This window comes from Salvelinus namaycush, chromosome 18 (genome assembly GCF_016432855.1).
Source record: "Salvelinus namaycush isolate Seneca chromosome 18, SaNama_1.0, whole genome shotgun sequence".
Taxonomy (NCBI): Eukaryota; Metazoa; Chordata; class Actinopteri; order Salmoniformes; family Salmonidae; genus Salvelinus; species Salvelinus namaycush.
In genome coordinates this window covers 10,602,010-10,723,905 of record NC_052324.1, presented here as the reverse complement: position 1 = coordinate 10,723,905, position 121,896 = coordinate 10,602,010, and the positions used below count along the sequence as shown (strand labels likewise).

The following is a 121,896-nucleotide window of genomic DNA, read 5'->3' as shown; positions in this document are numbered from 1 at the left end:
CAGCAGGACAATAACCTAAAACACAAGGCCAAATATACACTGGAGTTGCTTACCAAGAAGACATTGAATGTTCCTGAGTGGCCTAGTTACAGTTTTAACTTAAATAGGCTTGAAAATCTATGGAAAGACATGAAAATGGCTGTTTAGCAATAGTCAACAACCAACTTGACAGAGCTTGAAAAAAAAAGTGCAAATATTGTACAATCCAGGTGTGCAAAGCTCTTAGAGACTTATCCAGAAAGACTCACAGCTGTAATCACTGCCATAGGTAATACTAACATGTATTGACTCAGGGGGTGAATACTTATATATAAATTAGATATTTATGTTCATTTTAAATACATTTGTAAAAATGTTTTTTTTAAAACATGTTTTTGTCTTTATGGGGTATTGTGTGTAGATGGGTGAGAAAAACATATATTTAATCAGTTTTGAATTCAGGCTGTAACACAACAAAATGTGGAATAAGTCAAGGGGTAGGAATACTTTCTGAAGGCATAGACCAGAGGAACATACTGTATGTACAGTACTTGAGGAAAAAAACGTTTCATTTTCTGGCGACCACACACGATGACGTGCGGATAAAGCGAAGAGAAAAGCGAGCAACTCACGTTCTTACTGTGATTGGCTAAATATTCCCCATTGAGAGCCAATGGATGAGACTCTTTGTTGTTCATGGGAAATGATGTTCTAATACATTTCAAGATAAATTGGGAACTATAAGAAACTCTATTGTATGAACTACAACTTCCAGCAACAATTTCAGGGGCGTGGGCGATTTGTGACACTTTTTGTTTTGCTGCAAGAAAAACATTACGATTGTTGTAGCTAGTAAATGCCACTTTTTGGTAAGATAGATATTAATGGTATATACATTGTTGGAGTATTCTTGTTTTTTTTTTAGATAGAGGGGAACATATTAAAGATTTATCATCCTGATGTATTTATTTGTAGCTTGCTGGCTATTCAGTGGCCGTTAACTAGCTAGCTTAGCTAGCTAGCCGGTTAGGGTAACGTTAGCTAAGTAAGTTACATCGCCTATTCTTGGTTGCCCTTTCGCCAGTAAAAAGGACGATTTTAAAATGAAAGGAAAGCTTAGCTAACTGAATGACAAACAGTGTATCTGCAAATTCATCTAGTAACTGTATCAGCATAATCCCAGGGTGGGTGGCTTTTGACCTAGAGGGCACGGTCTTGCTATGGACAGCTAAGAGGAGATTGGTCGGATGTGATGGTTATGTAACAATGTCTTGTAAATCCACCAAAGTTGCACCAAGTGTTGATTTCGATCATAGCTGCTCGGACAGTGTGGAATATTTGACACTTAATTTCGGCCCATTCGAGACTGTCCATCGCTGGAGAAGGCTTCCACCGTGTGATGAGTTTGTCGGTGCCAGGTGAGTTGACTGCTAATGTCATTACACATTTTTTTGTAGCTAGTGCGGTGCTGACGACAATGTTGTTAGGCTATTCCTTGTGATTGCTGGTGTGACAGTTGCATATGTAAAACATATTTTCAATTCTGCAGACGCAGCAAGCACACTGTTGTGGCATACAGGGATGCCATATATGTATTCGGGGGAGATAATGGGTAAGACATGTTTGAGTCACATATTCATGTCCCATATCATGGTTGCATTGCAATGTTGGGGTCGTGTGGAAATCCTCAGTGATCTAACTAAGCCCCTATTAACTTCCGACAGGAAAAACATGCTGAATGACTTGTTGCGCTTCGATGTGAAGGACTGCTCATGGTGCCGGTAAGAATCACCTTCATCAATTCCTTTAAATATACCGTGCCTTCTGAAAGTATTCACACCCTTCCACATTTTGTTGTGTTACAGCCTCAATTTAAAATGGATTGAATTGCGATTTTTTTTTTGTCAATGGCTTGCACACACTGTATGCACGCACGACTGTATGTCGTTTTGGATAAAAGCGTTTGCTAAATGGCATTTTATTATTATTTTATATATATATAATGTCAAAGTGGTTTTATCTTTTTAGATTTTTTTGGTCAAATTGATTAAAGATTAAAAGCTTAAATGTCTCGAGTCAATAAGTATTCAACCCCTTCGTTATGGCAAGCCTAAATAAGTTCAGGAGTCAACATTTGCTTAACAGGTCACATAAGGGGATGGTGCCGACCAGAGAGGGATGCCTTGCTTCTAGCTCTTAGGAAACTTTGCAGTATTTCGTTTTTTTATGTTTTATTTCTCACATTATTAGCCCAGAAAATGTTTTTTGTTACTACATACAGCCGGGACATTTTTACAAGCGTTTCGCTACACTCGCAATAACATCTGCTAAACACAGATCAAATCAAATTTTATTGGTCACATAAGTTGCATGGACTCACTCTTGTGCAATAATAGTGTTTAACATAATTTTTGAATGACTATCTCATCTCTGTACCTTACACATACAATTATTTTTAAGGTCCCTCAGTCGAGCAGTGAATTTCAAACACAGATTCAACCACAAAGTCCAGGGAACTTTTCAAATGCCTCGCAAAGTGCACCTATGGAAGAAAACATTTTATATCCATTTGAGCATGGTGAAGTTATTAATTACACTTCGGATGGTTTATCAATACACCCAGTCACTACAAATAAACATGCGTCCTTCTTAACTCAAGGGAAGGAAAACGCTCAGGGATTTCACCATGAGGCCAATGGTAACTTTAAAACAGTTCCAGAGTTTAATGGCTGTGACAGGAGAAAACTGAGGATGGATCAACAACCATGTAGCTACTCCAAAATACTAACCTAATTGACAGAGTGAAAAGAAGGAAGTCTGTACAGAATACAAATATTTCAAAACAATATTCTGTTTGGAACAAGGCACTAAAGTAATACTGCACTAAAGTAATACTGCAAAGAATGTGGCAAAGCAATTCACTTTTTGTCCTGAATACAAAGTGTTATGTTTGGGGCAAACCCAAAACAACACAAGAAGACAGTGAATGTTACTGAGTGGCTGAGTAACAGTTTTGACTTAAATCTAGTTGAAAATCTATGGCAAGATGTGAAAATGGTTCTATAGCAATGATCAACAACCAATTTGACAGAGCTTGAAGAATTTTGAAAATAATAATGGGCAAATGTTGCACAATCCAGGTGGACTCAAAAGTATTCAACCTGTCTCTAATTATTCTCTCTTGTTTTGGTCTCTCCACAGTAGATATGCTGCCATTCTATCAGTTAAACCAGCTCAAGTAGTAGTTTAGAATTAATCTTCAATCTAAGTTTATATTTTTCCAAAAATTCTTTGAGCAACAGGCTTAAAATGAATCTAGGTTTAAAGTGAAAACTAAACTTAGATTAGAGGAATGATTTAATTTAAAACTAGGTTTAAAATTTGGTGCAACAAGATGAATAGATAAACCTTGATTTAACCCAGTTTAAAAGTTAATCCATGTTGGTGCAACGCACCCTTAGAGACTTGCCCAGAAAGACTCACAGCTGTAATCGCTGCCAATGTGCTGCTACAAAGTATTGCCTCAAGCATGTGAATACTTATGTAAATTAGATTTTCTGTATTTCATTTTCACAACATTTGCAAACATTTCTAAAAACATGTTTTGACTTTGTCGTTGTAGGGTATTGTGCGTAGATGGGTGGGGGGGATATTTAATCCATTTTGAATTCAGGCTGTAACACAACAAATGTGGAATAAGTCAAGGGGTATGAATACTTTCTGATGGCACTGTACATGACACTGTCCATCATATTTGAACTGAGGGCTGACAAACTGAATGTGTTCCAGAGCCTTTACCACTGGCACGCCACCTGCACCCAGGTATCACCATTCTGCCGTGGTGTATGGCAGCAGCATGTTTGTGTTTGGTGAGTTTTTCTTCAATGCCTGCCAGTCTGTGTTCATCTAACTTTACATGTGGTCCATAATAGCCTTAATCTTGTATTTTAACTTTTCAGGGGGCTACACTGGCGATATCTACTCAAACTCCAATCTTAAAAACAAAAATGACCTTTTTGAGTACAAGTTTGCAACAGGACAGTGGACGGAGTGGAAAGTGGAGGGCAGGTAATTTATGATATAGTGAAGTACAATATATACATGTGCTTATCAAAAGATATCACCTCTTAGTCCGTCATATTGCTTCAAGCAGTGGTGTAATCATGTCTTTGTTTATATTTCAGTTTGCCTGTGGCCAGGTCAGCACATGGTGCCACAGTGTACAGTGATAAGCTATGGATATTTGCTGGTTACGATGGAAATGCCAGGTAGGTTTGTTTGACAATTGTCAATAAATATGACACAATGTCCTGATGTTTACATAAAAAGATAACTGATTTCATGGTTTTCCCTACCTGCAGGTTAAATGACATGTGGACCATCAGTCTTCAGGACCGAGAGCATGCTTGTTGGGAGGAGGTTATTATGCAGAACCTTCTCTTAGCGAAGGGACACACACAGGAGAATCTTCAAGCACACTCACGTTTATAGAAACACAACCAACCACACATAATGCATATACATACAGTGCCTTTGGAAAGTGTTCAGACCCCTTGACTTTTTCCACATTTTGTTACGTTACAGCCTTACTCTAAAATTGATTAAAACATGTTTTTCCCTCAATCTACACACAATACCCCATAATGATAAAGCAAAAACCGGTTTTTAGACATTTTTGATAATTTATAATTAAAAATAAACGATCACATTTATATTAGTATTCAGACCCTTTACTCAGTACTTTGTTGAAGCACCTTTGGCAGTGATTACAGCACAGACTCTTCTTGGGTATGATGCTTGGCACACCTGTATTTGGGGGAGTTTTTCCCATTCTACTTTGCAGATCCTCAACCTCTGTCCGGTTGGATGGGGAGCGTTGTTGCACAGCTATTTTCACGTCTCTCCAGAGATGTTAGATCGGGTTCATTTCCAGTCTCTGGCTGGGCCACTCAAGGACATCCAGAGACTTGTCCCGAAACTACTCCTGCGCTGTCTTGGCTGTGTGCTTAGGGTCATTGTCCTGTTGGAAGGTGAACCATCACCCCAGTCTGAGGTCCTGAGCGCTCTGGAGCAGGTTTTCATCAAGGATCTCTTTGTACTTTGCTCCGTTCATCTTTCCCTCGATCCTGATCAGTGTCCCAGTCCCTTCCGCTGAAAAACATCCCCACAGCATGATGCTGCCACCACAATGCTTCACCGTAGGGATGGTGCCAGGTTTCCTCCAGACGTGATGCTTGGCATTCAGACCAGAGAGTTCAATCTTGGTTTCATCAGACCATATAATCTTGTTTCTCATGGTCTGAGAGTCTTTAGGTGCCTTTTGGCAAACTCCAAGTGGGCTGTCATGTGCCTTTTACTGAGGAGAGGCTTCCGTCTGGCCACTCTACCATAAACGCCTGCTTTGGTGAAGTGCTGCAGAGATGTGAGAACCTTCCAGAAGGACAACCATCTCCATAGAGGAACTCTGGAGCTCTGTCAGAGTGACCATCAGATTCTTAGTCACCTCCATGACCATGGTCCTTCTCCCCCGATTCCTCAGTTTGGCCGGGCGGTCAGCTCCAGGAAGAGTCATGGTGGTTCTAAACTTCTTCCATTTAAGAATGATGGCAGCCACTGTGTTCTTGGGGATCTTCAATACTGCAGAAAATGTTTGGTACCCTTCCCCAGATCTGTGCCTCGACACAATCCTGTCTCGGTGCTCTACGGACAATTTCTTCGACCTCATGGCTTGGTTTTTGCTCTGTCATGCACTGTCAACTGTGGGACCTTTTATATAGACAGGTATGTACCTTTCCAAATCATGTCCAATTTAATTTACCACAGGTGGACTGCAATCATGTAGAAACATCTGCATGATGATCAATGGAAACAGGATGCACCTGAATTCAATTTCAAGTGTCATAGCAAAGGGTCTGAATACTTATGTAAATTAGGTATTTCTGTTTTTATTTTTTATAAATTTGCAAAAATTTCGAATAACCTGTTTTCGCTTTGTCTTTATGGGATATTGTGTGTGAGGATTTAAAAAATATATATAATCCATGTTAGCATAAGACTAATGTTACAAAATGTGGAAAAAGTCAAGGGGTCTGAATATGTTCCGAAGGCACTGTACATGGCAAAAAAAATGCATAGGAAAGCAAATGCTGATGTCGTTTTTGTGGTGTCTCAGATTGAACAGAGCGGTGAGATCCCTCCCTCCTGCTGCAACTTCCCTGTAGCCGTGTGCAGGGACAAGATGTTTGTGTTCTCCGGCCAGAGTGGAGCCAAGATCACCAACAACCTCTTCCAGTTTGAGTTCAAGGGCCACATGTGAGTAAGCCAGATCAGACTGAACGTTAATAAAGCCATTCTGAATGAGTAGACACAAAAGAGAGGCATTTAATGACACTACGAAGGGAGTGCTGTTGATGTCCGAGGGTCAGATGACCGAGATTCTGTCTTGTCGATCCTCCCGTCACGCCCAGGTGGACACGCATCCCGACTGAACACCTGTTGCGGGGCTCTCCCCCGCCCCCCCAGAGGCGCTATGGCCACACCATGGTGGCCTTCGACCGTCACCTGTACGTGTTTGGAGGCGCGGCCGACAACACGCTGCCCAACGAGCTGCACTCCTACGACGTGGACTCCCAGACCTGGGAGGTGATCCAGCCCAGCCTGGACAGCGAGGTATGTGCTCAGCGGGTGTCCACTGGTCACCGAGTAGGGCCCCTAGTTATTAGTACTGATTAGTCTTAAACCCATTCCCAAATCCACTCCTAGCCCCTACCCCCGTGCAGTTGTAGAGAATGTGATTGGTGTAAGCAATTTGGGATTAGTTCCATTTTGCCCTCTGATAGGGGCTAGGTGGAGTTTTCTCCATATTGCTTAAACCTATCAAATAATCTCAGATGTCCAGAAGTGCCTAGGGTGGAAGGGCTTAGGGGTTGTAATGTATTCTCTATACCCGAAAATAAGTGAAAACGTGGCATGTTTGCATTGTCGGGTGCATTGTCATATATTTGGGCGTAGCCCTAATTTGATGTCAGAGGTACGCATGTGTCTGTATTGATCGGGCTGCCAGTACTACAGAACATTAGAGAGATGAGTTGCATAGCAAGCATGAAAAAAGACGGCAACTTTAATAAGCTCCCGCAGTGATTTATTGAGAGGCACACCTAACATACAACTTTGTGTGCGTCTCAATAAATCACTGTGGGAGTGTATCAGAGTTGCGGACATAACTTCAGATTCTTTTTTTCTTATTTTCATCCAGCACCTTAAAGGAAAATTCCACCCCAAAACGATCTTTTGGTATTTGTTTCATTAGTTCATTGTTGATATAGCCAACAAAATGTTTTGTACGTCAGCAATCAAGTGTTCTATATATATATATATATATATATAACAGAAATACAGCCTGTATGATGCAAAATACAACATCATAATGCATCATACCGGCTGTATTTCTCTATGTTAAAAGTTATATATCTTGAAAACTTGATTGCTGACATACAAAACATTTTGGTACTATATCAACAATGCACGAATTAAACAAATACCAAAAGATAGTTTTTGGGTGGAGTTTCCCATTAAGATATGTGCATATTTTTTGCATACGATCCATTTACATTTGTGCCATTGATTTACATGTATATGTTTTGAAGTCCCACTGCTCTCTACCTTTTCCAGGATCCCCTTGGAAACGAGATGACCTCATCTCAAGGGTCAATCCTGGTAAAATATCTTTAATCAAATAGAAAAATGTCTCTTTGTGTTTGCTCTCTCTCGTCTTGTAAGCTGCCCCCGCCGTAGCTTTTCTTCTCCATACAGTTACAGCTCAAAACAAACACAAGAAACAACCGCTGTTTGATTTACGCCAATCTGGGTGGTTCTCCTTCTCCTCCTCGCACATACCCTCCCTTCTGAGTACTCAAAAACAGAAACAAACCATCTCCAGAGGAAATACAAAATAAGCTACAGAGTGCAGCTTTAAGAACATCATTCTGTATATAGTCTGAATGGAATAGCTCAACAAGCCACTGGTTAGGCATGCGCATAATTGGGGAGCAAAATAATAAGGTATGGCCAAAGACCCCATAGACTAATTGATTGTCCACCTTGGATCGTCCTTCGCCTATAGACCTGTGTCTATGGCGGTATGAGCCACTAACTGCTGGGTCATATTCATTAGGGCACATAGTCACAAAAATGCTTTAAAACGTTGTGCAAAGGAAAACAAAAATGTTCAGGTCAGGTAGTCCCTCCTTGTTTCATTTAGTTTTCTTCTGTTTGGTGCCTAATGAACACGACCTAGGGGATTTCTAAAACATGGCTGAGGAGGAAAAAGCCATTGCATCTCTTGTCTCTTGCATCACGAACTGACCTCATCCGCTTTCCTCTCTTTCTAGTCATTTTGAAGGGATCTTCAGCTAAACCAGTGGGGGTCTCGTTTGTCCATGTTGTTCTAATCACTCCCTCTCTCTCTCCCATCCTCTCTCTCCCTCTAGATGCCCAGTGGAAGACTTTTCCATGCGGCCGCTGTGATCCAGGATGCCATGTACATCTTTGGGGGAACGGTGGACAATAATGTGCGCAGCGGGGAGATGTACAGATTCCAGGTGGGCGTCTGTGGGAGTTGAAAAGCATTTTAAGGTCAAAACACACAATCAGCTACCCTACGTGTCACTGTGTTGCTCTGCATGATGGGTACAATCGAAGTATTGATTGAAGAAAATGAAATAGGTTAAATAGGACTATTTAGTCACTCACTACCCATATTAACCCTTATGAACTTTTGTTATTCTTTTCCATCAGTTTTCTTGCTACCCAAAGTGCACGCTCCACGAGGACTATGGCAAGCTGTTTGAGAACCGTCAGTTTTGCGATGTGGAGTTCATCCTGGGAGAGGTGGGTCCTCACAGCCATCTACGTGCTGCTGGGAGACTGAGCTGAGATTTTTAAAAATAGGCACCAAGTGAAAAAAATGAAAAAGAAAAAAAACGGACTGGAACAGGGACTTGTCTAATAAGAAACGCTCATTTTCGTCTTCCTTTGCGAAACGTTTTAAAACGTTTCCTGTTGCATGCCCTAATGAGCACGACCCTGCCTCGTAGAGGACAAAGGTGGATCAGCTGCCTTTTTAAGTGATTGTTCAGCTTTCTGCTTCCTTTTCTCTTTTTTTCCTCTTTATTTTGACCTCCGCTCTCTTTCTCACTCCCTTTTCTTTCTCCGACTGCAGAGGGAGGAGAGAGTCCTTGGTCATATTGCCATCGTGACTGCAAGATGCCAGTGGCTGAGAAAGAAGATCCTGCAGGCCCGGGATAGACAGAGACAGGTCAGTGGAGAGAGCTTGGGTCCTCTTCTCACCTTCGTCTTTCTTTAGTCGTCAGTCTCCCATGTATAATGACATGGTCGAGCAGACACACACTTACAGAACTGTCAACATTATTCAGTATCATGTGGCCCATGCAGGAATTGAACCCACATTGCTGGTGTTGCCAGCACCACGCCCTTAACCCACTGAGCCAATGGGATGACCATTTCCTAATTATTTGAATGTAACACACATGGGGCTGATTCCCGTGCCTCAGATTGAACCTAGCTCTGGACTAAAAAGCCTTTTCAATGGAGAACCTTCATTGAAAGGGCTTTTTTTGTCCAGGACTAGGCTTAATATGTCTGGGAAACTAGCCCATGAAATAGTGACTGGTAGTAAGTGTCCTATATCTGTGTGCAGAGGATTAAACAACAGGAGAACAGTGAGGAGGGGGGCGAGGAGGGGGCGGGGGCCGGAGGTGCCAGGGATATCCCAGGGGGCACCAGGACTTCGGGGAACCAACCCATGCTGGAGGTGCACATCAGAGAGGCCGAGGCCCAGCCCTTCGAGGTGTTGATGCAGTTCCTGTACACAGACAAGATCCAGTACCCGCGCAGAGGTCAGAGTTCACCCACTGCTTCCTCATACCTATTCATAACCAAATCAACCCTTAGCTCCCAGCCCCCAGGGCACCCCTATCAGAAGGCAAGGTGGAGAATTACCATATTGCTTGAACCCAGCCACTCCTCTCAGGTCAACAGGAGTGCACAGGGGGTAAGAGCTAGGGGGTCGATTTGGGATTAGGGAAATATTTACCCACACATACTGCATATGAAACCTCTTCAAAAGAGCACATAAATTGTACTTGTCTTTCTTGGATAGTGGCTATTTTTAAGATCCTCTGCAAATGACTAAAATGTCGATGTTTTCTTGGACTCTCCTCAGGTCACGTCCAGGATGTTCTGCTAATCATGGATGTCTACAAGCTGGCTCTGAGCTTCAAGCTGTCGCGGCTTGAGCAGCTGTGTGTGCAGTACATCGAGGCGTCAGTGGACCTCCAGAACGTTCTGAGCGTGTGCGAACAAGCCAACAAGCTGCAGCTGGATCAGCTCAAGGTAGGACGACCCAAAAGAGGGTTTTGCTAATTCCAGGTTGTAAAATCAAGCATTAGCAAAAAAAATGATTCTGTCAATAATCTATCGCTCACACGACCTGTTCTTCTGTCCCACCATAGGAGCACTGTCTTAACTTTGTGGTGAAGGAGACTCACTTTAACCAGGTGATCATGACCAAGGAGTTTGAGCACCTGTCCACCCCTCTGATCGTGGAGATAGTCCGGCGAAAGCAGCAGCCCCCCCCCAGGGTGTACTCTGATCAGCCCGTGGACATCGGCACCTCCCTGGTGCAGGACATGAAGGCCTACTTGGAGGGCGGCGGCCTGGACTTCTGTGACATCGTCCTGCTATTGGACGGACACCCGCGGCCCGCCCATAAAGCTATACTAGCCGCCCGCTCAAGGTACTGTCACTGTACAGGGCTGTGATCAGTGGGGAGAAACGTTTTGACATGGATATCCTAACTGATCCCCCCCCCCCCCCCCCCATTGCAAAACCTTGTTGCGGTAACGTCTCGTGCCCTACTGAACACGACCCAGGTCTATTTGAACCCCACACGTGGACTACCACAACCTCTTGATCAGAAGTGGAGATTGATTACACGTGTTGAGCTGCTTTCCCTGGTGTGCGTCCCTTTGTATGTGTGCAGGCTTGTATATGGGGTTGATGTCTCTTTTTCTCTGGACAGCTACTTTGAGGCGATGTTCCGTTCCTTCATGCCCGAGGACGGCCAGGTGAACATCTCCATCGGGGAGATGGTGCCCAGCAAGCAGGCCTTTGAGTCCATGCTCCGCTATATCTACTACGGCGATGTTAACATGCCTCCGGAAGACTCTCTGTATCCTCCCCACTCGGCCCATACGTGGCTAGCATCTTCCACATTCATGTGTTATTGTGTCCAATACTATGGGGGAGCCAATTTGTACAATGCTACACGCATATTGTGTCATTAAAAGTGGCAACACTGATATTTGTGTGCAATGACGGCCTTGACTCTTGATAACAGCTACCTGTTCGCAGCGCCATATTACTATGGTTTCTCCAACAACAGGCTACAGGCCTACTGCAAGCAGAACCTGGAGATGAATGTGACGGTGGAGAACGTCCTCCAGGTATTCTACACCCACCGTTAATCCCCGCTCACCTGTTCTAATCTAGCCTGTAGCTGTATCCTGTTAGTGTGTGCAGCATTCACCCCCCTTCAGTTCCGTGTCCTTCTTTTCAGATCCTGGAGGCGGCGGACAAGACCCAGGCCTGGGACATGAAGAAGCACTGCCTGCACATCATCGTCCACCAGTTCATCAAGGTGGGTGGGCTACTGGTGTCCGGAGCCCTGGGGGGGTGTTGCCTCCCACTCCACAGCTAAGCCCCTGAGGGGAAACTCTGTGGGGAATCCCCCCCCGTTCCCAAATGGATTACCCCAGTCTTCCTCTCTACACAGTGGTTAGAGAAGAGACAGTTTACAGCCAAGCACGCAGTCCAAGCACCTTATCCTTCACACTTGTCGGCTCTCCTTACAGTGCCATTCGGGAATATCTTTTTGTCTTAACTAACCAAGCAAAATACTACGTTCCTCTTTTTTTACGCCAGGGGTCTCAAACTTGCCACCCTCGAGCCAGATGCGGCCCGCATGCCGATTTTCATGCGGCCCGCAGTTGTCTTGGTAATGTCTTACTCGTCAGGGTTTTCAGTTTTGCACTTCTCTGTTTTGATCCGCTATTTTTTTCCACTCCCTCGTTTGGCTTTGCTCGACTACTTTGCTCTTCCTGAGTCTTTGTTTGATCATGACAGTTTTTTTTATTTGTTGCTTCTTTCCTTCCCCCCTCCCCCTCCCTCCCTCCTGAAGGTGTCCAAGCTCCCCAACCTGAGGTCCCTCAGCCAGCTGCTGCTGCTGGACATCATCGAGTCTCTTGCCTCACACATATCAGACAAGCAGTGTGCAGAGATGGGCTCCGACATCTAGGACCAGGCTGCTCACTTCTCCCTACCGAAGCCCTCCGTGTCTGCTCCCTCCCTCTTTAGTCATTCCCTTACACCAGTGGAGGCTGGCGGAAGGAGAAGTGGGGAGGACGGACTCCCCTGCCCTCCCCATTTCTCCTTCCACTAGCAGCCACTGCCTTATTGTGGGCCTTACATAGCGTTTCTTCAACCTTGTCCTAAATGTCAATTTGTATCTATGCTGGGTTACCTTGTATCAGCTCTCTTATTGGAAGATGATCACCTGAATGTGTACATCTGGGCCAGGCTTGAGAATGCTGATCTTCACGATTGCGCTAGCATGAAGTAACCTTCCGTTCATCCTTGTTCAGTTAGCCTGATTTCAGTTAGCATGGTTTATAAGTACCCTTTTCATCTACTTATTTCCTCATATATTCATCTTCTAATTTCAGAAACGGTGTAAAAAAAGAAAGTTGAATTCTCCTGCATAGTAAGAGTACATACCACAGGAGGTTGGTGGCACCTTAGTTGGGGAGAACGGGCTCGTGGGAATGACTGGAGCGGTATCAGTGGAATGGTATCAAATACATCAAACATGGATTCCATGTCTTTAATGCAATTCCATTCGCTAGGTTCCAGCCATTTATTATGAGCCGTCCTCCCCGTTGCAGCCTCCACTGGTACATACTGTATATGTATCTATCATAGAATAATTATTTATGATTGCACTATTACAAAATACATTTGACGAAGTATTGGTCATTATTCCGAGGGGATTCTGTTTCCCTTAGCAACTAATTCAGTGTGTTCATTGAATGGCTAAGTATTTCCCCCCTCTGCTTTGCTGTCAAGATGGTTTCAGATTAGCTATGGCATGTCTAGTACTTGAGTGGTGTTTATCTAAGCTTGGGAGAACCATGTTTTGTTTAACATTGACATTGGAATTGAATGGATATTTAACATTGGCAAACACAGGACCTATATTTCTCAGTCTCTGAACCAGCAGCGGCTGTACAGTTTGCAGAAATAAGCCCACTCAAATACTCTGTTTTAGTTATGACGACATGCTGCTAAGTCAAATGTTTGTTCACGTTGGCGCCGTGTACTCAAAGCTTTAATAAATGACCTATATGAAGTTCATCAATTTGTCTATGTATACTTAGCGTACACCCCATCTTGTCACCCATAATAGGTTAGCTGTGTTTCAATTGTTGTTTTTGCTGTGAGGGAGATTATCAGTAATTTTGTGAAGGCTCCCAAAACCCCAATAAGCAACAATCTAAAGAAGAACACTTTTTGAAGAAAAACATTTATACAGTTTAACTACTAGGTCTCTGTTTCTCCTGCTGTGTACTGTGTAGTAGAAACATTCTAGCACAATGCATCTCTTTCTCTCTTGCTCACCGGCTGCCAGTAGTGTGCAACCAACATTGCCTTTAGCCCATAGAGATAGATACAGAACCCAAGTGCCCAAAACCCTGTTTTAGCATGGGCAGCACCATTGAGGACACATAATTTTGAAGTAGTCAACTGGATAGGTCTTCTTATGGGTTAAGGTTCACATAATTCTAACCAGGTCATTAGCCAATTAATTAGACTCATGAGCAAACGTTCCATAACTGCAGGTGGCAGTAAATCGCCAACCTAGGCTTTATACCTGTTCAAACAACACCCTCCAGGTGGCAGTATGCACCCTTTCAGTTTGTTTACCAACTCATAGAAGAAAATGGACTACTTCAAAATTGAGATGGCCTCAATGGCGCTGACCGTGCGCTCACAGACATAGCATCTTCTAAGCATCACTATGCTTTAGCTGTTGGGCTGCAGCAAGCTGGCGTTAGAAACTTGAAATATTAGACTTTTTGAAATCCAACAGGTTTTGAATCAGGGGACCACTTGAGGGCAATGGTGCACACCAGGCGCTGCACCAAAGCTGAAGGAGACCTTCAAGTCTGCGCAGGTTAATCCTTGACCTTTGTCTAAACAAATTACCAGTGTATTCCAGTAGTGTCAGGTTCGAATGATATGTGGAAGATAAGCTTGCACCCCCCCAAAAATGCATGACATACTGAATTAAATTTTGATATTTCTGTATACCGGTAGTCAACCTTACCTAGGGTTGCAAATATCACATGTAACATATATTGAATAAGATGATAAAAAAATGACAACATTATCCTCAATATAAACCAACTTAGAGAATACCATTGGTGTTTCATATGAGGGTTTCAGCATGAAATATGTCATTATTTTTTACAAACTATGTCAATATGTTTGTTAATGTTTTGGCGTCAAACTGGGAAAGGGGGATACCTAGTCAGTTGTACAACTGAATGCCTTAAACTGAAATGTGTCTTCCGCATTTAACCCAACCCCTCTGAATCAGAGAGGTGCGGGTTGCTGCCTTAATCAACATCCACGTCTTCGGCGCCCGGGGAACAGTCGGTTAACTGCCTTGCTCAGGGGCAGAATGACAGATTTTTACCTTGTTAGCTCGGGGATTCGATCCAGCAACCTTTTGGTGGTGGCAGTTGTGGAAAGTTAATTGAAAATAATGCCATTGTTGATTTCTTTCATTAATTAGGCTATTTTCTCTTGAACCATATGGTATATTTCAGGGGTGTCAAACTTATTCCACGGAGGGCCGACTGTCTGCGGGGTTTGAGTTTTTTCCTTTCAATTAAGACCTAGACAAACAGGTGAAGGGAGTTCCTTACTAATTAGTAATCTTAATTTATCAATCGAGTACAAGGATGGAGTAAAAACCCAGACACTAAGCCCTCTGTGGAATGAGTTTGACATGTGGTCTTTCTACATGAAACTCATGGACACATTAAATTAATACTAAATATGAAAACATTTTTAAAAAGTTAAGTGTAAATTACCAAAATTATGATAGATTGCCATAGACTTTCTGATAATTACTGAATATTCTGGTAAATTACCGGTAGCTTTGCAACCTTAACCTTACCATTCATTTTGGATTTTTGGATCTGCATATAGCTGGGTCTACAAAACATGGCCTAGGATGTGGACTGATCTTGACAAAAGGCCACTTGAGATCTGAAAACATCTGAAGTTTAATATCCGTTTAAGGCTGTGTTGATTTTCTGTGGAATGTGACTCCTTTTCATCTGATTCCAATTGATTTCATGTAACATTTAAAATAAAACGCTTTCCCTAAAGTCAATGAATGAAAGAGTCGAGGGCTTAGTGGCCAGATAGGATTTCATGTTCCCTGCCAGCTACAGAGCTCTAAAACCTAAATGAGGACCTCACCAAGTGTTGGGCTCTTGTTTAGCCTAAGTAGTATTGCTTTGAGCACGAGGTGCTATTCATAGTCTTGACACTTGAGACATTTTGGCAAATCAACTGATTTTCTCTAGATGAAAAAAAACTTGACTCATAAAGAGCCAATCTCAAAAACTCATATCAGTTACATCAACACATGGTTTCATTTGAAATAATTAGTTATACATGAGGCAGCAGTAGCCACTCAGAGTCCATTGAATCGGGCCACTCTGGACACCCTTGCGAGAGTTTCTGGCCTTTCCTCTTTATGTTTGTATCCCCATGCCCAACTTGCTCATGTTTCCTTCCAGTGCACACACTTAGTCCCCAGAATCACACTGGACATATCTGGTTTCATCTCAGAACAGTGCTCATTGTTCCCTACAACGATATTTATCAATACGACAAAACAGTATGTCTGTTGTATTGCCTCAGGACCTGGGATTATCTCCCTGTTATCAGGTGTATTTTATTAAGATGCTGGATGAGGCGGGCTGGCTGAGTCGGTCCAAGTGCTACCACAGGATAGGGGGACGGGCTTCCCAGTCGCTCACTAGCTTCTCTTTGGCCAATACAAAGAGAGGGACAGAGAGAGTGTGAGGAGTGTAAGCGACGACGGCTGACAGAAGATGGTGCTCCTGACCGCCAAAATCATGGAGAGAACTACGCTCTTTGTCACAGTCGGGGGTCTGGTCACTACCCTTGTAACCACCTTCATCCCCCTGTGGAAGACCTTGAACTCTGACCTGAACTAAGCGGAGAACTGGTACTCAGGCCTGTGGCACACCTGCATCTTCACAGAGGAGGTTGGGATATAGCCTTTGAAACCCTCATGGCCCTATCTGTGGACTTGCTGGCCTCCATGGTGCTCATGCTGGTGTCTGGGCACCAGGGCCCTGGCCATGGTGGTGGCCTTCCCAGGCCTGGAGGGAGTGGAGCTGGGCTCTGGGAGGCAGCAGGGTTTGAAGAGGGGCCTCCTCATTGTCAGTGGTGTGCTGTCCTGGGTGTCGGGGCTCACCACCCTGGTCCCTGTCTCCCTGGTGGCCTACGTGACTGTGGTCGAGTTCTGGGACGAGAACCTGCCCGACGTGGTTCCATGCTGGGAGTTTGGCGAGGCCATGTTCTCTGGCTGGTTTTCGGGCCTCTTCCTGGTCATTGGAGGCTCCCTCTTCTTTGTGGTTGTGTACATGGCGGACCACAACCGGCAGCAGCGAGTGGCCAGCCTCCCAAACACCCCCCAGGAGAAGCCAAGGGGGCAGTACTACTTAAAGACAGGTTTCATAGTCAAATTTTCAGTTGATCAAGTTATCTTTATTGTCCCAATTGGGAAATTTGTTGTGCAGTCGGGGTTCAGCAATTGAAAGAAAACATTTAAAACAGTGACAACCATACAATCGATATAAACACAACATGAAACAATGAGATGGATAAAAAGGAGTAATCATTGTGCAGAAGTGCAGCAATAGATGGACATTTCATGTGCAGATTCAGAAAGTTAATGGCCTGCGGGATAAAAGAGTTATTGTATATGTTGCTATTGAGTTTGGGAAGTCTTTGATGACCTGAGGGGAGAAGCGCAAAATGGTCAAGGAGGGGGTAACCAGGACAGTCTGATACCGTTAGTTCTCTTCACCACTTGCTTTCTGAACGTCACTGAGCTGTGCCTGTTGCATCCCGATGAAATTGCTGCCCACTTTAACCACCCTGTACAACCTATTTATGTTGCAAACATTAAGATTGCCAAACCAGGCCACCTTTGAGAACATCAATACGGATTCAATAAAACTCCTGTAAAACAGTGTCATCATTGTCTTGCTGACATTAAGAGTTCATCTTTCTCAGATGGTATGTGTTCTCCTCAAACGTCAACTTGTTGTCCAGCACTGTTCCCAGGTACTGACCAGCTCAATGTCATGTCCCGTGACCACAGTGGGTGTGGGGTTCAGTGACAGCCTTCTAAAGTCAATATCTTTAGTTTGGGAGACATTCAGTTGGAGGAAGCTGTTCTCACACCATGACACAAAGTCATCTACCACAGGCCCATGCTCAGACTCTCCATCCTGTAGTAGACCGACGATGACAGAGTCATCAGCAAACTTGATGATGTGCCTGTTTTCATATTTGCTACGACAGTCATTAGTGTAAAGTATGTACAGGAGAGGAGAGAAGACACAACCTTACCAACCGGTGGAGGAGCAGAACTGCTTTCAGGGAATACTCAAGCTGACGCAGTACATCCTTCTTGATTAATTTCTCAAAATGATTTCATCACCAAGGACGTCAGTGCCACTAAAGTCATTTAGCAACTTGTGGAATTTACTTTTTGCCACAGGAACAACAGTAACATGCTTCCAGAGTTTAGGCACCTTCTGCAGCTTGAGTACCTGTCCACCAATGTCTGGTCCTGGGCTCTTTTTAACTTTGGTCTGTCTGAATAGGCTCGTGACACTGGATGCTAAATTCCATTTTGGGAGTAGCAATTGTCCTCATACGCATTTCAGTAATTCCTCCACTAACGTTCTGATTGTCAGATCTGAGATAAAACCATTTAGCTCATCAGCCAGTCCTTTGCGTTTAAACTGTATCATCTTGTTTCCCTTGTCTTGTAGCCCAACCACAGTTCTCATTCCATTCCAAGCAGCTCTCAGATTGTTACAGTGATTTAAAATGTCCTAAAATAATATTGGGGGCATCAGGAGACACAGATTGCATTTTGTGTCACAGTATAAATAAGATTAGCAGCATTCTTCGCATTAGCCTTACGGTGAATGTAAACGACAATGATAAATATTTGGGGAAACTCTCTTGGGAGATAGAAAGGTGACAGTAGCTCAATATCAGGTAGACATAGTCTCTCAGGACAGTTACATTGTTGCACCATCAGTGATTTATGCACAAGCAGACTCTGCCCCCGTGATTTCCCAGTCGAACTGCTGTCCCGGTCCAGTCGGAACAGACACCCAAATCATTTTATCTCCAAAGACGAGTCAGTCTGCCAAGACTCATTAAAAGCCATAAAACAGACGCCTCTGCACTCTTGAAGATGATTGACCTTTGCCTGTAACTCGTCTGTTTTATTCCTCAAGGATTGCACATTCGCCAGGATAATATAAGCTAAGGGGATGCGGTTAGCCTGCTGCTGATGTTTAATCTGTAATCGAACGCCACCTCTCCTCCCCCGTTTGCGAACACGGCCATCCTTTCCACGGTTCAGAGCATTAATCTATTCATCGATTGCCAACACTTTCATGTGTTTCAGAAGAGAGTCCACAGACTTGTTAAGGGATTTATCCACCGAAGCCGGGCGATCCCGTTGCAGCAGGAACTCCAGTGAGTATTGTTTTGTTTGTTTGGGAGTGACAAAAGTTCATGAAGGCCAATGGAGAGATTCAGTAACGTTATAATCAACCAAACGAGTGAAAAAAGTATCTCCATTTTACGAATGATCTCAAACATTTAGAACATTTGCCACATCTAACTGGACAAAAACAGACTCACTTGGGACTTTACAAACAACATAGTAACAGAAAGTGTAACACAAACACCTGCTATCTGGAGCCGCAGCTTTGAATTACTAATTTGATTATTTGAATGAGAACGGTAAGAGAAGCTACAGTTAACTGTGTGAAGTTGACTTCAGACTGTGACTACCTGGGTCTATTTTGAGATATTAAAACTAGGGTTGCAAAGCTACTGGTAATTTACCAATGTTACCGGAATCTTCAGTACATTTGGTAATGAATAGAAAATATATGGCAATCTATCGTAACCTCTGTCATTTATACTTGAATAGTAAAGAAATAGAATCATTTATATCTGTGTCTATATTGTCCATTAGCTTCTAGTAGATAGACCATATGGTTCAAGAGAGAATAGCCTAATTAATGAAAAAAGCATCTAATCAACAATGGCATTATTTTCAATTAACTCTGCAACTCTTCCAACTAGTGACTTTTTTCACAACTGCCACCAGTTTGACTCCAGAACGAACATTGACAACAAATACATATAGACCATAGTTCATGATGAAACACAATGGTATTCACTAAGCTGAAGTTATTTCGGATAATGTTTACAGCATTGTCATTCTATTTTCATTTTATTCAATATATTTGACGTGATAAAGCCACATAGAGGGCCAGAGATTATTACAGACGCCTGTGATAATCTCAAGTACCCAAAAGGGCCACTAGATGTTTTGTGATAGATTACATCAAATACTTGGTAGTTTACTGGTACATTTTGAACGTTTTCAGGAATATACCCTCCCTTTGCAACCCTAATTAAAACACATTTTTGAAATGTTTGATAGCCACCATTTGTATATTTCGATATTGTTTGACGGATAAAGTCCTGTATTTCTAATGGAAAAGAGCAGTGAAAGCTTTTGTCGGTAACCCTAACCCATTTGCACTAATTTTATTTGTAGCATGAGCCTCTGGTCATGGTAATTCGTGTGCCTGCTTGGTTTCTGCATGTCTGGTCTCTTGATATGGACAATTCCACGGTAACGAGATTACGCTGAGACTCCTTTTAAAATGTATTCCAAACTAAAACCATTGATTTTGAAGTTGAACATACCATATAACTTAACAAGTAAAAAAATAAATAATCACATTTATTGTAAATGAAATACAGAAATGGCGCATTTATGTACTGTAAGTATTCAAACTCCTGAGTCAATACATGTTAATCACCTTTAGCAGCTATTACAGCTGTGAGTCTTTCTGGATAAGTCTCTAAGAGCTTTGCACACCTGGATTGTACAATATTTGCCGATTTCTATTATTTTCCAAATTCTTTAAGCTCTGTAAAATTTGTCATTGATAGACAACCATTTTCAAGTCTTGACATAGAATTTAAAGCAGGTTTATGTCAAAACTGTAACTCGGACACTCAGGAACATTCACTGTCTTCTTGGTAAGCAGCTCCAGTGTAGATTTGGCCTTGTGTTTTAGGTTATTGTCCTGCTGAAAGGTGAATTTATCTCCCAGTGTCTGGTGGAAAGCAGATTGAACCAGGTTTTCATCTAGGATTTTGCCTGTGCTTAGCTCAATTCTGTTTATTTTTTATCCTGGAAAAACTCCCCAGTCCTTAACAATTACAAGCATACCCATAACATGATGCAGACACCACTATACTTGAAAATATGAAGTGTGGTACTCAGTAATGACTGGAATTGCCCCAAACATAACACCTTTGTATTCAGGACAAAAAGTGAATTGCTTTGCCACATTTTTTGCAGTATTACTTTAGCGCCTTGTTGCAAACAGAATGCATGCTTTGGAATATTTGTTCTTCTGTACAGGCTTCCTTCTTTTCACTCTGTCAGTTAGGTTAATATTGTTGAGTAACTACAATGTTGTTGAACCATCCTCAGTTTTCTCCAATCACAGCCATCAAACTCTGTAACTGTTTTAAAGTCATCGTTGGTTACATGGTGGAATCCCTGAGCGATTTCCTTCCCCTCCGGCAACTGAGTTAGGAAGGACGGCTGTATATTTGCAGTGACTGGGTGTATTGATGCACCATCCAAAGTGTAATTAATAACTTCACCATACTCAAACTTATTTAAGCTTGACTCAAGACATTTCAACTTTTCATTTTTAATTAATTTGTAAACATTTCTAAAAACATAATTCCACTTTGACATTATGTGGTATTGTGTGTTGACCAGTGACAAAACAAATGTGGAAAAAGTCAAGGGGTGTGAATACATTTTCCAAAGGCACTATAACTGTTCCACCACTGGTCCGAGGTAGGCATTAGATTACGAGCGATTTTTCAAGTGCAACGTTAACAAAGACGGTTTTGGGAAATGGCTCAGAAATTTAAAGATGTTCTTACGAAGTTTCTAACGATGAACTTACCCTTAAGATGCTTTTGGGAAACCGGGCCCTGGTGAAGTTAATACAGTTCCTTTCAATTATGTATTGTATGTTAAAGGGATACTATGGGATTTTGACAATTAGGACCTTTGTCTATTTCCCCAGAGTCAGATAATCTCCTGGATACCATTTTTATGTATCTGTGTCCAGTATAAAGGAAGTTAGAGGTAGTTTCGTGAGCCAATGTTAACTAGCGTTAGTGCAATAACTAGAAGTCTATGAGTATCTGCTAGCATGCTAGTAGAAACTACCTCTAGGTTACTACCTCAAGAAACTACCTCTAGGTTATATATTGTATCGTCCCTTAAAGGGATACATTGGGATTTTAGCAATGAGGCCCTTTATCTACTTCCCCAGAGTCAAATTAACTCATGAATAGCCTTTTGATGTCTCTGTGTCTAGTATGAAAGAAGTAAAAAAAAAAATATATAAAAAAAAAATAGGAAAAGATAAGATGACTTTGAGAAGTGGTTTTCCTCAATTACCTCGACAAACCGGAGCCCCGCACATTGACTCTGTACCGGTACCCCCTGTATATAGCGTTGCTATTGTTATTTTACTGCTGCACTTTAATAAAAATAAAAAAAGTTTATTATCAATTTTTTTTTTTACTACTTGTTTTTTCTTAACTGCATTGTTGGTTAAGGGCTTGTTAGTAAGCATTTCACTGTAAGGTCTACTACACCTGTTGTATTCAGTGCATGTGACAAATACAATTTGATACAATTTGAAATGGTATCTTATTTTTTAGGGTCCCTGATCAATATTACATAACATAAGGGGGAGCTATTTATTTTCTAATGCAAACTCTGCAGTTATTTCCATAGTGTAATTTATTGACGGTCCCTCACGATCTCCAGATATAGTTTGACTGGATAGCCTAACTTTGCCACAACTAACGTCAGCTACCTTAGCCACAGCAAGATGACCGATCATCTCTCCCCAACGGCAGGAGGAGGGTCACAACATGCCATCACTGGTACATCACTCAGTTTAATTTAATTATGGTAGTACTCCTATCCGTGCACTTGCCCAGGGACAGCCAGCCATGCACTCCAAAAACCCAGATTAAAGTACTACAGGCTAGCAAATGGGTGACTCATTTACGAGCTACGATCTCCAAATGTTAATGTCAGCAGCTTTAAGTGTAGGCTTAACCCCTGCCCCTCTCTGGGCAATACTAGGCTGTGTAAATACAAAACATCTGATTTAACTTACTTTGACACAGAGTGACTCATTTTACTTTACTCTTATTGGGGATAAATGATTGTTTGAACTTTCTCCCTTTTACATTTACAGTAGACTACATAGTCTTTCCTCAAACAAACTTTTTTTTTTCTAGCTCCTCTCATACCTATAGGCCTACTGCATTGTTCCTGAGCCAAAATGTGCATTAAGAACTCAGGCTGCCTCATGTGGCCAAGTGCACTAAAAAAAACATTGGAAGTATCAGTTGAGGCTTACAATTAATTTATCTTCCCTGTTGCAATGAATCTCAGCAATTGCCATACTTAAAGGGGAAGTTCCGTATTTTACAACACGTATTGTTAGACGGTCCCTCACGCTGAAAGTAGTCTTTGGGCCCAGATTAACTGTAATCCATGGCTCGGTTTTCTTTAAACAGCCCGTAGAAACTTCAGCTAACTTTAGCCACCACTAGCTAAAAATCAATGGGAGTAGTAAAGGCATGCGGCATGGCCAAATCAACTCAATCATTTAGCTTGATGTTACTTAAAGGCAACAAAATAAATTGACAGCTACCACATGACCCTACCACCCCCATAGAGGTTTAGGTAGCAGTGGCTCTTACCTTATAGTAACAATAACACTTGACAGACACATGTGCACGCACACACACACACATTCACACACCCAGTGGTTCTGTTCTTTCTCTGTGTGACCAGCAGAGGGTATTTTTAGCAGAGCAGCAATACACAAGAGAGCCCAAGTGATGCTTGTTTGTAGTGGCTGAGCATTACAGCCAAATCGAAACATTTAATTTGCAACGTTATGGTTCAGGTGTTACTTCTGGGTCCAGGTATTTTAATAGTCTTTGTTTTTAATGACCTATATAATATTTCAAATACTTTTTGTATACTTTCTAGCATTCAAAATAATAGAAAGCTATCTTTAATTCCCCAAAACCTGTCAACTACAACTCGCCAATTTGCTTGCCCGTAGTACTTTAAAGATTTGCAGTATAAAGGTCTTGCATTATGTTTTATCATTAATAAACAGTTCCATATGAACAAAATCATGTATGATGTCTAACTATTTGTCAATTTAAGTGTTTTTTGTTGCAAAGCCAAGAGGCTCAAATGCCAACGCAATTCAAGAATAACCCAGCTGTGTGTTGTTGCAGTGTTTCCATATAATCAATCACTTTACATGAATTATGATATGAGGCCTTGCCATTGTCATAAATTACAGAGGGGATCTGACAATCCACCTGGATAATAATAAATCATTGTAAATGAACAATTCAATCAGAGAAACCAGCACAGCTATGCCCCCTCCCCCAAGAAAACTTGTCAAGGACTGCTTCAGTGTTCCCTTTTCCCACTCTATCCACCAAGCAGGGGAGAACTATACTTTTCTGGTTGCAAACTGGTTTTCTGTTGATAAAGACATAAGATTACAACCAAGCAAAGATGTCTTTTTCCCTAATGTCTTGGAAATATTTCATGTTTTGGTTATTAACTGGTCAAATTTACAACCAGTAAGAAATGTCTTCTGGTCGCCTCCTGAACTAAAATATAAATGCAACATGCAACAATTTCAAAGATTTTACTGAGTTACAGTTCATATAAGGAAATCATGCAATTGAAATAAATAAAATGGGGCCCTAATCTATGGCTTTAACATGACTGGGAATACAGATATGCATCTGTTGGTCACAGATACCTATAAAAAAAGTAGGGGTGTGACCACCATTTGCCTCATGCTGCGTGACACATCTCCTTCGCATAGAGTTGAGCAGGCTGTTGATTGTGTCCCACACCTCTTCAATGGCTGTGCGAAATTGCTGGATATTGGCAGGAACTGGAACATGCTATCGTACACATCGATCCAGAGCATCCCAAACATGCTCAATGGGTGACATGTCTGGTGAGTATGCAGGCCATGGAAGAAATGGTACATTTTCAGCTTGCAGGAATTGTGAACAGATCCTTGCAACATGAAGCTGTGCATAATCATGCTGAAACATGAGGTGATGGCGGCGGATGAATGGCACGACGATGGGGCTCAGGATCTCGTCACGGTATCTAATGTGCATTCAAATTTCCTTTGATAAAATGCAATTGGGTTCGTTGTCCGTAGCTTATCCCTGCCCATACATAACCCCACCGCCACCATGGGGCACTCTGTTCACAACGTTGACGTCAGTAAACCACTTGCTCATATTACGCCATACACGCTGCCTGCTATCTGCCCGGTACAGTTGAAACCGGGATTCATCCTTGAAGACCACACTTCTCCATGCCAGTGTTCAGTGGGCAAATGCTCACCTTCGATGAAGTCGGTTACGACGCCGAACTGCAGTCAGGTCAAGACCCTGGTGAGCTTGATGAGCATGCAGATGAGCTTCCCTTAGACCGTTTCTGACAATTTGTGCAGAACTTCTTTGGTTGTGTAAACCAACAATTTCATCAACTGTCCAGGTGGCTCGTCTGAGAACATCCCACAGGTTAAGAAGCCGGATGTGGAGGTCCTGGGCTGGTGTGGTTACACATAGTCTGCGGTTGTGAGGCCGGTTGGACATATTGCCAAATCATCTAAAATGACGTTGGAGGCGGCTTATGGTAGAGAAAGTAACATTTAAATTATCCGGCAACAGCTGTGGTGGACATTCCTGCAGTCAGCATGCAATTGCACTCTCCCTCAACTTGAGACATTAGTGGCATTGTGTTGTGTGAAAAACTACACGTTTTATAGTGGCCTTTTATTGTCCCCAACACAAGGTGCACTTGTATAATGATGATCATGCTGTTTAATCAGCTTCTTGATATGCAACACCTGTCAGGTGGATGGATTATCATGGCAAAGTAGAAATGCTCACTAACAGGGACGTAAGCTAATTAGATGACATTTTTGAGAAATAAGCTTCTTGTGCGTATGAAACATTTCTGGGAAATTTTATTTCAGCTCCTGAAACATGGGACCAACACGTTACATGTTGCAGTCAGATAGGTATTTACAGTAGGCAGAACATTTCCACACAGACGGGCATGTGAAGTGGCAAGAAAAAGTATGTGAACCCTTTGGAATTACCTGGATTTCTGCATAAATTGGTTTTCAAATTTGATCTGATCTTCATCTAAGTCACAACAATAGGCAAACATAGTGTGCTTCAACTAATAACACACAAATTATTGTATTTTTCTTGTCTATATTGAATACATAATTTAAACATTCACAGTGTAGGTTGGAAAAAGTACAGTTGAAATCGGAAGTTTACATACACCTTAGCCAAATACATTTAAACTCACTTTTTCACAATTCCTGACATTTAATCCAAGTTAACATTCCCTGTCTTAGGTCAATTAGGATCACCACTTTATTTTAAGAATGTAAAATATCCAAATAATAGTAGAGTGATTTATTTCAGCTTTTGTTTCATCACATTCCCAGTGGGTCAAACGTTTCGGGTAGCTTTCCACAAGCTTCCCACAATAAGTTGGGTGAATTTTGGCCCATTCCTCCTGACAGAGCTGGTGTCACTGAGTCAGGTTTGTAGGCCTCCTTGCTCTCACACGCTTTTTCAGTTCTAGGATTGAGGTCAGGGCTTTGTGATGGCCACTCCAATACCTTGACTTTGTTGTCCTTAAGCCAGTTTGCCACAACTTTGGAAGTATGCTTGGGGTCATTGTCCATTTGGAAGACCCATTTGTGAACAAGCTTTAGCTTCCTGACTGATGTCTTGAGATGTTGCTTCAATATATCCACATAATTGTCCTGCCTCATGATGCCATCTATTTTGTGAAGTGCGCCAGCCTCTCCTGCAGCAAAGCACCCCCACAACATGATGCTACCACCCCCATACTTCGCGGTTGGGATGGTGTTCTTCGGCTTGCAAGCATCCCCCTTTTTTCCTCCAAACATAACAATGGTCATTATGGCCAAACAGTTCTATTTTTGTTTCATCAGACCAGAGGACATTTCTCCAAAAAGTATGATCTTTGTCCCCATGTGCAGTTGCAAACCATAGTTTGGCTTTTTTATGGCGGTTTTGGAGCAGTGGCTTCTTCCTTGCTGAGCGGCCTTTCAGGTAAATGTCGATTATAGGACTCGTTTTACTGTGGATATAGATACTTTTGTACCTGTTTCCTCCAGCATCTTCACAAGGTCCTTTGCTTTTGTTCTGGGATTGATTTGCAGTTTTCGCACCAAAGTACGTTCATCTCTAGGAGACAGAACGCGTCTCCTTCCTGAGCGGTATGACGGCTGCGTGGTCCCATGGTGTTTATACTTGTGTACTATTGTTTGTACAGATGAACGTGGTACCTTCAGGCGTTTGGAAATTGCTCCCAAGGATGAACCAGGCTTGTGGCGGTCCACATTTTTTTTCTGAGGTCTTGGCTGATTTCTTTTGATTTCCCCTTGATGTCAAGCAAAGAAGCACTGAGTTTGAAGGTAGGCCTTAATACATCCACAGGTACACCTCCAATTGACTCAAATGATGTCAATTAGCTTATCAGAAGCTTCTAAAGCTATGACATAATTTTCTGGAATTTTCTAAGCTGTTTAAAGGCACAGTCAACTTAGTGTATGTAAACTTCTGACCCACTGGAATTGTGATACAGTGAAATAATCTGTCTGTAATCAATTGTGGTAAAAATTACTTGTGTCATGCACAAAGTATATGTCCTAACCGACTTGCCAACCGACTTGCCAAAACTATAGTTTGTTAACTTCTCTAGGATAGGGGGCAGCATTTTCACTTTGGATGAATAGCGTGTCCAGAGTGAACTGCCTCCTACTCTGTCCCAGATGCTAATATATGCATATTATTGGATATATATGGATATAAAACACTCTGAAGTTTCTAAAACGGTTTGAATGATGTCTGTGAGTATAACAGAACTCATATGGCAGGCAAAAACCTGAGAAAAAATCCAAACAGGAAGTGAGAATTCTGAGGCTGGTCGATTTTCAACTCATCGCATATTGAAATCCCAGTGGGTTATGGATCTGTTTGCACTTCATACGCCTTCCACTTGATGTCAACAGTCTGTAGAACGTTGAATGAAGCTTCTACTGTGATGTGGGGCCGGATGGGAGCTCTTTGAATCAGTGGTCTGGCAGAGAGCCAGTTCCTGGTCATGCGCATTCCACATGATATCGACTTGCGTTCCATTACTTCTATAGACACAAAGGAATTCTCCGGTTGGAACGTTATTGAATATTTATGATAACAACATCCTAAAGATTGATTCTCTACTTAGTTTGACACGTTTATTCGATCTGTAATATAACTTTTTTAAGTTTTCGTCCGACGTTCGCCTGGATCTGCGCGAGCGTTTGGATATGTGTACTATACGCGCTACTTGGACATAAATAATGGACATTATCGAACAAAACAACAATTTATTGTGGAACTAGGATTCCTGGGAGTGCATTCTGATGAAGATCATCAAAGGTAACGGAATATTTATGATGTAATTTCGTATTTCTGTTGACTCCAACATGGCGGAGAAATGTTGTTTCTATCTGAGCGCCGTCTCAGATTATTGCATGGTTTGCTTTTTCCGTAAAGTTTAAAAAAAATCTGACACAGCGGTTGCATTAAGAACAAGTGTATCTTTAATTCTATGTAAAACATGTATCTTTCATCAAAGTTTATGATGAGTATTTCTGTTATTTGATGTGGCTCTCTGCAATTTCTCCGGATATTTTGGAGGCATTTCTGAACATGGCGCCAATGTAAACTGAGATTTTTGGATATAAATATAAACATTATCGAACAAAACATACATGTATTGTGTAACATGATGTCCTATGAGTGTCATCTGATGAAGATCATCAAAGGTTAGTGATTAATTTTATCTCTATTTCTGCTTTTTGTTACTCCTCTCTTTGGCTGGAAAAATGGTTGTGTTTTTCTGTGGCTATGTACTGACCTAACATAATCGTTTGGTGTGCTTTCGCCGTAAATCCTTTTTGAAATCAGACACGTTGGCTGGATTCACAACAAGTGTAGCTTTAATTTGGTGTCTTTCATGTGTGATTTCATGAAAGTTAGATTTTTATAGTAATTTATTTGAATTTGGCGCTCTGCATTTTTACTGGCTTTTGGCCAAGTGGGACGTTAGCGTCCCAAATATCCCAGAGAAGTTAACAAGAAATGTGTGGAGTGGTTGAAAAACGAGTTTTAATGACTCCAACCTAAGTGTATGCAAATTCCGACTTCAACTGTATGTGAACCCCTAGGCTAATGACTTCTCCAAAAGCTAATTGGAGTCAGGAGTCAGCTAACCTGGAATCCAATCAACGAGATGAGATTGGATATGTTGGTTAGAGCTGCCATGCACTATAAAAACATTCACAAAATTTGATTTGCTATTCACACGAAGCATTGGCTGATGTGAACCATGCCTCGAACAAAAGAGATCTCAGAAGACCCAAGATTAAGAATTGTAGACTAGCATAAAGCTGGAAAGGGTTACAAAAGTATCTCTAAAAGCCTTGATGTTCATCAGTCCACGGTAAGACAAATTGTCTATAAATGGAGAAAGTTCAGCACTGTTGTTACGCTCCGTAGGAGTGGCCGTCCTGCAAAGATGACTGCAAGTGTACAGCGCAGAATGCTCTATGAGGTTAAGAAGAATCCTAGAGTGTCAGCTAAAGACTTACAGAAATCTCTGGAACATGCTAACATCTCTAAAGAGTCTACGATATGTAAAACACAAAATAATAATGGTGTTCATGGGAGTACATCACGGAAGAAGCCACTGCGGTCCAAAAAAAACATTGCTGCACTTCTGAAGTTTGCAAAAGTGCACCTGGATGTTCCACAGCGCTACTGGTAAGATAGTCTGTTGACAGAAGTAACTAAAGTTGAGTTGTTTGGAAGGAACACAACACTATGTGTGGAGAAAAAAAGGCATAGCACACCAACATTAAATCCTCCTCCCAACTGTAAAGTATGGTGGAGGCAGCATCATGGTTTGGGGCTGCCTCAAGGCCTGGACAGCTTGCTATCATCGACGGAAAAATGAATTTCCATGTTTATCAAGACATTTTGCAGGAAAATGTTAGGCGATCTGTCCACCAATTGAAGCTCAACAGTCGTTGGGTGATGCAACAGGACAATGACCCAAAACACAGAAGTAAATCAACAGCAGAATGGCTTCAACAGAAGAAAATACGCCTTCTGGAGTACCCCAGTCAGAGTCCTGACCTCAACCCGATTGAGATGCTGTTGCATGACCTCGAGAGAAGTTCACACCAGACATCCCAAAAATATTGCAGTTTAAACAGTTTTGAAAAGAGGAATGGTCCAAAATTCCTTCTGACCGTTGTGCAGGTCTGATCCGCAACAGCAGAAAACATTTGGTTGAGGTCATTGCTGCCAAAGGAGGGTCAACCAGTTATTACATCCAAGTGTTCACATACTTTAACCACCCTGCGCTGTAAATGTTTATACGGTGTGTTCAACAAAGACATGAAGACGTATAATTGTTTGTGTCTTATTAGTTTAAGCAGACTGTGTTTGTCTATTGTTGTGTCCTAGATGAGGATCAGATCAAATTTTATGACCAATTTATGCAGAAATCCAGCTATTTCCAAAGGGTTCACATACTTTTTCTTGCCACTGTAGGTTAGGGTTACGGTTAGGGGAAGGGTTAGCTAACATGCTAAGTAGTTGCTAATTAGCTATAATGCTAAAGTTTTCCGTGATGAGATTCGAACATGCAACCAACATATCATGCTAGGGCCTCCCGAGTGGCGCAGCGGTTTATGAGGTGAGGTGTCACTACAGATCCGGGTTCGATCCTGGGCTGTGTTGCAGCCGGACGTGACCAGGAGGCGGCGCACAATTGGCCCAGCATCGTTACTGGTTAAGGTAGGGTTTGGCCGGTTGGGATGTCCTTGTCCCATCGTGCTCTAGCTACTCCTGTGGCGGGCCGGGTGCATGCACGCTGACACGGTTGCTAGTTGACCTCCGACACATTGGTGCGACTGGCTTCCAGGTTAAGCAAGCAGTGTGTCAAGAATCAGTGCAGCTTGGCACGGTCATGTTTCGGAGGACGCATGGCTCTCAACCTTTGCCTCTCCTGAGTCCGTATGGGAGTTGCAGCAATGGGACAAGACTATAATACCAATTTAGATATCACGAAAAAGGGATGAAAAGTTTTCAAAAAATTTAACATCATGCTCATTTCAATGTCCTGGATTTACATTTACTATGTTATGTCTAGTTTATGAGACCAGTCTGACCAAGCAGGCAGACCAGGCAGTGCAGGGGGGAGCCCAGGCAGACCAGGCAGTGCAGGGGGGAGCCCAGCCAGTCTTTAAACAGGCTTAACTGGCAGTCAGGCCTTTAGCATCTGAAGGCGATGCTGAAAGGATCTAAGCAGGAGGGGGAGTGTGTGTGTGTGTGTGTGTGTGTTTGTCTGCGTGTGTGGGAGAGAGTGAAAGAGTAAGGGGGGGGGGAAGAGAGCCGAGCACTGTGAGAATTTGTGCCATGTTAGCATCCACCCAGCAACTCCGTCAATACTGCGTACAGCTTGGAAACTGGCAGAGGTCCCTGGTGCTGCATTCGCAGGCTCCGTCAGTGAGAGAGAGCAGCTTCCACGACCCCCCCCCCCCCGATCACTGTGCTGCTCGAGAGGTTTCTCTCAGTGATAGCACATCCACTAGAGCACCGGCCGTTACTGCTGCATAGGAGGAAGTGGGGACAGGAGGAGAGCTGAACGGGAGATACGGAGTGGGAATACTCTAGAAGAGCGAGCCAATCCCGGAGGAGGGACAGTATTCTCGGAGGACTGGTTTGATAGTATGCTACCGTGCTCCACAGGGAAGGCTGAACATTGGGACGTTTGACAGACAGGCACTCGACAGTGCACCTGCTCCACACTGGATTGTTGGGTAAAATTATTTTCCTCATTTACAGTCAGCAAGGGCTGATTTTATGATTGTGCTTGTTACTGCTGATATATCTTAGTGTGGTGCTTAGTATATCAAATGGACTATACTACATTCAGTGTTCTGCATGTGGTACAGCACTATGTCCATTCAGCATTATAGAGCCAAGGAAGTACCTTGTTTCTGGGCCAGTTCCACATATTTCTGCAGTCCTGCTTAAAGAAGTGGAGAAATGTGGTGCAGTGATATATCAAATACTCTGACACACAGTACACCAATAAACACAAGGCACTTCACAAATATGTACACTTATACAGTGACAAGTGTGTGTTTATGTTAGGGAAATTACAGTAATATTGCCTCAATTAGGAAGTCTTTCATTGAGGGATATTCTGCCCTCAACACAATGAAAGGTCCACTGAGGGAGATAATAATTGTTTAGTTTCATTTTGATATAGTGTGTGTGTGTGTGTGTGTGTGTGTGTGTGTGTGAGTGAGTGTGTGCAATTCATGTGTACCTAGGTGCTGAACGTGTGAAATGCCTGAGAAATTGGTTATTTCAATCGTTGTTTCTGACCATGGAAACTGGTCCTCTGCAGGAATGGACACCCCTCTGTAAAATTCTATTCTGGTTTTCCATGACATCACAACTCCTTTGGCCTAATTTGGAGGCAAATGCTGAAAGTAGCACAAATGCCCTGACACTACATCTCTGTAGTGCCGCTGCCAGCTACTCAGCGTTACATATTTCTTTAATTCTTCATTATTTTTTGTTTATCTGTCAACTTCAAAATCAGACTCAATGTTTCTGTGCATGTTTTTCTCCAGATAGTGGTCTTTTTTAATTGAAGTAAATTCAGTTCAGTTTCAAGTTTGGTGTGAAGTTACATGGTTAAACACAACTAATTGTAAGTAGATAGAACTTCTCTGGTACCACGTGGTATTCCTGCCTTATCCCACCAAGTGTACCAATGGTTACCCTCTGATTTCCACAACGAGTTCAACAACCTGACCTCTGCAGCCTGATCATGGAAAAAAACACATTTCAGAGATCATATGTTACATTCTAGACTTAACAACTTTCAGCATCTATTGAATGGCAACTTAACTGTCTATTAGGCGTAGTATCTACATGGAACCTTGTTCATCTTGGACATATGCATTATCACATGAATTAACTGTGATGGAGTAAACGTTACTGTACAATTATGAACCTTCTGTTTCCATGGAACTGCCATGACCGAAGACACATTTTACAGTGGTGAAACAACATAAAAAGCAGCGTTCGATTTTGACCTTAAATAACTATCGTTTTTGGACAACAAACTTAAACAAGCATGCCAGCATATGCAAGACAAAGGGTTAATGCACTTAGTCACAAATGTAGGATTGTTTCCCATGCTTCTAGGGCCTCTCATTGGGGAATCTGATTAGCTCCAATGCAATGTTTTATAATACATCCAGTGTAAAACTGGTAGCCTCTGGAAATAAACAAAGTCACTCAAGCTTCTTTCCATCCTTTAACCTAGAGTCGATGTCCACGCCCCCACGGAAATCTAATTTGCATAATACACAAATCCCCATTTAAAAAACGGGTCAATTTAAACTAGAGATAGTCACACTAAGTGCAAACCACATGGGATGGTGTATCGCTGCAGAATGCTGTGGTAGCAATGCTGGTTAAGTGTGCCTTGAATTCTAAATGAATCACAGACAGTGTCACCAGCAAAGCACCATCACACCACCTCCTCCATGCTTCACGGTGGGAAGCACACATGCGGAGATCATCAGTTGACCTACTCTGAATCTCAAAGACACGGCTGTTGGAACCAAAAATCTCAAATTTGGACTCATCAGACCAAAGGATAGATTTCCACCGGTCTAACGTCCATTGCTTGTGTTTCTTTGCCCAAGCAAGTCTCTTCTTTTTGGTGTCCTTTAGTAGTGGTATCTTTGTAGCAATTCGACCATGAAAGCCTGATTCACGCAGTCTCCTCTGAACAGTTGATGTTGAGACGTGTCTGTTACTTGAACTCTGTGAAGCTTTTATTTGGGCTGCAATTTCTGAGGCTGGTAAGTCTAATGAACTTATCCTCTGCAGCAGAGGTAACTCTGCAGGTTTTATAATATATCAAGAATGTTACAAATTAGAACTTCACAGGCTTGATTAGGCTCAGGACAAACAAGGTAAATAGCTGTTAAATGCCCTTATCAGCCATGGATGAAAGCGAGAGGCCTAATCTTTAACCAAGGCCTGATTTACCTGTGGAACAGGTGTTAGATGAATTAAATATGAATATAATAACCAATTGATATGTTAAATAACCAGTCACCCGCGCTTGGGGGACAATTGATCCTGTTCGTTCATCTACAGCATCGAGAAACCACATACTTACAGAAGGAAAACATACCGTCGCTGTCTGATGAAAACCATCTCCAAAACTTCATATTTTCTGGAAATGGAAAATTTGTACATTTTCCTATCACTCCCCTTAATGTATTCTGAAGATATTATGACTCTAGGTAGGACCAAGAACATTTATTCAAAATAGCTTCAGAAGTTTCCTAATTGCATGTTCGTACATACAATTAGGAAACTTCTGAAGCTATTTTGAATAAATGTTCTTGGTCCTACCTAGAGTCATAATATCTTCAGAATACATTAAGGGGAGTGACTGCATTCAATAAATGTAATAAAATGTATTTATTTTATTTTACAAGGTTAGACAGCGATGATACACTCTTGCATAGCATTACTGGTGAAGATCTGACCGCATTGAACTGAGGACTTTTAAAGGCCCAATGCAGCAGTTTTTTTTAATCTACATTTGCATTTGACATTTTAGTCATTTATCAGTTTTCGGAAGATGGGTAGGGACCATTGGGATGCCAGGACAGAGAAAAGCTTTGACTGGCCTGAGCAGTAGCTGACGTGCTGTAGGGGTGGGACAGCCAAGAGACCAGGCGTGGCAGAACGGAGTGCTCAGAGTTGGGATGTAGGGTTTGAGCATAGCCTGAAGGTGGGGAGAGGCAGTTCCCCTTGCTGCTCTGTAGGCAAGCACCATGGTCTTGTAGTGTATGTGTGCTTTGACTGGAAGCCAGTGGAGTGTACGGAGGAGCGGGGTGACGTGGGAGATCTTGGGAAGGTTGAACAGCAGACGGGCTGCGGAGTTTTGGATAAGTTGCAGGGGTTTGATGGCACAAGCAGGGAGCCCAGCCAACAGAGAGTTGCAGTAGGCCAGAAGGAATATGAGGAGTGCCTGGATTAGGATTTACGCTGCTTCCTGTGTGAGGAAAGGTCATACTCTATAGAAGTTGTAGAGCTTGAACCTGCAGGAGCGAGTCATTTTTTAAATGTTTGCAGAGAACAACAGGGTACTGTCCAGGGTCTTTCCTAGGTTCTTTGCACTCTGGGGGGGGGGGGCTCTGGAGTAGTCGACCGTGATGAGAGGAAGAGCAGCGCCATCTTGTCAAGATGAGCTTGAGGTGGTGGGCCGACATCCAAGCAGAGATGTGTGTCGCCACCTGGGTGTCAGAGGGGAATGATAAAGTTGAGTGTCATCTGCATAGCAATGATAAGAGAGACCATGAGAGGATGTGACTTGGTGTATAGAGGAAAGGGCCTAGAACCGAGCCCTGGGGGATACCAGTAATGAGAGCACATGGTGCAGACACAGATCCTCTCCACGCCACCTGGTAGGATCGAACTGCCAGGTAGGATGCAATCCAGGAGTGTGCAGAGCTTGAGATGCCCAGCCCTGAGAGGGTGGAGAGGAGGATCTGATGGTTCACGTTGTCTAAGGCAGCAGATAGATCTTGGAGGCTGAGAATAGTTGAGAGAGTCAGCTTTGGCAGAGCGGAGAGCCTCTGTGACACAGAGGAGAGCAATCTCGGTTGAGTGACCCGTCTTGAAGCCTGACTGGTTAGGCTCAAGAAGATCGTTCTCAGAGTGATAATGAGAGAGACAGCATGCTCAAGTGTTTTGTAAAAGAAAGAAAAGAAAACAAAGAAGGGATAGCGATCTGTTGTTATTTTTGACATTGGAGGGTTTGAGTTTTTGTTTCTTGAGGAAGGGAGTGATTTTGGCCATCTTGAAGTCAGGGGGGATGCAGCCAGTGGTCAGTTGATGATGGAAGGTCTCCAGAGATAGTCTGAAGAGGGGATGGGGTCGAGTGGGCAGGTTGTCGGGCGGCTGGAAATCACTAGTCGCAGGATTTCATCTGGAGAGCGAGGGGTTGAGACTCCTGTGATGAGACGCATGTGGCAGGGACTCCAGACTATTTCGGAGATAAAGGGAAAGCCAGACACAACGCGGATACCGACATCTCACTCCCGGACAAGCTAAACAAGTCCTTTGCCCGCTTCGAGGAAAAAAAAAACACTGAGCCGCCGACGTGGGCACCTGCCTCTCACAAGGACTGTGTGCTCCCAATCGGCGTGGCTGACGTGAGTCAGTAGCGCTGACTTCTGTCATCATGAAGTGCTTTGAGAGGCTAGTTAAGACCCACTACACTTTGCATATCGCCCCAACAGATCCACGGATGCCTCATTGCCATTGCACTGCACACTGCCCTATTTCAACTGGACAAGAGGAATACCTATGTGAGAATGCTGTTCATCGACTACAGCTCAGCCTTCAACAAGAACATTGCCCTCCAAGCTCATCACTAAGCTCAGGGCCCTCGGTCTGTACTCCTCCCTGTGCAACTGGGTCCAAGACTTCCTGACAGCCGACCCCAGGTGGTGAAGGTAGGCAACAACACTTCCGCCACGCTGATCCTCAACATGGGGATCCCACATGGGTGTGTGTTAAGCCCCCTCTTGTACTCCCTGTTAAACCATGACTGCGTGGCTATGCACATCTCCAACTCAATCATCAAGTTTGCTGACAACACATCAGTGGTAGGCCTGACTACCAACAACAACGAGACAGCCTACAGGGAGGAGGTGAGAGCCCTGGTGGAGTGGTGCCAGGAAAATAACCTCTCCCTCAATGTCAACAAAATGAAGGAGATGATCGTGGACTACAGGAAACAGCAGAGAGAGCACAACCCGACCCACATCGACGGGTCTCAGTGTAGAGAGTCAAAAGCAGTTCCTCAACGTGCAAATCACTGAGGAACTGAAATGGTCCCTCCACACCGACACTGTGATGGAGGATAAAGAAGAAATTCAGCTGTGTCCCTAAGACCCGTAGCTTCTATCTCCAGGGCATCAAACTGTTTAGGCTGGGTTACTGTACAGCACTTTGTGACATCAGCTGATGTAAGAAGGGCTTTATAAATACATTTGATTGATTGATTGAACAGTCATCACTACTAGTTGGCTTACCGCCCAGTACTCTACTCTGCACCTGGTACAGTCTTGGCCAAAAGTTTTGAGAATGACACAAATATTAATTCTCACAAAATCTTCTGCCTCAGTTTGTATGATGGCAATTTGCATATACTCCAAAATGTTATGGAGAGTGTATATATAAGTACAGGCTTCCCTCCATCAGTGCTCAGACTGTCTGCAATAGGCTGAGAGAGGCTGGACTGAGGGATTGTAGGCCTGTTGTAAGGCAGGTCCTCACCAGACATCACCGGCAACAACGTCGCCTATGGGCACAAACCCACCATTGCTGGACCAGACAGGACTGGCGAAAAGTGCTCTTCACTGACGAGTTGTGGTTTTGTCTCACCAGGGGTGATGGTCGGATTCGTATTTATTGTTGAAGGAATGAGCGTTACACCAAGGCCTGTACTCTGGAGCAGGATCGATTTGGAGGTGGACTGACTGACTGTTACTTTTGATTTTGACCCCCCCCCTTTGTTCAGGGATCCATTATTCCATTTCTGTTAGTTACATGTCTGTGGAACCTGTTCAGTTTGTATGTTGTTGAATCTTTTTATGTTTATACAAATATTTACACATGTTAAGTTTGCTGAAAATAAACGCAGTTGACAGTGAGAGGAGGTTTCTTTTTTTGCTGAGTTTATGTACAGTGCCTTAAGTATTCCCACCCCTTGAATTTTTCCACATTTTGTTGTTACAGACTGACTTTAGATGAAATTGAGTTTTGTAACTGGCCTACACAAAGTGGAATTATGTTTTTTGAATTTCTTACAAATTAATAAAAAAAGAAAAACTGAAATCTCTTGAATCAGTAAGTATTCAACCCCTTTGTTATGGCAAGCCTAAATAAGTTCAGGTGTAAGAATTTGGTTAACAAGTCACATAAGTTGCATGGACAATAATAGTGTTTAACATGATTTTTGAATGACTACCTCTTCTCTGTACCCCACACATACAATTATTTGTAAGGTCCCTCAGTCAAGCAGTGAATTTCAAACACAGATTCAACCACAAAGACCAGGGAGGTTTTCCAATGCCTCGCAAAGAAGGGCACCTATTGGTAGATGGGTGTAAACAGACATTGAATATCCCTTTGAGTATGGTGACATTATTAATTACAGTTTGGATGGTGCATCAATACACTGTCACTACAAATATACAGGATTCCTTAACTCAGTTGCCGGAGAGGAAGGAAACCGCTCAGGGATGTCACCATGAAAATATGGAAGCCTGTACAGAATAAAAAATATTCCAAAACATGCATCCTGTTTGTAACAAGGTACTAAAGTAATACTGCAAAAACAGTGGCAAAGCAATTAACTTTTTGTCCTGAATACAAATGTTTGGGGCAAATCCAATACAGCACAATAGAGCTAAGCACAGGCAAAATCCTAGAGGAAAACCTGGTTCAGTCTGCTTTCCACCAGACACTGGGAGATGAATTCACCTTCCAGCAGGACAATAACCTGAAATATAAGGCCAAATCTACACTGGAGGTGCTTACCAAGAAGACGGTGAATGTGGCTGAGTTACATTTTTGTCTTAAATCTACTTGAAAATCTATGATAAGACTTAAATGGGTGTGAATGCTTATGTAAATGTATATATTTCCGTGTTTAATTTTCAATACATTTGCAAACATTTCTAAAAACCTGTTTTCACTTTAATTATGGGATATTTTGTATAGATGGGCGAGGGGGAATTTTTTTAATTCAGGCTGTAACAACAATGTGGAATAAGTCAAGGGGTATAAATACTTTCTGAAGGCACTGTATTCTCGACATAGCTCATCCTACTGAACTACTGCTGTACATATATGTTCCTACTTATATATTGTCCATACTGTCTATACATATTTATATTCTGAACTCTGACATTGCTCGTTCTGATATTGTTTGTTCAGAATTGTTTTTAATTTGGGGGGTGGGGTGGGATTATTTGGGTATTGGTATTCTACTGTTAGACACTTACTGCACTGCTGGAGCTAGAAACATAAGCTTTTCGCTGCACCTGCTTTAACATCTGCTAATCTGTGTACGCAACAAATACAATTTTAGGGTCGTTTTGTGTAAGTGGGACCAGTGGACTCCATAGGCTGAGTAAATGAGGAGCTCATGTCATCATTCTTTTTTTTCCAAAGAGAGGGAGGAGGGGAGGAAAATACTTTCCCAGGGTTGGAGACAGAGGCTTGGAATTTAGAGTGATAGATAGCAGCTTTAGCAGCAGATGTAGAGAAGAAGGAATGGAAGGATAGGTCCTCCGGAAGTTTAGATTTCCTCCATTTTCGCTCAGCTTTCCACTGTCCTGTTCTATGAGCACACAGTGAATCTCAATGTTAAATCATTTCAGGGTAACAATTAAGTACCTTACTGTAATAGTTTTCCTTTTAAAATTGTCAAAAATTAACAGAAATAGCTTTTTTTTAGCAAAAAAACGATTTCTCAAGCAATAATTTTGCTAGGACTGTCTGGAGGTGGTCTGAGTGAAGGGCCCAATTGGACGGCTATGTAACCTGAAAACTAGCTGTTATTAGCAGAGAGGTTTGGAACTCTCTTTGTTATTGGTCTGTTGACGTATTTCCGCCTGGTGATGTCAGCAGGCAAGCCAAAACTCCACCCATGCAAAACCTGCTGATTAGACGATCCTGTTTCAATTGTAACTTCAACCAGCTGGAAATAACACTAATATATATTTTTTTCTTCCAACTTTTACAGTGTTATTTTCATCAGCTGTTGTACAATATGATACAAAGCACAGGGAAAACTGAATTTTGACTGCACTGGGCCTTTAAGGTGAAAATGGCACCCTACTGTATGGTTGCTTGAGGAACCAAAATCATTTCTGATACAGATTTACTGAAGCTACTGTACATGTGACTCTTGATGTCACTGAATGCCCAAGGCAGTTCAGTTCAGGTATAGTCTGTGTGGAGTTTGTCTCTTTAGGGAAAAGGGTTACTTACTACCTGGCCTGCTGTATCTGTTTGTGTGTGGGCTTCATCATGACCTGGATGGGTCAACATTCTCCTGGCAGTATAAGGTGGAGATGCAGGTGTGGAAAGTTGTTATATCTGGGAATCACATTTTTTCCCCTTATTTTACCTGGTGTGTGATACCAACCCCTCAGGTGTGCCACATCGGTGATCAAGTAAGGTGCTATTGGCTGTGGTGCAGCTAAATGTTCATGCAGTTGGAGTCCTTAACTGGAGTCTGTTTAGATATGAAGTATGTTTACCTGGGCTGCTCAAAAAAAGTAAAGTCCCTTTTCTGAGAAATGGAGGTGGCCATCGATTTGAATTTGGTCCTCTGTGTTTAACATTCTTGTCGATAAAAAAAAAAATATATATATTTTGTTTCACACATCCATACTTGGGGTGGTGATGGATGGATGGGGGGGGGGGGGGGGGCTAGTGCCTAAGGTTTGAGCCATAATGGCTTATTCCCAGCTTCATTCCAGTGAAAAATATTACATTTGTGGGGAGAAGTGAGTGAAACTGACAGCTTGTTTGCAGGAAGGATCATTAGCACTGCTTGGGGACAGGCCCAATGGTGAGTGACTGGGATCTGCGTCATGTTGTGAGAACCAAATCTGCTTAACCTACTTTGGGTTAGCACAAAATATCTCGGGCTTGCTTGAACCTCACAATAGCAGCCTTTCTGGTGCAGTTTTGATGTTCATAAAATATTAATTTGTACGGAATTATTGATATGGCAACATGGAAGATATAGTGCTCTTCCCTTACAAAAAAATACTGTGTGTGTGTGTGTGTATATATATCTAATTGTTGTTGTTGTTGAAATTTCAGGCGTGGTTTTTGGACACCTGTGAAGTTTTCCCTTGTGAAAAAATAAATTCCCCATGTGACATTTTTCCCCCAGGTTTATTTTCTATTACTTCCAGCTACAGCTGGTCTCCCATCCAGGGACCGACCAGCTATACAGGGGTTGTTTACATTTACTTTGTTTACAAACAGTGGTGTAAAACAAGCTTATATTTTGTGTTCTGATGGGGTATGACAGTTAAACTAAGCTCATGAGGCATTTATACGTTGTACACTGAGTATACCAAACATTAGGAACACCTTCCTAATATTGAGTTGCACCCCCCTCCCCATTTTGCCCTCAGAACAACCTGAATTCGTCGGAGCATGGACTCTACAAGGTGTCAAAAGCGTTCCACAGGGATGCTGGCCCATGTTGACTCCAAATGCTTCCCACAGTTATGTCAAGTTGGCTGGATGTCCTTCGGGTGGTGGACCGTTCTTGATACACACGGGAAACTATTGAGCGTGAAACCCAGCAGCGTTGCAGTTCGTGAGACAAACCGGTGCGCCTGGCACCTACTACCATACCCCGTTCAAAGGCACTTAAATATTTAGTCTTGCCCTTTTACCCTCTGAATTGCACACATAAACGACCCATGTCTTAATTGTCTCAAAGCTTAAAACTCCTTCATTGACCTGTCTCCTCCATTTCATCTACACTGATTGAAGTGGATTTAACAAGTAACATCAATAAGGGATCATATCTTTCACCTGGATTCACTGGTCAATATATGTCATGGAAAGAGCAGTTGTTCTTAATGTTTTGTATACTCAGTGTATTCTTCAAGAATTTATGGGTTCATATTTATAAGTCCAAAAACGGATGTAGCAACTAAGGATTGCCCCTTTTACAGGCAGTGACCTTCAGACAGCAGAACTATGTCGCCATTTGAATGTGATCCATTAACCTGCCCCAAAAACAATTATTCTGTCCACTGTTTTGCGAATGTCTTGCAAAATCGTTCCCTTGTCCTGCATTTGGGCTTTTTAGATTTTGTCACCCTAATTCCACCGGTGGAAACATTGCTACTGCAACATGTGAACACCGTCTTTTCACATGTGAGGAGAATAACATTATTTCAACCCCACATGTGAATCTGAAATTCCATATGTGGAAGTGAGATTTTCACAGTTGGAGTTTTCTTACATGTGAAAATGCAAATTTCAAATGTGAAACTGCATTTCACATGTGTGGTGAAAACAACATGTTATTCTTCTCACATGTGAAAAGGTGGTGTTACCATGTGAACTATAATTTAGTACATGTGAAATCTTAAGCTCAACATGTGAAAACAGCTATTTCACGTGTGAAAATATGATTTTCAAATGTGAAATTGCATTTTTTTTGTAAGGGTTCAGTCTTAATTAAGTTTTTGACTGTTATTGATTTCTTCATAGGGAAACATCGTTCTAATACAAAATTACATTTTGAGATGTGTTTGTTTGTTGGTGCGTCATTGAGAGTAGAAATTATGAACTGTTGCCATGGAGATTTTCACAAATTGTGTAGGGAAAAACAAACGCCCACATTCTTCTCAAAAAGAACCAGGCGTACCCAGTTGTTTATCATGCTCAGCTTCTATATTGCCTTTTAAAAAGGTGACAAAACTGACTCTTGATCATTTAATTCCATGCTACAAAATAAGTCGAATGGAAATATCCTTCAACTTCTTGAATGTTCTTGTGATCATTTTGAGTTGAATGTATTGCGAAGTATTTACACACACACATACTGTCCTAACAGTTTGAGAGTGATGACACGGCACAAACTTTTTACTGGGTGAAATGTGTTTTGTCATTCAGAAGAGCGATCTTTCCATGTCTCACTTGGTCTCTAATACTTTCACCACTGCTCCATTCAACAGGTCTAGCTTGATTTTTTTCTTCCTTTGTTTTTTACCTCATGGACATTAAGCTGTCCTCTGAATATCAAGTACTCCCTTTTAGTTGCACCACCAAAGGATGTTTTGCTATTGCTAATGAATCATACTGTTCTTATGCTTCTTACTGTAGTACCGCATTCATATTCCTATCAACCGCTGTATTGTTAAGCAACACCAAGTGGGTTGAAATACCACAAGTTCTGGCAGGGGTGTGTGGGCAGTGTTTGGCAGCAAAACAAAGGTGGTTTTGAAACTCATGGGGCCTCTGCTTCCCTTCACTACAGCGTGACATTAAAGTGAATAGGTGCAAAGGCTGTTAATGGTTAACACTTATGTATGCAACATGTCATGTGTTAAGTAACAATGTACGTGGAAAAATGTTACCAATTAACACTATTACTTCCACTTTAAGGGCATTTGGACACATGCACATGCACACGCACATGCACACACACACACACGGTAGAGAGAGAAGGGTTGAAAACAAGTGACAACCTTTTCTCAGCCTTACATTGTTGCCAAGTGTTGCTGGAGGGCAGAGCACACAGGAATAGTAATAGCTGCTCTATACAACCTCAACCAAGTTTGGGCCTCACAGACATACTGTATTAAAGAAATCGCTAAAATATGGAGTTCTCTTCTCTGATCTAATATATGTACAGACGGGCAGGTTGACGGACAACTACATACCCTTTCCTTTTCAAACGAGTGGTTGATGAGGCAGTTTTTTTGGTGGAAATCAAATATGTTTGAACAATGCCACGGAGAGGACTGTGGATGGTGTTGTGAATGCTAATGGCTGTTAGTGTTAGGCTTGTCTTAACTACCACAGTGGCCTTTCCAGGACTTTGTCCATGTTTCTCAGCATCATGAATAGCTTGAAAAGCATATTGGTTCATTGTAAAAATGTTGAGCCATGGTTGATATACTGTAAGTATTGTATTTCAATTTCCAAAATGGGCAGTGGTTCACATAAATGCAGGAGAAGGGCTTCACTACAGGAGAAGGGCTTGCGAAAACTCTAGGTTACTTACGTAACCCTGGTTCTGTGAGATGTCTCACTATGGGATGCGCCTGGGTGTGTCCATAAGCTCGAAATATCCAATCACACAGCTGTTGGAGTCCGACAAGTCGAGTGGCGAATGAGAGCCCCTTCTCTCCATAAAGGGAGCCTTTAACCCACCAAACTGCATGCCTCTCCTCCTTGCACTCTTGCTCATCTTCCTTGCGATCTCACTCATATTCATATAGACCCGGGGTTACGTAAGTAATCTTGAGTTCTATTTCAAATACTCGTTTTGATGTCTCACCATGGGACAACTCCCATAATGCAGACATGCTCTCCGAAGCCAGTGTAATTCCAACAGCATCATCCCTCAGATGCCACAAGTATGCCACAAAAAAGGTGCAGAGACATCCAGTCGGTAAAGACCTTATTAAAGTATAAGGGGTGGCTGTACGTGCCAAAATGCAAATCTCCCATAATGAGATGCCATTGAACAGTGCCCAAGAGGTAGCCATACCTCTGGTGTAATGAGCCCTTCTCGGGCTGTAGCCTTTGCTATTATATTTTCCAATACAACAGTCTCCACCCTCCAAAGATAGCTGTTAACGAGGTAGGGGGGCCTGCCCTTGTAGGGAGGTGCCCAAAAAATGCTCCAGGGCGCTACAACACAATTGCCACTGAGCCTAGGCATACAAGAGTGGGTTTGGGTACCCAGGAGGACCCCGGGGCAAACTGAAGGCACGGACGGTCGCTTTGCAGCCATAGGGTAGATGGAAAAGCAGGTTAGAAAGAGAAACATGACATTTCCCCGCTTTCCAGCAGCACAACAGGCTACCATGGGAAAGCCTCAAGCACAACAGGCCACGATGGGAAAGCCTCAAGCACAACAGGCCACGATGGGAAAGCATCAAGCACAACAGGCCACGATGGGAAAGCCTCAAGCACAACAGGCCACGATGGGAAAGCCTCAAGCACAACAGGCCACGATGGGAAAGCATCAAGCACAACAGGCCACGATGGGAAAGCCTCAAGCACAACAGGCCACGATGGGAAAGCCTCAAGCACAACAGGCCACGATGGGAAAGCCTCAAGCACAACATGTCCCATGTAGTGGACCCGAATGGACCCAAGGACAATCAGACCAAATTGGATCAGAGTGACAAAAAAAGTATGTTTATCAGCCAAGTTGCTCTTCTGGTTAACAAATAGGTCTTTATATGTTGGCTAAGCCTTTACAAGTCAATAAAGTCACCTTATTAGTGTAAAATAAGTATGCTATAGGCTATGCAGAGCCGTGGTCGGTCCATTCGGGTCCAACCGAGTCTATCAGCTGTAGTTACATAGACCCAAGACCCGATGACAATCAAACAGGACCCGTCTTGGGTGGACCCTTGAAGACCTCTAGTCCCATGTGAGGTGCTAAATGCTTGAAGACCTCTAGTCCCATGTGAGGTGCTAAATGCTTGAAGACCTCTAGTCCCATGTGAGGTGCTAAATGCTTGAAGACCTCTAGTCCCATGTGAGGTGCTAAATGCTTGAAGACCTCTAGTCCCATGTGAGGTGCTAAATGCTTGAAGACCTCTAGTCCCATGTGAGGTGCTAAATGCTTGAAGACCTCTAGTCCCATGTGAGGTGCTAAATGCTTGAAGACTGGTTTTGTGTAAGTGACATGCACCCTCAACTACAGAGGGTGTTACCCTACTGTAAATGTCCAGGCCTGTGTGACAGGTGAGATGGCAGTTAACTGGACCTTTTAGGAGATCGTCCCTCTGTTTCCAAGGGATGATCTGTGTAGGTCACACCACTTCTCCAAAACGCATCTCCTGTTTTACCAGACAGTGGGCGTGTGGGAGGAGCACTGTCACTCTGGTGAAAGGTCTTGACTTGTCGGCTTGTCGCAGGCAAATCTCATTTGGGTCCGCAGATCCCTGCGTAACGGTAACTACCAGGACTGGTTCAATGCGGGAGAGTGATCTCCACCAACCAGGGTATCCTTGGTCATTTGAAGGGCTCGACGATGAGGGATAAGCCTGTGGCAGGCCTAGGAGAGAGAAAAAGCTTAGGGCATTACCCTTGAGAGGCTGTGCCAGTGCTTCCACTCCTACTGGTGCATAAACACTAAATAGGGACGGGTTCTCCAAAACCCTCCATAGGGTTGTCGCTTTTTACAGTCTGTCTGGGTAGATGCAGAGGGCGGGCTCTCAGGAACTGGTTTAAAGTTCCAGCGAGAGCGTGTCATGCGCACCCCGGGACATGATAACATTGCAGGGGGAGGGCAGAGAGTGTGTTCCATTGCTGGGATATCCTCGTAATGCGTCCGAGGCATATGGGCATAACGTTTTATCCAAAACAACATGCCTGATCCTCTTGGACTGTGTCCCTAGCAGGTGGCAATGGGTATGGCTATACCGTGTCACCGAGTGGTGTTTTTGCGCGAGAGAGCAGCCAACGAAATGACACAATGCTTCAACCGGCGTAGCTTAAAGGTGGAAGGAATGCTTGTAACCCAGATGTCCTAATCCTAAGCAATAGATCAGCTAAGTGTCTGGTCGTCTTGGCCCTACCTCGGACAGGAGGGCTAATAAGAGCAAACATTTCCCCAAAGGGAGAGTAGAGATAACAAATCCCCGACTGCGTGATCAAGCGCAGGTAGGAACGGGACGAGGAGAAAATTGACTTGGTGTACCAGATTTCCTCGGACCAGAAAATATGAGTAATGGAAAACCTTACTGACTGTCTTATAGCTCGATAGAGTTTTCCGTCAATAGAGCTAAGTTGCCATAGGATTTCCCCAAAGAGAAACCCAGTGGGTTACGGCGATCTTTGATGTGAACCCCGGAAACCTGTTCCCCTGTTTTAGTGTATGGAAACGGGGGAATTGACTGCCACCTCCTGGTGATAGCACTGAGGAGGTACTCATGTGAGCCTGTTTAAACTGTGTTGCTCGCGCAGTAGGCGGTAAGAGGCGAAAATGCCGCAAGGCAAGGGGAGCCATGGTTATGGCAATCTGTCATTCAGCTCCGTCAGTCAGAAGAGACTGGAGGGAGAGAGGACATGCTGACTGTCGTCCTGGCTTAAAACATGAGAAGGTGCCTAGGGGATAGCGAAAGGGCGTGTGCACATCCCCCATTTTCCCATGTGAGCGAAGACATTGGCAGTCTGCTGAGTTGCCAGGGGTCTTGGCCCCCCAAAGACAGCTTGTTGCCTCCTCCCTGCTGTGAGGCTATGGCGAGTTGCAGTGACCAACAGGCTGCCACGGGGCCTGGGAGGCTTCGCCTTCTTTCATACGCATTTCACACATCTGCATGGGTGTCACGGGCATCCAGGAGGTCCACTGTTTCTTTGTCTGTTAAGCTGGAAAAGCTTAGCCAAAGTGCCTTTTCTTCCAACACCGCCAGGCTCACGGTATGACCACAGCCAGGGATGGCATTACGTGAAGCCCAGCGGTTTAGATCCGTAATCATACAGATCTCATCCCAAGCATCCTTATTCAGGGTCCCCGAATCCAGTTGCTTCCACACATCCTTCACTAACTCTGCTTGGTAAGCCAACAATAAAGAGGTCACGTTAAGTGCTCTGATTGACAAGGCCAGGGCTTTGTACGTCTTATGGAAAATGGAGGCAGAAAAGCACTCTGTCTTTCTAGGGAGGGAACTTCCAGTAGTGTTGGTTGAAAGTGGTAAGCCAGTGACGGCTCCACCATGGGAGGGTCGGAAAACCCAGATTCTTCCATATTGTTCATGTCCATTCTCGGGAAACCCCTAGCCAGGATATTGCTGGCAAGGGGCTTATCTCATGAGCTCCTAGCCTCTCTGATGCAGGCTGGGAACGCGGGAAGCAGTTGCTTAGCAGGATGGTAGTCTTTTCCCATCGTATAGGTCCCTTCCGGGATCCTGAGCCCCCAAGGGAGCTGGCCACTCGATGTTGTGGTGGGTTGTGGGGAGTTGAGCCTCGGCCGGTGGCTGAGAGGGGAGGGAGGGGGTGGAAATAGCGGAGCATTTTAGCCTCCTTTTCAAACACACTCTAGAGAGAAATGTACAATGCTTACAGGACACTGGGTTGTCGAGTGCTTCTTGAGCATGCTCCCTTAACAGACAATTGTTGCATAAAATCCTTCCAACTAGCCACAAGCACAAGAATGTGGTTGTTTGAGTGCTGTGGTAGGCTCGTCTAGGGTTGGGGCAGCAGTTGCCATTGTGTAGAACAGGGCTATGCTGAAAATGCCTGTTGTAAAAACAATGTGTAAGTTCTGGGCTTTAGTTAGGCGTAAGCTACTTCGTAGAAGCCTTGCTAAAGCTAGCTAGGATGTGCACAGTGGGAACGCTACAGCCGCGAGGCTAGTGCTGCGTTAGCTAGCTAGCAGCTACCCTTGCTAAGGTGCGCTGTCGCAAAGAGAGGCCAGAATGACCAGTTTGGCTACACAGACTATCTGTCTCTATGTACACTCACAGGGCTCTACACACTTATGCACACTGACAATCCAACACACATACAAACACTCACTCCATCATTTGCTCACACACACACATAATATGCGCATACATTTATATTGACTCTACACACCCACTGACATACAATCATCATATATAGTACATTACTGCTACTCTGTTTATCTTATACACCTTACATTGATCCAGTATCCCTGCACATTGTAAATATGGTACTGGAACTGACCCTGTACATAGTATGTTTACTTACGTTATCGTGTTCTTATTTTTATCTCGTGTTTTTGTTCTACCTTGTTATTTTTAGTATTCCATGGTTATTGATTACTGCATTGTTGGGGTTAGAGCTTGCAATAAAGGCATTTCACTGTACTTGTGCATGTGACATTAAAACTTGAAACTCGAGAGGGGCTCACCTCATTCGCCACTCGACCTGTCTGTCTCCAACAGACGCTATGTGATTGGATACTTCGGGCTTATGTACACGCCCAGGCGCATTCCCATAGTGAGACATCGAAACGAGTATTTGAAATAGAACAACGAGTAGTCATGTGAGAACCTTTTATAGAGCTGTCTAGTGGTGTTGTCTGATGTTCGGGCTTTTCCAGCGACGCTGGTGGAGGGATAAATGTGAGGACGGGCTCAATGTAATCAACACATTTTTCTCCCTCCACCAGCCTCCACTGGGCTTTTCAGAGACTCCGTTGTTTATCACTATCCCTCTTCCCAGGTGGTGATGTGGAGGAGCTGAGGTCTACGATGGCTGGCCTGGACCTACACCTGCATGTGCTGATACCCCCATTTCAACGTTGTCGTCGTTACCTCCCAACCCAGCAACCCAACCCCAGGATCTGACCCTGTCTCTGACCCTGTCTCCCCCTCACCCCCCCCAGACCTCCTGGCTCTACCCTGTGCCCATCATGGGAGGATGCCTCTCCAAAAGCAAACCAGGTGACCACCTTCGCCAACCCCGTTTTCCTTCCCTCCTTTAAAATCCTGGAATAATTGGCACTTGTTCTCCAGCATTATATAGGTCATACAAACTCCCCTCCTGACTGACTTTGTAGCATGGCATTTTGTGGAGGATGAATTTTTATGCTCTCAATTGCATTGCCTTCAAAAGGATTACATAGTCAAATATGAATTTCAAATGTATGGCACAACGTAATAATAATAACTTTATTCGTATAGCCCTTTTCAGTACAAGTAACAAAGTGCTTCACATCATCAAATTAAAAGTACAAACAAAGACCGGAGGAAGGAGAATAAAAAAAGATAGCTAGTTAAAATCATACATTTGAAATCCTACATTAAAAGTATCTTTATAGAAGTGTGTCTTCAGTAGGGATTTCAAAAGAGATGCTGAATCTGCAAGCCTGATGTCCTCTGGCAGACCATTCCAAAGTCTAGGGCCCCTAATGGCAAATTCCTGGTCGCCTCTCGTTTTCAACCTAGACTTTAGAATGGTCAACAATGCCCTGCCAGAGGATCTCAGGCTGTGTCCTGCCTCGTAGGGAGATAAAAGATCAGAGTTATAGGATGGAGCTAATAAAGCCTTAAATGTGATTAATACAATTTTAAAATCTATTCTCAAAGTGACTGGTAGCCAATGTAGAGAATCCAAAATAGGTGTGCCATGGTTACATTTCCTGCTGTAGCATTTTTTTTTTTACATGCAACTCGAGCTTCAGGTCAGGGTCAAAGAAGACGTCAACGTTTCTGGCCCTAGGCTTTACATTGGTGGACAAATGAGCAAGGTTATTTACAGTATGGGTTCGAGCAAGGTGAGAGGCAAATAAAACAGCCTCCGATTTCTTATCATTGAAATTTGTCCGACATCCCACATTTGATGTCATTAAGACACTTATGAAGGGTAGCTACGCTGTCTCGGTCACTGGGTCTGATTTGGCTGCATACTGAAGCAGTGAAACTGAAAGTTATGATTGCGGATGTATGGCTGTTTCAAAGCACATCACTGTTTAAATGCAGTCAGCTTGTTGAAAGGGGCAGTAAGTGCTGAAATCAAACACATTACTTATTTTTGTTTTTTTAATCTTTGTTTTTTCTTAAATCTCTGACTTTCAATAGTGCATAGGGAGAGCGATTTTAATTCGTTTTTGTGTTTTTTTAAAACATAATTTTCACAAAAACAACCACCGCAATACCACACTAGGAACTAGTGTGGATAAAGTGTAGGGGATAGGGAACTTGTCTCCAGTACTATAGGGAGATTTTTTTGAGGGTGGTGTGTTGGAATAGATGCCCCTCACTGTGAAAGTCTAATTAGTCAGAGTCTGTAGGAAACAAATGGGCCCCTGAATGGAACCTTGGACACAGCAGTGATGAGCATCAGTATAGGCAACAAAATCAGACACTGAACCAGACAAAAACTGATTTGACACAATGTGAGATAAATACATGTTTTCAATCTGTAAAATACAGTATCACACCATCAGGGTAAAACTTTACATTAGTGCCCTTACTACTCTGTAGTTATTCCTGTAAATACAGATTAACATGTATTGAAATAACTCCTGTATTTATTGTTACACTGTACTTAGGGTTAAAAATTCAATCGTAAAGAGGAACATTGAAGATGATGGTAATTCTCTAAGTGTATTGTCATGTTGCTGCACATTTCAGAAAAACGTGGGCTTAGTCAAAATATTCCAGAATCAGTGAACAGCAGATGTGTTAGTGGGAGCTGAGATGTCATGCACGTGGCCCCTCAATTTGGTCCAATAAAATATTTTAGCATCATATTGTAAACACAGAATTGTTTCTAAGACTAGAAAGTCCATCAGTGCCCACTCAAAAAAGATTCAGCACATGATGCTTCTGAATGAAAAAAATAGTAGGAAGATAAAGAAAAGGGGTGAGTGTGTGAGAAATGGGGATTAAGTGATAGGGGAGATTATACTGCATTCTATGTCGGAGTATCTCTTCCTTCAATGACAAGCAAGGGTATGTTTGTCCCGAGGTGTACAATTCACTCAGTTTTGCTCTTTGATGCATTGGAGAATCTCAGTGGAGAGAAAGGTCCCTTAACTAAGCAGGTAGAATCCAAAAACAAAGCAGTTTGCATTGCTAGAAGAAAAGGTTATATATAGAACTGCAAATCACCCATATTTTTTTTGCAATGTCTATGATGGTAAAAATGACACTTTATACATGTTATTTACAGTATGAAAGTAATGGCTTGGTTACACAGCTACACATCATGGGCAGATAGCCAAAGACTCAGTTAAAGGTAACCGGTTTTAGGACAGAGTCATCTGACATAGTTTGCTAATCATTGACAAATAAAGGAGAAGATGAGTAGAGGACCATAATATACACATTCTATATGATTTTAATGATGATTTAGAAATATTTAACAAATTGCTAATGCACATGAATGGGTTGTGCTGCTTACATAAGATTGATTTAATGAAATAATGATTGAGTTCGTTATTTCATGTTAAATTATGGTGTTACTCTTCATTGTATTTCTATACTGTATATCTCTTATCAAATACATGTGACAATTACTGGACATTTAAAGACGCATCTGATGTTTTAGGAGAGATTCTGACTTCAGCATGGAGCATATGGTTGAGCATCAACTTATGGATTCAGAATGGTCCTGATCTGTGGATGTGATTTTATGCTATTTAAAATCAAAAGAAAGATCATCAAAAAAATATATATCTCTATAGCAAATCTAATGTACAAATTGTGAATTCCTCTTATGTAAGATTCTATAATATCTCTTGTAAAAATAAAGATCCCATATTAGTCTGGGTATGGAGCCTCTCCCCTTTCCTCTCCTGCGATTGCAGTCACTCTCATGATTTTCCAGTGATTTTAATTAAGACTCGCTCAGCAGGTGAACATTCCTGCCAGATTACCATGTAAGAACCGGATGGTCAGCACATTTCTCCAGCCGAAGAGATAAAGCTAGCTGCAGGGAAAACGGGTTACAAAACCATTTCTTCGAATGAAGAAATACAAACCCCAGAGGCAACTGTCATCAAATGCCTCTTGGGCACCTCACAACAAATAAACCCACACATCCACTTAGGCTTATCCCTGTGTGTTATTCAGGAACATATCTAATGCATGGTGTAGTGATCCTAAATATATACTGTATCTGAACAGTCAAAATCATGTTTTTCATGAAATTGGATGATATTTGGATGAAACCAGATCAATGTATGATGATCAAAGTATGAACAGTGACTGTTGCCTCTACGTTGATAAAGTGTGATCATAAAGTTACTGGTCCCCTCCCCCATGTCAAACATTTGGATTCAGGAGGCGGGATTATTAAGGGGATAGTGACATCACTCTAACTTTTTTTTAATACACCAATGGTAACATGATATTCTCGTACCTAATTTAAATGAGTACAGCCCTTGAACCAACGTCAGAGAATGTGTGATTGCAGAGAGGTGTGGTTTATATAGCTATCTGCAAATATAATGAAGTTTACACTATTTGTCTATGGCAAAGATACTTATATGTTTCCTTTTTCATCGGTGTCTGGTGTTAGCTAGTTACTGGCTAGCTAGGTCTTCAGCCAGCATGGAACAAAAACGGGGGGGGGTGTCATTCAAAACTCTGACACAGTTGTCATGTCAACGCAGCCGTCAGTGCTGCTGTGAACCGACCATAACAGACATGCCAAACTGGAGATTATATATAACAAATTGACATCATCGATGCAATGTAAATGTTGTTTGAGTTGCTTTGTGCATCACCAAATTTGCTTGATATGATTTTACTGCAACACTGCTCTCTGCTTCCAAGTTGCTTGACATGGAGCTGTCAGTCAAGCGAGCTCATAAATATAAGCTCTCCTCCCACTCAGCTTGTCTTTTCTGGTAGTACTTCCTGGAAGTTAACTATGAGAGAGAGATACATTTTTCTCAAATTTTGAGCATTTCTATTCCCCAAAAATATTATGGGTGATTCACTACATGGCAAACAGGATGTGGACACCCCTTCAAATTAGTGGATTTGGCTATTTCAGCCACACCCATTGCTGACAGGTGTATAAAATCAAGCATACAGCCATTCAATCTCCATAGACAAGCATTGTCAGTAGAATGGCCCGTACAGAAGAGGTCAGTGACTTTCAATGTGGCACTGTCATAGGATGCCACCTTTCCAACAAGTCAGTTTGTCAAATTTCTGCCCTGCTAGAACTGCCCCGGTCAACTGTAAGTGCTGTTATTGTGAAGTGGAAATGTCTAGGAGCAACAACGGCTTAGCCACGAAGTGGTAGGCCACAAAAGCTCAGAGAACGGGACTGCCAAGTGCTGAAGCGCTTAGTGAGTAGAAATCGGCTGTCCTCTGGAAGCAACGTCAGCACAAGAACTGTGTTTCCATGGCCGAGCAGCCGCACACAAGCCTAAGATCACCATGTGCAATGCCAAGCATCGACTGGAGTGATGTAAAGCTCGCCACCATTGGACTCTGGAGCGATGAATCCCGCTTCACCGTTTGGCAGATGCCAGGAGAAGCTACCTGGGCTGTTTTTCTTGGTTATGGCTAGGCCCCTTAGTTCCAGTGAAGGGAAATCTTAACACTACAGCATACAATTAAATTCTAGATGATTCTGTGCTTCCAACTTTTTGGCAACAGTTTGGGGAAGGCTCCTTTCCTGTTTCAGCATGACAATTCTCCCGTGCACAAAGCGAGGTTCATACAGAAATGTTTTGTCAATTGGTGTGCTTCCAGCATGACTGGCCTGCACAGAGCCCTGACCTCAACCCTATCGAACACTTTTGGGATGAGTTGGAACGCCGACTGTGAGCCAGGCCTAATCGCCCAACATCAGTGCCCGACCTCACTAATGCTCTTGTGGCTGAATGGAAGCAAGTCCCCACAGCAATGTTCCAACATCTAATGGAAAGCCTTCCCAGAAGAGTGGACGCTGTTATAGCAGGGGGGTCCAACTCCATATTAATGCTCATGATTTTGCAATGAGATGTTCGACGACCAGGTGTCCACATACTTTTGGCCATGTAGTGTATTTTAGTCACTCAAAAGGGTATTTTACAGGGAATTCAGAATGACTGTTCTGGACCTTTTGTCACAAAGCAGGTTGTCACACAGCAAAATCATTTTCATGGTCAAGTCAGTTTCATTCGATACAGAACCCCTTCTCCATTGGGAGTCTACTGGGTATGGTAATCAAATGAAAAATGAATATGAATATCAGGGGTGGCTGGTGACTTAAAGGTTGAGGAGGATGATGTGGGTGAAAATGATGAACTGTACCGTATGATAAGAATAAAAACAAGTGACTGGGCGAAGATCAGCCTGAAAAGTGTGTCATATGGTCTGTCATGCAGTTGAGGTGAAAGTGGAGCTTACCCTCTTGGAGAAAGAAAAGGAAGCAGATGTGATGTCACCCAATGGAAAGGCAAGCCCCTTCTCTGACTGCAGGCCCAACGGAGCGCTGGGACACTGCTCCGACGAGGACGCCGCTGCCGCCCCCCTTAGGCTCTACAAACCCCGCGACTACGTGGAGGCCTCAGTGTGTCATGTCAAGGACATGGAAAATGGACAGTAAGGCCAAACAAAAGACAACATATTAGAAGGTCAATCACCTGGAATTGTTATGGCTGCAACCAGTACTTTTTTGCACTCAGATATTTTCTCTCTTCCTGTGTGTGTGTGTGTGTGTATGCTCTTATCCCTGCGTAGGATGCGAGAGGTTGATTTGGGAAGTGGCAGAGCGCTGCTCATCAAAGAACATGGAGAGTTTTCTGCCATTGGGCACAAGTGTCCACATTATGGGGCACCGCTGGTCAAAGGTGAGTCCGGTTCTGCATTGTGTTTGCTTTTTTGATGGAATATAGGTATGGTATCTTTTTGCTGTCTTCTGTTATAAACAAGCTCTGAGATGGATTGGTGTATGATACAGTGTAATACATATCTTTGTGTGTTGCAGGTGTCTTGTCCAAAGGGCACGTGCGTTGCCCCTGGCACGGAGCTTGTTTCAACATCGCTACAGGAGACATTGAGGACTTTCCTGGGCTGGACAGCCTGCCCACCTTCCAGGTGACCTTCCTCGTTCGGTTCGCCGTGCCATTCACATTCCCTGCCTTCACATACTGTCTCTAAGCAACGTCAAAACCGTGTACACATCGCTCATGTCTGTTTGCTTCAGGTCCGAGTTGAAAAGGACAAGGTGATAATTCGCGCTAATAAACAGGTAAAGATATTCTGGGACGATCTAGAACAGATCATTGTTCTAAATCAACTGATTCCCCTTTGTTGACCTGGCAAACATTTTCATCTTCCAGGATCTTCAGTCACAGAAGAGGTCAAAGGCCATGGCCCGATGTTCAGCAGTCATTAACTCCAGCACTGGCTTCAGCCACATCCTCATCGTTGGATCAGGTGAGTTGGCCATTGAGCATCTCCTTGCACTCACACACCGCTGGCAAATAGAAGTCTGTTCAAACTGTCGACTAGGACTGGAACCATCTGTGTTTGGTTCATTATAGGTCCTGAGTATTCCAAAAAAGGATAGATGGCAGCTCCCAAACATTACCGCAACAACCAGGTTTTTAGGTGTTGGTTAGTGTTGCAAAGCTACCGGTAATTTACCAACATTTTTGGTAATTAACAGAAGATCTATGGCAATTTATTGTAACTTTGATAATTTATACGAATAACTTTCCAAAAATGTATTCATATACAGTATTCATTTATTATATCTGTGTCAATATTGTCCATGAGTTTCTAGTAGATAGACCATATGGTTCAAGAGAAGATAGCCTAATTAATGAAAAAAGCATCAACAATGGCATTATTTTCAATTAACTCTACAACTCTTCCAACTATCGACTTCTTTCACAACTGCCACCAGGTTGAACCCAGAACAGTGGCAACAAATACGTATTGACATAGTAAAATAAATACAAGTTTGTAAAACAATATATAAATGATATTTCATGCTGAAACCCTCATATTAAACACCCAATGGTATTCACTAAGTTAATGGTTTATTTTTGGGATAATATTTTACAGCTTTGTCATTCTGTTTTTTATTTTAAAATCCTCTTGTTAAATTATTTAATATACTCTGAGTGTACAAAACATGAAGACATCTTTCCATGACTGACCAGGTGAATCCAGGTGACAGCTATGATCCCTTATTGATGATCCACTTCAATCAGTGTCGATGAAGGGGAGGAGACAGGTTAAAGAAGGATTTTTTTATGACTTGAGACATGGATTATGTCCAGTATGTGTGCCATTCAGAGGGTGAATGGGCAAGACAAAATATTTAAGTGCCTTTCAACGGGGTATGGTAGTAGGTGCCAGCTGCACCGGTTTGAGTGTGTCAAGAATTGCAACCCAAAGGACATCCAGCCAATTTGGCACAATTGTGGAAATCATTGGAGTCAACATGGGCCAGCATCCCTGTGGAAAGCTTTCGACACCTCCTAGAGTCCATGCCCCGACGAATTGAGGCTGTTCTGAGGGCAAAAGGGGGTGCAACTCAATATTAGGAAGGTGTTCCTAATGTTTTGTGCACTCAGTGTATTTTACATGTGATAAGGCCACACAGAGGGACAGAGATAAATACAGAGACTTGTGATAATCTGAAGTACCCAAAAGGGCCACTAGATGTCTTGTGATAGATTACATAAAATCCTTGAAAGATACCAAAATTCTGGTAGTTTACTGGTAAACGTAGAAAGTTTCCAGTAATTTACCCTCCCTTTGCAACCCTATTCATGGTTATCGTTTTAAATTTTTTTAAACATATTTTACTGTATGCTCTTTGGCAAAGTTTTGTTTATGTTTACACCGCTCTAAGATTGTCTGGTATCTTAATCCACGCTCCGATTCACTATTATTTTTTTCTCTCAATAGTTCTGGTAAACGGAGCATGGGTTCAGTTCGGATAGCAAGGATCTAAGATCCTACATAGACGTTAAACTAGCGTCTTGTGTCTCCAGGTCCAGCAGGGCTGGTGTGCGCTGAGACGTTGAGACAGGAAGGCTTCACCGATCGCATTGTCATGTGCACCATGGACAAATACCCACCCTATGACAGGCCTAAACTGAGTAAGGTTTGTACAGAGATCCAGAACACACCACATAGACTACACAAGGACTATCCCCATAAAGACTTAGTGTCCATGAGGATTCTTCTGGATACAAACATTGTTGAAATTGTTGATCGAAGGTCAACCAGTTATGCCCTACTGTGTTTCATAGTAGATTATATATTCTTCCCAGAGATGTCCAAAATACTTGCCATTTTGTTATTGCTAGTATTAACCCATCCTGAACCCATCTTTAGCCTGTAATCTTGGGATAATATTGGTCCTGGCCAATGTTGACATTTGGCCATGATATCTATGGGAAAACGGTTTGCTGACATTGCGATTTAAATTGGGATAATGTTGAAAACGAAACCAACAAGTGAATGTTGCATTAGCATCATAAAAGTGCTATTTCTTCAATGAACTTCATCTATAACATTTCAACTTAACAAACGTCACCCCATAAAATCCAGTCTGTGGTGTACTGTAACTAACTGTCTCCCCCTCAGTCCTTAGAGAGCACAGCAGAGCAGCTCCAGCTGCGCTCCATAGACTTCCTCCAAGCCCATGACATCGAGCTGCTCACGGAGAAGGAGGTGAGACCTGAAACACTGATTATATAGGCTACATTTGAATCCATGTTAAGTAGGGAGTTTTGAAATGGAGTGGCTACCTGAACATCTTCCAATAAGAAGATTTGAGTTTTCTGTTGCAAAACTTTTAGTTCGGTGTGCCCTAATGAACACATCCCCTTGGTGACACCCATGTTCTCTTTCTAACTGTGATGTTTGGATGTCATAGGCTGTGGCAGTGGACGTCAAGACGAAGGCTGTGACTTTTCAAGACGGCTCTAGGATGGAATACAGGAAACTTTTCATTGCCACAGGAAGCAAGTGAGGAGTGACCGGAAATAGTCTTTGGTTGAATGCAATAAAATGGAATTAAATTCTGTTGTAATTGATATGACCAGTTTTGACATAACTCATTGTTCTATTGACACTGATATACCACTGTTCTTTGTCTTTTGTAAGACCCAAGCCAATGAACTATAAAGGCCAGGACGTTAGGAATGTGTTTCACCTCAGGACCCCTGAAGATGCTAATAACGTAGCCAGGTTGGCCAACAACAAAAATGCTGTGATTGTGGGAACATCATTTGTTGGTGAGAGAGATGACAGACATGCAGTAGATGTAAATTCACATATGTCGATTTTTTATAAAGGGTTGATGAAGGCTACGTTAAGCCTTAAAAGTTGTAGCTTGTGGAATCTTTGTATTTATAGTAGTACTGTAATTTGTAGCACTTCTATGTGTGAATGAGTAATCATCAGTGTTCTGCGTTAGGTATGGAGGTGGCTGCTGCTCTCACTGACAAGGCCCACTCTGTCTCCATCATTGGGATAGAAGCAGTCCCTTTCCGGAAAGCTCTGGGGGAGAAAGTAGGGAAAGCCATAATGAAGGTAGGGACCCGCCCCTGGGAAATCGGCCCTACTACCTCTAGAGCACCTTCATCATCTACACATAGAAACATATACTGTAAATGTGAATCATGTTCGTTGGGCTCAATGCACCAGGCGCCAAAAGGGAATATGTCTAGTACAGTATATTCTTATCGGTGCTCATGCACTTATTTAGACAATCAGGTATATATTGTCCATTTTTAATCCTGTTTTTTTCAAGGGAGGGTATACCGGGTGTATACCCTGGTGCACGGCCATGTGTGGGTAGGGCGTCCGTACACCCTGGTGATGAAACACTGCATGATTCCCTGCTGATAAGACACAGCAGAGGGAGACTGTGGAAACAGTCATGCCTTGTACCATAATACATAGTGTCAATAATCCGTTATGAAGAGGGTATTTATAGGAAGAGTTGCCGCCTCATCGCCAGTTAAGCTCAACTCTTTGAGAAGTAGCTTTGATCTTATGAACCTTAACCCAGTGCTCTCTCTCTGTCTGTCTGTCGGTCTGTCTTTTCAGCTGTTTGAGACGAACAGGGTGAAGTTCTACATGTTGAATGAAGTGTCGGAGATGGTTGGCCATCATGGACAGGTATTCCGAAAGTGAGAGAAACAGCATGACATTATGCACAGTTGGCTCTCTCCTTCCTTCTCACTGCTGGCCAGCCAAGACCATTTTCAGGCTTCGCCTAGATTCTCTACCATGGATTTCGCTATGGTGGAAACTGCCTCTTTGCGAATGACACACAAATCTATGAGAGGAAGTGTGCAAGTATACACTTGGGGAGAAGAGGAGAATGGGTATCCAGCCATTAAACGCTAATGAATGGGTGTGATTGACCCAAGTAGAGTGCCAACAAACAAAGGATAAGCAGCCCAGATAACTACCAGTTACAACCTCCATTTGAAGTGTGACTCAGTAAAAGAAGTGTGTGCCAATACTGGTTTTGCAAAAAAAAAGAAACTTTGTACTCAAGAAGGAAAGTAGCAGAACTGCAGGTAATCTAGTGGTAATATTACGTGTGTGTTGCCTCACTGTTTTTGTCAATGTTTTTTTGTTTTATGTTCCACAGTTGAAAGAGGTGGTTCTGAAGAGTGGGAAAGTACTAAGGGCGGACGTGTGTATTATTGGCACAGGTGAGGCGGCTAGCTCAGAGACACAAACGCTCGTTCCGCAATAGCCTCAACTTTAGCACACTCGCTCATTTCAGGGGTTGTGCAGGAGTGTAATGTAGAGTTCAACAAACTCAACCACTAATGTTACTCTGATTCCTGGTGGTGAATGAATGGTGGTCGATGTCTCTTCAACCTGCAGGGTCAGGCCCAGCCACTGGATTCCTGAAACAGAGCGGAGTTCACATGGATTCCAAGGGTTTCGTCCCCGTCAACAAGGTAGAAGCAACAATGATGACGCACAACAATTCTAATGACGCAAACATACTTTGAATGCACTCATTTCATTCAAACAATTAATTTCAGTGCCACTCTATTGCAATGATGTACAAGTGTTGCTGGATCATTTGTAGAGCTAGAGCTGTGAGTTTTTCGTCAGTTGCCTAATTTGTCAGGTGGCTTGTCTAGTATGAGATCCTCCTGATTTCCACATTGGCTCCTGTATTCCTCTGGATAACCCTCTAACCCTCAGACAATGCAGACTAACATTGATGGTGTCTATGCCGGAGGAGACATTGTGACGTTTCCTTTTCCGGGGCGGAGCAATAAGAAAGTGAACATCCCACACTGGCAAATGGCCCATGTGCACGGTAAGTGTTCATTGTTGTGTTAATAAAGTGTTAAAGGAAACAATGATTTCTGTATTTTGAAAGTTACATATCTTGAAAACTTGATTGCTGACAAGCAAAACATTTTGAGACTATGTCAACAATGGACAAAATGAAACAAATACCAAAAGATCATTTTGGGGTAGAATTTTCACATTTCCCCCTAAAGCAGGGGTGGGCAATTCCAGTCACCGAGGGCCTGATTGGTACCACAGTTTTGCCCCAGCTAACACACCTGACTCCAATAATCACCTAATCGTGGTCTTCAGTTTAGAATGCAATTTGATTAATCAGCTGTGTTTGCTAGGGATGGAGAAAAAGTGTGACACCAATCAGGCCCTGGATGACTGGAGTTGCCCACCCCTGCCCTAAAGGGTCAAACACTCAGCTGCGTATCTGGGGCTTGATTTGCTGGGGATGGTTTTTATGGGACCTTTTTCTATTTGTTTGTGATTGACAGGGAGAGTGGCAGCGCTCGGCATGATGGGAAGACCCACTGAGATCAAAACGGTGCCCTATTTCTGGTCGGCCATGTTTGGGAAAAGCCTACGCTACGCAGGTGAACAGAGTCTCATTCCACAAGTAATATCATTTAATACAGGTAGAGTCATTTAGCAGATTTTATCCAAAGCACATGGCAGAACTGTCAAATGTGACAGTTGCACATCTACTTAGTATATGTGGCCTGTGCATGTTTCAAAACCTCAACCATGGTGTTGCCAGCACCATGCTCAGTCTAACCCACTGAACCATTGGAAACTTTTTTTTTTCTTCACATAGTTATACAGGTGTTGTTCATGTACTGTATTCATTGTTTGGGAAGCGTTAAATTGGGACTGAATAGGTGGGGGGAAAAGTAATCTGCAAATAGTGAGTTGGTAAGACTACTACCAATGCTTTCCTCCAAATGCCTCTGTTGAGATTGTAGCGCCAGTACTGCCACCTAGCTGTGAGGTCAGACAACTGAGGCTTTTCAGTCATTTTAGGATTTAGAAGTAGGCCATCGTGATAGGTGTGGTGGTGGTGTGGCACTCTGTTTACAGACCTAAAGTGTATCTATTCTATCACCAAGGTTACGGGGAGGGCTTTGACGATGTCGTCATCCAAGGGGACGTGGACGAACTAAAGTTTGTGGCCTTTTACACCAGGTATGTGTCCAAACACCATCATGGCTATCTACTGAGATGCTTTCAGCCATCAGTCCTGGTTGTTTTGTAAAGTAAATCCTCTGGGGTTTTTTTTGTCGTCATGTTTAGTTCTTATATAATCCAGTAGAGTTCATCCTTACCACAGAATTAACTCCATTTAAACCTAGTTTGTTGTCTAAAAGTTGTTCGGGGGGTATCTCTCCCACCTATAGGAGTGAGGAGGTGGTTGCCGTTGCCAGCATGAACTATGACCCCATTGTATCCCGTGTGGCAGAGGTCTTAGGGTCCGGAAAGACGATTAGAAAGCGAGATGTGGAGTAAGTGCATGTCTATGCTCCTCTACAAATGTTACCAAATGATGTGTGATAACTGTGAAAGACATTTTCCTGTGTTAATAAGCAGAGGAGGGTTTACATACATGTGCCAGTGGGTGTCTGTCCGTTTTAAGATGTGTACTGCAATGCTTTACTGTAAACACTTACTTTCTCTAATGTTGATCTTTCATTTTTTAATTGTGCACTCATACAAAATGAAGGCTGTTAACCCGACAACGCAAGTACGAAATCTAAGAGGCATGCCTTTCTCAATCTCTCCACTAACAATCCCCTAGTGTGAAACACTGTCAGAACACACAACAATCAGCCTCGGCATGCTTATTCTATACATGCAGTTCAGTTCCAGCCTTACACTCTTGTTTTCTGTTGTTCAGAGCCTAGACTACATTATCCACGTCATTCTTGTTTAAACTGCATAATATGCACTCTGAGTGATGTTTTTTGTTTTGTTTCCTCCGCATTGCAGGACAGGGGACATGTCTTGGTTGATAGACAAAGGGTCGCAGTGAGCGAACCTCCACGTCTCAGGCTCTCCGTGCGTCTGGGGTCTGTTGGACACTAGAATATGGACACGTTTGGTGCTGGTGAGATGCCGTGCAGCCATACTGTGGACATACAGCAGCAGACCCCTGTCTGGGACTGTTGGAGTCACTCCCCTGGAATCGAGACTGAGATGGTTCTACAGAGAACGTCTACGGTGATGGATTACATACTGTATTCTTACCAATAACATGAGCCATACACGGTTTTAACACGCTCCAATGCCGTAATGGCAGAGCTGTGTGCTCATGGCTATGTTCTGCGATTTCACAGTAAAGCAATCCTGGATGCAGTCTCTGTGCTTCTGCATGATGCATCTACCTGTACACTTTGTTTATAAAGGGCCGGAGAGGGGTGTTGAATTTTTTTGTATATGCAACTTTGTATATAGTTATAATCCTCAATACACTGTAACAAAACCGGGCTGTACAATTTTAAACTGGAGTTTTCTAAGGTTGAGATCAAACTAATTTAGTTGAGTATGCTCATGTGGGCTAAAACAGACCATGTAGAGTATCTGGTAGTTGAAATAATAGGATTTCTTATCGATTGTTCAGCCCCAATTTATAGAAGCAAAGACATTGTTACCTATCGAAGTCACACAAAAACAACGCTTAGGTTTGTCAGCTTTGCATTTAGACCTTCAACTGCAATGTTTGCCTCAACCATGCAAATATCATAAGATAAACTACACATAATCCGTAGTTGCAGCAATTGAATGTCCCTTTCCCCACCTGAAGCGTACATGCACGCGCACATGAAATCCTCACAATATGATTACAAATCATTCTTTTAAGGAATACAATGCATCCCTTCTTATTGGTGGTGACCTTTGTTGCCTTGCTCATACAGATGCAGGATCTTAATTTGATACATTTTTAGTTAGGGCAAATCAAGTCAAACGTTTAAGTGGAAATGTAAAACTTTTAGACGCCTTTTTAAAAATGGAATACACTAGCTACAGGTTTGCATTTCCTGCATCCGGGTGATCAAATTAAGATACTACATCTGTAGATTGCACAAACGAGAAATTGAAATGTACTTTAATCTATGTTAATGCTTGCGCAATAGAAAAGGTATGTCTGTGCTTTCTAACAAAACTTAAGTGACTGTTGTTCTTTTAGATATGGTCACGTAACATTTGCTGAAGGCTATGAATGCTCTTTGTTACTAACTCAGGGAACTGAAGTTCGAGGCCTTGTCACATTGGGGTTGGTCCTGTTGCAAAAAAATATATTAACTTGTTGCTTTTATTTTCTTACCATATATTGGTTCTCTGTATTTGAAGAGGTCTTGTTTTCAGAACTTGCTTATCATTTCCTTAGATGTGTAGAGGAGGAAGTATTCCCATCTCCATTTTGGCATGTTGACGATTCCAAAGTACTTGAGCCCTGAGGTGAAAAACAAGACCACATTTTAAAAGACATTCTTCATACAGAGAAGCTTAAATGGTAGTTTTTTTTTTTTTATAATGGAAACTTTGAAATAAAAGTCTTCAACAATGTTTCCTGTTCTGCTATCAGTATGTATTGGAATTAAAGCTATATTATCTTTTATAAAAGACAACGACACAAAGCCCTTTACAAGAATGACAAAAGAGGATCTTTTTACACAGCAAATTAGATACCTAGTGTTGATTTTTCAGTGTAACATTTCTAGTATTGATTCAGGTGTTTCATTCACTCTGTGTGGTGTTAAAACAAAACCACGACCATCATTATATTTCCCAGAATGCTCTATTGCAGGTACAGTATTTTTGGGGGAATTGTCAGTTTCAATATCAATTTTTTGCATGTACATTTGATTCATTAATTTTATGCTACTTAAATATAAATAACATACGTTTTTCTAAACTAATCCAATCGGTTCCTTGGACTTTTACACCCGTCACTGAAATGGTTGTTCCTGTTAAGATGGTTTGGGTAGTCTTTTGGGCCACCTTAGTCTAATCAACCCAGCAGTAATTCTAAATGCAGGTTGTGGGTAATACAAATTCTAAATGTTGGCTATCCCCACTCGGGCTGGATTCCAGTAGGAATTACACATCACTTTTCAAGCCAGCATAATGTGACTTGCAGGGCTGATGTGCCCTGTAAACTTGTGATGTTATGGTTGATACCAAAGCTCCAAGGCATGCGTCAAAATTGCTAACGCCTTGATCACACCGACAGTGTCGTTGCACTAAAAGGTACGCGGCATCATCTGGATATATTTGTAACAAAAGTTAAACGTTTACCTTCTGCTACCATTTCTGTCTAGCAGTCTATGCATACAATTTGACTCATACTTCGATAAATCAAACGTATGCACCACACAGAACGCACAGCAACTGCCTCTGCAAAGCAATGCTGCAAGCCAAATGCAATGTTCCATTGGAAATGAATGTACTTCTGGTGTACCAAAATGCAATTCGCTGTCGGTGTGATCAAGGCATTACTTCAAGAAGTGTGCATCACTTTATCAGAAGTACGTCATCAATGACATCCGAAGCCTCATTTGATCACGTGCTTCTTCAAACAGTGTTTTGCACTGATTGGTTCAGGCGCTTTCTTAGAGTCCAAGCTGCTTTCAATCACCGACCGCTACTGAACACCGTACTTACAAATATAGTTAGGATTTTGTACAATAAGGCACCTCGGGAGTTTGTGGTATAATGGCCATATACCACACCCCATAGTGCCTTATTGCTTAATTAAGCATCCCAAATAATGCCATCGATTACATTTTTGAAAAATAGTAAACTTGAAGGCAAAAAGAGAAGCATGATGCGAACCTGGTTATAGGCTACTAAAGACAATTTACCACTGCACCACGGAGTTTATTTAAAACAGTGGAGAATTTTCTTTTAAATCACACTGCCATATTGTTGACCAGCAAATGTCACTAATGTGCATTGTGGACAGATACATTTGAGGCTCAGTTTCCCATCACTGCTGTAAACCATGAGTTTTAGGTCACTGTTTAAGGGCAAAACTACACCTTCAAAATAAGGCCTTATGAAATGCTTGTTGTATTGTGCTAAATTTGCTTAGGATCTCACTTGAAGGCTACAATCCTGAAAATGGATGAATACAACAAGCATGTCTCTGTCAAATACAGTTATGGGTAGTAACTACACTTCACCCAAAAGGCAAGGCACACTGGGAAATATGAAAATAAGGCTTTACACAAAGCAGTGTGTGAACCTATATAGACACTGGACCAGTTTTAAATGCAACTTTCTAGTTCTCAGAAACTGATCCCTGGTTTGTGATCGTGGTAGAAAATATACAGAACAATACACAGGATTAATCAGAAAACATTTAATTAACTTATATTACATTGTTGTTACAGAGTATAGCTTAAAAATGTATGAGGCCTCCTACTTTGAGGCACTGCAACACGTAAACTAGGCTTCGGCTTATCAGATGGTTGAAGAAAGACATTCTAGAAGTTATACAAGCAAAAAGTATATGCTTTAAGGAAAAGGCAAAAAACAGGATACATTTACATAATTTAACAAGTATATTATATTGAAAAATAAATAACATCTGAAACACCAGTACACAAGAACCCCAATACATGTAGAAACAGCACCATTTCACAAGAACTTCAGTTGTGATTATTTCCTAATGCTACATCGAAGACATACCCAAACTTTGTATTCTGCATTGTACAAGTATAAATGACCCCAAAACAGGCACCTTATGAGGTCAATAAATATATTCTATATACTGTGTTCATTGAAGGCATTATAGGGTACGTTATTTTACGTTTCACTGATCCAAAGACTAGCAGTAAGACAAACGGCATACTAATCCATATAATTAAGTATTAAAACCATGTACTACCAAACAACATGAGACATTCAGGAGGTGAAATACACATCAGTGCTTAGTCAGGGCTTCACTTCACAAGCAGGATTATAAACTGGGTGGGTCGAGCCCTGAATGCTGATTGGCTGACAGCCGTGGTATATCAGTCCGTATACCACGGGTATGACAAAACATTTATTTGTGCTGCTCTAATTACATTCGTAACCAGTTTATAATAGCAATAAGGCATCTGGGGGGGGGGGTTTGTGATACATGGCCAATATACCACGGCTAAGGGCTGTGTCCAGGCACTCCGTGTTGCGTCGTGCTTAAGAACAGCCCTTAGCCCTGGTATATTGGCGATATGCCACACCTCAGGCCTTATTGCTTAAAAATACTTCTCACACCTTTCACTACTATACTGTGCTGTGTGAACCATTCTACATTCTGTATTGGGAATCTTTCTCATGAAAGGAAATAGGAGGCAGGAGAAAGCACTGACCGAACTGACCGTTCTATTTCATTTGCTAACCATGTGGAAGCAGTCTGGTAAAAAAGTCTGGCCTTTTAAAATAGAGTTGGTGTGTCTCCATATATTGCTATAAAATGGCATTCCCTGCCACACACACACAGTGTTCTCACGTCATCATCATCTCTACCTTTGCATTCCCATAGAAAAAAATAAAATAATCGCTGTCGACACACTCGTTAGTGTTAATCAGCATTATAGAGATTTTTGATTTCTTGTCCAGAATACTGATACTGTAGTTTGTAATACAACATATTCATTACAAAATGTTAAAGGATCCCCCAAGCACGTTCAAACATTAGAATCTAAGATGTTTCAAAAAGACATCAAGAAACACCTTGCTAGCAAATAGTTTGCTTTTTAGCTTAGAGAGTCATTTAAGAAAGGTAGCCTATAAACAAGTAAACAGTCCCATACATGCTTTCAGATGTAAATACATACACATCCTGAAAAAGTCACGAGAAATTTCAGATTGAGATATTTCTTAAATCACAGTTTTCCAAATAAAAAAAGGCACTTTATATTTCTCTCACAGTATATACTGTATCTCACAGATTGAGTTATACACTGAACAAAAATATGAACGCAAAATGCAACAATTTCAAAGATTTTACTCAGTTACAGTTTGTATAAGGAAATCAGTCAATAGAAATAAATAAATTAGGCCCTAATCTACAGATTTCACATGACTGGGCAGGGACGCAGCCATGGGTGGGCCTGGGAGGGCATAGGCCCACACACTCGGGAACCAGGCCCAGCCAATCAGAATGAGTTTTATTACAGAAAGTAATACTTCGCCCAGTGGCATGTAAATGTTTATAAATGTACCAGAAAGCTTCCCAAATTGTACAATCCTAGGCATGTGAGCCCTTTACCAGTGTGATTATGAAAACACTTACGGAGACGTCCTACAAAACAATTAATCAACGAGAAAGTCCGGCATGTAGATTTCCGATGGATCCGCCCCTTATCAGAAGTCATATTCAGCAGCACACTGCGCGAGATACTCCTCGTATAGTTTTCCCTGTTGAAATAAGTTGAGAATGGAATACAGATGATATGTACCCAGTAGTGCATTTCATGCCTCAGAAATATATCTAAAATCGACACACTTGAATACACAACTTCTTCGACCGAATTGCCGAATGAGAATTATTGCAATGAAATCGCACCTTCTTGGCTTTGACGACGTCCTGGACGTAATCGCTGTACTCTGTGAGGCTTCTCTTCTCCTTCTTCGTCAGAGTCCTATTCCCTTGGCTGAGGACACAATCACATGACAACGGCTGTCAATCAAAGTGGGAAACGTTTTCCATGAGGGGGAAAAAACAATGGAGTAAGCAATGGAGTAGTGTGTGTTTTTTTGTGCGTGAGAAAAAGAGAGAAACAGTGATTCTGCTTACCGGGCAAAATACTTGGCAAGACAAAAGAAAAAGTAGCAGAGTACACCAAATATGATCACAAACAATATCTGGAAATCCTCTGGTATCCAGGTCCACAGAAAGACAACTACACCCTGTTAAGACGAGCATAACAACAGCAGTATTTAGAACAGTATTTTGAGGCAAACGGGATATTATTCTTATTCTGAGTCTTGGTTGGTCATGCTCATGACAAGTTTTTAAATGCATTAGAGCTGCGTCGTAATGCATCTACAGAAGTGCCTAGGGAGGAGGGGCTAGGGGGCGATTTGAAATTCAGGGTATGAATGTTAGAGTCAGGGGTTAGGAGTCAGAGGTTACCTACCATGGAGAGCCCAAGGGCTTTGCCCAGCCCATCTCCCAGCAGCTCCTGCAGCTCCTCTGGGGTGAGGGTGTTGACGACAAAGCTGAGGATGAAAAGGCATGGCAGTAGGATGCCCAGTGCCCCACACAGGAAGGAGTGCAGACGGACACTGCTGTTGAAACTCACGTCCGCCCTGCAGGAACACAGACAGACAGAAGTCCAGGGGTTAATGGAGCTTTGTTGCATGTAAAGGCAATAATAGAGGAATAGCCTGGTCCCCTATTTTGGGGGTTCAGTGCCTTGCTCAAGGGCACAAGGGTAGAATGACACCAGCAGCTCTCCAGTGGCCAGTTCAAGCCCCACTTTTCCGTCACCCGGCCCGGGACTTGAACGAGCAACCTTTCGGTTACTGGTCCACCTCTCAAACCACTAAGATACCTACGGTTTCCTTCTCTTACCTGTCCTGGGACAATTTGCTGTCGATTGTGGAGGAGATGAGGTCACAGTCCTTCTCCAGCTGGTCCAGTGTCTTCTGCACGGCCTGGTTGATGGTCTTCTCTATCGTCTGACACACTCCGTCGATCTGGTTCACACACCGGCTCGGCTGGACAACAGGACAGAGGAATAAGCAGCCAACCTCTTGGTCACACAACATCCTCCTCCATAAAGTACACAATGCATTTTGATCACTTCTGATGTTGATTTACTGTATGTGTTTTGGAGTTTTGAGAAGGAAAGACTGGAAAGTTTGGCCTCCCTCTCTCAGCAGTAATTCATTGGTGCAGGACGAATGCAAATAACAACCGACCATCCATCGCACAGCCTGACGACCATTGATCAACGGATGAGGGAGCGATTACTCAGGTCTGAGGCTGCTAAAGGTGGCTGATCAGGCCTGGTGGTTTATAACCCCTAGTCCCACTGAGACGGAATATAACTCTCCCAGCTGTCATAACACAAGTGATTCATCCTGTGCTCAGCGATCCACAGCCATCAGATCTCCTGATCAGGAGGATTTACCTTCCACAGCAAGAGTGCCTTAAATCCAGACCTAACCAAACTATGTTCAACAGCTGAAGATCGATTACAGGGAGTAGGCTACACTTGACGGAAACGCTCTGAAACAACTCCGTAGCCTCCCTCCAGAGGACAGTGTCATGGGTTTAATATTTTACTAAAACATTTTTTTTAATTCTCATCCGTCCACATGGTTTCAAAATATAATTATTTTGCACATAAAAGCCTCATATATATCCTACTTGCCCTATTAATTATCAGTTCAGTAGAAATGTATAAAAAATACCTGGTAAAGTAGTAGCTGAAAAGGAAATCTTCAGCTTTACCACTACTTGAATGACTTTGTCAAATTAACTGTGAGGCAAGCTAAACGGGGCAGAGGGCGGTAGGGCCTAAATAACCTGTGAAAAAACACCAAGACATTTTGTTCTCATTGTACATACACATTGAAATATCAGGAAATGCTTTGAGAATACTTTTCAACCTACATTTGTGACTTTGTGCAGAGTTTTATATTGAACGGGGTCTCTGGGATAGACTTGTCTAGCCTTAGTCCATGATGTCTTACCTTCTGGGGGTTAGGGATGTATATGGTGGGCATCTCAAAGCCACACTTGTTCAGCCCCGGTCGGCGACACAGTTCCTGAACTATCTGCATCATGACACGCTGTTCATGGGAAAACAACAAAAGAAAACAAACGTATTCTAGAGAGATTCCATGTATGCAATATTCTAAGCTTGGGGAAGTAGCATGTGCTATAACACATATTATAAGCTGGTTGGTTCGAGCCCTGAATGCTGCTTGGCTGACAGCCGTGGTGCATTCGGAAAGTATTCAGACCCCTTGACTTTTTACACATTTTGGTACGTTACAGCTTTACTCTAAAATTGATTAAATCGTTTATTCCCCCTCATCAATCTACACACAATACCCCATAATGACAAGGCAAAAACTGAAATATCAGACTTACTTTACTCAGCACTTTGTTGAAGTACCTTTGGCAGCGATTACAGCCTCGAGTCTTCTGAGTATGACGCTACAAGCTTGGCACACCAGTATTTGTGGAGTTTGTTCCATTCTTCTCTGCAGATCTTGTCAAGCTCTGTCAGGTTGGATGGGGAGCGTTGCTGCACAGCTATTTTCAGGTCTCTCCAGAAAATGTTCGATCCGGTTCAAGTCCGAGCACAGGCTGGGCCACTCAAGGACATTCTGAGACTTGTCCCGAAGCCACTCCTGCGTTGTCTTGGCTGTGTGCTTAGGGTCGTTGTCCTGTTGGAAGGTGAACCTTCACCCCAGTCTGAGGTCCTGAGTGCTCTGGAGCAGGTTTTCATTAAGGATCTCTCTGTACTTTGCTCCGTTAATCTTTCACTCGATCCTGACTAGTCTCCCAGTCCCTGCCGCTGAAAAACATCTCCACAGCATGAAGATGTCACCACCATGCTTCACCGTAGGGATGGTGCCAGGTTTCCTCCAGACGTGACACTTGGCATTCAGGCCAAAGAGTTCAATCTTGGTTTCATCAGACCAGAAAATCTTGTCTTTCAGGTGCCTTTTAGCAAACTCCAAACGGGCTGTCATGTGCCTTTTATTGAGGAGTGGCTTCTGTCTTGCCATTCTACCATAAAGGCCTGATTGGTGGAGTGTTGCAGATATGGTTGTCCTTCTGGAAGGTTCTCCAAAGAGGAACTCTGGAGCTTTGTCAGAGTGACCATCATGCTCTTGGTCACCTCCCAGACTAAGGCCCTTCTCCCCCAATTGCTCAGTTTGGCCAGGCAGCCAGCTCTATGAAGAGTTTTGGTAGTTCAAAACTTCTTCCATTTAAGAATGATGGAGGCCACTGCGTTCTTGGGGACCTTCAATGCTGCATAAATGTTTTGATACTCTTCCCCAGATCTGTGCCTCGACACAATCTTGTCTCGGAGCTCTACGTTCCTTGGACATCATGGCTTGGTTTTTGCTCTGACATGCACTGTCAACTGTTGGACCTTATATAGTCAGGTTTGTGCCTTTCCAAATCATGTCCAATCAATTTAATTTACCACAGGTGGACTCCAATCAAGTTGTAAAAATATCTCAAGGATGATCAATGGAAACAGGATGCACCTGAGCTCAATTTCGAGTCTCATAGCAAAGGGTCTGAATACTTATGTATCTTTTTTATTTTTAATAAATGTGCAAACATTTCTAAAATCCTCATTATGGGGTATTGTGTGTTGATTGAGTATTTTTATTTATTTCATCCATTTTAGAATAAGGCTGTAACGTAACAAAATGTGGAAAGGGGGGAGGGGTCTGAATACTTTTTGAATGCACTGTATCAGATCGTATGCCACGGGTATGACAAAACATGTATTTTTACTGCTTTAATTACATTGGTAACCAGTTTATAATAGCAATAAGGCACCTCAGGGATTTGTGAATATGGCCAATATATCACGGCTAAGGACTGTGGTATACGCAGAGTGCCTGGACACAGCCCTTAGCCGTTGTATATTGGCCATATACCACACCTGCTCGGGCCTTATTGCTTAATTATGATGTGATAAAAATACTAGATGCAATTAAAATTGCCAAGTTAAATAAAAGTGTTATACCACACAGCAACTGCCATAATGTGCTTCAAAATCTAATCCATTCTGAACCAACTAGCATAAACCAACACACATTTAGATGGATGTTAACTGGACAGTACATGGTCAAAGAGTAACTGACCTGTCTGTCCGTCTCCCTCCCGGCTTCATCTGCCTTGCTGAGGTAGAAGCGCAGCTTGTCGGCAACCTTATCGCTCAGCTTCTCTACAATGTTGAGCGTGCGCTTGCACAGCGCCTGGCCCATAGGGTCGAAGAACACAAAGACCAGGTCCGCCTGCTCCCCTGGAAAGAGGCACCCCCACGTAGAATGCGTTTATAAGAAGACACAATCAAATCCCCCCCCAAAAAAATATTTGTCACATGCGCCGAATACAACTGGTGTGTAGACTTTACTGTGAAATGCTTGCTTACGAGCCCTTCCCAACATTGCAGAGTTTAAAAATAGCAACACAAGAGGAATAAAATACACAAAAATGTAGCTATATACAGAGAGTAGCAGTACCAGAGCAATGTGCAGGGGTAGGAGGTATTTGAGGTAGATATGTACATGAAGGCAGGGTAAAGTGACTGGGCATCAGAGTGATTACAAAAGATCCTCTTTGCGCTATCCCATCCTCCCCCACACACCAACATACCAGAATGATTACACAAGGTGATGCAGTCCTGCCTATGTGACGGGATCAGGGTGTGTGTGTGGGTGAGAATGTGTGCGTTAACTGTATATCAAGCCACACCAGCGAAGGAAATGAGTCATACCAAACGAGGTGATCGCGCGGTTGACATCAAAGGGATAGACCATGTCTCCATCCACCAAGCCCGGTGTGTCCACGAACGTCACCAGACTAAACTTCTTCTGCTTGGAGGTGGAGATCTCAGCCGACAGATAGTCCGTAACACCTACAACACACGCCAACAAAGTCAGCCGGACCCAATTTGCTCCCTATCCCTCCCCCTTGGCCCGAACCCTTTAACTTGATCAGATCTATAAGGTCTGGATAGGTGTAAGCAGTGTAGTGGTGGAGCTTCCACCATATTGCTTCTACCTTCCATATCTGCAAACATTGAACGGGCCAAGAGGAAGAGGTAAGGAGTGAATTGGGACTGTCCGTGTGCATACAGTGCCTTCAGAAAGTATTCATACCGTATTCATACCCTTTGACATATTCCACATTTTGTTGTGTTACATTCAAAATTGATTAAATATATTTTTTCCCTCAGCCATCTACACAGAATACCCCATAATGACAAACTGAAAACATGTTTTTTTTTTATGTTTGCAAATTAAATACATAAATATCTAATTTACATAAGTATTCACTGTGTCAATACTTTGTGGAAGCATCTTTGGCAGCAATTACAGCTGTGAGTCTTTCTGGGTAAGTCTCTAAGAGCTTTCCACACCTGGATTGTGCAACATTTGTCCATTATTCTTTAAAAAATTCTTCAAGCTTTGTCAAAATGGTGGTTGATCATTGCTAGACAACCATTTTCAGGTCATGCCATAGATTTTCCAAGTAGATTTAAGTCAAAAATGTAACTCGGCCACTCAGGAACATTCACTGTCATCTTGGAAAGCAACTCCAGTGTAGATTTGGCCTTATGTTTTAGGTTATTGTCCTGCTGAGAGGTGAATTCATCTTCCAGTGTCTGGTGGAAAGCAGACTGAACCAGGTTTTCCTCTAGGATTTTGCCTGTGCTTAGCTCCTTTCCGTTTCTTTTAAATAATGGGTTGTATTGGATTTGCCCCAAACATAACACTTTGTATTCTCGACAAAAAGTGAATTGCTTTGCAGTATTACTTTAGTGCCTTGTTGCAAACAGGATGCATGTTCTGGAATCTTTTTAAAAATTCTGTACAGGCTTCTTTCTTTTCACTCTGTCAATTAGGTTAATATTGTGGCGTAACTACAATGCTGTTGATCTATCCTCAGTTTTCTATCACAGCCATTAAACTCTGTAACAGTTTTAATGTCACCATTGGTATGGTGAAAAGCCCTGAGCGGTTTCCTTCCTCTCCTGCAACAGAGTTAGGAAGGACACCTGTATCTTTGTAGTGACTGGGTGTATTGAGACACCAATTTGAATTAATAACTTCACCATGCTCAAATGGATATTCAATGTCTGCTTTTCATTTTTTACCCATCTACCAATGGGTGCCCTTCTTTGCGAGGCATTGGAAAACCTCCCTGGTCTTTGCGGTTGAATCTGTGTTTGAAATTCACTGCTTGACTAAGGGACCTTAAAGATAATTGGGGTACAGAGATGAGGTAGTCATTCAAAAATCATGTTAAACACTATTATCGCATGCAGAGTGAGTCCATGCAACTTATTATGTGACTTGTTCAGCACATTTTTACTCCTAACTTATTTAGACTTGCCAATAACAAAGGGGTTGAATACTTATTGACTCAAGACATTTCAGCTTTTCATTTGTAATTAATTTGTTTAAAAAAATGTAAAACGTGACTCCACTTTGACATTATGTGGTATTGTGTGTAGATCAGTGACATTATTTGTGTAGACCAGTGACAAAAAAATCTAAATTTAATCAATTTTAAATTCAGGCTGTAACACAATAAAATATGGAAAAAGTCAAAGGGTATGAATACTTTTTGAAGGCACTGTAAAGGAGGCTGGACTAAAGTGTGGCCCTTCTGGAGAACTTGTGGGTGATAAATAAGAAGTGGAGTCCCGTTGAAGGTTGTCAGCACCTAAATCTGTTTTATTTGTTGCCCATAAAGCTGCAGTGCCGTCAATACTTGGAAAGCTGAGGACGATGCCCGCAGCGCTAGTCTGCAAGAACGCAAGGACTGTCTATTCTACATTTTTTTTTACGATTTTGCATACTCCTGCAGTAACAATTAGGATGAACCATTTGTAAACAATTTCTATAACCTTTTGATTGGATCCAGAGCAAGTAGTACAGTGCAGTAGGCTACTTCACTAAAAACCCTCTACACAGACCAAAACAAAACACGGCCTCAGATCAACCCTCAATTTGACTCGTAAGGTCTGAATTATGCCTTTAACCATCCCTATCTGTAGAGAGGTCTGTAGTCATAGTTACCCACAACAGCTCTTCAACTGGCAGCTTTACAGAGGGGAGTGAGACATAAAGCTAGCCAGTGAAGAACGACTGTGAAGCAACGCACAGTGGGGGTTACATGACACGCACACAAACACACCATGCACTGTAGCTATGACCGACCCTCCCCCCAACCCCCTCCCTCTCAGAATCAGAACAGGATGACTGTTGAGAAAGATACCCACCTTCCTCCCCCACTTGGGATGACACTGGGGCTTTATCATTGCGAGAGGCAGGTGTTACCAGCCAGTACAAATCACAGCCTTGTGCTGCTCTTGCTGTTGGTGCACATTAGCATTCACAACATTCTCCTATATCAACGCGGCTGCTCGCTCCCCTAATGCGTCAATCTCCCTAGCGGCTCGAGAAGAGATGAGACGTCTCCATAGATTTCCACCCACACGGCCCTGTCTCCAATCACAACACAACCAAGACTCAAGGACAAGGTCCCTTTCACGGCACAACAGAGGGGCATGTCAAACACAGTTAATGAGGTCCAGCACCCATTACTGCGCTCCAGTTGGGTCCGGTTCTAAGACATTACGGGTGCAGCGCAGACTCCTGTGTCCGTCCCTATAGGGGTTGACAGACAGAAGACAACTTGTGCTTTTACCATTGTCATTATGCAAGAAGAACATCTAAAAATAGCCAAATCAAATAGATTAGATACAGACATGCTGACCCAGTATGGGATAGATTCCTTCATTGCAAGAGGCCCCCCCCAATAAGCTTCTTAAAATGTGAAAAGGTAAAGAGAGCGATATTCTATTCCGGCCCTGCTAGCGCTGGGTTTGCCACCTCAGACAGAGGGATAGATACCCGGCATATCTGGTGCACCAGGATAAGGTCAAAGGCTGCAAAAAAATGCTGCATCACCCAAGACTGCAAGACAACGTGACCCTGCGGGGCAGCACAGGGCAGGGGGGTGTTTATATCAAGTGTCTCGAAGTAGAAGTGCAGATTTAGGATCAGTTTAGCCTTTTAGGTCACAATTAATAAGATTGTAGGGACAGGGGGCGCTGATCTAGTTTTGATACATATGGCTCCAGAGTCGCCTGTGTTAAACCCAATCCAGGCAAACTCAAGTACTGTAGTATAGTATACCCAACCAGAGTTGGACCAAACTGACAGCTGTCAAAACGGATGACTTGACATGCCATTTTGATGCTGTACATCAAATTTGAGATCTGAACATGTAACCTCTTGACAAGACTTTGATTAAAGACTGCTGTTCCAACACTGTGGAAATGACACTAAACATATTACTTGATTAAACACCTGTTCCTCAAGAGTACACACTCTTGTTCTGACAAGAGTATCAAGCAAATAGAGACATTAGTCTGGAAAGACAGTGTAAACCAGCAAACAAATGGCAATAATCTCACGGAGGACAGATTTTGATGAGTCATTCTCCACCGCTTAATAACATCTCAACATGTCTTTGGAGAACGGCGTTGGTGTCGGTGGTGATGTGGACATAAATAGCTAGCTGTATCTAGGACAGATCCATGATGATTCTCCAGCGGGCGGCCTGTGGCTCCTCAGTCAGTGGCAGTGGCTGCTGCTGGTGCCTTGGCTAATCCATCTCTAACGGCCGTGACATTTCTCAGCCGCTCCTCCTCCTGTCCTTCTGACTCCACCGCACTGCCGTAGACGGGGCGTGTGACTCACAGCTCCATACAGTGCAGTGTGCACTCTGCACCCGGTGAACCCCCTCTCTCTCTGTACACGTCTCACTGTCAATGTGGAGACACACTGAAGCCGCACTGCACAGGCCCTCCCCTGGCCTTAGACACCTTGGACACACCCACCAAGACTGTATTCATGTTACCAGCTACCTTGTAGCCATCATATTGGAGCTCCAACCTACTGCAGCTGCTCTACAGGCACCTTTCCTAAGATGACAGCACGACTTTGTCTGATGGTCCTATGTAATCCCAGTCTCACCTCCACCTCCCCGAGATATAAATGACAGTGAGAAGCAACCACACAGAGTCTGCAGCACAGATGAAGTGTTAAACCACCCTGATGTCCCAAATGGCACCCTATATAGTGCACTACTTCTGACCAGGGCCCCATAGGGCTCTGGTCAAACGTCGTTCGCTATATAGGGAACGGGGCTCTCGTCAAAAGTAGTGTGCAGTATTATAGACATCTGAGACGCAGTCAGACTATGATGACTCAGAATTGAGCGTTAGTCATCAAGACAAACCACCTATAAGCTCTAGCTCCTATCAGACAGACATACCTTGTGGAGGGAACCAAGCAGCAGTAGGTTACACTGGTCATGTTTGAACCAAGACTTCAATAAGAAATCAATGCATTCCAAGTAGATTTGATGCAATGTTCTGATACCGTGGACAAAGTCACTTGGGTCAGATTTACAACTTTTAAAAGGTCCAATGCAGCCATTTTTATCTCAATATCAAATCATTTCTGGGTAACAATTATTGTGATTGTTTTCAATTAAAAGTGTAAAAAATGATAAAACATTGCTTCTTAGGAAAATGCAATTTCTCAAGCAAGAATCGTGCTAGGACTATCTGGGAGTGGTCTGAGAGAGGGGCCTAATTGGAGGATCCGAATGGGAGGGACGTGTAACCTGAAAACTGTCTGTTGTTTGTTATTGGTCTATTAAAAACATAGTCGGCCTGAGAGTGAAAATGAATATGAAATTTCAGGCGGTCTTTTCAAACAGCTCTTACACTAAAAGTTAATTATTATAATTTTCACTATTTCATAGTATTATTCCAACCTCAGTGTGGAAATATATATAAAACACAGGAAAATCATGTTTTTGATTGCATTGCTCTTTTAAGCCTTTACACCAGCGTAAAGTTTGCATTAATTAAAGGGAAAACAGTTTACCGTGAAATGGTCTGTGTTTTAGTCCTCCCTGAACAGAATAGATGAAAACTTAACAGGTGCAAAATCTGCTCCAGAGTAAACACTTTTAGGTGGTTCTGAGGTGCACCAACATGTGCCTACCATAAGAATAATGGACAGAAGCACACAAATGTGTCATTAAGTTACAGGTGTGCAGACTTTCCTGCCGCTGTGAAAACGACAATGGGTTCAAAATAGGAAGACAGCATAAAAAACTGTGAAATAGGCAGAACATAAAGCTGTGGAAGTTAGACGACAATCAATTTTACTCTGTAGTTACTCACGCAAGAGAAAAACATAAATTGTGCTACAAACGGACTCGTACGCCAGGTACACTGGAAAGTATTTCCGACGACAGGGGAAACCCTACCTTTAAACTCCAGGAGTGGTCGGAAATGGGGGTAGAGATGGAGCGTGGCATTTCCCTGTGGAAGATAAAAAGATAGTGAGAGAGGTGGTAGGAACAGACAGAAAATGTCTAGCTACGTGTGGACTTGTTGGGAGCCCAGCTGGTCAGAAAGATGTCTTCCTCCTGGAGTAGCCAGGCGAGGCGTTATTCTTGGTCTCAATGCCAGGGGCTTTGCTGCAGCTCGCGCATGGCATTAAGCCCTTTCTGTATATAAAGCAGATAATCCATCCAGTCCTTCACTATAATTACATTATTCATCTTCATCTCCTTCACCAAGGTAGGGGAGGGAGAGAGAGAGAAAGAAAGAGAGAAGCTTGTTGCCTAGCCTGATGATACTGCAAATATGCCAATCTCTCTCTCTGCTCTCTCTCTCTCTCTATGCGTGCAGCACAGCCCCTCTGGGGATGGAGCAGCATGCAGAGTGAGCCATCACCACTGTACGTACCATTACGTTTATAAAGGCATCGCTTAAGCAAGCAAGAAAAGTGTCATCTCATCACATTGTACAACTATATGGAGTTAAAATAATGTCAAAACTAGATTGAATGCGTGCAGCATTATCTGCGTGTTACGTGGTACCGGCACGCTTGGTTTTTTAAACTGACCTAACTCATACGAGCGCAATTTCACTGCAGTGACATTATTCAAGTCATAAAATGAAAGTTTGTCCGATTTTTTCAGACCTCTAAAGTAGAGTAATATGTCAAGATGCAACCACGTCCCGATGTAATATACGGAATATATCATATGTACTTTAGCAGCAGCTTTTATCCAAAGCAACTTACATTCATATGTGAATACAGTGCCCTCCATAATTATTGGGATAGTGAAGCATCTTTTCGTTTAGCTCGGTACTCCAGCACTTTGGACTTGAAATGATACAGAGTGCAGACTGTCACCTTTAACTTGAGGGTATTTTCATCCATATCGGGGGAACGGCTTAGAAATTACAACACTATTTATACATTTTAGGGGCCCAAAAGTATTGGGACAAATTCACTTATATGTGTATTAAAGCAGTCAAAAGTTTAGTATTTGGTCCCATATTCCTAGCACACAATGAATACATCAAGCTTGTTAACCTAGACACTCGTTGGATGAATTTGCTGTTTGTTTTGGTTGTGTTTTAGATTATTTTGTGCCCAATAGAAATGAATTGGTAAAAATACACCTTATGGAACAGCGAGGACTGTGAAGAGACACACACAAAGTACAGACACATGCATACGCACGCAAGCGCTAACACACGCACGTACATTGTAGTATGGTGGTATTATACATATGTAGTAGTGTAATAATGCTATATGATGTACTGTATTATTTTATATGTAATGTAAGTGCCTTAATGTGTTTGGACCCCAGGAAGAGTAGCTGCTGCCTTGGCAACAGCTAATGGGGATCCCTAATTAATACAAATACAAAAGTCAATAAATACAAATGGTAAATAATGTAGTGTAATTTTTAAGTCACTTTTATTGTAAATAAGAAAATAATAGAATATAATATGTTAGTCCTGAATTAATTGTGAATAATGATAATGAGAAAGTTAAGACACACAAATATCATACCCCCAAAAATGCTAACCTCCCCTGTTATTGTTATGGTGAGTGGTTAGCATTTCTTAACTTTGACTTGTCATTATTCACGATTCATTCAGGACTAACCGTAATCATGGTAGCATCCACATTAATGTAGAAGTGTTAAGAAACATATTCTATTCTTATTTACAATAAAAGGGAATCCAAAACACAAATAGTCTAAAACACAACCAAAACAAACAGCCAATGCATCCAACAAGTGTGTAGAGTTACAAGCTTGGTGTAATCATTACATGCTAGGAATTTGGGACCAAATACTAAACTTTTGACTACTTTAATATATACGGTATAGGTTAATTTGTACTAATACTTTTGGTCCCCTATAACAGGGGGACTATGTACAAAAAGTGATGTAATTTCTAAACGGTTCACCCGGTATGGATGAAAATACTCTCAAATTAAAGCTGACAGTCTTCAACCTCATAGTCATTATATCATTTATACTTGAAAGTGCTGCAGTACAGAGTCAAAACAACAAGTGTGCCACTGTCTCAATAATTACGGAGGGCACTGTACACCAATGTGTAGATCCAGCTATATGCCTAACTCCCAAATGAGTGGAAATGATTTGAAAGTGTACATCTAATATAACAGCACCAACGCTGTAAAGATTTCCTGAATATGTACCAGTGGTGACCAACAACAGGCTCCAGTGATCATAGTTATGGCTGTAATGAATGAGATTCATGGCGCCAGCAACAGTAAACCATTGGTATGCAATTATTAGCATACCACAAGGCTTATTATTATGCTATTCAATCGCCACTGGCTGAATACGAAGCAAGTTTTTCATAACATGGTTAAAAGAGTTGAGAGACATTCACAGCAGCGGTGGCGTGGTGCTACAAACTTACCGTCAGTGATTCTCTTTTCCGACCACTTGTTATAAATGTAAATCCCTGCGTTTCTATGGCAACACCTGTTCTCTGTATATGTTCTTCCACATACCTGAAATGGCAGCATGTGAAATTGAAATTGGGTCAACAATTGTGTGAAATGCACTGCACATTGACAAATTCCATCACTGGGAAAAAAAGAAAAAAAAAAAGAAAATCACAGAATCAAACTTGATAGTTATTATTAATTTCAAATGTATGTGTGACTATGAGATTCATGATATCCTTTAGGATACAGTGATAATGAAAATGTTACACAAAGCAAATGCAAAACAAAAACAGAATCTTTACATGTCATATTCATTAAACAGACTCATACATCTACATTCTTAGGTATTTCACATCCTCACTAAATTGCTAGATTCCTTTCCTTCCATTAGGAAAGGTCTCGGATAAATAAATCACCGGATTGTTAGACCACAACATCTAGGCTAATACTGTATCTTGTAGCACCTCCAATCCATGTTCCTGTGCGGACATTCGTCAGCCTCATTTTAACAAACATGTTTGCCTCTCCCTTTTTCTTTCTCTTGCTCTCTTTCCTTCCTTCCTACACTCGACTCGGCTCTTGATTGTGGCCTAGCCTGTGCTGATCCTTAGCAGTTATACTAGGGAGCTATATTACCAATTAATAAATGAGCTTTTTCCAGCAGAGTGGTTCCCCATTATCATCACAATGATCTTCTTCCGTGGAGGAAGGAGCCGGAGACCCAGTCGGCTTGCTATCTTCACCAGCCCTGAACACACACAAACATACACAGATCAGGCGGCTTTCCTTTCTTTTGGACACTACCATTTCAGTATGGGTCAGGCAAGCCGTGATATCAAATCTAATCAAATTTTATTTGCCACATGCTTCGCAGACAACAGGTGTAGACTAACAGTGAAATGCTTACTTATGGGTCCTTTTCCAACAATGTTTTCTAAGACCCGTTTTCCATCTTTATCCAGATATCACAACATTTACTTATGCCACATTTTTAAGGGAAGAAGAATGGTTGAAAAATGTATCTATGCCTTCATTTCCCAAAAATGAACATATGATGTTATCTAGTTCAGGGAATAGGCCATGAACAGAGTAGGTCCTAGGCCCTGAGAGCATGATCTGGCCAACAAACTGCAGTGGTGTAAAGTATTTAAGTAAAAATACTTTAAAGTACTACTTACATCGTTTTTTTTAGGGTATCTGTACTTTACTATTTATATTTTTGCCAACTTTTACTTCACTATATTCCTAAAGAAAATAATGTACTTTTTACTCAATACATTTTCCCTGACACCCAAAAGTACTCGTTACATTTTGACTGGAAAATGGTCCAATTAACATACGCAACGGTCTTCCCTACTGCATCTAATCTGTCGGATTCAATAAACACAAACGCTTCATTTGTAAATTATGTCTTCGTGTTGGATTGTGCCCCTGGCTATTTGCCAATAAATAAATAAATATAAAATGATGCCGTCTGGTTTGCTTAATATAAGGAATTTGAAATGGTTAATACTTTTAATTTTGATACTTAAGTACATTTTAGCAATTCCATTTACGTTTGACACTTAAGTATATTTAAAAACAAATACTTTTAGACTTTTTACTCAAGCGTATTGTACAGGGTGACTTTCACTTGAGTCATTTTCTATTAAGGTATCTTTACTTTTACTCAAGTATGATAATTGAGTACGTTTTCCACCACTGACAAACTGTAGGCTATATTTCTTATTTAAAATATGACAAATATGACATATGACCAATATTGTACATTTTCTTTAATGCCAAATACACACCCAAACACTTGGTTAAAGACCTGGTTAAAACAACAACACAAAGAAGTTTACCACTGTAAAATACCCTGTTTGTTTGGGGTGAGTGACATATTACTGGATAGTGACAGACAACGCTTGATGATCAGAGTAGAATATTCGAGCACGTGTAACACAAGCATGAACTTTTAAATGAATTGCTACTTTGTTGCACAGCAGGCAAGACGAATATGCACGGCTGTTATATTGATCTGATCATGCTGTAGAAATAGCTTGCTATTTACCGTTTTCGTTGTCGATATATAAATTGTGGCATTCTCTCAAGATTCGTTCACTGGGTGTGGTGATCGCGGAATCCAGAGGGTTTGCCACAGAACGGGGCTTTCTACCGCCCGACATGACAGTTGTAGAACTACCTTCCACCATCTTTAAAATGACAGGGGGAACGTTTACGGTGATGCACAGTGTCTATGATTTGCTCACAGATAGAACTATTTGCGTTTTAGATGAGGTTACGGCTAGATTGAATACAGTTGTCAAATTGACGTCTAAAGTAGATTTGTTTTGTGCGCAGTTTAGCATTTTAGTTAACTCAACATTTTTCCGAACCTTAATTGAATTATCCTAACCTGCTACGTTAATTGTCCTAACCTGCTGCCTAAATTCTAAACCGACTACGTAAAAAATATATTCTGTGCCATTCTGACATAAACCGTATCCCATCTAGTCACAGCCCTTAGAAGGCTTGACAGCGCCGCCCTGAGACTAAAATGTAGAAGTACAGCTCAAAAGAACAAGGAGGCCTATGTCAGGAGCACTGTTTACAGTAGTATTCATTTAGTAGACTATATAATATAAGTAAATAGAAGGGTCTCTTTTGTCTACAAATTGGGTAAATATTTTGGCATTTTGACATTTCAAGTCCAATATGTTTGTGTAAACTTGTAAGGTTAGGCTACTATATACTGTAGGTCTAGTGAAAGGTCTGTAGTCCCTAGGCCTAACTAGGCTCTATAGGCTATAGTCAATAAACTGAAGAAAGAGTTTTCAGTTTTTTCCCATTGTGAAAATTCACAGAAATTATAGTAAAGGCATGTAGCCTATCCGGAAACAGTGGAATGACCATCCTGCTGACCAAGAAGGGGCTTATGAGCTTTTCTGGTCACTTGACTTCACAAACAATGAGGTCTTTATAATCAAAAAGGAAAATTGCCACACTGATGACCATAAAATAGGTCAAATCCAATAATTCAATATACCTCTTCTTAGTTTTTGTGCATGGTTTTCAAATAAGACCTGGGCTATACCTTTTAAATTGCACCTTTCATAGGCCTAGCACAGAGTAGCCTAAAGGAATGCTGTCAAGAGTTCATTAAACACCTTCATACTAGTGATAATAACACAGCCTAGGCTACAATGGAATCATCACATCTACAACTAGTATGGGTGTGACCAGACCATAAATAGCCTAGGTTTAATCCATAAGTAGGCTGCAGTTGCTTTACTTGGAAGAAATAGTGCCTTTTTATTTGTTGGGCTCAATGAACGAAATTCAAAATGGATAGCAATGAAGTGTCTGCAGAATTAAAGAAAGAGGTAGGCCTTTTAATCATGAGAAAGGTAAAAATAGCCTACTGCTTGATGAAGATATCCGCACAAAATGTATTATCTGTAACCGGTGTGTGATAGAGAAATGTGTTTCATGGCATATTTAATGGTTACTGTGTCTAAAGAGTGCAGAGTTTCCCACTCGTAAAAAAGAGAGGAGTCTGTAATGCAATGTTATGCTCAGACGAGGGGACACTGGGTCATCCAAGGAACAACTGATCAATTGTATTATCCTCACTATATTTACTGCACAACCCGACCACATCCTCGAAAGGCACTCCACTTGAGGATGAGTGGTCTACATTAGCCTAGGAGAGAGCAACTTTTGCACTTTGCCTTTGGCTAGACAGAAAAAGCTGTATACAATCTGAAGTTGTACATACTGTAGATAAAACAAAAAACAGGACTCAAAATGACTAAAGGAGATATGGAATATCAACTTTTGCTTGAAGGCAGCAAAGAAACAAAAGAGAAAATGAAGGTATGCATAATATTAATAATAATAAAGAAGAAGAAGAGGTGTTATTGCTATATTAGTAATAATAATAACAACAGTAATAACACATGTATTGTTATTATTGCTGTTGTTGTTATTATTATTATCATTAGTGTGAATTATAAGTTATATTTAATCAATGATAAATAATAAATACATGTATTATAATACATATCTTGTTTTAAACTAACTAAGCCCACTGTTTTTGGTGTCCTTCACCTGCAAACAGGGACTCAAATTATTATAACGTTATTTAAAGAAACCTATAGCCTAATTCATTGTCTACACTTGGCTATTGTAATTAATAACCTTAGCTCAAATATATTTGATATTGTATTTGTGCCTCATTTGAACTTCTAACAGCTATCTAATAGTAAAATATGATCATGATTGGGCTACACCTGTTAGAGTTATCCTTTTTCTGTTCAATACTGAAAATTGAAAAGTACAGTACAGAATCTGTACATATTATCTGATGCTAAACCACCAATTATGTGTATTATTGGTTTCAGCGTCCGAACAAATCCCTTCTACTGGCAGTTTGTGCAGCTTGCATTGGAGGAACCTTTCAATATGGTTATAATATTTCAATCATCAATGCCCCCACCAAGGTAAGACATTATTGTCAATATGTGTCTACTTAAAGGGGGGGATCTGAAGTTGCTACATCAATTTTGGGACTTAATTAAGGATATGGACCTACTTATTCTTTAAGAATATAACTTTTAAATATAACTTATAAATGCCCCTTAGTTCAACTGCTGTACTCCATCACAACCCAAAATGTGAGATTATTTTATTCCAATGTTTGTAAACAAAGTAAATGTAAACACTGTATAGCCTTAAAACATGGTTTCAACTATAATTTGTATATCATGGATGGTCAGCCATTGCATCAATAGCTCTGTCTATGAATTTGAGCTTGGTTACATTTATCCAAACCCCTCCCTCAGCTTTTTACTGAAACAGTGGAGGGGATTACATTTTGTCATTGTTTCAACCGCAGATTGCTCCCTTAAGTTTAATATACTTAAGATGGCTAAATAGAATTTTATTTGGTGTTATTGAATTAATGAAAAGATGATACTGACATTGGATAATCATTTGTATTCTGTCCTTATTGAACCATGTCTGTGTGTTCAGAAAACAGTCAGTCTAAGCAGTCACACGCAGCCCTGGAGGCTCCATGTAAATCTTAGGGCACATTACAAGGGAATCATGACATAAAAAATTTAACACTTACGAGCATGTGACATGTAACCCTTTTGAGTAAAAAGAGATGAATTCTACCATGTCATTTCTGTATTGTGCAACTGCTGTGTGTTGGTACATTCCTCACACACATTCAGAGGTATAATACGTTCTTAAGTCATGCAAATTACAAATCCATTTCAGCCGTGAGCAGAGCTTCTGCTTTTCAAGGCTATATTGAGTTAGGGGTGCTTTTTTCCCAGTCTGTGCAGAATTTCATCAACCAAACCTGGCTGGAGCGCTATGATGAGGACATTTCAGAGCATTACCTCACTCTCCTGTGGTCCAACATTGTGTCCATTTTCACAATAGGAGGATTTATTGGAGCAACTATAGGTGGAACACTGGCCATTAGATATGGGAGGTATGTGTTTTGTTAATAGTGGCTTGAATCCTCATTTGGATATTTGTGTCACTCTCCAATTTTACACATAAGCTATTACTATTTTGACAGTAGCCATTAGACTGCATGCATTTTTTTCGCCAAACAAGGCACTTTCAATACAAGTTTAATTAACTGCAATTATTCTGTGTCAAAGGAAGGGGACACTAATGATGAACAACGCATTAGCCTTACTGGCTGCTCTGTTGATGGGCCTGAGCTACCCCACTGGATTATTTGAACTGCTCATCGTTGGACGATTTTTCACAGGAGTAAATGCGGGTAAATACGTCAGTGCGTTAGTCCAGTGAAGCGTTGACATCAGCAGTTTGCAGTCTTTATTTCTAAGCCGGATGTGTTGAAAAATGTATATTTATTGAAGGTTCTGTCTTGTCTGTAAGTTAATGTGCCACACTTTGTTCTAATCATATGCTGATTGCCAGGTATCGGCATATGCGTTCAGCCACTGTATCTGGGGGAAATCGCCCCAAGGGCACTTCGTGGTGCCATGGCAATGGGGACTTCTATTTTCATCACCGGGGGCATCCTTACTGGACAGGTGATTGGGCTTAAGTAAGTTTAGATCATCCTGGACTATTGCCTACTAACTTCCAGAGTACTTTGAAATGAAGACGGCGCATAACGTCTTGTGTGCGTTCCTATAATGAGTGTCTATGATCCTGCAGTGAGCTCCTCGGTAAAGAAGAACACTGGCCCATCCTGCTCTGCACCACCTGTATCCCAGCGTTCCTGCAGCTCCTCATACTGCCCTGGTTCCCAGAGAGCCCTCGCTACCTGTTGATCGACAGAGGGGATGACGTTGGATGTAGAAAAGGTATGTTCCAATCACATGTCAAAAGATCTACCACGAGCTCTCTCACATAAGGACTGACACCAGTCATCGCGCTGAAAACTATTGGGACAGAAAACAGTTGTTTTAGCGAAAAAGCAGGATCAAAGTGTGCAAACCTAAATTGTAACGTAACCTACGATCATTCATCTAAAAAAAGAGAGCCGACCTGTGTCACTCCGTACCTGAACATTCATTTGACATGATGGAAAGTTTGGAGGGGGTGATGATTCTTCCTTTATCTGAGATCAGAAGGGTCGGGAAACATAAATTATACAAATCTTTCCCCTTGAGAGACATACTGGGTCAAGCACATGACTGCAGTGCAAACTGTAACAGCAGGTTACACTGCGAATAGGCAATGTCTCTCATTAGTCACACAATCCTTGCTAATCAAATAAATACCTCTGTGTATCCCACTGTGTCTGTCTGGTTTGGCTTTGTTACGCCGGCTGGGTGAATGAGTGGATTCCTGTTATGAGTGTGAGGGATAATAAATGAAGCGTGGAGTGGAGAGAGACCATGTGAGCTGCGTCTTGTGTTTCCTGTGGACAGCGATGAAGCAACTCCACGGCACTGATAACTTTGATCGCGAGCGGGAGGACATGGAGAGGGAGAGGGTCAGCGCCATTGGCATTAAACCCAAGAAGCCCTGGCAGCTGTTCATGGACCGCAGCCTCCGCTGGCAAGTCCTCACCATCATCCTGCTCAACGCTGCCCAGCAGCTCAACGGCATCAACGCTGTATGTTAGCAACAGACCACATTTCCACACATGACCCTATGTCCCCTCGGGGCTGCAACGTTTATCAGTATGAACTCAAGTCAGTTGAGATCAGAAGAAGTTGGTTTCATTCACAGAACTCTCATGTTAAATTCATATACCTGCAGGACATTCAGATTGTTATAGGGCATACACAGTGGCGGTTCTAGCTTGTATGGCTCCCTGGGCGAACCCCCCCTTCAGCCCCCCCCCCCCCCCCCCCCAAAATAGCATAATTCTGTACTAACTGTAATTAGAACAACACAAATAAATAATCATAACATTTAAAACTATATAAATATAAAAATATATACAAAAATAAGACTCATAAATATCTAAAAGAAGTAACAAAGACAAATAGAAACAAATTTGTGTTAATTTGGCACACGAGTATTAATACATTACCCATCCCTCAACACTGTCAACCAAGAGTCAAGACTAAACCAATTCACCTTGGTGGTGTGCAGACTGGATTTATATTATTCTTAACGATTTCGCACAAACCAGAAAAAAATTAAACAATATGTCTGTGAAACTATACAGTTGAAATTGGAAGTTTACATACACCTTAGCCAAATACATTTAAACTCAGATGTTCACAATTCCTGACATTTAATCCTAGTAAAAAATTCTTGTCTTATGTCAGTTAGGATCAGCACTTTATTTTAAGAATGTAAAACGTCAAAATAATAGTAGCGAGAATGATTTATTTCAGCGTTTATTTCTTTCATCACATTCCAAGTGGGTCAGAAGTTTACATACATTCAATTAGTATTTGGTAGCATTGCCTTTAAAATTCTTTAACTTGGGTCAAACGTTTCGGGTAGCCTTCCACAAGCTTTCCACAATATTCCTTCTGACAGAGATGGTGTAACTGAGTCAAGATGTAGGCCTCCTTGCTCGCACACGCTTTTTCAGTTCTGCCCACGAAATCTTTATAGGATTGAGGTCAGGGCTTTGTGATGGCCACTCCAATACCTTGACTTTGTTGTCCTTAAGCCTTTTTGCCACAACTTTGGAAGTATGCTTGGGGTCATTGTCCATTTGGAAGACCCACTTGCGAGCAAGCTTTAACTTCCTGACTGATGTCTTGAGATGTTGCTTCAATATATCCACATAATTTTCCATTCCTCATGATGCCATCTATTTTGTGAAGTTCACTAGTCCCTCCTGCAGCAAAGCACCCCCGCAACATGATGCTGCCACCCCCGTGCTTCACGGTTGGGATGGTGTTTTTCGGCTGCAGGCCTCCCCCTTTTTCCTCCAAACATAACGATAGTCATTATGACCAAACAGTTCTATTTTTGTTTCATCAGACCAGAGGACATTTCTCCAAAAAGTACAATCTTTGTCCCCATGTGCAGTTGCAAACCGTAGTCTGGCATTTTGGAGCAGTGGCTTCTTCCTTGCTGAGTGGCCTTTCAGGATATGTTGATGTAGGACTCGTTTTACTGTGGATATAGATACTTTTGTACCGGTTTCCCCCAGCATCTTCACAAGGTCCTTTGCTGTTGTTCTGGGATTGATTTGCACTTTTCTAACCAAAGTACGGTGTTTATACTTGCGTACTATTGTTTGTACAGATGAACGTGGTACCTTCAGATGTTTGGAAATTGCTCCCAAGGATGAACCAGACTTGTGGAGGTCTACAATATTTTTTCTGAGGTCTTGGCTGATTCATTTTTATTTTCCCATGATGTCAAGCAAAGGGGTACTGAGATTGAAGGTAGGCCTTGAAATACATCCACAAGTACACACACCTCCAATTGACTCAAATGATGTCAATTAGCCTATCAGAAGCTTCTAAAGCCATGACATAATTTTCTGGAATTTTCCAAGCTGTTTAAAGGCACAGTCAACATAGTGTATGTAAACTTCTGACCAACTGGAATTGTGATACAGTGAATGATGTGAAAAAAAAGTGAAATAATCTGTCTGTAAACAATTGTTGGAAAAATTACTTGTGTCATACACAAAGTATATGTCCTAACCAACTTAAAAAAAAAAAAGTTTTAATTTGAACTTAATTTAACTTTATTTAACCAGGTAGGCTAGTTGAGAACAAGTTCTCATTTACAACTGTGACCTGGCCAAGATAAAGCAAAGCAGTGAGACACAAACAACAACACAGAGTTACACATGGAATAAACAAACATACAGTCAATAATACAATAGAGAAAGTCTATATACAGTGTGTGCAAATGAGATAGGATAAGGGGGTGAGGCAATAAATAGGCCATAGTGGCGAAATTATTACAGTATGGCAAATTAAACACTGGGGTGATAGATGTGCAGAAGATGAGTGTGCAAGTAGCGGTACTGGGGTGCAAAGGAGCAAAATAAATTAAATAAATAACAATATCAAATCAAATTTATTCATATAGCCCTTCTTACATCAGCTGATATCTCAAAGTGCTGTACAGAAACCCAGCCTAAAACCCCAAACAGCAAGCAATGCAGGTGTAGAACCACTATGGTGATGAGGTAGTTGGATGGGCTATTTACAGATTGGCTATGTACAGGTGCAGTGATCTGTGAGCTGCTCTGACAGCTGGTGCTTAAAGCTAGAGAGGGAGATATGTCTCTAGCTTCAGTGATTTTTGCAGTTCGTTCCAGTCATTGGCAGCAGAGAACTGGAAGGAAAGGCGGCCAGAGGAGGTGTTGTCTTTGGGGATGACCAGGGAATTATACCTGCTGGAGCGCGTGCTGCGGGTGGGTGCTGCTATGGTGACCAGTGAGCTGAGATAAGATGGGGCTTTACCTAGCCACGACTTATAGATGACCTGGAGCGAGTGGGTTTGGCGACGGATATGAAGCAAGGGCCAGCAAACGAGAGCATACAGGTCGCAGTGGTGGGTAGTATATGGGGCTTTGGTGACAAAACGGATGGCACTGTGATAGACTGCATCCAATTTACAGAGTAGAGTGTTGGAGGCTATTTTGTAAATGACATCGCCAAAGTCAAGGATCGGTAGGATAGTCAGTTTTACTAGGGTATGTTTGGCAGCATGAGTGAAGGATGCTTTGTTGCGAAATAGGGCGCCGATTCTAGATTTAATTTTGGATTGGAGATGCTTAATGTGAGTCTGGAAGGAGAGTTTACAGTCTAACCAGACATCTAGGTATTTGTAGTTGTTCACGTATTCTAAGTCAGAAGGTGGGTAGGTGTGGGCAGCGATCGGTTGAAGAGCATGCATTTAGTTTTGCTTGCATTTAAGAGCAGTTGGAGGCCACGGAAGGAGAGTTGTATGGCATTGAAGCTCGTCTGGAGGTTAGTTAGCACAGTGTCCAAAGAAGCGCCAGAAGTATACAGAATGGTGTCGTCTGCGTAGAGGTGGATCAGAGAATCACCAGCAGCAAGAGCGACATCATTGATGTATACAGAGAAAAGAGTTGGCCCGAGAATTGAACCCTGTGGCACCCCCATAGAGACTGCCAGAGGTCCGGACAACAGGCCCTCCGATTTCTCTGTCAGAGAAGTAGTTGGTGAACCAGGCGAGGCAGTCATTTGAGAAACCAAGACTGTTGAGTCTGCCGATAAGAATGTGGTGATTGACAGAGTCGAAAGCCTTGGCCAGGTCGATGAATACAGCTGCACAGTATTGTCTCTTATCGATGGCGGTTATGATATCGTTTAGGACCTTGAGCGTGGCTGAGGTGCACCCATGACCAGCTTGGAAACCAGATTGCATAGCGGAGAAGGTACGGTGGGAATCGAAATGGTCGGTGATCTGTCTGCTTTCGAAGACATTAGAAAGGCAGGGTAGGATAGATATAGGTCTGTAGCAGTTTGGGTCTAGAGTGTCTCCCCCTTTGAAGAGGGGGATGACCGCGGCAGCTTTCCAATCTTTGGGGATCTCAGAAGATACGAAAGAGAGGTTGAACAAGCTAGTAATAGGGGTTGCAACAATTTCGGCTGATAATTTTAGGAAGAGAGGGTCCAGATTGTCTAGCCCTCCTGATTTGTAGGGGTCCAGATTTTGCAGCTCTTTCAGAACATCAGCTATCTGGATTTGGGTGAACGAGAAATGGGGGAGGCTTGGGCAAGTTGCAGTGAGGGGTGCAGGGCTGTTGACCGGGGTAGGGGTAGCCAGGTGGAAAGCATGGCCAGCCGTGGAAAAATGCTTATTGAAATTCTCAATTATCGCGGATTTATCTGTGGTGACAGTGTTTCCTAGCCTCAGTGCAGTGGGCAGCTGAGAGGAGGTGCTCTTATTCTCCATGGACTTTAAAGTGTCCCATAACTTTTTGGAGTTAGTGCTACAGGATGCAAATTTCTGTTTGATAAAGCTAGCCTTTGCTTTCCTAACTGCCTGTGTATATTGGTTCCTAACTTCCCTGAAAAGTTGCATATCGCGGGGGCTATTCGATGCTAATGCAGTACGCCACAGGATGTTTTTGTGCTGGTCAAGGGCAGTCAGGTCTGGAGTGATCCAAGAGCTATATCTGTTCCTGGTTCTACATTTTTTGAATGGGGCATTAAGATGGTGAGGAAAGCACTTTTAAATATTAACCAGGCATCCTCTACTGACAGAATGAGGTCTATATCCTTCCAGGATACCCGGGCCAGGTCGATTAGAAAGTCCTGCTCGCTGAAGTGTTTTAGAGAGCGTTTGACAGTGATGACGGGTGGTCGCTTGACCGCAGACTCATTACGGACGCAGGCAATTAGGCAGTGATCGCTGAGATCAACCCCCCCAACAAAATTTTACTTAGGGCCCCAAAAGGCTAGGGCTCGCTCTGACTGCATGATGAGTTCAGATTTGAGTTCACCCTCATCTAAGTTGTCCATCCCTGGTATACACTATAGGGTATAGTGTGAAGGACCGGTGTTTTATTTGTTTTCTATCACTCTCTCTTGCAGATATATTTCTATACAGATTATGTGTTTGAGCAGGCCGGAATTCCAGATGTCAACATACCCTACGTAACTGTGGGCACAGGAGCCTGTGAATGCCTCACTGCCCTTACCTGTGTGAGTGTCAACTATTGGTCATAGTACATACAGTACCATTCAACAGGAGGTAGTTTTTCATAGTTTTTCTTTATTTTTACTATTTTCTACATTGTATTATAATGGTGAAGACATCAACACGATGAAATAACACATATGGAATCATGTAGTAACCAAAAAAAGTGTTTATATTTTGGATTTTAGATTCTTCAAAGTAGCCACCTTTTGGCTTGATGACAGCTTTGCACACTCTTTGCATTCTCTCAACCAGCTTGATGAGGTATTCACTTGGAATGCTTTTCCAACAGTCTTGAAGGAGTTCCCACATATGCTGAGCACTTGTTGGCTGCTTTTCATTCACTCTGCGGTCCAACTCATCCCAAACCATCTCAATTGGGTTGAGGTCGGGTGATTGTGGAGGCCAGGTCATCTGATGCGGCACTCCATCACTCTTCTTCTTGGTCAAATAGCCCTTACACAGCCTGGAGGTGTGTTTTGGTCATTGTCCTGTTGAAAAACAAATGATAGTCCCACTAAGCACAAACCAGATTGGATGGCGTATCGCTGCAGAATGCTGTGGTAGCCTTGCAGGTTTTGTGTGCCTTGAATTCTAAATAAATCACAGACAGTGTCACCAGAAAAGCACCTCCACACCATCACACCTCCTCCTCCATGTGTAACAGTATAACTTTAGTACGTCCCCTCGCCCCGACCCGGGCGCGAACCAGGGACCCTCTGCACACATCAACAACGGTCGCCCACGAAGCATCGTTACCCATCGCTCCACAAAGGCCGCGGCCCTTGCAGAGCAAGGTGCCACACTACTTCTAGGTTTCAAAGCAAGTGACGTAACTGATTGAAACGCTAGTAGCGCGTACCCGCTAACTAGCTAGCCATTTCACATCCGTTACACTCACCCCCCTTTCAACCTCCTCCTTTTCCGCAGCAACCAGTGATCCGGGTCAACAGCATCAATGTAACAGTATAACTTTAAACCGTCCCCTCGCCCCGACACGGGCGCGAACCAGGGACCCTCTGCACACATCAACAACTGACACCCACGAAGCGTCGTTACCCATCGCTCCACAAAAGCCGCGGCCCTTGCAGAGCAAGGTGCCACACTACTTCTAGGTTTCAAAGCAAGTGACGTAACTGATTGAAACGCTAGTAGCGCGTACCCGCTAACTAGCTAGCCATTTCACATCCGTTACACATGCTTCATGGTGAAAGCACACATGCGGAGATCATCCGTTCACCTACTTTGCATCTCACAAAGACATGGCAGTTGGAACCAAAAATCTCAAATTTGGACTCATCAGACCAAAGGACATATTTCCACCGGTCTAATGTCCATTGCTCGTGTTTCTTGGCCTGAGCAAGTCTCTTCTTCTTATTGGTGTCCTTTAGTAGTGGTTTCTTTGCAGCAAGTCAACCATGAAGGCCTGATTCACGTAGTCTCCACTGAACAGTTGATGTTGAGATGTGTCTGTTACTTGAACTCTGTGAAGCATTTATTTGGGCTGCAATTTCTGAGGCTGGTATTTCTACTGAACTTATCCTCTGGGTCTTCCTTTCCTGTGGTGGTCCTCATGAGAGCCAGTTTCATCATAGTGCTTGATGGTTTTTGCGACTGCACTTGAAGAAACTTTCAAAGGATTTGACATTTTTCAGATTGACTGACCTTCATGTCTTAAAGTAATGATGGACTGTTGTTTCTCTTTGCTTATTTGAGCTGTTCTTGCTATAATATGGACTTGGTTCTGTTACCAAATAGGGCTATCTTCTGTATACCACCCCTACCTTGTCACAACAGAACTGATTGGCTCAAACGCATTACTTAATGAACTTTTAACAAGGCACACCTGTTAATTTAAATGCATTCCAGGTGACTACTTGTCACATATACTGTCACTCACACTCTATGTCACCAGGCTGCTCATGATGGCGCACACCTGTCACCATCATTACACGCACCAGCGCGTCATCAGACTTACCTGGACTCCATCACCTCCCTGATAACCTTCCCTATTTATGTCACTCCCTTTGGTTCCTTCCCCAGGTGTTATTATTTCAGTTTCATGTCTGTGTGCTGTTCGTGTTTCTTGTTTTGTATTATGTTCCGTTTATTTATTAAATATTCACTCCCTGTACTTGCTTCCCGACACCCAGCGCACTCGTTACAGAATATCACCTCACCTAAGGGAAGCATCTCGGAGTGTTTTTTATTTTTTTGTGTTGGAAGGGATGTCGAGTCTGGGTGTCCTCAACCGGCTCGTCGGGCTCCCACGCCTCGGCCGGCTCGTCGGGCTCCCACTCATCGGCCGGCTTGTCGGGCTCTCATGCCTCGGCCGGCTCGTCAGGTTTCCGCACCTCAGCGGAGCGACCGGTCCGCTCCTGACCCCTGGGATCGTCCCCTTGGTCAGCGTCCTACGGCTGGAGCCACGCGCCAGGGAGGGGGTACTGTCACGTATACTCCCTCTCCAGTGCTCTAGGTCGCCAGGCTCCCGTGCCTCAGCCGGTTCGACAGGTTCCCGCGCCTCAGCAGAGGTGACAGGTCCGCTCTTGGTCCCCGGGAACGTCCCTTTGGTCGGCGTCCTGCGGCTGGAGCTGCGCGTCAGGGAAGGGGTACTGTCACGTATACTCCCTCTCCGGCACTATAGGCTACCAGGCTGCTCATGATAGTGCACACCTGTCACCATCATTACGTGTGTCATCAGACTCACCTGGACTCCATCCCCTCCTTGATTACCTTCCCTATTTATGTCACTCCCTTTGGTTCCTTCCCCAGGTGTTATTATTTCAGTTTCATGTCTGTGTGCTGTTTGTGTTTCTTGTTTTGTATTATGTTCCATTTATTAAATATTCACTCCCTGTAATTGCTTCGCGACTCAGTGCACTCGTTACACTACCTCATGAAGCTGATTGAGAGAATGCCAAGTGTGCAAAGCTGTCATCAAAGCAAAGGGTGGCTACTTTGAAGAATTTCAAATATAAAATATATTTAGATGTGTTTAACACTTGTTTTTGGTTATTACATGATTCCATATGTGTTATTTCATAGTTTTGATGTCTTCACTACTATTATACAATGTAGAAAATAGTCAAAATAAAGAAGAACCCTGGAATGAGTAGGTGTGTCAACTTTTGACTGGTACTGTATATTTCTAAGTATTTAGTAGCATGCATGGAGTCCATCGTAGAGCGGAAATGTCATACAACCCCAATGCCTCTTTGCATGGATTTGTGAGTCTTTTAGAATCCTCTTTAATGACTGATTGCTAATTTCATCATGTTATGCTGGTATGACAGTACTGTTCTCATTGAATGCTATGCTATGATTTACGTTACTATTCATCGAGTGGATTAACATATTTAAGATGTGTTGACTACAGCTGTAGGATCTTAATCCTGCAGCAACAGGAAATGTGAATTATGTGGATTTATAATTAATGGACATTTTTGTAGGAGTTGATACATTTTTCGTAAGGGAATATCAAGTCTGAAATTTTAAAGTCGAAATTACAAACTTCAGAAGCCTTTTTAACCCTCAAATACACTGCAAGTTTTAAATGTCCTGCATTAATGGAAAATTATCTTGCAACAGGTTAATCAAATTAATATCCTACATCTGTAGTTTTTTTTAAACTCGATCTTATATTTCTCCACGATCTTATACTTCTGCTGGTATGCCATATGAGATGCTGTGTCTTTCAGGGCATGCTGATCGAAACTCTGGGACGAAAAGTGCTTATCATCGGAGGGTACACCCTAATGGCTTTCTGGTGCATTTGCTTCACTCTGACCCTCACCTTCCAAGTAAAGTATCTTTGATCTAACAATTCCATTTCAGTCTCTTATTAATCAGAATAAGAGACCTGTGTTGCACTTAAGTTGTGGATGGTTAAACCAACCCTTAAAAGGTCCAATGTCGCCATTTGTATCTCAATATCAAATCATTTCTGGGTAACAAGCCCCAGTGCAGTCAAAAATGTGATTTTCCTGTGTTTTATATATATATTTCCACACTATGAGGTTGGAATAATACTGTGACATTTACAAAATGAGGATAATGCCCTTTTGGTGTAAGAGTTGTTTGAAAAGACAGCCTGAAATTTTAGGCTGTTTTGGTGGAATGGAGTTTAGGCCTGCCTGGTCACATCACCAGGCAGTAAATTAGTTAAGAGACCAATAAAAAAGAAAGTTCAAAACCTCTCTGCCAATAACAGATAGTTTTCAGTTTTCCCCTCCACACTCTCAGACAGTCCTAGCACAATTCTTGCTTTAGAAATTGCGCTTTGCTAAGAAGCTATTTCTGTTTATTTTTGACAATTTTAATTGAAAACAATCACAGGAAGGTACTTAATTGTTACCCATAATTATTTGATATTGAGATAAAAATGTCTGCACTGGACCTTTAATGTTGCTTGGCGGGCCACTTTGAGAACACTAGTTTTCTGTGACCGAATTGTTGTCTTCTTTCGTTGAACACAGGGAGCAGGCCTATGGATGCCATATCTTAGCATGGGATGCATCTTTGCTTTCATACTCAGCTTTGGCTTGGGACCAGGTAACCGACAGAACTTACTTATCGCTCGTTTATGCCAGTATTGCCAAACTTTGTGTGATCTGGCAACAATATTATTATCTGATTATAAATGTATTTAAAACTAACACTATACCTTCGCTTTGTCCTTTGGAGGTGGGGTGACAAACATCTTGACCACTGAGTTATTCACCCAAACCAGTCGGCCTGCTGCGTACATGATTGGAGGGTCCGTGAACTGGCTCAGCTTCTTCGTCATTGGCATGGTGTTTCCATTTATTGTGGTAGGTTCCAAGTGTTTGCAACCGTGGTACTTAACCTTTAAATTAAGAAGTATGGTTAGTGTCGCAGCGGTCTAAGGCACTGCATCTCAGTGCAAGAGGCGTCACTACAGTCCCTGGTTCGAATCCAGGCTGTATCACATCCGGCCATGATTAGGAGTCCCATAGGGCGGTGCACAATTGGCCCAGCGTCATCCGGGTATGGCCAGGGTAGGCCGTCATTGTAAATAAGAATTTGTTCTTAACTGACTTTCCTAGTTAAATAAAGGTTAAATAAAAAATATAAAAAATTGTGTAACAGTAGGTTATTCAATACTAGAGTAGTTTGATCCGTACTGCCAATTGATATAAAATTAGGAGAGATGGCTGTTTTGAGAGCTGGTTCTAGATGGGTTTGGTCTGCTCTTTTACCTCCACAGACTAAGTTGCAGCAGTACTGTTTCCTGGTGTTCTTGGTGATTTCTGTCTTGGTGGCTGTATACATATTCCTGGTAGTCCCTGAGACCAAAAACAAAACCTTCCTGGAGATCCATACCGAGTTCCAGTCCGGAGACAAGAGGAAGGCTTCAAAAGCAGATGACGGCCCAAGGACAACATTGTTGTCAACCCCTCTGTGAAACACAGCTCCAGTGTTTGCTGAAAGGACTTGTCAAACCTGTACCACATTACGTATTATTCAACAACTGGCAGTGCTATGAATATCTCATTGTCATATTGATACAAAGTTCCAGAATGTGTGTTCTTTGTCAGGGATTGTGAAGTGTAGACATTATAGTAATTGGGACACAGGAAACAACTAAATGAACTAGGTACTGTTAAAGGGATACTCTGGGATGTTGGCAATGAGGCCGTTTATCTACTTCCCCAGAGTCAGATGAACTCGGAGATACCATTTTTATGTGTCTGTGTGCAGTTTAATGGAAATTGCTAACTAGTGCTAGCGTAATTGCTAAATAACGTTAGCGCAATGACTTAAAGTCTATGGGATACCATAGACTTCCAGGCATTATGCTAATCCAGACATTCTTCTAATCTGACTCTGGGGAAGTAGATAAAGGGTCTCAAAGCCAAAATCCTTAAGTATCCCTTTAATGTTGCTGATAAGTCCAGATCAATGATTTATATATGCATGAGATTTACATTTGACATTTTATTCATTTAGCGTACGCTCTTGTTCAGAGCGACTTACAGTTAGTGTATTTACCTCAATAAAGTAGCTATCAGCAAAGTCAGAGCTAGTAAGGGGGAAAAAGTCAAGTGTGAGTATTTGTTCACAAAAGGCTGTTTTTTGGGGGGGGGGGGGTCGGGGTGAGAGGGTCGGTGCTGTAGGATTATTTAAGATATTCTTCGAAGAGGTAGGGTTTTAGATGTTGTCTAAAGATGGACAGAGACTTTGCTGTCCTAGCTTCAGGGGTAAGCTGGTTCCACCTTTGGGGTGCCAGGACAGAGATGACATTGGACTGGGCTGGCAGGAGCGAGTCACTGCTTTGATGTTTGCAGAGAACGAAAGGGTGTTGTCCAGGGTCCCGCCAAGGTTCTTTGCACTCTTGGAGGGGGACACCGTGGAGTTGTCAACCGTGATGGAGAGGACTTGGAGCGGGCAGGCCATCCCCGGGAGGAAGAGCAGCTCCGTCTTGTCGAGGTTGAGCTTGAGGTGGTGGGCCAACATTCAAGCTGAGATATCGGCCAGGCTTGCAGAAATGCGTGTCGGCACCTGGGTGTCATGAGAAGGAGAGTAGTAGCTCAGTGTCATCCGCATAGCAATGATAGAGAGACCATTTGAGGATATGACAGAGCCGAGTTACTTAGTGTATAGTGTGAAAAGGAGAGGGCCTAGAACCGAGCCCTTTGGACACCAGTAGTGAGAGTATGTGGTGCAGACACATATCCTCTCCACGTCACCCGTTTGGAGCGGCCTTTCGGGTAGGATGCAATTCAAGAGTGTGCAGAGCCTGAGACACCCAGACCTGAGAGGGTGTAGAGGAGGATCTGATGGTTCACGTATCGAAGGCAGCAGATAGACCTAGGAGGATGAGAACAGAGGAGAGAGTCAGCTTTGGCAGTGAGGAGAGCCTCCGTGACACAGAGAAGAGCAGTCTCGGTTGAATGACTCATCTTGAAGCCTGACTGGTTAGGGTCAAGAAGATCGTTCTGAGATAGATAGTGAGAGTTGGTCAGAGACAGCACGCTCAAGTGTTTCGTAAAAAGAAAAGATAGAAGGGATACTGATCTGTAGTTTTTGATGTCAGAGGAGTTGAGTGTTGGTTTCTTGAGGAGGGGAGCGACTCAAGTCATTTTGAAGTCAAAGGGGATACAACCAGTGGTCAGGGATGAGTTGATCAGGGAAGTGAGGAATGGGAAAAGGTCTCCAGAGATGGTCTGGAGAAGGGAGGATGGGATGGGGTCAAGCAGGCAGTTTTTTGAGCGGTCTAGGGAGGGAAGAAAGCGTTCAAGGTGTAGGGTAGCTCTATATGTGTGGGACCATTGGACTCAATAGGCTGAGTAAATGAGGAGCGGATGTCGTCAACCTTCTTTTCAAAGTGGTTAACAAAGTCGTCCGCGGAGAGGGAGGAAGAAGGGGGAGGGGTGGAGGATTAAGGAGAGAGGAGAAGGTGGAAAGTAGTTTCTTAGTGTTAGAGGCAAATGCTTGAAATTTAGAGTGATAGAAAGTGGCTTTAGCAGCGGGTACAGAGGAAGAGAAGGTAGAAAAGAGGGAATGAAAGGATGATAGGTCCTCCAGAAGTTTAATTTTCCTCCATTTTTGCTCAGCTGCCCACAGCCCTGTTCTGTAAGCTCGCAATGAGTCACTCAGTGACGCAGCAGGAGGGGAGGGCCAAGCATAAAGGGAGGAGAGTATGGTCAAAGAGGCACAATCAGGAGACAGGAGGGAGAAGGATTTAGCAGAAGGGAGAGATTATAGGATAGAAGAGGAGAGAGTAGTAGGAGAGAGAGCGGAGATTGCGAGGGCGCATGACGATCTGGGAGGGGGCTGAGTGGCTAAGGTTGGAGGAGAGGGAGACAGAACAGGACATTAAGTAGTGATCAGAGACTTGGAGGGGGGTTGCAGTGAGATTAGTAGGCGAACAGCCTCTAGTAAAGATGAGATCAAGCGTATTGCCTGCCTTGTGAATGGGAGGGGACTGGGAAAGGGTGAGGTCAAAAGAGGCAAAGAGGGGAGAAAGAAAGAGTTGGAAATAAATAAATCGAAAGCAGATGTTGGGAGGTTGAAGTCGCCAAGTATGAAGAGCGGTGAGCCATCATCAGGAAATGTACTTATTAAGGTGTCAAGCTCGTTGAGGAACTCTCTGCTGGGCGATAGATGACAACAATGTTAAGCTTGAGTTGCCAAGTGACAGTGACAGCATGGAAATCAAATGAGGAGATGGACAGGTGAGCAAGGGGAAAAATAGAAATGAGTAGCCCTGTGCCACCACCGCAACGACCAGATTCTCTCGTACTATGAGAGAAAACTGTGGCAAGACATCAGTAGATTTATAATTGAACACATTTATGAAGATTTTACACTATTGTGGAGAGATGTACTGCTTGGATTCTTTACATACGATAAAAATAAGCTGAAACATTTTTATGTAATTCATTTCATTATTCTTTTGGCCAAATTTCATATACACAAATGTAAATTTACTAACAAAAAAACACATTTTCCTACCCTACAAAAATAAATTGAACTGTATTTTAAGACAGTTAAATACTCTACTAACAAAAAAGCTGTTAGAATTGTAAGTGTATGTATGTCCCTTAAGGTCCTTGTGTAATTGTAATGTGATATTGTACCCCCTAGCTCGATTGTCCATTATATATAATCTATATATACTTGTGTTCCCTTATGTACTTTCTGTATTGATTTGTTGTTAATAAAACATTTTAAAAAAGGAACAAAAATAAAAAAAGAACTATACATTTTTTTGTATAAAAAAAAAAGAAGCTAAATATGGTAAAGCTCAAGCTGAATGACTACTAGTTGGCAGGGCACTTTCTGCATGTGCCCGGAAACTCTCCCCTGGGTCGTTGCTGGAAAAACTTTGTTCTCATTTAGAAGCCTAGTAATCACGCCTTTGTAATATTTGCATGACGTTATCGCGTAAATTCATTATCTAGGTTAAAGTAAATATACCATTTTAACTAACGGTGTATAACTTTAAGAATGTTGTTGTTTTTACAGCCATAATGTAAACTTTAAAAAAAGGAGCATGAACTACAAACATGTACTCACAAAATAGATTTTAAGCGTTCTTTTATACCAGAAAAAAATTCTTAAACCCTCAGCTAAAATCGAAAAAGATTATGGGAAATCTGCCGCTCGACCATCCATTGATCACGCCCTGCACGACTTTTGTTTTGACTCAGTTGGTGACTATGTAGCCTACAGATTACCGTTCTCCTAGCAACAGAATATTATGCTGGTAACACGATCGCGGTTGTTTCTTTTCAAAACAAGACTCCCCTGCAAAGACACACTAAATTGGGAATATCAATTGTTTTGCAGTCTAGTGCAGCACTACTGTTTTTGAACAGCACTGCAACCACCTTTGAAAAATATATAATTTGACGTATTTTATTGTATATTGGATTATTTATACAATAATTTATTTTGAAAGTTTACACATACTGGTATGTTGAAAGCTACTGTGTAGACTACACAGAGTTTACAAAACAAGGACACCTGCTCTTTTCATGACATAGATAGACTGACCAGGTGAATCCAGGTGAAAGCTATGATCCCTTATTGATGTCACTTTTTAAATCCACTTCAATCAGTGTAGATGAAAGGGAGGAGACAGGATAAAGAAGAATTTTAAGCCTTGAGACAATTGAGACATGGATTATGTATGTGTGCCATTCAGAGGGTGAATGGGCAAGACAAAATATTTAAGTGCCTTTGAGGTATGGTAGTAGGTGCCAGGTGCACCGGTTTGTGTCAAGAACTGCAACGCTGCTGAGTTTTCCATACTCAACAGTTTCCCAAGTGTATCAAGAATGGTCCACCACCCAAAGGACATCCAGCCAACGTGACACAACTGTGGGAAGCATTGGAGTCAACATGGGCCAGCATCCTTGTGGAATGGTTTCGACACCTTGTAGAGTCCATGCCCTGACGAATTGAGGCTGTTCTGAGGGCAAAAGGGGGTGCAACTCAATACTAGGAATGTGTCCTTAATGTTTTGTACACTCAGTGTATATTTAAGAAATACACTTTAATGAAATACAAATATTTGTCATTGGAATTACTCAATAGAGTCTGCAATACTTAAATGGGTCAATTGTGCTGGGCAACGGGTTTAATACAGAGTACTGGTGACTCCTAACTCCACCCTCTCCATTTACTACAATGCAATACACGGTATATGGGATACTTGTTGGCTTGTAGAGAGACATTTTTTCTCCCTGTCTCAGCTAAAGTGGGATGGGAAATACTCAGTAGGGTCTCTACTAACCAAATATGGTTCGTTTTGGAGGGGGACACATATTTGTTTAGTAGAGACCCTACTGAGTATTTCCCACCTTACTTTTGCTGAGACAGGAAGAACAATTCTTTCTACAAGCCAATATGTATCCCATGTACAGTCTATTACAGTGTATTGCATTGGGAGCTATAGACGGGCAGAGTGAAAAGCCAGCAGCAGGCCGTGCGACACAGTTCCCATCCAAAACTAACCATATTTGGTTAGTAGAGACCCTACTTAGTATTTTCCACCCCACTTTAGCTGAGACAGGTAGAAAAGTTATCTCGCTACAGCCCAATATTCTCAACATACCAGTGTCAACATTGCATTTTTACATAACACTCTTATCCAGAGCGACTTACAGGACCAATTAGTGTTAAGTGCCTTACTCAAGGGCACAGTGACAGATTTTGTACCTAGTCGGCTTGGGGACTCGAACCAGCAACCTTTCGGTTACTGGCCTAACGCTCTTAACCGCTTTTTATTTGTTTTCATAAATTACTTCTTGCATTTTCATGTTGGCACAATTAAAGTGGCCATTGATTAAAATTCAATATAATTTGAATTAGTTATCCATATTGCAATGGTTTGAAACGGGGGCTTTTACTTGGAAGGTTTCGTCATTACCCTACAAAGTGACATCATTTGTGCTGCTGGCAAAATACTAGTAGCCTACAGTGCATAGCTAACGTTGGCAAGCAATACAAATACGTTTATCATGGCTGGTAGAAAGACCGTAGAACTAGAAGTGTATTTAGATTTATTGTCACAACCATGTAGAGCAATACATATATTTCTTAACTGCAATAAAATTCCACACAAGGTGAAAACAGTTGCAATACGAAAAGGTGAGTTTCAAGCGGGCTGGGCGAACGTTAGCTGACGTTTAACGTTAGTTACCAACACCATCTAGCTAACGTTAAACATGCAATCAATATATCTATCGTTTTGGTTGCTACTAAAGCAAAATTGTTAATGTTAATTGGAAATGCATATATATGTTTGATATATTTATAAACAGACTGAGCGCTACATTGTTTAAAACGCTAAATGTATCTGCTCTGTCCTGCATTGAACTTAGACCTACTGTACCTTGAACTTTGTCCTACTCTGCACAGCAAAATGCGTGTTGTCTGTTGATAGTTGTCCCAAATGTGTACTAGCTAGCTAGCTAACTAGCTATTCAGAATGACAACAGTATGCTATTATTATTTCACAATCGTCCATGTCTTCAAATTTTGACAAATACACTGAACAAAAATATAAACCCAACATGTAAGTGTTGGTCCCATGTTTCATGAGCTGAAATAAAAATCCCAGAAATGTTCCATATGCACAAAAAGCTTATTTCTCTCAAATTTTGTGCACACATTTGTTTACATTCTTGTTAGTGAGCGTTTCTCCTTTTCCAAGATAATCCATCCACCTGACAGGTGTGGCATATCAAGTTGCGGATTAAATGGCATGATCATTACACAGGTGCACCTTGTGCTGGGGACAATAAAAGGCCACTTTAAAATGTGTAGTTTTGTCACACAACACAATGCCACAGATGTCTCAAGTTGAGGGAGCATGCAATTGGCATGCAGACTGCAGGAATGTCCACCAGAGCTGTTGCCAGAGAATTGAATGTTAATTTCTCTACCATAAACTGCCTCCAACATCATTTTAGAGAATTTGTCAGTACGTCTAACCCGCCTTACAAAGGCAGACCACGTGTAATGACACCAGCCCAGGACCTCCACATCCGGCTTCTTAAAAATGTAGAAATTGTTGCATATTGCATTTATATTTTTGTTCAATATAGAAATGTAATTCAAAATATAGAAATTTGAAATGTTAGAAATATAGAAGAAATGTAATTAACATACTGTATTTAAATAACTTTGTTTATATATAGGGGAGAATAGGACACCAGAGTATACAAAACTCAATCCCATGCAGAAGGTGCCTGTGATGGTCGACAATGACTTTGTTCTGACTGAGAGGTAACACTCTTCATTCACTCTGTAGTTTAAAAATGTTTCAAAAAAATGTTTAAAAAAATAAAAATAAAAGGAGCATTTCCCCTCATCTTGTTACAGTGATGCAATATTAAAATACCTGGCCACCAAATACGATGTCCCAGGTAACTGGTATCCACGCCACCCAGAGAGGAGAGCGAGAGTGGATGAATACACAGCCTGGCACCATACCAACACCCGGCCACATGCGGCCAAGGTCTTTCTCATGGAGGTAAGGCTTGCTCATGGAACTTGGCAGGTGAAATGTAGTCTAGTCCCATAGCCATCTTTTTGCACGGTATTACACATTTATGCAATATCATTTTACTGTTATGGAACATGTTATATCTCATGTTCTGTGGTTGTTGTTGATGGCACGCATCGCTGCTTTGTGCTGTAGGTTTTACTGCCCCATATGACTGGGCAGCCAGCAGACCCACTGAAGGTGGAGAGGGCTTTGGCAGACCTGAGTGACACTCTGGAGAAGCTGGAGAACATGTTCCTCAAGAGGCAGCCCTTCCTCTGTGGAGATGACATCAGCCTGGCTGACCTGCTGGCCATGTGTGAACTCATGCAGGTGAGGAGCAGTGGGTCAACTGGTCCATCAGAGCTTAGCCACTAGGTGAACCAGCCACCTCTGCTGAGAAAATGGTCCTACAATGTAGTCAGGAATATGTCAAATCTCAAAGACTGTCTGACCACTTACAATACATTTTGATGTATGGATTGCTACCCATTTCAGCTTACTAAATGAATTGACTGCTTTGCTCTCAGCCCCTAGGTGGCGGCAGAGACATCCTGAAGGATCGTCCCAAGCTGTTGAGCTGGAAAAGTCGTGTCCAGTCTGCGCTGGGTGATTCCTTTGACAAGGCACACACAGTTCTGTACAGTCTCCGGGACAGGTCCAAAGCAAAGCTATGAAATAATCTCAAGATGGTTTGATATAAAAGCTTGCACAATGCTTGAACGCAACACTACTACCAGATGTCTTTACTGATTATGTGCTGTCCATGTTGAACTTGAGATTGAGGTTGTTTATAGGCTCAATGGGAGAGTGATCAGTGCCTTACATTAACCTCTGTATGATATGCTACAAAATTACTAGCTAGATGGTTCAGCATTATGGACCTTGATCTGGAGTGGAGATGGAAAATGTTGAATAGAGTAAGAATATATTTTTCAATGACATAACTGCCTAGAATTAAGGGATGCATAACAATAAAAACCAGTGGAAAATGTTTGTTTATTCAACAGTAGCTGTACAAAAACAATTATTTACAAAACAGGAGGCAATTTCCAGTAGACATAGCTCAGTATGTGCCCACAAGTTGGAAATCAACATGTACACTGAACAAAAATATAAACGCAACGTGTAAAGTATTGGTCCCATGTTTGATGAGCTGAAATAAAAGATCCCAGAAATGTTCCTTACGCACAAACATATGATTTCCCTCAAATTTGTTTACATCCCTGTTAGTGAGAATTTCTCCTTTGCCAAGATATTCCATCCACCTGACAGTTGTGGCATATCAAGAAGCTGATTAAACAGCATGATCATTACACAGGTGCACCTTGTTCTGGGGACAATAAAAGGCCACTAAAATGTGCAGTTTTGTCACAACAATGCCATAGACGTCTCAAGTTGAGGGAGCGTGCAATTAGCATGGTGACTGCAGGAATGTATACCAGAGCTGTTGCCAGAGAATTTAATATTAATTTCTCTACCAAAAGCCGCCTCTGTTTTAGACAATTTAGCAGTACGTCCAACCGGCCTCACAACCGCAGACCACGTGTATGGGCGAACGGTTGTGAACAGTGCCCCATGGTGGCGGTGGGGTTATGGTATGTGCAGGCATAAGCTACGGACAACAAAATAAAATTGTATTGATAGCAATTTGAATGCACAGAGACACTGACGAGGTCCTGAGGCCCATATTTCTAAAGGTATCTGTGACCAACAGATGCATATCTATTCCCAGTCATGTGAAATCCATAGATTAGAGCCTCTTATTTCAATTGGCTGATTTCCTTATATGAACTCTAACTCAGTAAAATAAAATGGTTGCGTTTATATTTGCGATCAGTATATAGTAACGTTAATCAAGTACATTTCAGATGATTGCACCATGATGTAATGGAAATGGATTGCCGAATTTGGAAGCTCCACATTTAATTCTAAATTCTTACTGCTTGCTCAATCTATTTTTCAACCATAAAAATAATGTTTCTTTGCAGGACAATTGTCTGTACTTTCAGGAAAGCCTGAATTGCTTCGCCTTGCTATTCTGGTTGGGTGGATGCAAGTTTCACCATGGCGATATGTTGGCACATGAGAATTATTAAAATATGGCAATTCTTGCATTCTATCTGTGCTGGCTTTTGCGGGCTACCTGAGACATAAAACAGATAGGTGGGAGGGCATACAGGCTGTGGCCAATTTATTGATGGAAACACTTCAACCACCTAATCTTTATTATAAACAACAAAAAAATGCAAAAAAAAGTATGGGACCATTACATATAGCTGTTTCTATCGACAAGAGAGTTAAATGGAAACGCACCGCAGCAGGCAATTGTCGCATCTATTTTTCTATTCGAAAGTTTTAAATGTCTAAAATCATTGGACAAGTTAATGGAAATTTGGCTATAGAAGTGTGAAAACACAATATTCTGGTAGATTTCCAGACGCCCTAATTGCCGGTGGAAAACTACCTGGGGGGAGTCTCCAATGTGGTGATGAGGATGAAACGTGACTCATGTTGCCTCTGTGGATGGGCCTGGTCTCCTCTTTGCCGGCTGCTGCTCGTCATCGTCATTTTCTCTTGACCTCTTTGTAGTTGAAGCCTAAAGTAACAAGAGACAGTTCAACTTTGTTAGCAACACCCCTCTGTGTGTGTGTGTGTGCGTTCTAGCCCTACACTAATCACCAAGACCTTCGTTAAATCAGGTGTGTCGGTGCAAGGCTACAACAAAAATATGAACCGTCTAGTGGTCCCCCCAGGAGAGGGGTGGGAAACACTGCTGTAGTAGAATGACATTGTTTCTCACTACTGTGGCGTCTACGGAGTCTGCTGTGGCATCAGCTGCTGTGGCATCTCCAGAGTCCTTGGGGTACATGATGCATTCAGCAGTCTCCTTCATGGCCTCATCCTGAGACGGAGATTGATGGGACCAGAGATTATTCACAGTTGCCACTTACAACACTGCCTAGCCCCAAATACCCCTCCTTCCAGTAAACGTACCCGCCTTGATGGCACTAGGGCCAGGCAATGAGAGACGGCAATAAAGCTCTTACCATCAGCCAGGGATGGTGTAAAGCCTCCTCAATGGTGAGGCGGGCATTGGGGTCCACTACAAGCAGCCTCTTCACGACGTCTTTAGCTAGACATGATTGGATAAGTAAAATAACTATTGGACAGCATTTACTGAATTATCAATACGACTGTAGTAAAGTACCCAGAGTTCTTTCCCAACCTGAGACAGGAAGAATCTGTTTTCGAATGTATATGTGCTCTAACACACATGACAGAGACAAACAGGATTGACAGTAGTCTCTTACCATCATCCGAGATGCCGTCCCATTTGGATGGAATAAATGTATAAATTCCCTGCGTGATCTGATCCCTGACTGACAAACCAGTTTGTGCATTAGGGTGGAACGGGGGATAGCCTGCCAAGCTGTGAGGGAGACAAGAAGTAAGCTCCAGTTTAATAAATTATGCGAATCTGTGAACAGGAAAACCTTGCGTGCTGTTGAAAAGTAATCTTGGCCCAAGTTATTTGCAAATGAATTGAAATAATTGCATTACAATTCCCTTTAAATGTTGACAGAAACAAGTTACATGCCACTTCCTACTAGTCAGAGCACGCAGCACTGTCGTTTATGTTACCCTGTCATCAGGAGTCTGGATCCCTACCACACAAACAGGACGACCCCTAAACTCCAGGCGTCTACGGCTCTGCTGTAGCCCACGGTGACTGCGTCGGTGAACACCTCAGGTGCAAGGTATGTGGGTGTTCCACAAAGGGTCCTCATCAGGGCAGACTCCTCCAGTATCTTGGACTGATTAAAGTCTGTGATCTGTCACATAGAGAGGCCTGTCACTCTTCAACCAAGCTTTCAGTCCCCCCCCACTTCAGGAAGACAATGAGTTTTCAGGTGGATAACTTTATCTACCCTCACTTACTCTTCATCTACCATGTTCAATTATTGTGGAAAAATTACCCACATGACTTGACAAATCTTACCTTGATGACACAAACATCATCCTGAGACGAAAGTAGCACATTTTCAGGTTTGAGGTCTCTGTGGATGATGCCATTGTTGTGAAGATACTAGTGGAAGGAATGTGAAATAAAACAGCATAAGGAAGCAGTGTAAAACTACTCAAGCGACAGTAACTATCTCCAGTATAAAACAAGATAGGTATGGCGTATTTTGACATCCCAGCAGAGCCTATTTAATAAAGCCTACCACTCTTCTAGAAATTCCAATGGAAAAATACATCAATCCACCCACCTCTACTGCTTTCAACATCTGGTAAAAATAGAGCTTGGCAATTGACTCCTCTATCTGGTTCTTGCTTTTGACCCTGTCAAATAGTTCTCCACCCTCCATGCTGAAACACATACATGCGGTCAGTTGAAACAGAATAAATCAAAGGGGAAAGGAAATACGATGCTTGTGAAAATTGTACTTCTGAGGTGGGCTACAGAAAATATTACATGCAATGTAATACTGGTTTGTCATTGATAAAAATAAAAAGTGTCTGCTTGAATTAAATACTAAACTCACAGCTCTAAAACAATGTAGTATGAGTCGTCTGTTTGGAAGAAGTCTTCTGTTTTGATCAGACATGGCTGGAAAAGACAGAAGGAAAAAGTTACACAGAAAAATTGCAGGCAAATACTACAGGTGTTTTTGATACAAAGTGGTTGAATAAAAAATATAAAAAAAGTGTTATGACTGACTTTGTCCAGTAGAAAACACAAGTTGAAAATGACTACTTCTATGGTATTTGACTACCCCAGAAAAAAAACATGGTTGGACATGAAAATAACCATTGCTTTACTAGGCTCCTTTCCTTGGCAGTCATTACAGCATAATACATTCTAGATGTACACAGTGTAAAAACCATTATGAAGACCTTCCTAATATTGAGTTGCACTCCCCCCTTTTGCCCTCAGAACAGCCTCAATTCGTCAGGGCATGGACTCTACAAGATGTCGTTCCACAGGGATGCTGGCCCATGTTGACTCCAATGCGTCCCACAGTTGTATCAAGTTGGCTGGATGTCCTTGGGTGGTGGACCATTCTTGAGACACACAAGAAACTGTTGAGGGTGATAAACCCAGCAGCGTTGCAGTTCTTGGCACTTAGTACCATACCCCGGTCAACAGCACTTAAATATTTTGTCTTGCCCATTTATCCTCTGAATGGCACACATGCACAATCCATGTACCAAGGCTTAAAAATCCTTCTCTAACCCGTCTCCTCCCCTTCATCTACACTGATTGAAGTGGATTTAACAAGTGACACCAATAAGGGATCATAGCTTTCACCTGGATTTACCTGATCAGTCATGGAAAGAGCAGGTGTTCATAATGTTTGGTACACTCAGTGTATAAACAGGCTATTAACATTGACAATTAATACTTACTTACATGGTCTATCTTTTGGAGGATTTGGATCTCTCGTTCCGCATTTTGTGTGGCAGTCTATAATTGCACAAAGAAGAGTTACTTGTAATTGCAGTAGTATTCATCAACTAGAAAACGAAGAAAATGGTGAAAAGACTTACGCCGAGAGATGCTGGGAAGTCCTTTTTGTTGATTGTCTTCACAGCCACCTTTTTGCAAGTGGCCCTCTCAAAGGCCAGCTTCACTTCCCCGCACACACCACTGGTATAACAAATCGTTATCAGCCACGTTTACACACATTGATCATACTAGAATGTCACTCTGTAATTCAAAACAAAAATCTGGATTCTGTAAAATACACAAGTTGAAATTAATCAAAATGCTCACTTACGCTCCAATCTTTTTGGTAATCAGGTATTTCTCACTGAACTCTTTGGGGAGGTTGGACTGTTCATCCGCCATGAGATCAATGAACACAAACACTAATGAGGGGAGAAACTATCAATCTCATTGATTATAAATGCAAAAACTAAAACCGGCATCACCAATAAGGGAATGATGCAGTATACTTAATGTTGAGAGCGACAGGGAATATAGTGGAATGCTAGACTTTTGAGTATCAGTGACCTAAACAGAAATGACTTGAAAATAAAACTCTGTAACAAGGTTACCTTTATGGCGTTCCTCAGCTAGGGACAGCACTGCATTGTTTGCTAGAGGCAGAGTTTTTCCTTTTCCAAGAACTTTACCGTCAACAAACGTGCCATTGCCACTGTTGTCAAAGACATAGACAATGTTCTGCTCCTGCAAGGTAACGATCTGACCGTCATTACTGAGCGAACATTGTGAACAAAACAATTTTCTTCTGTAAACAAAATATGAAATACATCATTTTGTCAAATGAATAGACCTACTCTGAAGATTCGGAAGTGTTTTTTGCTGTATGTAGCAAATCTGATCGATTTCTTCAGTATGGGGTCATCAAAGCAATAGTTACATTTACTGTCCCGGCCAAACCAAGTGTCGTCCTCAACACAGTCTGAAAAAAAGTCAAACTAAACACTATCACTTCAATAGAGAAGAGAATACACAGATGCTAATGCTGCTAGTTGAGAAATACAAAGAATCTCACACAAACTGCACACAGACACACACACAGTTTCCACATGGACCGCATTCAGCAGGACACAACGTTGTTCAATTGAATGGAAACAGTGCTGTTCTGGATGACCAGTTGAAGAACATTTTGATTACTGATTATGGTGGCTCAGAGGGCGATTTTGTACATTGTGCTGCTGCAGCAGTTTTCAATTTGAAATGGTCACACCCATATTGATCAGGTCCCACTCCGCCACACCCAAACGGGATCAAATATACATCAAAGAATGTTGAGGAATGGTGCGCACTGTGGTGGGAAAACGTGTCGTTCAGTACAAACTGTAGCAAAATTTTTAATAACTAAACGTGCCCCTGTATTCACTGCCTAAAGTAGCAATGGAATTGTAACGCGATATGTGATGGCTCCATATCTGGGTTTACAGCTTAGCTAATAGAAAACACTGCTACATGTTTTTTTACCTAGTCTTGGTGATACTTTCTTAGTCATCGATTTAGAAGATCTTAGAAATGTCCGTGTCCAGCTGCAAGGGGTTCTTCAAAAACCATAGAAAATTCAGAAAGATATTAAATCCATGTTTTGTATCGAGTGAAAAATGGCATGTGTGTAGATCTTTGACTGCACTGTGTGACGCACTGTCATCTACTTCTACACGTGGCCGCATAGAACCGACTGGCGCAAAGATGCTGGGAAATGTTAGATGTGCAGCAGCTAAGATGGCAAGGAACCTTCTCGCACAGTACAAAAACATGGATTTTTACAGCTTCCAGAATTTTCAGTTTTTTTTTTGTAGAACCGCCTGTAACTAGACACAGACATTTATAAGATACACCTTTCTTCTGAATCAAAACGAAGAAAGTATCTCCAAGACCAGGTTAGTTGAAAAATGCGTGGCAGCGTTTTCCAGAAGCGAAGCCATAACGCCAGATAGATATGGAGCCATCACAAATCTTGTTACAATTCCATAGCTATGCCTGAAGGTAGGGCTGGCACAATTACTGTATAACCGACAGTTATGGATGAAGACCTTCATGAAAATAAAAGAACAGTCATAATGGCTTTTTAAAAAATTGCCAGCCGGGGATTTGTGCAGTTGAGTCCGTTTCTGCTGTAACATGGACTCTACAACGTGATCAAACCTAGTTGCTCCTTGCTGAAACCATAGAATTAGGAATTAGAATGGATATCTATGGCTGAAACAGCAAGGTGTTGTAACAAACAGTCTTCGGTTTCCTTGGGCAACGCCCCCATCCCTACTGCTGCAGCAGCACATACAGTCAGGAGCAGAGCAAAGGAGAAAATGCGCGTCTATTCTTTTGGCTATTCAAACGATTAAAATGGTGACCACGATCATTTGGCTGACCAATATCTGTCATCCAAAATTACATGACTGTCACAGCCCAAACTGAAGGTATCTTATCTACCCAGAAAACCGGGGCATGTCTTGTGGTTGCACTCACCGTGGGCTCTGAAGCCTCTCTGCATAGGCAGCAGGCGACCCCATGGCTGTGGCTCAGGCTCCTCTGGTATGGAGCCAAGGTCCCTAACAGGGATGGTGTCCACTGAGCTGACAGTGCCTGACCCAGAGGAGGAGCTGGAGCCACTCTGGGACTGAGTCTGAGGCTGTGACTGTGTCTGGCTGCCAGCATCTGGCTTCTCCTGGGACATGGTCAATATTTCTCCTCAGTCTGAGTCTATTAAAGTAAATAACACATCATTCAGGTTATCATGACATCTTTCAATTTTCCAAAACAATGTTCCCCACGTCCGTAAACTAAGCAAAGTCCTCATGTATAACTTGCATTGGAGAATCTGCCCATGGACATTATACACTGAGTCTGGAAAATCCATAATCTTGGCAACTCTTGTAGCTAGCCAGAAGATTCTAACCCTATGCAACTGCCCTCCAAATTTCACCTTTATCCAAACTGATACATTGAGAATATATATATATATATATTTGACCTTTATTTAACTAGGCAAGTCAGTTAAGAACAAATTCTTATTTTGAATAACGGCCCCTTGTTCAGGGGCAGAACGACAGATGTTACCTTGTCAGCTCGGGGATTTGAACTTGCAACCTTTCGGTTACTAGTCCAACGCTCTAACCACTAGGCTACCTGCCGCCCCAGATAGATACTTGTAGTTTTTACGGAAAAAAATGTCCTTTTCGTCCTCATGCCAGCTAGTAGCCACCACAGCCATTTTGTAATGGCAGTGTCAGCCAATCAGCTCCTTTGTTGTTCAACGTGACATGCCATTCCATAATGGCTACTGTTAGCTGGCTTGAAGATGATAAAGGACCGTTTTCCAGAAGAACTAGCAGTATTTCAATCTTCTCTAAGTATCAGTTTGGATAAAGGTCCAATTGGAAGTACATTGGCATATCCAACCCCTGCATTGAAATACATTTTCCGAAAATATCTCGCACCAGCTCTGTGGTGTCTTATTCATAACCATGATGGCGTTCCAACCCCAGTAGTGAAGCTCAGTGTAAACAAGCATAAAGGTAGGGTCGGAATCTTCTGGCTACCTAACGTTAGCTAACTGTGTGTAAGTCCTTCAACATGCTCCATCTATTTACAAATACGTGTATCGTTTCTTGCCAACAGTGCGTAGTGTTATTGACTAACCTGTCATGCAAGTTAACTGTATTTTTTATCCTCACCAAGCACAAATAAAGCAAATCTAAATCAGTTCCACAAGTGCCCTAATCATTTCCGTTGTTGTAGTTAGCTAGCTAGTCTAGCTAGCACGACGGCGAAATTAAGTGGTTGTTTGCTAACCAAATAAATGTGACGACTCGCCGGCTCTGACGTGTGCAACTGAACATGGCAATATTTTTAAACATGTGTGAGAATGACAATTTAATCAAATACACGTTTACACTTACTGGGATTTCGAATGAATCGCGGCACGTGTAAAATTTGCCGGGAAATCGGATCGACTCCTGGGAAATGTTGTTTATTTTCCATAAAACGTCATCTGAATCGTAGCCAGTGACAAGTTTAGGATTGTCCACGTGATTTTCAGCAGCTAGCTAACCTTTGGCGAATCGACGCACACAGCTGACTAACAACAACCACATCTAAAATATGTCATTTTGATCAATTATCTTTCGTATGACAAGTCATTTCGTCTACATCCAGTAATTTGCTAGTACATTATTTCGATAGTTAATAATCAATGCACACGCTTATGTTTTCAGCTAGCTAGCTAGCTAGCTAGGTAACGTAAACTGTCTGTGTTAGCTAGCTAACTACGCGTTAGCCACTGAAGTTAGCTGACAACCGCTCATACCATCACCGATTGACTGGATAATCGTCAACATGGCAAAGCATAAAACCTCTGAAAAAAATAATATAATCGAAGTTGGTAAGTTGTTACTTCCATAGCAAATCCATCTGTCCAATATTCAGTTGTAGGTTCTAAACTAGCTATATCTAGCTGATCCAATATTCAAATGAGATGATGCATGCAACCATAGACAGAGGCTACTTGATATTCACATCATTGGATGCAATAACACACATCTCATCTACCTGAGACAGGGGCACATCTGTTCAGCACCATCGAAGAGTGATCAGCAAGTGATGGTGCATTAATTTGTGTTACAAGTGTCTAGTGCTGGGTTTGGCATGGTTGGTACCAGGATCAGAGTTATTTCTGCTGGCATGGTGTTGGAGGGCCATTAGTGAGGCACTCTTACCTCTGATCTAAGAACTCCAGGCACCCTGCCCTGGCACAGTGCTGTCCTTTAGTGAGACAATCTGGATTTACAAATCCCATGGCACTTGTTGCTGGAGTAGGATGGGGTATTGGCCACTACACATCCACAACAAAGTCCAACTCTTGTATTTCTCCAATAATGGCAGCCAGACCGTTTGAAAATAACTATCATCCAAATATTTACCGACATGTCTTATTTCATAGATGAAGTCAGAGAAGATGGAGAGGAGATGAATCCTTTCTCCTTCAAAGAGTTCATCCGCAGCAAAAACCAGTACCCAGATATGAAAGGGGATCCAGATGAGAAGAATTACTCAACGCGAAAGGTGCTGAACATTTCAAATTAACCAGTCTTATATTAAACCCCAGAGATAAACTGTTACAAAGCCTATGCATGAAATGAGGTGTTAGGTCCTTGGAAAAAGTCACAGCATAATATACAAGGCCTGGTCAGACTGTGAAGAATATTACTTTTGGTGGAATTTTGCTGTGAATGTGACTTACCTTACTGCTGCTTCTTGTGTTGTAGAAGGCATATGGGAGCACATTCCTGGCAGAGGGGGAATATACTGCCCCGAAGAGCTTCGATCAAGACTTCCAGGGTCAGTTTTACATGGACCACACACCGTTTCCTCAATTTCTGGAAAATGACACTAAGGAGGACTGGGCTGGGAGTTACCAGCCATCAGCCATCGAGGAGGCACATGCGTTTGGACTGAGTGGCACTGCAGCAGCAGCAGACAGCAGCACATACTCTGGTCAGTCCTCCCTGTGCACAGAGGAAGAGGAGACTTCATCCTCCCTATGGCAGGTGGATGAAGAATTCTCACCAGAGGCCCACCAGTCCAGACGGGCCCCAGTGAATTATGAGGGAGATGACGAGACATCAATGGCAGAGCTCACCTACAAGACCAAGAAGAGTAGTACCGAGAATGGCAATAGGGATCAACAAAAGGTCATTTTCCTCTTTCAAGGCTTTGCTTACAGATACACACGTATGATTGGATATCACAATGGTATTAGTCACAAGTCCTTTATTTTGATTATTTCTGTTTCTCTTTTTAAGCTGAGGGAGGAAAATGCGCAGCTCAGGAAGCACATTAAAGATCTTGTGAAAAAGTCTGAGTATGATGATCGAAGGTAGGTGGATAGAATTGCCAGTTGATATGGTCTGCAGAGTACAGACCTACCTGGTGCATGAGAAGGGTTTAAGGGATGGTGTTAAAGCCTATATTATGTTATGGCATGGGAGTAATGCTTTAAATATTACTCTTTAGATGTACTTTTAAGATGTCAACTGTACACATACAGTACCAGTCAGAAGTTTGGACACACCTACTCATTCCAGGAACTTTCTTTACTTGTACTATTTTCTACATTGTAGAATAATAGTGAAGACATCAAAACTATGAAATAACACATGGAATCATATATTTTCATATATTTTATATTTGAGATTCTTCAAAGTAGCTAGCCTTTGCCTTGATGACAGCTTTGTACGCTCTTGGCATTCTCTCAACTAGCTTCATGAGGTAGTCACCTGGAATGCATTTCAATTAACAGGTGTGCCTTGTTAATTTCTTGAATTTCTTTCTTTCTTAATGCATTTGAACCAATCAGTTGTGTTGTGACATGGTAGGGGTGGTATACAGAAGATAGCCCTATTTGGTAAAAGATCAAGTCCATATTATGGCAAAAACAGCTCAAATAAGCAAAGAGAAACGACGGTCCATTATTACTTTAAGACATGAAGGTCAGTCAATATGGAACATTTCAATAACTGAGTGCAGTCACAAATAAGTTCAGTCACAAAAACCATCAAGTGCTATGATGAAACTGGCTCTCATGAGGACCACCACAGGAAAGGAAGACCCAGAGTTACCTCTGCTGTAGAGGATACGTTCATTATAGTTACCTGCCTTCAGATACATCTCAACATCAACTCTTCAGAGGGGACTGTGTGAATTAAGCCTTCATGAACGAATTGCTGCAAAGAAACTACTACTAAAGGACACCAATAAGAAGAAAAGACGTGCTTGGGCCAAGAAACACGAGCAATGGACATTAGACCGGGGGAAATCTATCCTTTGGTCTGATAAGTCCAAATCTTTAGATTTTTGGTTCCAACAGCCTTGTCTTTGTGAGACGCAGAGTAGGTGAACGAATGATCTCTGCATGTGTGGTTCCCACCATGAAGCCTGGAGTAGGAGGTGTGATGGTGCTTTGCCACCGTCAGTGATTTATTCAAGGCACACTTAACCAGCATGGCTACCACAGCAATCTGCAGCGATACGCCATCCCATCTGGTTTGGGCTTAGTGGGACTATCATTTGTTTTTCAACAGGACAATGACCCAAAACACACTTCCAGGCTGTGTAAGGGCTATTTGACCAAGAAGGAGAGTGATGGAGTGCTGCATCAGATGACCTGGCCTCCACCCAATTGAGATGGTTTGGGATGAGTTGGACAGCAGAGTGAAGGAAAAGCAGCCAACAAGTGCTCAGCATGTGTGGGAACTCCTTCAAGACTGTTGGAAAAGCATTCCAGGTTAAGCTGGTTGAGAGAATGCCAAGAGCGTGCAAAGCTGTCATCAAGGCAAAGGGTGGCTACTTTAAAGAATCTAAAATATAAAATATATGAAAATATATGATTCCATGTGTTATTTCATAGTTTTGATGTCTTCACTTTTATTCTACAATGTAGAAAATAGTAAAAATAAAGAATAACCCTTGAATGAGTAGGTGTGTCCAAACCTTTGACTGGTACTGTATGTTAATGCTATTTAAAGAGTGTTTAACCTATGCTCATCATCATGTCTCTCTGACTGCCCCATAGAATTCGACACGTCACAGATGAGTTGCACAAGAGACGAGTGCAGGAGGAGAAGGAGGCTCAGGCTTTAGAGACCATGGTTCATTCCGTCGAGCAGAACCTGCAGTTAATGACCGTACGCATCTGTCCCTCTTTCTCCTAGTTCATCCGTTTGACAAAGATGAAGAATCATTTTTGTTCACTGATTATCTGAAATATGTCTCAATAAGATTACAAGCAAATGTCATGATTAGTTACTAAACAGAAGTGTGTTGAGATATGAAGTCTTAATTCATTATTTTGACCTTTTTCCTCTTGACAGAAACGAGCAGTTAAGGCTGAAAACATTGTATCAAAACTCAAACAGGAGCTGCATCAATTACAGGTTTGACCTTTACTGGTGTTGCTGGCGTTACTGGATGATGAGCTTCAGTGGCATATGATTGCATAATGTGATCCTCTTTATATTGCAGGGCCAAGTAGAGGGGTACCGGTATGAGAATGAGAGACTTCGAGCCGGAGAGACAGCTGCCTTAAATACAATGAAACATAATGCGCAAGTGGCCTCAGAGTACCTCAACAAAGCAGCACTCAATGCAGAGACTTCCATCAAGTGAGTTCTCTCCCATAGTGTCATCTACATACAGGTGGGATAAAAACAGTCCCTCATAATGATTGTGTGGGTATTGGGTAATGTGCCATTTCAGTTCATAGTGTTTTCTACATAACCCCGAATTAAACATTGTGGTATTTGCTCCAAGTTCAGGCTATCGGTTTGATTCTGTCCACAGGCAATTACTTACAAGTGCAGAGAGTCTTTGTCTAGTATCTCAACTGCTGCAGTCCATCGACAACCTATCTGAGATTCACAAGGAAGGCTGATGGAGTTTAAAGGACACTAGAGATTGCAGATCTAGTACCATCCAGCAACAAGGAACTGGAAAGCAATTATGGTGTGTCACACAACACTCAAATGAGAATTTTAAGTTGTGGTGGGTGCACTGATTTGTGACCCCCCCCCCCCAAAAAATAGTGCACATCTTTTTTACTTGTACATCATAAAATGTTTAGTTTTAAATCACTTTAACAGGCGATTTGAAAACAATATATACTAACAACAGATGTATTTACCACTGAGGCAAATATGACTCAAATATTGTGATTAATAAACATGTGACTAGACATCCTTCAAAGTTGGTTGTTTTTATTTTGTGAGCATTTTACACTGCATTTGTTCCACAAACTTTGTTTGAACATAGGCATTCTATGCGAGTAGAGAGATCGTTTGTAGCTAGCTAAATTACTGGCCAAGTTTTCCGACCTCTGATCCCCTTTAATGTATTTGTATTTCATCCACTTTTTCTGAGACTGTCTGGTTAGTAATGAGGGTATTTGCGATGAGTGACTTTGATACAGAATACCCCTGCTCTAAACCATCTCTGGTATTATGTATTTTTATTTTATTTAACCTTTATTTAACCAGGAAGGGCTCATTGAGATTTAAAATCTCTTTTTCAAGAGCATCCTGGCCAAGATAGGCAGCACCAAGTCATTACAACAATTACAGACAGACATGAAAAACTACAAGTAATCTAAATTATTATTTTAACCACTGGAGGGAGGCAGAGAGCTATAAAAGAAACGGTCATACATCTCAATCCTTGATCTTAATACTGTAACTATGTGCCCCCCAACACAAACACTGATACAGAGGAGGCTGGTGGGAGGAGCTATAGGAGGACAACCTCATTGTAATGGCTGGAATGGAATATATGGAATGGTATCAAACATATCTCCACCCACCAGCCTCCTCTGCTCTGATGTATTACAGTAATATGACAAGGAAAAGTTTGGCTTTGTACTTTCCATCATAATCTAATACAGTGGTTCCCAAACTTTTTATAGTCCTGTACCAATTCAAACATTCAACCTCCAGCTGCGTACCAGGGTCAGCGCACTCTCAAATGTTGTTTTTTGCCATCATTGTAAGCCTGCCACACACACACACTATACGATATATTTATTAAACATAAGAATGAGTGAGTTTTTGTCACAACCCGGCTTGTGGGAAGTGACAAATAGCACTTATAGGACCAGGTCACAAATAATAATATAATAATAATCAATTTAGCTCTTTATTTAGCCATCTTACATATAAAACCTTATTTGTTCAACAAAAATTGTGAATAACTCACCACAGGTTAATGAGAAGGAGGTGCTTGAAAGGATGCACATAACTCTGCATGTTGGGTTGTATTGGAGAGAGTCTCAGTCTTAAATCATTTTCCACACACAGTCTGTGCCTGTATTTAGTTTTCATGCTAGTGAGGGCCAATAATCCACTCTCACATAGGTATGTGGTTGCAAAGGGCATCAGTGTCTTAGCACGATTTGCCAAGGCAGGATACTCTGAGTACAGTCCTATCATGAAATCTGGCAGTGGCTTCTGATTAAATGAAATTTTCACAGAACCACTTGTTGCAATTTCGATGACGCTCTCTTGTTCAGATATCAGTAAGTGGACTGGAGGCAGGGCTTGAAAGGGATAATGAATCCAGTTGTTTGTGTTGTTTGTTTCGAGGAAAGTACCTGTGTAATTGCGCACCCAGCTCACTCAGGTGCTTCGCTATATCACATTTGACATTGTCCGTAAGCTTGAGTTCATTTGCACACAAAAAATCATAAAATGATGGAAAGACCTGTGTGTTGTCCTTGTTAATGCAGACAGAAAAGAACTCCAACTTCTTAATGAAAGCCTCAATTTTGTCCCGCACATTGAATATAGTTGCGGAGAGTCCCTGTAATCCTAGATTCAGATCATTCAGGCGAGAAAAAATATCACCCAGATAGGCCAGTCGTGTGAGAAACTCGTCATCATGCAAGCGGTCAGACAAGTGAAAATGTTGGTCAGTAAAGAAAACTTTAAGCTCCTCTCTCAATTTAAAAAAACATGTCAATACTTTGTTCCTGGATAAGCAGCGCACTTCTGTATGTTGTAAAACTGTTACATGGTCGCTGCCCATATCATTGCATAATGCAGAAAATACACGAGAGTTCAAGGGCCTTGCTTTAACAAGGTTCATCATTTTCACTGTAGTGTCCAAAATGTATTTCAAGCTGTCAGGCATTCCCTTGGCAGCAAGAGCCTCTCGGTGGATGCTGCAGTGTATCCAAGTGGCGTCGGGAGCAACTGCTTGCACGCGCGTTACCACTCCACTATGTCTCCCTGCCATGGCGCCATCAGTACAATACCAACACATCTTGACCACCAAAGTCCATTTGATGTCACAAAGCTGTCCAGTACTTA

At 42.2% G+C, this 121,896-nt stretch overlaps 7 protein-coding genes, 1 long non-coding RNA gene and 1 pseudogene across 13 annotated transcripts; 6 read left to right on the top strand and 3 right to left on the bottom strand.

The window, feature by feature from the left end:
• The first annotated feature begins 774 nt into the window (after positions 1–774).
• lztr1 (leucine-zipper-like transcription regulator 1) lies at positions 775–13,470 on the top strand. Of its 4 annotated transcripts, XM_039013198.1 has the most exons (21): positions 775–848; positions 1,268–1,397; positions 1,529–1,591; positions 1,704–1,760; positions 3,769–3,848; positions 3,939–4,047; positions 4,164–4,247; positions 4,341–4,398; positions 6,152–6,291; positions 6,447–6,648; positions 7,651–7,695; positions 8,469–8,579; positions 8,776–8,868; positions 9,200–9,295; positions 9,698–9,896; positions 10,223–10,392; positions 10,512–10,795; positions 11,081–11,230; positions 11,399–11,504; positions 11,618–11,698; positions 12,239–13,470. In XM_039013198.1, the coding sequence occupies exons 1-21, from the start codon at positions 836–838 to the stop codon at positions 12,353–12,355; spliced, it is 2,388 nt and encodes a 795-aa protein (XP_038869126.1). In that variant the 5' UTR covers positions 775–835; the 3' UTR covers positions 12,356–13,470. The 4 variants fall into 4 exon arrangements, with proteins under 4 accessions (XP_038869126.1, XP_038869123.1, XP_038869125.1 ...); XM_039013195.1 differs by lacking the exon at positions 775–848 and having other exon boundaries at positions 855–1,397; XM_039013197.1 differs by lacking the exon at positions 775–848 and having other exon boundaries at positions 855–1,397; positions 11,598–11,698; positions 12,239–12,350.
• A 2,780-nt stretch (positions 13,471–16,250) lies between these two features.
• Positions 16,251–48,947, top strand: LOC120063532 (annotated as a pseudogene).
• LOC120063067 (apoptosis-inducing factor 3) lies at positions 48,836–63,897 on the top strand. The gene is made up of 19 exons (XM_039013194.1): positions 48,836–49,043; positions 54,434–54,650; positions 54,789–54,898; positions 55,036–55,145; positions 55,255–55,299; positions 55,391–55,487; positions 57,059–57,171; positions 57,657–57,743; positions 57,949–58,040; positions 58,179–58,309; positions 58,492–58,607; positions 59,127–59,198; positions 59,680–59,743; positions 59,922–59,998; positions 60,252–60,369; positions 60,848–60,946; positions 61,460–61,535; positions 61,748–61,852; positions 62,337–63,897. Exons 1-19 carry the CDS (start codon positions 49,013–49,015, stop codon positions 62,377–62,379), a joined length of 1,803 nt encoding a protein of 600 aa, XP_038869122.1. The 5' UTR covers positions 48,836–49,012; the 3' UTR covers positions 62,380–63,897.
• Positions 63,898–67,411: 3,514 nt separating this feature from the next.
• si:dkey-98f17.5 (uncharacterized protein LOC569123 homolog) lies at positions 67,412–83,129 on the bottom strand. 3 transcript variants are annotated; one of them, XR_005478459.1, is made up of 12 exons: positions 82,984–83,129; positions 81,567–81,678; positions 80,900–80,993; positions 78,409–78,463; positions 72,824–72,964; positions 72,189–72,349; positions 70,044–70,142; positions 68,917–69,062; positions 68,480–68,651; positions 68,137–68,249; positions 67,906–68,019; positions 67,412–67,757 (listed from the first exon to the last, which is right to left on the bottom strand). XR_005478459.1 is itself a non-coding variant. In XM_039013191.1 (12 exons), the coding sequence occupies exons 1-12, from the start codon at positions 83,123–83,125 to the stop codon at positions 67,704–67,706; spliced, it is 1,377 nt and encodes a 458-aa protein (XP_038869119.1). In that variant the 5' UTR covers positions 83,126–83,129; the 3' UTR covers positions 67,412–67,703. The 3 variants fall into 3 exon arrangements, 2 of the variants coding, with proteins under 2 accessions (XP_038869119.1, XP_038869121.1); XM_039013191.1 differs by having other exon boundaries at positions 67,906–67,993; XM_039013193.1 differs by lacking the exon at positions 72,824–72,964 and having other exon boundaries at positions 67,906–67,993.
• Positions 83,130–84,782: 1,653 nt separating this feature from the next.
• LOC120063531 (solute carrier family 2, facilitated glucose transporter member 11-like) lies at positions 84,783–98,730 on the top strand. Its single transcript, XM_039013897.1, has 12 exons — positions 84,783–84,788; positions 85,316–85,414; positions 86,258–86,418; positions 86,594–86,718; positions 86,880–87,009; positions 87,123–87,271; positions 87,842–88,029; positions 92,912–93,022; positions 96,716–96,817; positions 97,493–97,568; positions 97,701–97,828; positions 98,245–98,730. The coding sequence occupies exons 1-12, from the start codon at positions 84,783–84,785 to the stop codon at positions 98,440–98,442; spliced, it is 1,473 nt and encodes a 490-aa protein (XP_038869825.1). The 3' UTR covers positions 98,443–98,730.
• Positions 98,731–99,340: 610 nt separating this feature from the next.
• LOC120063065 lies at positions 99,341–102,165 on the bottom strand. Its single transcript, XR_005478458.1, has 3 exons — positions 102,060–102,165; positions 99,631–99,848; positions 99,341–99,539 (listed from the first exon to the last, which is right to left on the bottom strand). It is a non-coding gene; the product is annotated as an uncharacterized LOC120063065 (long non-coding RNA).
• Positions 102,166–103,950: 1,785 nt separating this feature from the next.
• LOC120063064 (glutathione S-transferase theta-1-like) lies at positions 103,951–106,607 on the top strand. Its single transcript, XM_039013190.1, has 5 exons — positions 103,951–104,138; positions 105,191–105,278; positions 105,375–105,525; positions 105,694–105,870; positions 106,068–106,607. The coding sequence occupies exons 1-5, from the start codon at positions 104,009–104,011 to the stop codon at positions 106,212–106,214; spliced, it is 693 nt and encodes a 230-aa protein (XP_038869118.1). The 5' UTR covers positions 103,951–104,008; the 3' UTR covers positions 106,215–106,607.
• A 507-nt stretch (positions 106,608–107,114) lies between these two features.
• Positions 107,115–115,002, bottom strand: LOC120063063 (serine/threonine-protein kinase Chk2-like). Its single transcript, XM_039013189.1, has 15 exons — positions 114,943–115,002; positions 113,510–113,743; positions 111,847–111,971; positions 111,604–111,736; positions 111,324–111,414; positions 111,094–111,193; positions 110,957–111,010; positions 110,088–110,152; positions 109,812–109,911; positions 109,541–109,627; positions 109,210–109,373; positions 108,852–108,970; positions 108,588–108,673; positions 108,341–108,442; positions 107,115–108,136 (listed from the first exon to the last, which is right to left on the bottom strand). The coding sequence occupies exons 2-15, from the start codon at positions 113,715–113,717 to the stop codon at positions 108,047–108,049; spliced, it is 1,524 nt and encodes a 507-aa protein (XP_038869117.1). The 5' UTR covers positions 113,718–113,743; positions 114,943–115,002; the 3' UTR covers positions 107,115–108,046.
• A 74-nt stretch (positions 115,003–115,076) lies between these two features.
• LOC120062679 (endosome-associated-trafficking regulator 1-like) lies at positions 115,077–119,776 on the top strand. The gene is made up of 8 exons (XM_039012730.1): positions 115,077–115,424; positions 115,983–116,104; positions 116,308–116,733; positions 116,845–116,918; positions 118,614–118,725; positions 118,912–118,974; positions 119,063–119,202; positions 119,381–119,776. Exons 1-8 carry the CDS (start codon positions 115,379–115,381, stop codon positions 119,469–119,471), a joined length of 1,074 nt encoding a protein of 357 aa, XP_038868658.1. The 5' UTR covers positions 115,077–115,378; the 3' UTR covers positions 119,472–119,776.
• The last annotated feature ends 2,120 nt before the right edge of the window (positions 119,777–121,896 follow it).

Excerpts from the sequence above, each read along its gene's own strand:
- LOC120063531 (XM_039013897.1), top strand. Across the intron at positions 88,030-92,911 it reads AGCTCAACGGCATCAACGCT|ATATATTTCTATACAGATTA; the intron begins GTATGTTAGCAA and ends TCTCTCTTGCAG. Across the intron at positions 97,569-97,700 it reads CAGCTTTGGCTTGGGACCAG|GTGGGGTGACAAACATCTTG; the intron begins GTAACCGACAGA and ends TGTCCTTTGGAG.
- LOC120063063 (XM_039013189.1), bottom strand. The coding sequence starts at position 113,717 with ATGTCCCAGGAGAAGCCAGATGCTGGCAGCCAGACACAGTCACAGCCT. Across the intron at positions 111,011-111,093 it reads ACTTCCCAGCATCTCTCGGC|ACTGCCACACAAAATGCGGA; the intron begins GTAAGTCTTTTC and ends GTGCAATTATAG. Across the intron at positions 108,137-108,340 it reads ACTCCGTAGACGCCACAGTA|GCTTCAACTACAAAGAGGTC; the intron begins GTGAGAAACAAT and ends TTGTTACTTTAG.
- LOC120063067 (XM_039013194.1), top strand. The coding sequence starts at position 49,013 with ATGGGAGGATGCCTCTCCAAAAGCAAACCAG. Across the intron at positions 55,146-55,254 it reads ACAGCCTGCCCACCTTCCAG|GTCCGAGTTGAAAAGGACAA; the intron begins GTGACCTTCCTC and ends TGTTTGCTTCAG. Across the intron at positions 58,041-58,178 it reads TTCATTGCCACAGGAAGCAA|ACCCAAGCCAATGAACTATA; the intron begins GTGAGGAGTGAC and ends GTCTTTTGTAAG.
- LOC120063064 (XM_039013190.1), top strand. The coding sequence starts at position 104,009 with ATGGCTGGTAGAAAGACCGTAGAACTAGAAGTGTATTTAGATTTATTG. Across the intron at positions 104,139-105,190 it reads AACAGTTGCAATACGAAAAG|GGGAGAATAGGACACCAGAG; the intron begins GTGAGTTTCAAG and ends GTTTATATATAG. Across the intron at positions 105,526-105,693 it reads CCAAGGTCTTTCTCATGGAG|GTTTTACTGCCCCATATGAC; the intron begins GTAAGGCTTGCT and ends TTTGTGCTGTAG.
- lztr1 (XM_039013195.1), top strand. The coding sequence starts at position 1,108 with ATGACAAACAGTGTATCTGCAAATTCATCTAGTAACTGTATCAGCATA. Across the intron at positions 6,292-6,446 it reads TTTGAGTTCAAGGGCCACAT|GTGGACACGCATCCCGACTG; the intron begins GTGAGTAAGCCA and ends CGTCACGCCCAG. Across the intron at positions 6,649-7,650 it reads AGCCCAGCCTGGACAGCGAG|GATCCCCTTGGAAACGAGAT; the intron begins GTATGTGCTCAG and ends TACCTTTTCCAG.
- LOC120062679 (XM_039012730.1), top strand. The coding sequence starts at position 115,379 with ATGGCAAAGCATAAAACCTCTGAAAAAAATAATATAATCGAAGTTG. Across the intron at positions 116,919-118,613 it reads TCTGAGTATGATGATCGAAG|AATTCGACACGTCACAGATG; the intron begins GTAGGTGGATAG and ends ACTGCCCCATAG. Across the intron at positions 119,203-119,380 it reads AATGCAGAGACTTCCATCAA|GCAATTACTTACAAGTGCAG; the intron begins GTGAGTTCTCTC and ends TTCTGTCCACAG.
- si:dkey-98f17.5 (XM_039013191.1), bottom strand. The coding sequence starts at position 83,125 with ATGGTGGAAGGTAGTTCTACAACTGTCATGTCGGGCGGTAGAAAGCCC. Across the intron at positions 80,994-81,566 it reads AAAAGCTCATTTATTAATTG|GTATGTGGAAGAACATATAC; the intron begins GTAATATAGCTC and ends CTGCCATTTCAG. Across the intron at positions 72,350-72,823 it reads CCGCGCGATCACCTCGTTTG|GGGAGCAGGCGGACCTGGTC; the intron begins GTATGACTCATT and ends GCCTCTTTCCAG.